Genomic DNA, 137,262 nt, shown 5'->3' with positions numbered 1-137,262 from the left:
TATCCCTCATATTCTCTGTAGCATCAGCCAACAGCTCTGTAGCCCAGTCTTATGATGCACGCCCAACCGAGGTGCCCTGTCACGGCACTCACTTTCCTCACCCCGACCCCATAGCAGGAGAGCCTCACCCAGGGGCAGTCAGCTAAGGATAACCCACAGGAGTGAGAGATGCAGCAGGTTTGGGGGTGAAGGGAGGACCAAGGAAGAGAGGTGCTCAAGAAGAGAGAAAGGGCACTAATGGGATGGGGGAAGGGCTCAGAAACCAGCTTCATGGCCTGCCCTTAGCCCAGGCTGGCCTTGACCTGTTCCCTCCATCTGTGCTATTAAAATCCACCCCCTGATCATTCTCAGTTCAGTTCAGTTCAGTCACTCAGTCATGTCCGACTCTTTGCCACCCCCTGGACTGCAGCACGCCAGGCCTCCTTGTCCATCACCAACTCCCGGAGTTTGCTGAAATTCATGTCCATTGAGTCGGTGATGCCATCCAACCATCTCATCCTCTGTCGGCCCCTTCTCCTCCTGCCTTCAATCTTTCCCAGCATCAGGATCTTTTCAAATGAGTCAGCTCTTCACATCAGGTGGCCAAAGTATTGGAGCTTCAGTTTCAACATCAGTCCTTCCAGTGAACACCCAAGACTGATATCCTCTAGGATGGACTGGTTGGATCCCCTTGCAGTCCAAGGGACTCTCAAGAGTCTTCTCCAACACCACAGTTCAAAAGCATCAATTCTTTGGCACTCAGCTTTCTTTACAGTCCAACTCTCACATCCATACATGACTACTGGAAAAACCATAGCCTTGACTAGGCGGACCTTTGTTGGCAAAGTGACCATTCTTAGGGCTAAACTAAAACCTTAAATCCTGCTTAAAATCTGAATGCTGGCTAGCCATGTGCTACTGTCCCCTGGCTCCAGAAACCTTTCACCTTAGCACTGACTGGCTGGTCCCCTCTGGGGATCTATTTCCCACTTGAAGAGAATGTGTGCCATTGTCAAAACTAAATAAATGTCCTAGAATATATTTCTTAGTTTTAATTAAAAATAAGGGATTTCCTTGGTAGTCCAGTGGTTAAGATTCCAAGCTTCCAATGCAGGGGACATGGGTTTGATCCCTGGTCAGGGAACTAAGATCTGGCAGGCTGCCGGATGCAGCCAAAAATAATAATAATACTGTAGATAAGTCAAATAACAGAAAAGTGTGTTTAAAAAGTGAAACTTGGGAGTTCCCTGGTGGTCTACTGGTTAGGATTCTAGGCTTTCACTACCTTAGCCAGGGATCAATCCCTGGTCAGGGAACTGAGATCTCACAAGCCAAGGTGTACAGCCAAAAAAGTACAAAAAAAAAAAGGGAAATTGATCATCACAGTGCTCCCATGCCTATTGATTGTCTAGAAGTAATACTTTTCTATAAAAGTAGTAATTTCTAGGTATAAACCTTCTGTACCCTGTTTCTGTGACTATACATACATATATAATATATATTTATAAATATATATTACATATATGTGGGTAGCCATTCCTTTCTCCAGGGGCTCTTCCTAACCCAGGGATTCAACCTGGATCTCCTGCATTGCAGCCAGATTCTTTACCATCTGAGACACCAAGGAAGCCCATTATATAATATAAATATATATAAATAATATATGTATATATTTTAAAAAGGAGAAGGGGGCAGCAGAGGATGGGATGGTTAGATAGCATCACCAACTCAATGGACATGAATTTGAGCAAACCCTGGGAGATAGTGAAGGACAAAGGACCCTGGTATGCTGCATTCCATGGGGTTGCAAAGAATAGGATACAACTTAGCAAACAACAACAATTAATATATATGCACACAGAGTACCATATTGTTTGAAACTTTTTATCTTCATTTAATATACCAAGGACATTTTTTCATATCATGTCATTTAAGTCTAACTCATTCTTTTTATTTCATTTTTTTTTTCATTTTTTAAAATATTTATTTATTTGACTGTGCTGGGTCTTAGTTGTAGCACACAGGGTCTTCCATCTTCCTTGCAGCATGCAGGATCTTTAGTTGTGGCATGTGGGATCTAGTTCCCCAACCAGGGATCAAGTCCAGGCCCTCTCCACTGGGAGCATGGAGTCTTAGACACTGGACCACCGGCAAGTCCCTAACTCATTCTCTGTAAAAGCTGGATAGTATTCCTTAATATGATTAAACGCAATTTATCTAACCTTCCTCTATTGATGAATACTTAGGTTTTCCCCAATTTTGTGACAAATTTTATGACAAACTACACAAAATATGGTGACAACTGTACTAGAACCCAGGCTTCCCTGATAGGCTCAGATGGTAAAGAATCTGCCTTTAATGCAGGAGACCTGGGTTCGATCCCTGGGTTGGGAAGCTCCCCTGGAGGAGGGCATGGCAACACACTCCAGTATTCTTATCTGGAGAAGCCCCGTGGACAGAGGAACCTAGTGGGCTATAGTCCATAGAGTCACAAAGAGTTGGACACAACTGAGCGACTAAGTACATCACTTACTAGAACCCACATCTTTATACATGTATTTGTGTGCCTGTGTTTATTTCAAAAGGAATTAGCATTGCTCAGAAAAAATGCAGTGCCTCAGAATGAAAGCCAAGCCTTCCTCCACACATCACCCTCAGAGTCAGGATGAAAAGAGTCTGACCAGTGTGAGAGATGAGGCTCAGTGTGAGATTAGGCAACGGCATTGAGGGTATTAAGTGCAATGCTTAACAGTCTAATTTTTAAGCAAATACATATTAGGCTTCCCGAAGAATACAAAGATGGATGCGATGTTGACCCTGACCTCAAAGGCTCACTTTGGAGTTTGTAACCGTCAGGAGGCTCGAGCCTCCTCTTGGACTCTTCATCCTGAGGCTAGAGCCATCTCCCTATTCTCCAGAGGAGGCAGGGAGGTGGGAGGAGAATGACAAAGGAGGCCAGGTTTCCCAGCCAGCTCAGCCCTCTTCCCTGGGTCCAGGTCTGCTTTAGGTTAGGCGGGATTGGGCTGGAGAGGCAGCCCTTAGTACAATCCCCCCTCCCCTTCCTGGCTTCAGTTCAGTTCAATCTCTCCGTCATGTCTGACTCTTTGCAACCCCATGGACTGCAACACGCCAGACTTCCCTGTCCATCACCAACTCTCGGAGCTTGCTCAAACTCATGTCCATTGAGTCAGTGATGCCATCCAACCATCTCATCCTCTGTCGTCCCCTTCTCCTCCTGCCTTCAATCTTTCTCAGCATCAGCGTCTTTTCCAATGAGTTACTTCTCATCAGGTGGCCAAAGTTTTGGAGTTTCAGCTTCAGCATCAGTCCTTCCAATGAATATTCAGGACTGATTTCCTTTAGGATGGACTGGTTTGATCTCCTTGCAGTCCAAGGGACTCTCAAGAGTCTTCTCACAACACCACAGTTCAAAAGCATCAATTCTTCAGCACTCAGCTTTCTTTACAGTCCAATTCTCACATCCATACATGACTACTGGAAAAACCATAGCTTTGACTAGATAGACCTTTGTTGGCAAAGTAATGTCTCTGCTTTTAAATATGCTGTCTAGGTTTGTCATAGCTTTTCTTCCAAGGAGCAAGTGTCTTTTAATTTCATGGCTGCAGTGATTTTGGAGCCCCCAAAAAATAGTCTCTCACTGTTTCCATTGTTTCCCCGTCCATCTGCCATAAAATGATGGGACCGGATGCCATGATCTTAGTTTTCTGAATGTTGAGTTTTAAGCCAACTTTTTCACTCTCCTTTTTCAGGTTCATCAAGAGGCTCTTTAGTTCTTCAACTTCTGCCATAAGGGTGGTGTTATCTGCATATCTGAGGTTATTGATATTTCTCCCAGCAATCTTGATTCCAGCTTGTGCTTCATCCAGCCCGGCATTTTGCATGATATACTCTGCATCTAAGTTAAATAAGCAGGGTGACAATATACAGCCTTCACGTACTCCTTTCCCGATTTGGAACCAGTCTGTTGTTCCATGTCTGGTTCTAACTGTTGCTTCCTGACCTGCATACAGATTTCTCGGGAGGCAGGTAAGGTGGTCTGGTATTCCCATCTCTTGATGAATTTGCCACAGTTTGTTGTGATCCACACAGTCAAAGGCTTGGCATAGTCAATAAAGCAGAAGTAGATGTTTTTCTGGAACTCTCTTGCTTTTTCGATGATCCAACAGATGTTGGCAATTTGATCTCTGGTTCCTCTGCTTTTTCTAAACCCAGCTTGAACATCTGGAAGTTCACAGTTCATGTACTGTTGAAGCCTGGCTTGGAGAATTATGAGCATTACTTTGCTAGTGTGTGAGATGAGTGCAGTTGTGCAGTAGTTCGAGCATTCTTTGGCATTGCCTTTCTTTGGGATTGAAATGAAAACTGACCTTTTCCAGTCCTATGGCCACTGCTGAGTTTTCCAAATTTGCTGGCATATTGAGTGCAGCACTTTCACAGCATCACCTTTTAGAGTTTGAAACAGCTCAACTGGAATTCCATCACCTCCACTAGCTTTGTTCCTATTGATGCTTCCTAAGGCCCACCTGACTTCACATTCCAGGATGTCTGGCTCTAGGTGAGTGATCACACCATTGTGGCTTCCTCTGTGCCACATCATTGTGGCACCATTCCTGGCTTCTCGCTGCCTAAATCACAGCTCCACCCACAATGCTCACTCAGGGACCTCCCAATCCAGAGTTTGCCACCCACCACCAGGCACTCTACACCTCCCTCCTTCTTCCTCTCCTGACTCTGATGGGCAGAGCCTCTCATCTCCTGCAGGACACACCTGCTCCGTTTTGGAGCACTCCCCTGCCCTCCACCCTCATAGTCAGAAGACTAGCTTCCTATCCTGAAGTCTCTCTCTTCTCACCCACCCCATACTCTCCTTCTCTGAGAGCTCTTTCATCTGCTCTCCATATGAGTCTCCCCTAACCTGCCTCCTAATACCATCCTCCATCAGAAGTCTCTCCACGGAACTTCCCTGGTGGTCCAGTGGTTAAGACGCCTTGCTCCACTGGAGCAGGCACAGATTCCATCCCTGGCTGAGGAAGTTCCATATGCCAAGGGGCAGCCAAAGAGAAAAATAAATGCATAAAGTAAAATACACCCAATGGAAACTAAATACCATTAGCAATTTGATAGCATCACCACCACAATCACACCTTTAAAAAAAAAAAAAAGAATAAACACTTGGAAATTTACATCGTTCTTAAAAAAATAATAATTCTCTCCACTGCATCTACTCTGCTTTTGTCTCCCTGCATTTATACCTCTGTCTGCGTCCTGGGGGAATGACCCATCTCCCTCTTTGGGCAGGGAGATGCTGCTGTCTCGTCCTTTCTGCTGACCTTGCAGCCCTGTTTGCCTCCACCTCCTGGTGCACAGAGTGGGTCTCTGCACTCACCGTGCCCCTATGGGGCAGGAGGAGAGCACCCCAAAGGAAAAGCCAGTCCTGTCTCTCCATGTTATTTCTGGTAAAGAAATATTTGTTGGATGCTTTTCAACTGAAAGCAGATGATTAATTCAGCCCTGGCCTTGTTCTGTCTTTGATCACAGATAAATTAGTTTACCTGAAAAGAAACCTTTTCATTTATGTTTCCATGTCACCTGTGATTTCCCCTGCCTTTCACCCACAGCCCTGCCAGCTGGCAGGAAGAAGGTCAGCAAAGCTGCTGATAAGAGGCGTATAAAGAGGGCTTGGCTCATGGCAAGGGGGCAGTGGTCTACTCGCTGGCAACATGCTGCGCCTGCTGGTGTTTGCCTCCCTCGTCCTTTATGGTAAGTGGGTGGGAGATCTGTAGGGAGGGAGATAGAGCAGGAGGGTCCGAAAGCTTTCACTGAGCCCAGGTCTTATCCTGGGGCAGGCAGGAGACTCTGCCTGTGTGTCTAGCAAAAACTTTACTCTCCTGGAGCTCGTGATAAAAAAGGTCAGGAACCCCTGGCTGACAGGTTCCTGAAGCAGACAGGAGCCTCTTCCAGGCCCCAGGCTTCCCCATCATCCCCAAAGACAGGAAGACATCCTCAGCAGGTGCCTCGGGGCGTGTGTACTGCTGTCCCTGCTCCCTGGGGAATCCAGCTAACTGTGCGGGCAGGTGGGGGTGAGGTGAGGGGTAGAGGCCCTGAGCGAGGCTGAGACCACTGGGTCCTGTCCGCTGTGTGAAACGGGTCAGAGTTCTGGGGACACGTAGGGGAAGCAGAAGGCACTTGGACTTCCCTGCTTTCAAAAGGGACCCAGAGAACTCACAGCTGGGCCCCTCATTTGCTAGGGAGGAACTGTGAGTTTGCAGACAAAGCACAACTGCCATCCGCCCTCCCACCCTGAGCTGACCCCATGCTTAGTCATCACTCACTTTTCTTCTGCTCCACAAAGGACACAGCACCCAGGACTTTCCAGAAACCAACGCCAGGGTAGTTGGAGGGACTGCGGTCTCGAAGAATTCTTGGCCCTCTCAGGTGGGTGTTCCTTCACAGTCCCAGACTGCCAATGAAATAAGAGTTGCTTGTGCCCAGATATACATTGTTATGTATATTTGTGCATATCCTTATCAACAGGAAGTTCTCCAACTGCTTAGATTCTAAATGTTGACAAATGGGACCAGGCTTAGGAGTTTTTCTCTAAATGCAAAAACACCAACCACACTCACTTTCCCAGGCACACACCCAAACACAAACCTCATGTATACTCCCAGCGATACCACTTTGACCACACTAGCAAGACTGTATGCCAGGCTCACACAGATGCAACACACCTTCACACACACACACACACACACACACAGCCCTGTCCATGCGGTGTGTGTCACGCGTTTGGACACACCCTGCCCCCAAATAGAGCACCTTGTTCATGTGGCTATTTAAAGAGTTTCCACTTTCAAAATAAGGCAGCTAGGCTTTGATGTAAGCAATTCTAATTGTGTAAAACTGCCAAATTGACTGGTGAATAGCCATACTTTGAGAGGAATCACTGCAACTAATTCTGAATTAAACCCAATTTACAAAAGTTTGCGCCTCCATTTTCAGGAGTAGAGTTATTGTGTGATGAGAGCCACTGAAGGAGGAGGCGTGAACTGAAGAAAATGAACGCTCCAGTGGTGTTTCTAAGCATCCGCTGAATGAAGGGCCAGGGTGTATCTTGAAAACACTGGAGGGGAGTTCTGGGGACCTCGGCTTGTTGATTAGGTGATAGAGCAATTCCATGGCTACATTTCCTTCCCAAGAGGCAATGGAGGTAGAAGGACCTGGGTTCTTGGCCCTTTGCAACAACCTAGTGTAACGATGCCAAATGCACTGTATGTTTAGCCCAGATAGTTGGCGGGTGTTTTGAGGGATGGCAGGAATTTAAGGAGACCTTGGTTTGGGACAAAGTGTTTTTAAAAACACCAACCTATCCCTCTTTTCTTCTCTCCCCATCTAGATTTCCCTCCAGTACAAGTCTGGAAGTTCCTGGTATCACACCTGTGGAGGCACCCTCATCAAACAGAACTGGGTGATGACAGCTGCTCACTGTGTGGATAGGTGAGAAAAACAAACCAGCTTTTCTGAGACCCTGGGAGGGGAAGAATCTGGTCCTTCTAGAGGAATATGTATCCTGGACCACTCAGGACAAGACTTAAGAAGGTGTTTGGGGGCCTGCAGGGAGGTAGTAAGATGAAAAGTACAAACTATGTACTTTTCAAAGCCTGGCATCAGACAAGTTCACATTCAAATCCAGTCTCACCCTTCTTCTAGCTATGTGAACTTGGACGGCTTACTTAGCTCCCTAAGCTCTCGCTCTCTTATCTCTAAAATGGGGTAATAATACTTACTTTGTAGAATTATTGTGAGGATTAAGTAGATAAATATTTAAGTACCTAGTCAATGCCTGACCGGTAACCGTTTTTTCATATTTATCTTGAGCAATGGTTCTTAAATTTGAGCATGTATCAGAATCACCTACAAGGCACAGATTGCTGGGCCCCACCCAGTAGAGTTTCTGATAGAGAACTCCAGGCTGAGTCCTGATAATCGGCGTTTCTAGCAAGTTCCCAGGTTCTATTGATGCTGCCGGTCCAGGGACCATGTTTTAAGAACTCTTGGTCTAGAAGTTTATATACCTCTCAACATCCCTCTGTGGTCTGAGAGACATTCTTTCATTTATGCCCACCACACTTCTCCCAAGTTATGAGATATTCAGCCTCTGATGTTTAACTTAGTATATTGGGGAAATGAAGTTGATGGTAGTTTTTGTCACTTCCACAAGTTAGCAAATTGGGGATGAGAGGGCTGGTTACTTTTTCATCTGCCAGGGTCTTCCATATTCCCTCTGCTTGGGCCAGAAAAGATGAGTTCCTGTCCTAAAAATGAGATGGAAGATGCCTTCCCAACTTTTCTCTGAGAGAAGAAAGAGAAGGATCACTCAGGGGTTCCCTCTCTCCCTTCAGCCAAATGACCTTCCGTGTGGTGCTGGGAGACCACAACCTGAGCCAGAACGATGGCACCGAGCAGTACATAAGCGTGCAGAAGATCGTGGTGCACCCGTCCTGGAACAGCAATAACGTGGCTGCAGGGTAGGGCAAGGTGGGGCTGGCCCTGGGCTGGGAGGTGGAGGGCTAGCTGCCCAGCCACAGGGTCTGGGCTTCCTTCATATTCATCCAGGAGGACTTTGAGAATTAAGATGTTGGGGGCTTCCCCAATGGCTCAAGCGGTAAAGAATCTGCCTGCAATACAGGAGACACAGGAGACCTGGGTTCCATACCTGGGTCAGCAAGATCCCCTGGAAGAGGAAATGGCAACCCACTCCAGTATTCTTGCCTGAAAAATTCCATGGACAGAGGAGTCTGACGGGCTACCGTTCATGGGGTTGCAAAGAGTCAGACACGAGTGAGCACACACTAGGGCTTGAGAACATTTGAAGGTCTTTGGGATTTGTTTGATCTGGACTGGTCTGCATCATTGGATCCCCTGAAGCTCCTTCTCTGCAGAGTTTAATGTTCCTGTTTCTATTGTTATTTATTATTCATTTTATGGCACAGACTCCATTAGCAAAGGGCTTTCCTTGTAGCTCAGTTGGTAAAAAATCCACCTGCAATGCAGGAGACCTGGGTTCCATCCCTGGGTCAGGAAGATCCCCTGGAGGAGGAAATGGCAACCCACTCCAGTATTCTTGCCTGGAGAATCCCATGGACAAAGGAGCCTGACAGGCTACAGTCCATGGGGTCGTGAGAGTCAGACACCACTTAGCCACTATACCACCACCATTAGCAAAAACAGATTTCCTAAAATGAATCTTACAGTAAGAAAACTTCTGCAAGACTGAGCTGTAAACTTCTGGAAAAGAAGTAGTTAAAAGGGTGGCCAGTCTATAGAGTGTGGGAGTGGGGATGGGCTCCAGTAACTGGGGTATACCTGCAGAGCATTTATGTCTTTCTCATTTGAGAACTCTTCTCCGCTACCAAGATCACAGCCCTCCGCTCCTTTCTAAGCTTCACTCCCCGGGACTGCAAATCAGACCTAGCGACCATGCCAAGACCTCACCAGCAGGGGCTGCTATTACACATAGAATATCCTAGACTCCAAATGCGCAATTCCTCAAGTTTGAAGCTTGTTGAGTCCCCTCCTTCTTCGAAGTCACTGGTTTCCGATCCTCTGGGGATACAAGGCTTAGGGAGGGCCTGTCCCTATGCTGAGCTGAAGGCACTTCCGGTCGCGCGAGCGAGCAGTCTCCTTTCCACCCACAGTTACGACATCGCCGTGCTGCGCCTGGCCCAGAGCGCTACCCTCAACAGCTATGTCAAGCTGGGTGTTCTGCCACAGTCGGGAACCATCCTGGCTAACAACACGCCCTGCTACATCACAGGCTGGGGCAGGACTAAGAGTAAGTCGCCTGCACGGGCACCATCCGTCCCCCACATGGATACTGAATAGGTAGCTGAGCTTCTGCAGCCCTTGTTTTGTGGTCCTAAGTATTCAGAGCCGGAGGCCAGGAACTAGAGGAACCACCAGAGATAAAATAACTGGTGTGTGAAATCAACCTAAGAACAAGTCATGGAACAGTCAATTCAGAGATTTACAGACTGTTAGCAACAAAAGAAATAAGGCCTTACCTCAGAGAGTATTTTTTACTAGCCTCTCATTTTATATATGAGGAAACTGAGGCCCAAAGAAAGTAAAGACCTTGTTCAAGATCACATGACTAGTTAGTGACTAGTTAGTACCTGGTTAGCTGGGGCCAGAACACAGGTATCTTGGCTCCCACTTTGGTGGTCACTACAGCATCATGCTACCTCCATAGACACATCACCAGGCTGTGGGTTGGAGTGAATGAGCCAGGGGAGGTTGCAGGTCCAAAGAAGTCAAGGCAGAAGAGGCCTCAGCCCTCTTCTGGTCAATCATGGGAGGATTACTGGAAGGGAAAGTCACTGGATGACATGGAAAGGTGGGAGAGGCTATGAGCAGAGATGGTTAGCAAGGGTAGAGACAGCAGGCCTGGTGCAGAAGGCTGAGAGCCACTGGGCAGGATCTGAGCTCTGCAGGAGAGGCGAGGTCTTGCTGTGAGCAGCAGGCTACTGGGAAGACCTGGGGCTGAGACAGACATGCTTCTAATCCAGCTCTGCTCTCGCTTCACTTAATGTCATTGTGGTTCAATTTCTTGATCTGTATATAACATGAAAGGGTTGTTGTAAGTATCCAAAAAAAAAAAAAAATCAGATAAAGGAAAACTGCACTAAGTTCTTAAGAAATGGAAAGAAGGCTGCCAGATCCAGTTCCACTCCATGGGTTTATGGTATAAGGAAGAAGCAGAGCAGATAGGTAAGTTATTAACAAATAAGACCATTCTAGTTACTTAACTAAAGTAGTCATGAGTTAGTGGTTTGGAATCTGGGAATACCAGTCAAGGAAGGTGCCTGTACCTTTCATCTAAAGAGAAACAAGAGGACAATCTATGACATGGCAGAGAAAAGGAGCTTCCCCTGACTTCAGCTTTCATCAGAGCTTGGGGAAGCTTGGCCAGGTGTGGGAGGTTTTCCCTGCACAGCGTCGGGAGCTGACCTCTAAAGTTGTGTGTGATGTTCAGCCAATGGGCAGCTGGCCCAGACCCTGCAGCAGGCTTACCTCCCCTCCGTGGACTACGCCACCTGCTCCAGCTCCTCCTACTGGGGCTCCACCGTGAAGAACACCATGGTGTGCGCTGGAGGAGACGGAGTTCGTGCTGGATGCCAGGTGAACACAGGCTCAGAGTGTCAGAAGTCTCACCCCAGCTCCCTCTCTTCTCTGCCTCTCACCCCCTACCTTCTCCCCACCTCCTATTCCTCACCTACTCCCACCCTTATATACAGACTCAACTTTCTAGTCTAGTGTCTGGATGAGAATTATTCTGTGCTGGTAAGTCTGTATTCAAGGAATTTCAAAGTTGAAAGGAAACTTAAAATTCATCTTGCCTGCCTGATGCCCCCACCTCAAAAGTTTGTGTGTGGCCTAACATTTGTGTTAGTATATGTGAGTGTTCTTTAGAAGTTATTTGTGCCTTAGATGTTTAATGGCTGCAGTAGGGCTAGGCCTGGAGTGGTAGTTGAACTGTGTATAAGGTAGCTTCCCTCCTATCAACCCCAATTTTTCTTTTTTTTTTTTAATATTCTGTTTATTTATTTGACTGACCCAGGTCTTAGTTGTAACACGTGAGATCTTCTGTCTGGGATCTCTAGTTGTGGCATGTGAACTCCCAGTTGCAGTATGTGGGATATAGTTCCCTGACCAGGGATCAAACCCAGGTCCCCTACATTGGGAGCGCAGAGTCTTAGCCACTGGACAACCAGGGAAGTCCCGACCCTAATTTTTCTTATAGCTCCTCTACCACCACCCTTTTGACCCAGGAGTATTGATAGCAATATATATACAGGTGAATACAGCAGGGAAAAGTATACTAAATAGCTTTATAATAGTATATATATATATAACTATTATAAAATTATGTATATGTATAAATCATCTTCTATTTACACAAGATCAATCAGCAATACACCATCTTATAGAATTGGTAATGCAGCCCAATAAAATTTCTTGATTATCTGCTAAATGCTAGGCACTGTGTTTGATTCATCTTTGTATCAAAAATACAAAAGATACAAAGATGAATATAAAACACAGTCTAGTGGAGGAATGGAAAGAGCAGACATAGGACAGAACGTCTACAATGTGGCTAAGTGTTATAATAAAGACTTGCCTAAGGTGATACAGAAATCCAAAAAACAGGTCCTCCCCTCTACCAACTCATCAACTTCTTCCCTGAGAAGCTAGTGTTCGTAGTGAGTCACGAAGGTTAAACAGAAAGCCAAGCAAGAAAAAAGAGGAAAAAATATTCAGAGAGAGACAGAACATGAAGAACGACATGGGCTAAGAACCTAGAACACACAGAGAATTATAAGGCATTCCCTACAACTAGAGCAGCGGGCTACAGTCCATGGAAAGAATCAGACACGACTGAGCGACTAAGCACAGCACAGCACAGCAAGATCCCAGAGGAGAAGGAAGAGATGAACCAAGAACACAGGTGGAGCTGGCTTTGAACAGAAGAGGGACACAGAAACATGCGTGGACATGAAAGAATGTACAGGCTGAGTAGCTGAAAGTTGGTGGGTGTTCTGTAATTGCTTCTACTTACTCATGAACTAGGAGTCAAATTAAGTGCGGAAAATGAAGGGATAAAAAGGTTGTACCGATTTGGATTAATTAAGATGAATGGAGAAAGACTGGCCTCCATGATGTTGCTGATAGGCTGAGGTTAGAGACCATGCAATAATCATATGGGTAAATGATTCACTCCATTCAAAGATCTAGTTGTAGGGAATGGATTAGTTCAGGGCTGGGTTTTCATGCATTATTGAAACATAAAGACAGTATTGCAGATCAAATGCAAGCTCTAAGCTAGGTGGAGGAGGGACAGAAGCCAGAAGGAGACTGGTAGGCTGGCTAAAATAGTAGAATCAAAAATTAAAGGTTTTTTTTTGATGAGCACTTAGTACTGTGAAAGTAAAGTGACCAACTCATCCCAGTTTTCCCAGGACTTCCCCAGGGTCAGCTGAAAAAACCAAAACCACACAACCTAAAAGTTAAGTTTTGTTTTATTCGATGAACTTACTGAGGACTATAGCCTGGAAGACACCCTCTCAGACAGCTCAGAGGAACAGTTTCAAAGAGGTAAGAGAGGAGCCAGGGGATGTTAGAATTTTTGCTGGGGAAAAAAAAAAACAAAGAGTCAGCCATCAAAGATTACTGCTAATAACAAGAAACAAACATTTCAAGTGAATGGTTTCAAGTGTTTTTCTCTGTATGGGAAGATGCAAGAGCCTGGGCTCACAGAAATCAGCCCTTTGATAGTCATTGTAACTATCTAGGGTCAGCATCTTTTTTCTCCATCCTGAAATCCCTTCAGGATGTGGAGAGCAGCTTCAGGGGCAGGTGGCTTGATAGTGGGCAACATTCACTGTTTCCCAGAATAGCAGGCAACACTTTGTTTACTGACACAGCAGGCAACATTTTTTTGTCCACATCTAAAAGTCCTGTATCCTTGAAACCCTGCCTGCAAGTTAGGGCAAAAAAAAACAAAACAAAAACAAAAAACAATGATGCGGGACTTCCCTGGTGGTTTAGTGGCTAAGGCTCAGCACTCTGAATACAGGGGGCTCTGGGTTTGATCCTTGGTCAGAGAACTAGATTCCACATGTCACAACTAAGACCCAGTGCAGTCAAATGAATAAATAAATGAAGACAAACACATAAGTCAAATTCTTCCAAGTCCTCACCAGCCAGCCTCACCTATAACCTCTTAAGGTTTAACCTTTCTGAGTTTAATTCACTTTCCCCTGCTCTCTCTCAAAGTCTTGAACTCTGAAAAACTAGAGTACTTTCCTTCTGGCTGACACTGCAAATCAGATATTCTCTGAGGCCATTGTGTCTCCACGGTCTCTTCCCACTGGAATTTCCCAAATACTGTGTCTTGGTTTGGGGGCTTTCAGATTTCTGTGTCCCCAGCCAATCTCCTCAGAGGGGATTCATTAAACACCTCTCACCTCAATCCACCCACTCCCACTGAGCTGTCTTCCAGCTCTTCCTTCTGCCCTAAAATCCTGAGCCATATCCTCCTTCACTACAGAGCTTTTTTTTCTTTTCAGGTCAATTAGCATAAGACAGTAATACGGTACACAATTCAATTACCTTCCATTCCTCTAGTTTAGAAATACTCTCAAATCCCTATTAGAATTTAAGTGGAAGATATTTAAACTGTTTTGTATTGAGTACAATAACCTAAAGGAATATATATCTTTCTTTTTATAAAAAGAATAACCATCTTCTTTTCCCAAATATAGTTAGGGTGGGGTACAGCTACTTCCTTTAAAAAAAAAAAAAATTAGCCCCAATTTGAACTTTTGGTCTCTTTCCCTAGTTCTTCTTTTTTTAAGTTTTAATTTTCATTGAATGATTATTTTGTTTAAGGTGGCAAATAAAACTCTGAGGCTTGATAGTGGGAAAGAACAGTCATTGTGTTTCTTCTACCACCTCGAGTTCTCCCTCCCTAGAGGGGACTACTTTTAATTCTTGAGTTGATTTCTTTTATGTCTACCTCCAGCTCTCTAAAAACATGTACTTATATTGCTACTTAATTTTTCACTTCAGGCATTATGCAAGATATGGAACTTCTCTTCCTTTACACATTACACTTGCCCCTCAAGCACGAATTTTTCTGATCCCCACCCCAACCTCCCTAAATAATTTCTGTTAAACTAATGTTTAGTATTTATTATAATTATGTAAAATGCTATTCCCTGAATAATTTTGTTTTCCCTGGAGTTAATAATTGTCTTTTAAAATTTGCATAATATATATTCATGGCAAATAGATGGGGAAAAAATGAAAACTGGCAGATTTTATTTTCTTGTGCTTAAAAATCACTGCAGATGATGACTGCAGCCATGAAATCAAAAGACACTTGCTTCTTGGAAGAAAAGCTATGACAAACCTAGACAGCATATTAACAAGCAGAGGCATTACTTTGCTGACAGAGGCCCATATAGTCAAAGCTGTGGCTTTTTCCATAGTCATGTACAGATGTGAAAGTTGGACAATAAGGAAAGCTGAGTGCCGAAGAAATGATGCTTTCGAACTGTGGTCCTGGAGAAGACTTGAGAGTCCCTTGGGCAGCAAGGAGATCAAACCAGTCAGTCCTAAAGGAAATCAACCCTGAATATACATTGGAAGAACTGATGCTGAAGCTGAAACGCCCATACTTTGGCCACCTAATGAGAAGAGCGGACTCGATGGAAAAGACCCTGATGCTGGGAAAGATTGAGGGCAGAAGGAGAAGGAGATGACAGAGGATGAGATGATTGGATGGTATCACCAACTCAGTTGACATGAGTTTGAGCAAACTTTGGGAGATAGTGAAGGACAGGGAAGTCTGACATGCTGCAGTCCATGGGGTCACAAAGACTTATTGGACAAGTCTTGGATTTGTTGGACAAGTTGGACAAGACTTATTGACTGAACAACCAACAACATACTCAACTCATCACCAGTTCAGCCTTAAACTCTCCACTAATTTATAACTGACCTATTTTATCTTCTCTTGACCCTAGTGTTCTGTGTCTTGGTATGGGTCTATTTGCATTCATTTTGAGGGATACTTAGCAAGTTTTTTCATCCTGGAAACTCCAGACCTTTGGTTCTGAAAATGTTTATTTATTGATGATTTCCTCCCCTCCATTTTCATTTTTTGTTTCTAGAATTCCTGTTACTCACAATCCACCTCCTAAACTGGTTCTATTTTCTTATTTTCTCTCTATAGAGTCTGTCTACTTTATCTCCTAGCCTAATATTTCATTTATACTATCACATTCATATTTCCAAAGGCTTTTTGTTTTCTGAATGCTCTAATACTTTGCTCTTCTTTTATCATGGATATAATACTAATATAGTTTTATTGTTTATAGTCTTCTCTCTGCATAATCTTGGTTGTCTTCATTTTTGGTTTATTCATTTCTCTTTATTTTGATCTTTATTTTTTAAATTTTTTAAAAAAATTTTATTGGATATAGGTAATTTACAATGTCGTGTGAGTTTCAGGTATACACAAAGTAGAACCAGTTATACATATGCATATATTCACTTTTTTTTTCATTCTTTTCCCACATGGGCCACTACAGAATATTGAGTAGAAGTTCCCAGTGCTGTACAGTAGGTTCTTATTAGTGACCTATTTTACATATAGTACTGTATATACATCAATCCCTATCTCCCTATTTTTCCCTCCCCGCCCATTTCTCTCTCCCCTGATAATCATAAGTTTATTTTCTATATCTGTGACTCTACTTCTGTTTTAGATTCCACATGTAAGTGATATCATATGATATTTCTCTTTCTGTGTCTGACTTACTTCACTCAGGATCTTTATTTTTATACTGAGGTTTTCTCCCCTGGTGACTCAGATGGTAAAGAGTCTGCCTGCAATGCAGGAGACCCGGGTTCGATGCCTGGGTCAAGAAGATCCCCTGGAGAAGGAAATGGCAACCCACTCCAGTATTCTTGCCTGGAGAATCTCATGAACAGAGGAGCCTGGAGGGCTACAGTCCGTGGGGTCGCAAAGAGTCAGACACGACTGAGCAACTAACACTTTCTTCAGATGTTTGGTCATCCTTGACCATCTGCTCTTATTTCAGAGTAGGACAGTGGCAAGCTGACAGGTATCTCTGAGCCGTAGGTGGGGTTCATCTATAGGGAACTACTTTTTCAGGTGATCTGGCTAGGCCGTTTCGTTGGAGGGCTTCTAATGATAGTACCTCAAAGTCTTCCCTCTTGTGCCCGTCAGATTCTTCAATGAAATAGCTTCCAATTTTATGTCTGGAATCACAGAACTGACATCTGGGAACTGAGTAAGGAAAAGAGTATCAAGGTCATAATCTGTAAACTCAGATTCTTTCAATTCTAAGCCCAAGCACGTAACCACTACCCAATATATTACTTTCTCTTCTCTTTACCTCAGTTTAGTTTAACATGTTTTGACTACCTACCCTGTTATCTAAATACTGTCTAATTAGACCCATTGGTCTGAATGCTGAGGGTAGATAAATCATTAGAACATACTATTTCCCCACCATAGGTTCAATTTAAGTCAGTAACAGCTATTGAGCTTAAGACATTCAAAGTTCTATGCTAGCATTGTAGAGTGGAAAATATCAGCAAGATGTAGTTCCTGTCTCAAGAAGCTCACAGATAAGCGTGGGAGTTAGAAACAAATTATGAAACCAAAACACAAGGCAGAACATGACAAACGTGCTGCAAAAGAAAGGAAGAAGTACTATAATTGTTTAGAAAGTGGGGATGCGAAGGAAGTAGGGATTTCAATTGGAGCTTTTATACAGTACAGGATTTATAAACAGAGATGTGGGTGGGTAGGGTGTAAGCAGAAACAAAGGCCCAAAGATCCAAGGATCTGGAGTTTTAGGACTCTGCTTCTCTTCCCCACAGGGTGATTCTGGGGGCCCCCTTCACTGCTTGGTGAATGGCCAGTATGCTGTCCATGGTGTGACCAGCTTTGTATCCAGCCTGGGCTGTAATGTCGCCAAGAAGCCCACAGTCTTCACCCGGGTCTCTGCTTACATCTCTTGGATAAATAATGTGAGTCCTCTCAAATGATGGGATGAAATAGTCACCTGGAGATTCACGCATTGACTGGGGTAGGGAGCAAAAGTTGGGCAGGAGAAGCCATCATCTTCCTCATCACCTTCAAATATTTATTTACCCCTTTCCCTTCCCCTCTAGTGAACTTTCCCCTGATAGTGTTGCCATCCTGAGTTCCTCTTCCCATACCTACTAAGCAGGCTTCATCATATTGTTTACTACTTAAGAGTAAGGTGGTGGCAATAGCAGACCTGAACCAGGTGCCTATCAGGGCTGTCCAAGTCAAGGCCAAGGGGAAAATGGCCTCAGAAAGGCCTGCACACTCCAGGCAAGGGAAGAGGCACTAACATTCTCCCCTACCAGTTCTTTCTAAGGGCATCATGAGAATTTGCTCTACCCTTTGGCAAGAGGTTTTACCACCTTAAACAATGCTTGAGGGCCAGTGAGAATGTACCTACACTGACCTGGTGGTAGAGCCTCACACCATCCTACCTGTGCCCTCCAGCCTTCAAACACATTCTGCAGTCTTGCAGTATGAACCTTGACTTAAAACCAGTTCAAGGTCTGCCACTGAGTTCTGAGTATGTGCCTATAGCACTGAATTGTCCTAGCCCAGTTAAGCACTGCTTCCTGCCTCCCACCCTCACAACTCCCCATAAACCCAGTACAGGGCCATACTCAAATAGGACCCCTGAAGAAAAAAGAAAGGAAGTGAGCAGAAGTTGCTGACTGGATATAACCGGTTTTTCCTTCAGGCCATTGCCAGCAACTGAACATTTTCCTGAGTCCAGAGGCCTTCCCAAGATGATTCTGGGATTGACAGCAGAACTTGAGGCCATCAAGGAAAAAACCATTCTAAGACACTATTGAGCCAGATGTGGAAAAGCAAATAAAATCAAATATACATATCACCCTGTGTCTTTTTAATTGTAATTAAGTCTTCTGAGGAAAGGCAGTTATAGGGCCTGAGTTGGATTTCACCAGATTTCTGGGATGGTTCTTCCATTTGCTGCCATATCTGTCAGTTCACAAACTAAGCCCAAGTGAAAGTGGCCTTACATTATCCTTTTTGGATTATGTTAGGATCTACCCATCTGTTAATCTGCCTGTCTGCCCCTCTTCCCAGGCATATTTGCTATATTCAGAGGCACAGAGGGCTTTAAAAATGTTCCAGAATAACAAAATGTGCCCTGACTCTCCCAGGTAGATTGGGGGCTCATCCTTCTTTTGGTTCTCCCTTCAGTGCCTAGAACAGTGCTCACCCCAAAGTTCTGAGTCATGCAACTGTGGGATACATTAGAGATAGGAGTATAAGATTAGGTGGTAGGTCAGATGCCAGCAGACAGTGAAAGTGACAAATTAGAAAGGAGATAGAGAGAAAAGAATTGAGAAAATGAGAAAAGAAGATGCGGAACAAAGAAAGGAAAGGATTGAGGGGGAAATAATATGGGGCCTCAAGCTAAGTATGAGTCAGCACTTCAAGTGTGGACTAAAACAGGCAACTGGATCCGGGGTTCTATAAAAAACACAGAACTGGGAAGCTGATGAATCTTCCCTTTCCTGGCCAGGGCTCAGTCTGTTAAGAGTGGCCTATGATAAAGCAAAGAGGGAACTGAAAGGAGAAAGCTAAGGGGATGAGAAACAGTTTTTCATAGCAACTGCTGAGGATCAGACAAGAGGGATCTGGAGAGTTAACATTACATTAGAAGAAACTGTCTAAGACCGGTCTCACAATTTATAGGCTACTTTGTCAGCAGAGGCTTCTAGAACAGTGTGTACAGCAAAAGAAGCTGGGCAAGGGATTTCCCTGGTGGTCCAGTGGCTAAGATGTTGTACCCCCATTGCAGGAGGCCTGGGTTCAATCTCTGGTCAGCGAACTTGATCCCACATACCACTATTAAGAGTTCACACAAAAAAGAAAAAAAAAAGAGTTCACAGTAACTAAAAGATCCTGCATGCCACAACTAAGACCTTGTGCAGCCAGATAAATCAACTACTTAATTTTTTTTTTTTAAAGAAGCTGGGCTTGGCAGGACACCTGTATTCCCATCTCTGTTCTACTACTGACAAACTGGGTGTGTGTGCTTATGCCAAGTCGCTTCAGTTGTGTCCGACTCTATGCGACCCTATGCACTGTAGCCTGCCAGAGGAACTGGATAACCCTGGGCAAGTCACCCTTTCTGTTACTCAGATTCCCAGCCTAGTTACTTTCCAAAGATTTTTCCTGCTCTAATACTACATGATTTGGTGACTATCAATTTCAGTTCCCAAGGGATTGGCACTGAAGAGGCTTTTTTAGGAGGCAGTGGCTGGGCTGCATTGCTGAGGATGCTGTGAATTCCAGAGAATGACCCAGGTATTGGCCTCCTTCTGCTATTGACACATCTGTGGTGATTACTGTCTCTCTCAGTGCTCCCACAGCACCATGGTCCTCCCACTTCCCCCCACATCTTCCCATCCAACATCAAGTCCTTCTATTTTTTCACTTTGCCCCTTCTAGATCATCCCCACAGCTAGCATTATAACAGAATAAATCCTAATGACCAGATATGGCAGCAATTTTTGTACCCATCTCTAAAATCATCTGATTAACAACCTACCTCCACTTCCAGACTTTAAGCATTTTTAAGTCAAGAATCACTTTTTAAAAATTCATTCTTGGCTTCCCAACACCCAGCAATGCCTGTCACAGGGTTGATTCTGAGTGCAATATGGCTGTTTGGGGGAGTGATCTGGAAAATGATAGCAGAGAAGGCCTGATTTTGTTTCAGGCGTTCAGCTTCCTTCTCCAGTCCTTAGGAAGTTTATCTTGACCTCATTTCCTCCTTTTGAGGAATTTTACTTGTAAAATCCTTGAGTAAATAGTTCCTCCAAACCTAGTGTCCTAATTTCCAGCTATCTTCTCAATCAGGTCAGGAAGCAACTTCCATTTGGAAACTTTCTACCTAGAGAAGCAACTGTTATAATCTCAGCAGTCCCATCCCAGCTTACACAGTGTATTTTCTGCCTCCATCTAGTATACTATACTAATTCCTCCAGCTAGAAAAATTTGCTCCCCATGCCCAGCACAGGCTGCCATATCCAACTCTTTGGCCTTTTTTCTATAAGGTCCTCTCCCTTTCTAAGCATCTTCATTTCTACTTCTAGCTCAGCTGCTCCTCTCTTTGAAGTCTCCAGATTTGGAGTCCTGTCCTCTTTGCTCAACTTACCCCTCCTCCCAGTTTAGGTTTAGAGTCATGAGTGAAAAAATGTTGCCTGACATATCAGTAAACAAAGGATGTTGCAGTCATGAAGTCATCACATTACAGCCCCATCCTCCCCATGGTGAGCCCTGAGAGAGCTCAGGAGAGAGATAGGATGCTGGCCCTCAGGCCATCAGCCTCTGCAGCCACCCCTCAGTGTTGTACCCTGAGGAGACTCACGATGAGAAAGTGCAGGATACTGGCCCCAGATAGTTGAAGTACGTATCCAAGGAATGATTTCAGTGAGCCCAGACTCTTGCATCTTCCCCTAAATAGAAAAGTGCCAAATTCCTTGAGATACCTGGTTTTAATTAACTATAATCTTTTGATGATTACCTATTGGCTCTTCCCTTACCTCTTCTGAGCAGTTTCTCAGAGCTGAGAGGCTGCGTCCCAGGCTTAAGTCCTCAGTTTTGTCTGCTAAATAAAACATAATTCTCAACTTTTAGATGGTGATTTTTTTTTTTTTCCCAGTTGACAGAGCCAACCTCTCCAGTACAGGGCTTCATCTTTAAAAACTGCACCCTGAAGCAGAAAATCCATTTTACTTGGTCATCCAGTTGTTGTTTAGTCACTAAGTCCTGTCTCTGTCTCTCCACGAACCATATCCCACCAGGCTCCTCCATCCATGGGATTTCCCAGGCAAGAATACTGGAGTACATTGCTCCTGCACACCTATCCATAAACACCCCATTCAACACTCTCACTGAGTGGAAATCACAAAATTTTCTTCCCTCCTGTTCCCGTTATTTTCCCCTGCTGATCGTTACAGCTGGTTAGCTCTCAGGGAATATTGAGTCTTGGCCCAGATTTGAAAACTCTTCGCGGCTGGTGTTCCTCTACCTCACGGGTAGAGGGTTTGAAGCTGGCCTGGAGGAAGCGCCGCCTGAAGGCAGGCCTGCGTCTCCGGCCTCCTGGGAACAGACCCAACCCCAGCCTGAGCCCCACAAGTGCCCGCGGGCCCCTCGCCCATGCCCTGGGCCATGTCCGGGGCCGAACAGCCGTGGGCCTCCAGGGAGGGCGCCGGGAGAGCCGCCAGCTGGGCTAGGCGGCCGCCCTGGGCCTGTGTCGCGCAGGTCTCCGGCTGCGTTCGGCCCGGCCCGGCCCGGGGCCTCAGGCGGTCCAGGGTGCTTCCCAGGTGACAACGGGGCGGGGTGAGCTGCTCGAGGCCCGCCTGGCCGGATGCGAGGCATGACGGGAACCGCACTTCCTTCTCTGGGGGCCCGGAGAAAACCACAGGGCGCCGGGCCAGGGCAGGCCGCCCCCGGGGGAGCCAGCAGGATGGCTGAGGGCCGGGCGGGCGGCGCTGCTGGCCTCTTCGCCAAGCAGGTGCAGAAGAAGTTCAGCAGGGCCCAAGAGAAGGTAGGCGGCTGGGAACTGAGGCCGAGGCCCGACGCGGCCGCAGGGTGTGCGGGGTGCTCGGGGCGGAAGACCTGGGCTGGACACAGAGGCTGACCTCGGGAAAGGCGAGCAGGGGTTCCCATGAAAACAGGCAGATTTGAGAGAAGGCAGAGAGCCTCGCCCAGTCTCGGACAGGGATGGGGGAAGCTGAGAGACAATTCCCACTGGCTGTCTCTCTTGGAACCTAAACAACGCCCAAGCTGACCCAGAAAAGGGAAAAGAAAGGAACTAAGCGTTGGTGACAGCTCTGTAGCAGATTTTGTCCTCGCCACCCAGCGAGAGTGGTATTTTTCACAGATGATGAAACTGGAGGTTCAAAGAGGGTCATTTCCCACATAAGACAGCACTCACCAGCTGGGCTGGCAGCGAGTACCACCCATTAGTTGAGATCTGGAGTCCACGAGGACTAGAGTAATTCTGACAGATTCTCTCCATGCCTTACCCAGCCTGGCTGCAGGCTATTGTTTTAGCTGATGTAAGCAGAAACTCATATCTGCTTCCTGTGCCTCCGTTTGGTGTTGGTGACTACTTGGTTCAGGGTGGCCAAGGAGCACCTCTTTTTGCACTGTGTCCTAAATTAGCTTTGGGTGGTCCTGCTCCATGGGGCTTCCCTGGTGGCTCAGATGGTAAAGAATCCCCCTGCTATGCGGGAGACCTGGGTTGAATCCCTGGGTTGGGAAGATCACCTCGAGGGAGGGCATGGCAACCCACTCCAATATTCTTGCCTGGAAAATCCCCATGGACAGAGGAGCCTGGAGGGCTGCAGTCCATGGGGTGGCAAAGAGTCGGACAGGACCGAGACTGAGTGACTAAGCATAGCACGGCTCCATCGAGGTAGACTGTCTGTCTATCTGTACCTTGCCCACTTACCTGGATGGTGTGACCATTTCTCCACACATTTCACTGGCATTTTTGTTTCTATGTGTCCAGAGTATTTTCTTTGCTTCTAATCTGAATCCCTGCTCTCCACCCATCAACACCCTGGTAGGTAAGATGGTAAGGAGAAATGAATAGTCTAGAAGGAGAATGGGAGAGAGAGAGATAACCAGGACCTGAGTGAGAATCTTGGTTTCCTAAGACTTCATGGTCTTAGAAGCATTTGAGTGAACACCATACGCTTAAGAATTTAAATATTTGTATTATCTTCTAAAAGCAGAGCACTAGCTTGGGTGCTGGGAAGGATTAAAGGCAACCAGCTCTCCAAAGTGGGATTATTAACGGAGAATTGATGGAATATAGATTTAGTCTTTATCTTTAAGAGGTTCACAATGGAAGGGTAGGGGGAATATGTGTGTGTGTGTGTGTGTGTGTGTGTGTGTGTGTTTCCCCTGTCTTTGTCTGAGGAAGCTGGGTCATGTGAAAGAGCAGAGGAAAAGGGAAAGATTTTTGTGTGGCTAGATTTTGTTACTTTACCTTAACCTAACTTCACCTTGATCATGGTTTCGATCTCTCCAAAGGTTACAAAGCCTATGGAAAGGTCTAGTTAGAAGTCATTGTGGAGGAAAAGGAGGTACTAGAGAAGAGAAGGCTGGTTACTCTATGGGTTGGAAAAACAAAAAGAAATCGCCAAAGGCCAAAAATTTGTGGACAATAGTTATGTTTTACCTCACTCTCTCACCTTCTATTATCATCCAACCTATCAACACTATGCATGCATGCGTGCTAAGCTACTTTAGTCATGTCTTTGCGACCCTATGGATGTAACCTGCCAGACTCCTCTGTCTGGGATTCTCCAGGCAAGAATACTGGCGTGGGTTGCCATGCCCTCCTCCAGCAGGTCTTCCTGACCTAGGGATCGAACTCGCATCTCTTACATCTCCTGCGTTGGCAGGTGGGTTCTTTACCACTTGTGCCACCTAGGAAGCCCCATCACTATGCCCTTGCTTTTAAGATTTTTTTCTCTCTCTTTTTTAAAAGCATGAACTTGAAGCCTCAGGTAAATAATAGCTCTGCTCTAGGCTTCAGATTCTGCATCTGTAAAATGCAGTTGATGTTCAGTGATTTGGAGACTCAATTTGGTAAGGACACTGAAGTGAGAAGGGGAGAGGGCTCCTTGAACCTCAGAGTCAAATACTTCCCAACTATCCAGATACACCCTGTGCTTCTTAGTCTAGCCCCTAGAAGGCAGAGAGAGGAACAAACTTGAATCTGCCCTGAGAAAGTCCCAGGCTGTTGCAGAAAACACGGAGATACTCTGAACCCAGACTTAGACACAAAGGCAAGCAGACATTGAACTTCAAGCAGTACAGCTTGTACCCTAGAGGCAGTGGGTGTTGTCTGGATAGGATGGAAGTGACCTGGGTTAGGAGAAAGAGTTCAACTCAGCCTGTCAGAGTTTTTCAGTCTTGGGAAGTTATTGAAGGCAAAATAAAGATGGAGAAATTTACAGTCAAAAGAAAGGGTTCCCTGGCACACTGCAATTTTACAATACGTGGTTGACTGTAATATGTAACAACTAATGTGTCAAATATCAAGTGCCTCCTATAGACAAAGCACAGGAATATAAGAAGGACATGATCTCTCCCCTTATGGAGCCCACATTCTCGTGATATGATCTCACTTCATCTTTTCAACGCTTTAAGCTTTGTGTTAGTCTCCCAAATTTAGAAATGAGGAAATAAGGCTCAAAAGAGATTGGCAAGTGGCAGAATTATCACTGAAACTCAGGTGTCCTGCCTTAGGATCCCAATCTCAGCCTGCTTTCAATAAGGTTCCTGAAAAACCGATCTAACATCTGTGTCTCCCCACTTCCTGCTGTACCGGCCCACTTCCTGCTGATCTTCTTGCGGAGTAAAGCTGGGAGTGAAGGTCTGGTGACTGTTAAACCAGTGGAGATGAAGCATCATCTTGTTTTATTTCCCAGTTCCTTCTCAGATTCAAGATGAGTCTGGCTTTCTTGTGTTTTTACAGTATGCTACATCTTCACATTTCACACGAATGCTTTCACCATCTGTTTGTGATTTCTCTGTGGCAAGCCTCTCAGATCTCCCCCCAAGAAAGGGCATTCACTGTTTACCACTCCTCTGTTGGTCTTTTTCTCTGTTAACTTTCAGTCAACTTGTGAGGATTCAGTCAGCAATATTTACAGAAAAATCCCTTTGTCCATGATATGGGCTGGATAACTCATCTCTGGAACTTGGAGATGGGTTGAGTAAGAGGCATTCTTGCCTGCTAGAAGCTTACAATCTAGGTTTGTTTTGTTTTGTTTTGTTTTTTAAGTAAAATAAGTGACCTGAGAGAAATCCATGGGAATTCAGAAGACTTGAGAACAGAGCAGGGGTTTGTAGTGAAGGTTGAATTTGAGATAGGAATTATGTCTGATTAATAGTTCCTCAGCCAAGTGGTGAGAGAGCATTCCAGCTGAGGATTGCCAGCATGAGCAAGGCTAGAATCTGGAAATCCTTTTAGGCAAACTAGGGAGAAATGCCGCTGAGCTGGAGCTCAGGGATTGGTGGGAGAAAAAGCTGGAAAATATATGAGGGGATGAAGGAGAGCCTACTTTAGAATATATCTTGACAATAAGGATTCCATAATATCTAATATCCAAGGCCTCTTCAAATTACTCCAATTGACAGAAATAACTAAAATATAATAAATGATTATAGGGAGGGGTCATAGTGAGGAACTACAGCTACCAAACATGTCTGCAGTGGCTTTTTTTTTTTTTTTAAACTTTATACTTGTAACTCAACTTATGTAAAAAGTAAAATAGGTAAATGAACATCGGAATATTCTTCACCTATTTCACCAAGGGTTAACATTTTGCCACATTTACTTTTTTTCTTATCCCTGCTCTTTTCTCTTTAAATATCTGTATTCCAACTTCTCAGCTGCTAGGCCAGGCAAATTGGGGCAGAATTCTCAGTGCAGGACTTTAGGGATTAGCATTATATGGGCTAAGTGATCCAAAGGTAAAATTATTAATTCTTTCAACAAACATTTTTGGAGCACCCATACATCATCCTTTCTCAAGGAACTCAAGTTGAGGAGGAACATCTACAGCGTAGTATAAGTGCCCTGAGACTCGGCCCTATTGCTTAAGGCAACAAATACTTTGGCTCCAAGACACTGGGTTTTGTTTTCACGGTGATCATACTCATCTTTTCAGTTTCAGAATTGAAGGTGGGTGTATTCCTTCAACAAACACACTCCCACACTCTCCAAGCTTTTTTGCCTTGAGCCCTTTGAGGTTTGGGGATATTGGTCTGCTCTCAGGTGTCACATTGACTCTAGACTGAATCGACTCCTCTCTCCTTTCAGCCCCCCACCCCCACCCCCAAGAACCAAGCTCCAGGCAGAGGAAGGGAGGGGTGGCAGGAAGGAAGTGAGAGCTGCGATTACCACTAAGCAAGGTGGTTTTGCAACTTGTCCTTGTAGAGGACAGTGTTTGGTTGAGGGGAGAGGGTGGAGCTGGGGAAGATGAGTGACTCTGCACACCCAAGGCCCTGTGTTAAGTGAGGCAGAATAGAGACACTAACACAGATGGCTGCCCTGAAAAGGAAGTAAAGACAGGTATTTATAGGGAATAGAGTGGAACTCAGCACAATGATAGTGGATTTGTATTAACTATTCACCATAGCGCACCACTGTGAAAGCAATTTATGTGTATAATATCATTTAATTCTCCCAACAACTCCAGGAGATATCATTATCTTAATGGAGGAAAGGGAGTTCTACAAACGGAGGCTCTAGAGTTTAAGTGATTTGCCCAAAGGCTTATAGCCAGTAAGTAGAAAAGCCAAGATAGAGGCATATATCAGTTTGGCTCCAGAGATCTTGAGCTTAACTGCCATAGAGAAAGCTCCAGAACCTCAGGATTAAGAATGGAGACACCTGAGTCAGAGTCTGCATAGAGCTGGCCTCACCCCCAAGACCTGGGCACTCCTTCATATGATTCACAGTTCTTCACAATGAGACTCCAATCTCCCTTTCTAGTTTCCTTACACATCACTCACTGTAACACAGTCTAAACCAGTCATGCTGAACCATTTCATGACAACTGCTGTGAATCTGCACACTTCTGTGACTTTGCTGATGTTGTCTTTGCCTGAAATCCTCTTTCTACCCTCACCCTTTTTACTTTATTCCAGTCTAGCAAAATCTTAAATTCAAGGCCCAACCTTTAGGTCCCCTCCTGTATCAATCTCACTGTCCTTCCTGTTATAAGTAATAAGTATCTATTTGCTGGATGCTGAGAAATATAGATAACTAAGGCAAGTGTCCAATCCTCAAGGAGCTCACAGTTTAGAAAGAGACAAAGATAAATGCAAATAATAAAACTTTGAGAGGAATTCCCTGGTGATCCAGGGAAAACTGGCAACCAAAGACGAACGGTTTGAATAGAGTGCCAATAACTTCCATCAACAACAGGTAGTCTGGAGGGTGGGAAAGGGAAGCTTGGAGAAAGAAAGAAGGCATGAGGGCTGAATGGTAGAACAGCAGCAGGTTCTGCCAATCAGCAGGCAAGTTAAGACTCCATGCTTCCACTGAAAGGAGCTTGGGTTCGATCCCTGGTTGGGGAACTAAGATCCCACAAGCCACACAGTGTGACAAAAAGAAGAACAGTAATAGAAGTGTATACAGGTGCAGAAGTTGTAAGTGCTTAGGACCGACTGATTTAGCTTGATTAATGAGATGCAATAGATATGATTAAGTGTCACAAAGAATATAGAGTATGAATTTGGTCATTTTATATAGTTGCCTGACGATAAGAAAAGAAAGAACATTCCAGAAAGAGGGAATAGCATCTAAACAAGCAACAGTGCAGCTTATTAGAAAACTAAAAGCATGAGTGAGAGAGAGACCTGTAGGAAAAAGGAATAGTGAAAGCTGAGGCTTAATGAAGGGTCAGATCCTAGGGACCCATACGTATGCTAGAGTTACAACTATAACTTGTAGATATATAATGGACATTTAACTAAAAAATTTGTTGAGCAGATGAATGGAGAATCATTAGAAGGTTTTAAGCAGCAACAAGATAGGTCTATTATCACAGGCCAAAAAAAACCAATGAGGCCCTGGACTAAAGCCATGACAGTGAGACTAGAAAACACGGGATGGTTTCCAGAGGAGGACATGGTGAGGGATTCCATGAAGGAATAGTTGAGGGAAACTCCTGATTCTGACTTGGGCCCGGAGGATGGTGGTGCCTCTTTCCAAACTGGGGGTTACAGGTAGAAGAGTCAGGGCTTTCTTACTTGTTATAAGTGAGTGTCCTCTAGGAGAAGAGAAACTGTATCTTTCTCATTTCTGTGTCCTTTGCATCAGCACTGAGACCACTATTATGGTTCTCTGGGTCCCAGGGGAGAGGAGGTAGCTATTGATAGCATTCACTTCTAGCTGAGTTTCAAATGCATAATATCAGAGCTTCTCAGTTTTCCTACAAGGGCCTTCAGAGAAAAGAGTCTCCTCCCCACCTCTCTGACTTCATTTATCTAAAGGAATCTGCTGCTATGGCTGGAAGAGGGTGTCTCATGTGAAAAAAATGTCTTCAAAGCTCATGTTTTTAGCCATGCACATTTTGTATTCTTCTAATTAATCCTTATTTTAATATAATACTCTTCCCCCATCCCCACAGAAAACCATGCTAAATAACAATTTCATACCTTATTTATTCTGGGCTTTATATATACTCTAGCACATTGCTGAATACCCCAAATTGAGAAGAACCATAAAACATAATTGACTTTTCAGCAATATGCTGTATGTCTAATTCTGTTGGACTAATATATGTACATCCCTTTAGTTGAATCTGAGACTCTGAGAGAAGCCAGGGTCAAATGAGGCCAACAGATAAGAGAGACTTGACTCTAACAGTGTGGACCTCTCTTATTTATATTCTCAGGTACTGCAGAAGTTGGGGAAAACTGTGGAGACCAAAGATGAACGGTTTGAACAAAGTGCCAGTAACTTCCACCAACAACAGGTAATCTGGAGGGTGGGAAAGGGAAGCTTAGAGGAAGAAAGAAGACGTGAGGGCTGAGTGGCAGAACAGCAGCAGGTTCTGCGGATCAGCAAGCATTCCTTCTAACCCATCTAGCCCCAGGAGTCAGGGCCACAGGGTGACCTACCTGCTGCTTATTCTTCCCCTGGGAACCACAGAAAATCACCTTTCCTGTTCCTCCTCACCCTCATTCATAGAGGACTGAGAGTGTTTTTTTCTCATGGTGATTCTCCCAGGGTATAGTGATATCACCAGGTCCTTGGACAAAAATCAAAACAAGTGCCTTCCACTTCAGTTTCTGGCATATTCTTTTCCTCAGGCTGCCTCTCTTCTACCCTAGCATCTTCTCATCGCAGTGGCCCTGTGTCTTGTTGCCTCTTTGTCCATTACATCTACCTAACCAAAGCCTTTTATTCTAAAATAATACCTCCATCTTTTACCTGTCATTCTCACCAGCAAAACTCCTGCTCTCACTGTTGCATCTGTCTTCACTGGATGCTATGGGTAATTTTATGTAGAAAACTTACATTAAGAAGTGGAAAAGAAGGCACTGCAACCAACTCTGAAAATTCTATAGTGCATATGTGATTAGAACAAGAAAAAATATAATTTATATATAGTAACATTAAAAAAAAGAAGAGAAAGTGGGTAACACTTGGTGGCCTGTGGATGGGGAGAGGCACCTGGCCAGTCATCAGGCCTTGGGGAGCCGTGCTTCCAGAGCTGCTGGATGTGACACCTTCTCCAGACCCAGCATGTGAGTGCCAGATGACTGCCATGAACTACAGAGCCATGAGAATCCATAGCAATTCACATTTCCAGGGTGGAGTCCATGTCAAAAATAAAAAAAGAACAACCATCTTTGAACTCCCTGAAAACTGATAACAAACCAGAAAAGTGGGGAAAAGTATTTTACACTGACTTACCTTCTGTCACCATATCTGAAAAATTGCAAAAGGACAAGATCTGGGAGAGTGAGTTGAAGAATTTCTCAGTAAAGATTTCAGTTACCTAATTTCAAAGAAAAAGTACAGATTTCTCCTTTTAGTAGTTGAAAAAACTAGTAATGACTGATTTTATTCCTTCAAATATATTATCAAATGTCATGGGGAGTAAAAATTCTTCATACTGATGACATAAGATACTACATGGAACAAAAGAAAAAAAAAAAGGTATTTACTCAAGAAATCAAGAAGAGATGTGGGGAAAAGAGTAGGAACTGGCCCACAAAAAGCAAGAACAAGTAGACTCAAAAAGCCTTTTATAAAGGTAAATGACATGAGGCACATCTTGTAAGTGGACAACACAGAAACTTTGCACAGAGTCAGTTCATCAGTCGCTCAGTCGTGTCCAACTCTTTGTGACCCCATGAACCGCAGCACACCAGGCCTCCCTGTCCATCACCAACTCCCGGAGTCCACCCAAACCCATGTCCATTGTGTCGGTGATGCCATCCAACCGTCTCATCCTCTCCTCCTGCCCTCAGTCTTTCCCAGCATCAGGGTCTTTTCAAATGAGTCAGCTCTCCACATCAGGTGGCCAAAGTATTGGAGTTTCAATTTCAACATCAGTCCCTCAAATGAACACCCAGGACTGATCTCCTTTAGGATTGACTGGTTGGATCTTGCAGTCCAAGGGACTCTCAAGAGTCTTCTCCAACACCACAGTTCAAAAGCATCAATTCTTCGGGGCTCAGCTTTTTTTATAGTCCAACTCTCACATCCATACATGACTACTGGATAGCCTTGACTAGACAGACCTTTGTTGGCAAAGTAATGTCTCTGCTTTTTAATGTGCTGTCTAGGTTGGTCATAACTTTCCCTGTACAGAGTAATCACTATCAAGTTGTTGATGAAATTGTATCTAAGTTAGTTTTTGACTATAAAAACTGCAAATGTCCCGAAAAAGTCTGAATATAAAGAAAAGCTGGAACTGCAACATACGCCTCAGAAAGACATCAGGGAAAATAATGTACAGGTGCTTGACCAGAGTTTCCTGTATAAAGAAACCCAATAACCGAACAAAACTTTGGGTTTTTTTCAGAACATGTTTCTCTCCCCTTCTTCTATTGAATTGAAAGGACTTTATGAGAAAACATCTAATAAAAGTTCCATTTATGAAAATGACACAATTTTACATATCTGCTGCTACATAAAAATGAACAAAAATGCATTCTGGCATTTCTGAGTGGAAATTAATTATACATGAAATGAAGAACTAAGGGTAGATCACTGTCTGTGTAGGATACACAAATGTATACAAGTTTCTAATTTCAATATGGAAAAAACTGCATCTCAGCCAAAACAAAAGTTAGATCCTGTGCACTTCCCAGTGTAGGATCTGAAGGAAAAGGACCATCATTCTGTATTTGGTCAAGATTCTTATTTGTTATCAGTGAATAGTTCAGGGATGTGTGCTCAGTCGCTCAGTTGTGTCTGACTCTTTGCGACCCTATGGACATAGCCCAGCAGGCTCCTTTGTCCATGGGATTCTCCAGACAAGAATACTGTAGTGGGTTGCCATTTACTTCTCTAGGAGAGCTTCTTCACCCAGAGATCAAACCTACATCTCTTAGGTCTCCTGCATTATCAGGTAGGTTCGGGTTTGATCCCTGAATCAGGAAGATCCCCTGGAGAAGGAAATGGCAACCCACTCCAGTGCTACTTTTGCCTGGAAAATTTAATGGATGGAGGAGCCTGGTAGGGTACAGTCCATGGGATTGCAGAGTCAGACACAACTGAGCGACTTCACTTTCTCTCTTTCTTTTCTTTTTTTTTTTTTTTTCTTTCTTTTCTTTACCACTAGCCCCACCTTAGTTCAGAGGAGCACCTACAATTCAGGCAAAGGCTCCAATCCCAAAGTTCTAGGAATCCAATGAATGTGATGTCAAGAATACAGAGCCTTTACCATCTGGTAAAATCCACTGGAGAGTGAAAATATTTTAAGGAAGATATTTTATTAAAAATCTGGAACCAAAATAAAATAAAAATCTGGAACCAAAAAAAAAAAAATCTGGAACCAAATGTGGAGTTTTATAAGAATACTAAACTTCTTACTACGCAGGAAGAAAACAGAATTTATAGTTCACAAATACAATCTCATGAATTTGCGCAAGCTCTGGGAGATAGTGGAGGACAGAGGAGCCTGACTTGCTGCAGTCCATGGGGTCGCAATGAATCAGGCATGATTTAGTGACTGAAAACAACGGTACAATCTCTACTGAACTTATTTCAGACTAGTGAGAAGTCAGAATTTTTAGGTTACACAGGTTACACTGAAAACAATGGTATATGTGATGTTTTAGATATTTGGGAAGAGGGAAATTCAAATAATCTATTGTCACTGTTTTTCTCTTCTCTTTCAACCTCTATATTTAGTGGCTTTTAGACTTAAAAAACTAAATTGCTTTCAGAAGTGATAAAAACCAAATTCTTGAAATTTTTATAAATTTATATAAAAATTCTTAAGGTTTTCTTTCTCCCCCCAAGTTTGTTTACAGAACCAAATGTAAATAGTAACAATATTTTGTTTGCATTTTGCTGCAGAATTGAATACCTATTATAGAAAAATTATAGAATAAATTTGTGGTTTATCTTATTAAAAAGGAGAGAGAGAGAGACAAGTGTGTACAGAGATTTAATCTTCTATGGGATATTGACTTTCTATCTATGTGTACCAGGCCTCACATTTATCTCATTTAATTCTGACATCGGTCCTGGAGCGTGTGATCTTCTCTTTATAATAGAAGGGGATTATTAACTTAAATGCACATCCAATTGCAATGCAATTCTGACACTAAATACCCAGAGTTAGTCCAAACATCACAGGTTGAGGGCGTACGTAGTTCCCCACCAAACAACCTTATTTCAGATACCAGCCACAAAGCTCCAGAATTCCCAGGGCGCTTGCATTTTTGACCAACTGGCTACAAATTTGGGGGTTCTTACTGGCCACTCTCTGTTCGTTTCCAAGGCAAACCATTCAGTATTACAGTAATCCAAGTCTGTGCCCCAACCAGTAATGCTGAAGAAGCTGAAGTTGAACAGTTCTATGAAGAACTACAAGACCTTCTAGAACTAACACTGAAAAAAAGATATCCTTTTCATTATAGGGGACTGGAGTGCAAAAGTAGAAAGTCAAGAGATACCTGGAGTAACAGGCAAGTTTGGCCTTGGTGTACAAAATGAAGCAGGTCAAAGGATAACAGAGTTTTGCCAACAGAATGCACTGGTCACAGCAAACACCCTCTTCCAACATAACAAAGAAGACTCTACACATGTACATCGCCAGATGGTCAATACCAAAATCAGATTGATTATATTCTTTGCAGCCAAGGATGGAGAAGCTCTATACAGTCAGCAAAAACAAGACGGAGCTAACTGTGGCTCAGACGATAAACTCATTATTGCCAAATTCAGACTTAAATTGAAGAAAGTAGGGAAAACCACCAGACCATTCAGTAATGACCTAAATCAAATCCTTTACTATTATACAGTGGGACTGACAAATAGATTCAAGGGATTAGATCTGATAGACAGAGTGCCTGAAGAATTATGGATGGAGGTTTGTGACATTGTACAGGAGTCAGTGATCAAGACCATCCCCAAGAAAAAGAAATGCAAAAAGGCAAAATGGTTTTCTGAGGAAGCCTTAAAAATAGCTGAGAAAAGGAAAGATATACCTATTTGAATGCAGAGTCCTAAAGAATAGCAAGGAGAGATAAGAAAGCCTTCCTCAGTGATCAATGCAAAGAAATAGAGGAAAGCAACAGAATGGGAAAGACTAGAGATCTCGTCAAGAAAATTAGAGATACCAAGGGAACATTTCATGCAAAGATGGGCACAATAAAGGACAGAAATGGTATGGACCTAACAGAAGCAGAAGATATTAAGAAGAGGTGGTAAGAATACACAGAAGAACTGTACAAAAAAGATATTCATGACCCAGATAACCATGATGGTGTGATCACTCACCTAGAACCAGACATCCTGGAATGCGAAGTCAAGTGGGCCTTAGGAAGCATCACTATGAACAAAGCTAGTAGAGGTGATGGAATTCCAGTTGAGCTATTTCAAACCCTAAAAGATGATGCTGTGAAAGTGCTGCACTCAGTATGCCAGCAAATTTGGAAAACTCAGCAGTGGCCACAAGACTGGAAAAGGTCAGTTTTCATTCCAACCCCAAAGAAAGGCAATACCAAAGAATATTTAAACTATCGCACAATTGCACTCATCTCACACGCTAGCAAAGTAATACTCAAAATTCTCCAAGCCAGGCTTCAACAGTACATGAACTGTGAACTTCCAGATGTTCAAGCTGGATTTAGAAAAGGCAGAGGAACCAGAGATCAAATTGCCAACATCTGCTGGATCATTGAAAAAAGCAAGAGAGTTCCAGAAAAACATATACTTCTGCTTTATTGACTATGCCAAAGCCTTTGGCTGTGTGGATCACAACAAACTGTGGAAAATTCTTCAAGAGGTGGGAATTCCAGACCACCTGACCTGCCTCCTGAGAAATCTGTATGCAGGTCAAGAAGCAACAGTTAGAATTGGACATGAAACAACAGACTGGTTCCAAATTGGGAAAGGAGTACATCAAGGCTATATATTGTCACCCTGCTTATTTAACTTAAATGCAGATTATATCATGCAAAATGCCATGCTGGATGAAGCACAAACTGGAATCAAGATTGCTGGGAGAAATATCAGTAACCTCAGATATGCAGATAGCACCACCCTTGGCAGAAAGTGAAGAAGAACTAAAGAGCCTCTTGATGAAAGTGAAAGAGGAGAGTGAAAAAGTTGGCTTAAAACTGAACATTCAGAAAACTAAGATCATGGCATCCGGTCCCATCACTTCATGGCGAATAGATGGGGAAACAGTGGAAACAGTGACAGACTTTATTTTGGGGGGGCTCCAAAATTACTGCAGATGGTGACTGCAGCCATGAAATTAAAAGACACTTGCTCCTTGGAAGAAAAGTTATGACCAACCTAGACAGCATATTAAAAAGCAGAGACATTACTTTGAGAACAAAGGGCCATCTAGTCAAAGCTATGGTTTTTCCAGTAGTCATGTATGGATGTGAGAGTTGGACTATAAAGAAAGCTGAGCACTGAAGAATTGATGCTTTTGAACTGTGGTATTGGAGAAGACTCTTGAGAGTCCCTTGGACTGCAAGGAGATCCCACCAGTCCATCCTAAAGGAAATCAGTCCTGAATATTCATTGGAAGGACTGATGCTGAAGCTGAAACTTCAGCTTCAAATATTTTGGCCACCTGATGAGAAGAAGTAACTCATTGGAAAAAACCCTGATGCTGGGAAAGATTGAAGGCGGGAGGAGAAGGGGACAACAGAGGATGAGATGGTTGGATAACATCACCGACTCGATGGACATGAGTTTGAGTAAGCTCCGGGAGTTGACAATGGACAGGGAAGCCTGGCGTGCTATAGTCCATGGGGTCAAAGAGTTGGACATGACTGAACTGACTGACTGGCCACTCAGCTTCCATAATTCACTAGAATGACTCACAGAACTCAGGAAAGTGCTCTACTTGCAATTACAGTTTTATTATAAAGGGAATAAACCAGGACCAGCCAAATGAAGAGACACACAAGGGGAGGTCTTGGAGGGTTCCAAGCATGAAACGTCTATGTTCTCAAGACATGTTACTTTCCTGGCCTGTTGATATAGGATTACCAACCAGGGAAGCTTACCTAAACTTCAGATGTCTAGATTTTTTATTGTAATTTCATTACATAGTGAATCATAGGCCCTGTGATTGAACTTGATCTCTAACTTCCCTCCTCTCCTTTCCCCTGGAGGTCATGCTGATATCACCTATCTGAAAGCCCTAACCCGCTAATCACATGGTTCACATTTCTGGCCTGACCAGCCACCATCCTGAGTCATTTATTTAGCATAAACTCATGTATGATCTGAGAGATCCACCATGAATATCTTGGAAATAACTTGGAAAATCCCAAGAATTTAGAAGTTACTTCTCAGAAACCAGGGCCAAAGACCATTCAAATTCTTTATTGTCCTATATCAGTTAACTGAATTATATGGAAAATAATTCTTTAAAATTAATTTAAAAGCATATTAGCTATAATCTAATTCAGTAGTTGACTGTGTCAGAATCATTTGAGAAATGATTGTAAATACAACATCTCCGGTAGTAGAGCTTGGGAATCTGTATTTTAAAACTTGTTTTAATGGAAGATTTCAAATATATACTAAGAAAAACCTGTTCCTTGTTTCATCTTGATACAGATGAAATCTTGTTTCTTCTGTATCTGCACCCACTTTCCCCATCCTTGATCATTTTGAAGCAGATTCTAGATATTTTATCTATAAAAATTTTATTATCAGTCTCTAAAGATAAGGACTCTTAAAATTTCACCACAAAATCATTATCACACCTAAAAATATTTTTTATAAAACATTTACTCATTACAGCAATGAGTTTTAAAAATTTTTTTTGAGATATTTAAATTATAAATATCAAGAGGAAATTCCCTGATGGTCCAGTGTTCTCAGAGCCAAAGGCCCAGGTTCAAGCCCTAGCTGGGGAACTAAAATCCCACGAACCACATGGCCAAAAAAAAAAAAGTATATTAAGAAAAAAAAATGGATAAAAAATAATGGTTTCATACCGTCCCATGCTACAACTACTGTTTTTTTATACTTACAATTATTTTGCTGTGTATGTGTATAATTTCTAAATATACCCACAACAAATAAATAGGTTTACAAAAGTGTTATTATTCCATTCATATGGTTTTATAACTTGCCTTTTTCACTTAACAATACAAATATCTTTCAAGATATTTCAGGTTAAGTATCTGGCTTAAAACATATTTTAGCAGTATCTTAAAAATATCTAAAAAATTAGCAGTAATTTCTTAATATCATAAAATATACAATGTTCACACTCCTCGATTTGTGTCATTTTTAAAAAAATAATTTGTTTAAATCAACAATTTGTTGACCTATTTAACAAATCTCTTAATCTGTAGGTTTCTTATCTCTCCTTTTTGCAGTTTATTTGTGGATGATACTAGGTGGTTTCTTCTGCAGTTTCTAAATTTTGCTGATTGAATCTCCCTGATACTGTTTAACATGTTACTCTCTCTCTTGTATTTTCTGTAAATTAACAGTTAGATAGAGAGTTGATGAGATTCAGGTTTTTGTTTTTGTTTGTTTTGGAAGCAAGAACACTTGTTATTACAGGTGTTACATTCTCCCATTGGAGACACATAGTATGTGATTGTCTTCTTTTTTGTGTGATATTAACAGCCATAGGTGATCATTAACTAGAGTATCTGTTTTACATTAAGCTTCCTAAGTAATTATGACATAGCAGTGGGAGAACAGCATTTGGCCACCACCGATCTAGTCTAACTCCATCAAGGGGAAATAAGATCTGATTGAGAGGGAGGTAATTTAATCAAGGTCACGTGACTTAAGAGCTGCAGAGCTAAGATTCAAACTTAAAAGCCTTTGCTTTTTTCCCCCGTACCTCACATGGAGGCCTCCCTGGGCCTCTTCTCAACTGCAGCTGCTGCTCTGCTTCCAGCTCCGAGATAGGAAGCATACTTTGAAAGGTTTCTGACTCTCGGCCTATCTGGCCCTCAGTTCTTTCTCTGCCTTATAGGGTGGACCTAGAATGGCAGATGTGTGGTTAGAAAAGGTAGGAGATGAAGGAAGAGCCATGAAGAATAAGAGGATCAAATGGGACAAACGCCTCAGTATTCCCTGTGTGAGCCCACCAACTAACGGTCACTTGAGTGAGGAAATACATTGGAGAAATGAAATGGAGTTAAATTAGGAATAAGGGAAAGCATTTCTCCTGAGAGAAAGATGCACCTACAGTAACTGGTATTTGAATATGCTTGGAAAGTTTAATTAACAACCATTTCATAGGTACTTGCTACATACAAACAATACAGCACACCTGTTCTCAAGACTTTCACAGTTTAGGGAGAAAAACAGTGAATATACAGTCAGGTCTGAAGCTGAACTTGGGTGTCTAAAATGAACAGGAGGAAAAAGGACAAGGTTAAGGCAGTTGGGCTTCCCTGATAGCTCAGTTGGTAAAGAATCTGCCTGCAATGTGGGAGACCTGGGTTCAATCCCTGGGTTGGGAAGATCCTCTGGAGAAGGGAAAGGCTACCCACTCCAGTATTCTGGCCTGGAGAATTCCATGGACTATAAGTCCATGGGGTCGCAAAGAGTTGGACACAACTGAGCGACTGTCACTTTCACTTCCAGGGAAATTGAAAGTCAGTGAAGTTTTCCAGAAGTTGGACCAGCTGGTCATGTGCCCTACCTTTCATCTGCAATCAGTTTATAGGTGAACTTTTTATTAATAAACATTACTCTCAAACTACCCAGCCAGATTTCAAGGCTTTGACACTTGCCTAGGTGCTTAATCAAATTTTCATAAGTAATTTTTCTTTGAGGATTCTGCTTGTTTCCCCCTTTCCCTTTCCTCAAAATGTATTATATAGGAAGAATTATTTTCCTCAAGCAGCATTTTCATCTCTTATTTCTGGTAGTGACAGCTGCTTTCAATTCATTGCCTTTAAAATCACATCTAGGGACTTCCCTGGTGGTCCAATAGTTAAGAATCCCCCTGCCAATGCAGGGGACACAGGTTTGGTTCCTGATCCAGGAAGATCCCACATGGCACCGGGCAACTGGGTCCGTGTGCCACAACTACTGAGCCCACATGCCTAGAGCCCATGTTCCACAAGAAGAGAAGCCACTGCATCGAGAAGCCCGAGCAACCAGAGGGTAGTCCCTGCTCATCACAACTAGAGGAAGCCCGCACACAGCAGCGAAGACCCAGCCAAAAATAAATAAGTAAATTTAAAATCACGTCTAACAGTCTAGCTTCATCTTTCCCTCCTGGACCTCTATTAGATCAAGAACTGTCAACACTTGCTCAGGATTGGTCATGCTCTTATTTTGCTGAGTGTTTGTGCTTCTCTGAGTCCGTTTTTCTCTAGCAAGTTGGGAACCCCAGGACAGACTTCTCCATCCTCAGACCCCCAGTCTGTTAGGACACAGCTCTGTCTACCTGAGTGCTTAGCACAAGCTTCCAGAGTGGGTGATTCATTAACTGAGGGCTGGGACTGTTTGTTTAAGGGATGGGAAGGACAAACTTGGACTCTTTATGATGCCATCAAGAATTTTGCAAGGATTTAGAGGCTGGGAAAGATTGAAGGCAGGAGGAGAAAGGGACAACAGAGGATGAGATGGTTGGATGGCATCAACGACTCAATGGACATGAGTTTGAGTAAACTCCGGGAGTTGGTGATGGACAGGGAGGCCTGGCATGCTGCAGTCCATGGGGTCGCAAAGAGTTGGACACAACTGAGCAATTGAACTGAACTGAGACAGCAGAAGCGATAAAATTATAATATTTAGAGCCAGAATTAACATTTAGAGCTAGGCTTAGTTGATATTTATAGATGAGGAAATTAAAGCCAGAGAAGTAGAATAACTTGCTAGTTGGTGGCAGAAGCAAGTTTTTGACTTCCAGACAAGTGGGAGGCTAAGACTGTCAGAGCCCCATCTGTCCGGAGAGAAAAAAGATGCTGGGATTATTCAGCCTGGAGATATTATTTCAGGTCAAAGAAATAAAATGACACCGGTCCTGTCCCACGTCTCTACCCGTCTCTGTCCACTACCACCACCGCACAAACTCTCTCTCTTCATCTCCCCAAAGGAAAGAGCAGGAGCATACAGGAAGAACTTAGACCAAGACACTTGATCTAAAACACAGAAATGGAGTTGGGCTTTTGTGAGGTGCAGTGGAGGGCAGAAGCATTCCTGTCTTAAGGACAATGGTATAAATAGTACCCTTAGTTTTGAACAGTGTACATATAACCTGCATTATCATACATGGTAGCCTTGATTACTGATCTGATTTTTCAGGTCATATAATATCTAATGGGATAAAAAATTAAGAATTTCATTTGTAGAAATTATACAAGATAGTTTAACAGTTTTTATTACTCACATTTGTATTCTGGAGACCAAATCTTCATGGTGAAGTAAAAAGTTGAGACCATGTTGTTTTCTTTCAAAAAAGAAATTAATATCCTTGTTAACTTATATAATCCTCCAATCTCTTTCAAATCATGATTATCACGTTTTCAAAACTCTCAAAGTTATACCCACCTACCATATCCATGTTTAAAACATATTATGTACATCTTAGACTGTTTAAACATTTTTCTGTGAATGACAAAGCAAAGAGGAAGTGAGACATCTTTCCTGGTGAATGCTGTTTCTGAATTTTGTTAACTGAATCTGTCTCTATCATGCTATTAAAAGCACTTTCTCAAGGTCACCCATGACCTCCAGTTACCAGGTTCAGTGATTTACTGATTCTTCTTGCATTCTAACCTCTCTGTTGCATCTTACCCTTCTGTCAGGATGTTCCCTTGATCCTTGTTTGCTGTGCCACACATATGATCCCAGTTCTTCTCCCACCCATCTGATGGCGCCTCAGATTCCCTTGAGACCATCTGTGTCTTTGTGTCCCTTGAGCCCTGGCATGCAGCCCCTTGAAAAAGACTTTTAGCCTGAGGTATGGTCAGGAGTTTGAACTGGCTTAGAGGTGAGCTCTGGAGGCAAGAAGATGGATGATTATCATCTAGCTTCCTTTGTTTAGTTGACCAAGTAGACCTAGTTTTTCTGCTGCTGAAATTAAGTAATAATGATTTTTCCCACAAACAGTTCCACAGTTTAAAACTTTCAAATTATTAGATAGAATTTTCTGAGTTTTCATCTTTTTTCTCTTAACTTTTTGATACTCTTGGTATACTCAACAGCCTACCTATAATGAACATAAACGAATAAAACAAGCAAACATGCTCAGAAGTATTTTTATGATTTACTGCAAAATGCCTCTTAGCTCAGATCATCTGAACGGAGGATCACTGCACGGGTCTGCAGGCCTGGCCCTGTTGGATACCCTTGACGTGGGCTGTCCATCCAGTCCCACACTCCAAATGTTGGGAGTGTCAGTCTCCAAAATGGTGATGGCCTAGGGTCAAAATTCCTTCTCACTCAATTCCTAGAAACTAGAATTCACACGGAGGAAGGAGTCCAGATGGAATGGGTCTCAGACAACACCATGAGGAACAATTGAGGAGGCCTGTGAAAAAGAAGACCATGTGAAATATGTCTTCAAAGCTGTGTGTGTGAGAGACTAGTTTGCTCTGAATACAGAAGACCAACGTAGGACCAGTGGGCAGACGTTGTAAGAGAGCTATTTTAAAAATGAAGTGCAAACACAACCTTGTAAATCAACCTTACTCCAATAAAAATTAATTTAAAAAAAAACAACTATACTTTGGTTAGTGGTAAATAGTCCGCCTGCCAATGCAGGAGATGTATGAGATGCGAGTTTGATCTCTGGGTAGGGAAGATCCCCTGGAGAAGGATATGGCAACCCACTCCAGCATTCTTGCCTGGGAAATCCCATGGACAGAGGAGCCTGATGGGCTACAGTCCGTGAGGTCACAAAGAGTCGAAAACGACTGAGCATCTGAGTACACATGCACATACATTGGTCAAAATCTTCTGGAGATGACACAGTGTAGTCTCATGACAGTGAACCTAAATTTTCATAAGACCTACATATAATTACGCCTGGTAAAGAGTGTTGTTGATTAAAACATAAATACCAAAAGAAAAAAGGAAGTGCGGGGAAGGACAGGAATGGCCTGTGTCAGAGTACAAAGAAAGAAGGAAGACTGGTGTCTGCAGAAAATGGTAGCAGTTTATCTACCCAGAGAGGACAGAGTCAGCCAGAGGGTCACACAAATAGCATCACATAGGACCCTTAAATTCCAGCAGAGGAATTTGGGTGGGGGTTCTCGTTCACTGGGGAGAACAAACCGAGGAAAAAAGACATGCCAGTGCAGTGGGAGCAATTTCGCAACTTAAAATTTGTCCCAAAGCAGACAACCTACAACTTCTTGATGAAGAGACTAGAAGCATTTGCAAATGTTTGAAGAAATTCCAGGACTGATTTCTGCTTTTAACCTACTTTTCAACCTTGACCCCTAGAGCATATTTCCAGATGTATCTCTTTAGTCATCAGAGGCACTTCTTCCTTTCAGGCAGAAGGTCATAAGCTATACAAGGACCTGAAGAACTTCCTCAGTGCAGTCAAAGGTGAGTATCAGGGAGCACAGGGGGATCCAGATGGTGTTTATGCAGCTAAGAGGTCTAGGGGATGGAAAAAACCAACCGTACTCAGGCTTTTCATCACTTGCCTGTGCCTGACCCCTGGAACTTTGTGGACCAAGGAAGAGTAACTTTTCCTATCCAACCCCACCCAGCTTCCCTCACTGACGGCCCAAACCTATGGAGTTTGCCCTTTTGGAGTAGCCCCGTTGATTCGCCTGTCACCTATATGATTATGTCAGACTACTTTATGGTAGCACTGAGTTCTCTCCTTTCAGTGATGCATGAAAGTTCAAAGAGAGTGTCAGAAACCCTGCAGGAGATCTACAGCAGCAAGTGGGATGGTCACGAGGAGCTGAAGGCCATTGTGGCGGTAAGAGTATTCTGGGCTTTACAGTTCTTCAAGTCACCCTACCCTCATCTCAGCCTCATCCCAGCTTCTCTGTCCAAGCAAACAGGAGAACAAAGGAGCCAATTCACACTGTTTATTTGTATAGCCATGGTCACAGGTGGTAGGAAGGAGCTGTAACTATGAAGCTAAAAGCAAGTTTTCCCTTATCTGTGGATTCCTCTTGTTTATCCTCTCCCTCCCTTGAAAACCTTAGAAAGTTTTACCTACACAAAACTCAGTTGGTTGTTTTTGAAAACTAACTTTATGCAGTCATTTGCTCCCAAACTTCCCTATCCTTCAAACTCTAGAGTCCAAGAGTGTTCTTCATTCTAAGGATTCTAATCCCTAGAATGTATGTCCAGTCTCTTATAGCTCTTCCCTGAGGAAGACCTGTTTCTTCATCTGACTTTTCCCCAGAGTTCAAAACGACCTTTTAAAAGTATTGGTGCTCCCTAAGGAAGTTTGTTGCAGGAAGAATTGGGATATTTCTCTGGAATGAAGTTGCTGTTGAGAAGCGGGGCCCTTACCACTGCCTTCTGCCTCTATCCTACAGAATAATGATCTCCTTTGGGAAGACTATGAAGAGAAACTAGCTGACCAGGCTTTGAGGACCATGGAAAACTATGTGGCCCAGTTCAGTGAGATTAAGGTAATCAGTTTACAGCATCAAGGATGGGTTATGAGTGGCCCATGTAAGTTAGAAGGCCAGGGAAGATCCCCTGGAGAAGAGAATGGCAATCCACTCCAGTATTCTTGCCTGGAGAATTTCATGGACAGAGGAGCCTGGTAGGCACCGGTCCGGGGAATCACAAAGAGTCGGACTTGACTGAGTGACGTCTCTTTCACTTTCACTTGGGTAAAAGTACAGGTAGAGTTAGAGCCCGTGGTTAGGAATGAAGTTGGGTAGGTTAGGAAAAAGATTGAAAGTTGAGGGTTTACACAAGAGGTTAGGGTGAAGAGTTAGAGATAGTGTAAAGATTACATTTAGATTTAGATTTCAGTGAACTACATTTGGGCTGGTTTTGAATTAGATCCAGGTCAGGGCATCCCTTTTTGTTGTGAGAAATAGCTGGTGGGACTAAAGATATTTATTGTAGAGAAGAGAAAACTTAGAGGAGTCATAATAATTATCTTCAAATATTTGAAAGCCTGTTAGGTAAAAGAGGACTTCAGCCTGTTCTAAACTGTTCCAGAAAGTAGAATTAGAATACATTAATTCATTCAACTCATATTTATTAAACATCTACTCTGTTGAGCACTGTGCTGGTTTTAGATTAATATAGGAAGAAATTAAACGAAGCCTCACTTAAATTTCTCATAGCTAAAGCTTTCCAAAAAAGAAATGAAATCTACTGAGAGATAGTGAGTTGTCTATTCTCTGTTCAAGCAGAAGTCTAACTACTTCTTATCTTGGATATTGTAGATAAGTTTTGTGAACTGAATAGGAAGTTGGGTCAGATAATTAACAAGATCCTTTCAAGTTCTGTGGTTGAGAGAACAAGACAAAGCCATTACCATGGTTTGCCTCTCCCTAGTGTAATTTGTAGTTGGTATGAGATTGAGTAGATGTTCTCTCAGAGCTCATAATAGTTTGCCATTTTTATTATTATGCTTTAGGATTTTCAAACTACTTTATATTCAGCATTTGATCTTTAAAATAACACGATGGGGCAGCTGGGCTTCCCTCGTGTCTCAGTTCAGTCACTCAGTCATGTCTAACTCTTTGCAACCCCATGGACTGCAGCACGCCAGGCCTCCCTGTCCATCACCAACTCCTGGAGTTTACCCAAACTCACGTCCATTGAGTCAGTGATGCCATCCAACCATCTCATCCTCTGTTGTCCCCTTTTCCTCCCGCCTTCAATCTTTCCCAGCATCAGGGTCTTTTCAAACAAGTCAGTTCTTCATATCCGGTGGCCAAAGTATTGGAGTTTCAGCTTTGGCATCAGTCCTTCCAATGAGTATTCAGGACTGATATCCTTTAGGATTCTTAAAGAAATGGGAATACCAGACCACCTGACCTGCCTCCTGAGAAATCTGTATGTAACAGTTAGAACCCAACATGGAACAACAGACTGGTTCCAGATCGGAAAAGGAGTACATCAAGGCTGTATATTGTCACGCTGCTTCTTTAACTTACATGCAGAGTACATCATGAGAAATGCTGGGCTGGATGAAGTACAAGCTGGAATCAAGATTGCTGGGAGATATAACAAAGACCTCAGATATGCATATGACACCACCCTTTTGGCAGAAAGTGAAGAAGAACTAAAGAGCCTCTTGATGAAAGTGAAAGAGGAGGGCGCGCGGGTCGGCGGAGAGGCTGCGGGCAGCCGGGTGGCCTGCGGAGCCCCAGAAAAAAAAAAAAAAAAAAAGGAAGTGAAAGAGGAGAGTGAAAAAGTTGGCTTAAAACTGAACATTCAGAAAACTAAGATCATGGCATCCGGTCCCATCACTTTATGGTGAATAGATGGGGAAACAGTGGAAACAGTGACAGACTTTATTTTGGGGGGCTCCAAAATTACTGCAGATGGTGACTGCAGCCATGAAATTAAAAGACACTTGCTCCTTGGAAGAAAAGTTATGACCAACCTAGACAGCATATTAAAAAGCAGAGACATTACTTTGAGAACAAAGGGCCATCTAGTCAAAGCTATGGTTTTTCCAGTAGTCAAGTATGGATGTGAGAGTTGGACTATAAAGAAAGCTGAGCACTGAAGAATTGATGCTTTTGAACTGTGGTATTGGAGAAGACTCTTGAGAGTCCCTTGGACTGCAAGGAGATCCCACCAGTCCATCCTAAAGGAAATCAGTCCTTGGTGGCTCAGCGGTAAAGAGTTCACCTGCCAGTGCAGGAGACATGAGTTCAATCCCTGGGTCAGGAGGATCCCCTGGAAGAGGAAACGGTATTCTTACCTGAGAAGTCCGATGGACAGAGGAGCCTGGCGGGCTACAGTCCATGGGGTCACAAAAGTCAGACACGACTGAGCAACTAAACAACACAGGGCAGATGAGGCTACTGAGGCTCCAAAAGAGGCATGCCTTGCCCTGGGTGACAAGGCTAATAAATGGTAGTGTTGGGAGTAAAACCCAAAAACTCCTGACCTTCATTTTAGTATGTTTCTCAAGGCCATTTCTTCTGGGTGCTGAACCAGTTTCTAATAGAGTCGTAGGATATGTTGCAGTTCAGTGTAGGCTTCCAGGTGCTCTGGGGGATTGCCCTCTACTCTCTCCCCCTGAGAATTCCCCATTCTTTCCAGATAATGAGGGAGATCCCTGAGCACAAAACCCTGTTAGAAAGTACAATAAAATTTGATAATAGGACAGGAATGCTGCCTCTGATACTCTGTTACCAACATCCTGGCCACTTAAAAGTGAGAACCAAGGTCCTCTCTCTTGACTCTGGGTTAGGAAAGAATTGCCAAGCGGGGCCGGAAGCTCGTGGACTATGACAGTGCCCGACATCACCTGGAGGCGGTACAGAATGCCAAGAAGAAAGATGAGGCCAAGACAGCCAAGGTAAAAAAAAACAAACCCTGGTAAAACCCTTCCTGCCCTCCCTTTCCCCACATTTGTGGCAGGTGGTTGAGCCAAGTTCGGTTTAGGAAATGATAAATTCAGCATCCAGTGTCTTGAAGGAAATCCTGTTTCCTCTGACACCAATGCTCTCAGGATAGTCAGACTCAAGGCTGGGGAGGACACAGGTCTGGGGAAGGAGAGGCATGTTTCCTAGTAAGCCTAGTCCCTGAAAAAATGCAAAAGAGAGGGGAAGCAATCTCTAGCTTTGGGTTCAGGAATAAGGGGAATTGGTCTGTTTCTCTTACTACCTAGGCAGAGGAAGAGTTCAACAAAGCCCAGGTTGTGTTTGAAGATCTGAACCAGGAACTACTAGAGGAGCTGCCTGTCCTTTATAACAGGTAATGACTGAGTTTCAGAAGAGGGCTGGATCCCAGGCCCTGGGCAGCCCAAACATGTTGCCTCCTGAAAAGAGCCCTGGTTGAAGAATGGAATGTTGCTCCTAACTTGCTGGGGTTATTAGGCTCACCGCCTTATCTCTGGACCTTGATTCCTTCATCTGCAATTCAGAGATTCTTTGCCCTACCAGCTTTTCCGGGTTTAAAGACAAGATGTCTCTTAGGTAGGAGAGATCTTGGCAAATAAAGTGCTGTCATCATGCTTGCTAGGAGTATCTGGTTTTATGCTTGAGTGTGTATTGTTTGAAACAAGCTTGGTTCATGAACATCTAGATTCACGTAGAAGATAAACCATGGGATGAGTGTTAACATTAATGAAGATGTTTTTGCTTCACAGTAGGTAAAAATGTTTTAGATATAAATTTCCCACATTGGAAGAGGAATCTGATCAGAAGTTCTATTTTTATCCAATTTTCTTTTCATTGTACAAGATATGCTTTAATGCAGTTGTAGTCAGAGTATTTTATATTGTCACTTTATATTAGTCTATGAATGAGGGATCCTTTATAATGACTACATGTATTGTAAAATATTAATTATGTGATTCCTAATTTAAACAGAATTGAAATTTAATAGTTTCTTTAAATGTAAACTTCCACAGTTCATTTACAGTAGAATTTCATTAATGTATATACAGCTGCATAGACATCCAAGTACCACATACTGAGAAAGAATACTTATTATAATTATGGCTGTATGGCCTTATACATCACTTCTAAAATTCTTCAAAGCACTTTCACATCTACTTCAGTATCTGAAGAGCCTGAATCAGATAACTTCATTCACGCATGCTAAGTCACTTTAGTCATGTCCAACTCTTTGCAACCCTATGGATTGTAACCCTCCAGTCTCCTCTGTCCATGGGATTCTCCATGCAAGGATACTGGAGTGGGTCACCATGCCCTTCCCAGGGGCTCTTCCCAACCCAGGGTTTGAACCCATGTCTCCTGTGGCTCCTGCATTGCAGGCAGATTCTTTACCTCTGAGCCACCGGAAAACTTCATTCATAGAGATCTGTTATACTTTGGTGTCATGTCTCCCCTGCCTTCCCACTCTTGAGAGTCTAATGTACTCCTATCCTGGCTCTGACGAATCCAGGTCCCAACATCCTGAGTCTAGGCCATGGAGTGCTTTTCTGTGAGGAGCCCGGCAGTGGCTGGCTTTGGCTTATGCATCTACCTTATACTTCAACAGAGACTTCCTTTACCAGCACTTACTGTACGTGTTTGTTCTTTTGCTTCCTGATAGTCGTATTGGCTGTTATGTGACCATCTTCCAAAACATTTCCAACCTGAGGGATGTCTTCTACAGGGAAATGAGCAAGGTGAGAAACATCTGGCCAATTTAGACACCTGAAAGTGTTAGTCGCTCAGTCATGTCCAACTCTTTGCAACTCCATGGACTGTAGCCTGCCAGGCTCTTCTGTCCATGGAATTCTCCAGGCAAGAATACTGGAGTGGGTTGCTATTCCCTTCTCCCAAGGATCTTCCCGACCCAGAGATTGAACTCGGGTCTCCTGCATTGCAGGCAGATTCTTTATCATCTGAGCCACCAGAGAGCCCGTTTAGACACCTTGGAGGGTTTTTCTAATAAATATGACGATCACTTTAATTTACATAACTTCATTAAATATCCATATTGGCATCACAGATGTTTACTTTTTTCTCATGGTGTAATAACAGCACTTGATGGACTGTGCTGCTCCATTAACAACTGAATGGTCTCCAAATGAGTTTCAGGTGCACCAAGGAGATTAGGACTATAGAAGCAACAGCTGAAGTGGGGAACTAAATTGTGCAATCTTTTGTCTTCTGTTGCTGGGGGGTGGAGGCGGTGTTTAAACATAGCTCAGTTTCTCAGGTCATTGGTCTTGAAAAGGGCCAGTCCTATGTAGTGATGGGCAGCCATGGAACATGACCTCATGGGGTCTTTTCTAGTCCTGCAATTCCAAGACACCTTGCTGTTACAGTATGAATTATATTCACATCCATATCCACACATGTTCCTCTCCACAGTTTCTTTGGCTAAATTATGGTTTGCCTAGTTGATATTACAATGACTTTTTGTTCCCTGGGTCACCTGAGAGAAGCTAGAACCTCAAATCAACATCAGATATCAAGGACCTAGCCTTGAGAGAACTGCCAGTCTGATGGAAAAGACAGAAATTAAGACAAAACTGAGACACTAATGCAAAAGAGATGAGGAATTTTATCATTTAGGGTAGGAAGGTTTTATTTTGGGAGAGAAGGAATTTGTTGGTCCCAGGTTCCCACGTGGTTAATATCTCCTCTCTTGCTTGCTCCAGCTGAACCACAATCTCTACGAGGTGATGAGCAAACTGGAGAAGCAACATTCCGACAAAGTCTTTGTGGTGAAGGGACTCTCAAGGTGAGCTGCTTCTGAGACTCATTTCTGTTTGGTTTGTCCTGTGTGTGAACACATTCAGCACTCTCATCTCTGATCCCAAATCCTGACCTTTCCTTTGTGTCCAAGTACATAATGTTGTTTTTTGTTTGTGCTACAAATAAATTATTTTTCGTTTATGAAATACTTCAATGATAACTAAAGATATCAAAAATAGTACAACAAATAGCCATATACCCATCACCAAATTTAAGAAATCAACTAATGAAATACCTGGTGGCTCAGTGGATAGGAATCCGCCTGCCAGTGAAAGGGACGCAGGTTCGATCCCTGGTCCAGGAAGATCCCACATACTGCAGAGCAAGTAAGCCCACGTGCCACAACTGCTGAAGCCCACAAACCACAATGAAGAGTAGCCCCCACTTCCCCACAACTAGAGAACGCCTGTGTGCAGCAGCAAAGACTGAGTGCAAGCAAAACTGAATAGATAAATAAAAACTTTTTAAAGGGAAAAAATAATATATATAATTAAATCTCCCAGTGTCCCTTTCTCATTCACTTTCTCTTCCTGTCCCCCACCAAGGGTAACCACTATCTTAAATTTTAGTATTTATTATCCACATGCATGTTTTTTTACTTTGATTATACATATATATGAATATACAAAAATACTATTTTGCATGTTTTAAAATTTTATTTAAATATAATTATACTGTATATATTCTTTTGTTCTCTTAGTATTGTTTTTGAGATTTACTTATCCTTGTTGCTACATGTTGTTAGTGCTGATCTTTCCTTTTCATAATTGTTATGGATGTTACTGTATGGCTAGTTCACAATCTGTTTATCTGAACTGTTAGTGGACATTGACATTGCCTTCCAGTTTTATGCTATTACAAATAATGGTGCGATGAATGTGTTTTACATTTCTCCTTGTATGAATATTATTAAGAGTTTCTTTAGGATGTACTGGGAGTGGAATTGCTAACTCACAGAATCTGTACATTTGGGTTCCTTCAGCCTTACGAGACATTACCATTGCCAAATTGCTCTCCAAAGCCATTGTCCCAATTTACAGCCCACCAGCAGTGAATTAAAGCCCCCATTGCTCCATATTCTTGCTATATGTGACATGTCAGACTTCTTAATTTTTCCAAGGAAATGGGTATGAAATGGAGTTTTTTGCAGTTTTAATTCCATCTCCACAATGGCTGGTTAACTTGAATATTTGTTCATGTTATTGACCTTTTAAGGTTCCTGTTCTGTGACTTTCATGTTTATCCTTTATTCACATTTTTCATGTAGATTGTTTACTTTTTAAAAAAATTGATTTATATGAGGTGGGTTTTTTTGTATATTCTGGATATTAATCCTTTAGTGATACACATTGCAAATACCTTTTCTTAACCTGTCATGACCTGCTTTCCTGTGTGTGTCAATGTGGTATGTCTGTTACCTTCATAATGTGATCACTTTCTTATTCTAAAGCCTTTTAAGTTTTATTAAGTTCTTTCTATGCACAAGGTTTTATGCTGAGAGTTAGGGATCCAGAGACATAGGTGACTTGTCTTTTCCCTGAAGTGACTTACAAAAGTTGGAAGGACACAAAATGTGCCTAAGAAAACAAGACAATATAAAATTGCACATACTAAGCACCTAAGGAGACCAGTTAGGAATTCCAAGAGTTAAGTGATTGCAATATGCAGATAGATGGTCAGGGAAGACTTTGAGGAGGTGCTGAAATTGTGTTTGAGATTTGAAGAAAGAATGGGGCTCAGTATGTTGTTTGTATTTGATATTTGTACTACTCATTTAGCAGTCAGTTACAGACTATTAAAAGGAATCACTAACGGGCCAATATAGACTTCCCTTTTCCAAAAACTCTATTTCTTCTCTTCCCAGCATTGAAAACCAGAGTTCTCTCTAAGTGTCCATTCATCTGAAATTAACCATCATTTACACCAAGATGTCCTAGAACCTTGCAGAGAAATCTGATCTTTTCTTGCTATATCCTGGGCCTTCTAAACCTGCTGACCCATAAAATGCTAGTGCTAGAAAGAACCTTATGTCACTTAGCTTATCTTACATCAGAAACTCCCACGGGGCTGGAACTAAATTATTCCCTTTCTCTTCCTATCACTCTCTCCCATCCTTGAACCCAGGATACAGCACGTAGTTGCTACACATCAAGCAAATATTTGTGGGTTGCTTTATCAGGTAGTGGCTGGTACCCAGGAGACACTTAAGGAGATGAGTAGGAGTTAAGGTGATGTTGGCTGTAGATACTCAGCACAGTATTCAGCATACTCAATAAATGTTGTAGTCAGTTTTCATTGTTCATGGTAGTTTTGTTCTAGAAATCACCACAAGCTCTGAATTAGTGAATACTGACCCACTGCTCCTAGGGGAGACATGGGGTTAGGTTCCTAGAAGCCCCTGGTCCCAACATTTTCATCAAGCGATCCATACAGATCCATACGATCCATACAGATCCATATAAACCATATATTTGTTTAAAGACATCTTATTTAATATATATTGTTGATTCATTCATATTGGAAGAAGGCAATGGCAATGCACTCCAGTATTCTTGCCTGGAGAATCCCAGGGATGGGGGAGCCTGGTGGGCTGCCGTCTATGGGGTCGCACAGAGACAGACACGACTGAAGCGACTTAGCAGCAGCAGCAGCATTCATATTGAACCCACAGCCACCAGCACTATAACTCGTGCCTGAATGAAGCTTATCTTAACATATGTATTTTCTCTGGAAGGCACATCACAGACTTTCTGATCTCAAACAGCACTTTGGCACTGTACTTGGAGGCCATTTTAAGTAGCAAAATCACCAGAGAAAAGCACAACAATGTGTAAAAACTTGGCAAACAGGACATATTTACACTAAGAGAGTTAAAACAGGAAGGCAGAGGCTTGCCTTGTTAGACCTCAGTTGGGAGAGTACTGGTCAGGCAATCATTCTTCATAGCTGGCATGTGTCCGAGAGTGATTCTGAAAGTATCACAAGTATTGATCTTGAGGTGTAAATAAATTTCAGAGGGTAGATGAATTTGCAAATACAGAATCCATGAGGATCAACTGTATTTCACTCATGAACTGTTTTTCCCCGAGGAAAATACTTTAATATATTGCTGAGTTTTTTCTAGTCTCTTTTTCTTTATATATTTTTAGATAATCAAGATTGTGATATGGATAAAAATTCTATAGCCTTTTTCCACTTTACTTTATAATTTAAGCACTATTGCAAATTATACAAACTTTCTGGGAAAAGTTTTCAATTAGCAATAATCGCGCCTCGGATAAACCTCATTGGCTACGATACTGCCACTGCGCAAAGCTATATATACAAACTTTCTGATGCCATTTTAAATTGCTTTTCTCTGTTTTATTATTATATGAATCTATCATTATATATTTGGGGTATTGGGGTTACTTCCAGTTTTTAGCTCTTCTGAATCTAAATACCCTTCCTTTTTTTAGCAGCAACAGACGCTCTTTAGTCATCTCTCCCCCAGTTCGAACATCTACAGTCTCCAGCCCTCTAACCTCACCTACCAGTCCTTCTGCACTTTCCTTGAAGAGTGAGAAGGACTCCAGCTCAGCAAGTGAAGAAGAGCTGGCATCTGATTCAGCCCAGGGAGAAGACAACTCCGAAATTAAAGAAGAGCCCATAAAAGACAAGGAAACAGAGGAGGAGGCGGAGACAAGCTCCTCTGAGGAAGAAGAGCCTCTGCTAGCCTGCAATGGCCCCACCCAGTCCCAGCCCTCACCCCTCACTGAGGATAGAGAGTCCCAGGAGGAAGTTTTCCTTTGCTCCCCAGCTCCACCACCAGACAGAGCTCTGACCCCTTCAGAGCAGGCTTCATCTTCCTCAGCAGTAGTCCTCCGAACTCGTACCTCAAGCGAAGGATCTGAAGAGCCAAAGAAGAGAGTCTCTGTGCAGAGGGCTTCAGCACCACCTAATAGGCCTCCACCACCCAGAGCCACTCCCAGTCCCAGGGCCTCCTTAGGGAACACGCCCTCCAGCCCTCCAGCCTCACCCACCAGCCCTCGGGCCTCCTCAGAGGCCTCTCCTGACCCACAGCCACCAGAGAAGCCGGGAAGAGCAAAGGAAAACACCGACAGTCTGAACCCAGAAGAGCTCTGCACGTCCCCTACTTTGATGATGTCTCAGGTGAGAACAGATCTGGCTGAGTCTTTATTCCCTTTTATAATCTCCATTTGGACCATTTTTGCTAGGCTCAGGTTACCCCACAGTAGATAGGATTTTACGTCATTATATTACAGTTTCAAGGATAGTCTTGGACACCTGGTATTTCTTTCACATCATCATAGCAACTAATTTAGTGATCTGTAATGCTAGGGTAATTGACTTCTGCAAAGGGCTTATCTCTAATATTAGTATAACCAGATTGTTACTAATTCTTACTTTCTTCCTTTTGCTCCAAGTTCTAGGAGTTCCCAATATAAAGTATCTACAACTGACATCCTGATCATTACCTTTTTTAATGTGGGGTAGGGAGGAAGGTCTCATTTCACTTTGTCATACTTATAACTATGGTAAATAGACCCCAAGCAAAATGGCATCAGCAAATTTCCAAGGCATTGTCTTTGATGAGAGAGGCCTAGAAGGAGCTCATAGAGGACAGTAAAGCAAAAGGATGGTCTTTTGAAAAGTGAAAATTTTGATGAGAAAAGGATTGTGTTAAAATAGAGACATAGACCCTCTGAAAGATCTGGAAATCAAGTCATATTCTATTCAAATTACATGGAAAGTCTATCTTATAGTGGAGAGATTTGACTTGTTCTTCAAGACTCCTGAGGACAAAAAAATGCCCTATGTATAAAGTAGTTTTTTTTTTTTTTTAAGGTACACTTTGAATCAAGGTAGAGGAACTTTCAGCGATTAGCTCTGTTAAAAAATGGCATGGGAAAAATCTTTTTTTTAATACAGGGAAAGGGGGCACCAGGGGTGTCCAAAAACCAAAGGATGAGCCACCTTGAAAAACAGTTCCGCTTCCTTGATGTTAGAAGCTTAAGCTATATGGTCACCTACCTGCCAGGTACACTGTGGAGAGTGTTATGGTGCAGCATCTGACTAGATGGCATCCAGATTCATTCATTCATTCCACAATCATTCATTAAACCCCTCTATGTGCCAGACACTTTTCTAGGAAGTGGGGTTATTAGAGTGAAGCCAAACAAAATTCTCTGCCTTCCTGCATCTTACCTTTTAGTGGAGGGGAAAGAAACAAGAAACAGAATAAGTAAGTAAAATTACAGTTTAGTGTTAATAAGAGTTACAGAGAAAAATTAAATAGGGGAAGGCACCAGGAGGGGGTGCTGAATTGCGGTTTTAAACAGTGGTCAGAAAAGGCGACACTTGGGCAGTGAAGGAGGCCAGGGCATGAACCATATAGATATCTGGGAGTGTGAGATGTCTGGTACACCTCAGATCATAGCACCCTACTACTGAATATGCCTACCTGAAGGTTGACCCGGCTATCTTGGGAGCTCCCTGCTGTCTGAGAGGAGCTAACATAGACAAAGGACACAAGGCTGTGATGCCTAGCAAGACAAGGAAGATAGAGACATGAGGACAATAAGCTTATCGCAACTGACTCCCCTGAGGTACTAAAATCTGAGTCATCAAGTGTGTTATATCCTTGCCTGGGAAGGATATTCACGTGACTCAATGTGAGATATTGAGATATTGAAAATCCTAACACATAGAACATAAAACTTGCCCTTGGCTGGTTTCCGGTCTGAGGTTGCTATTCTGTATGAGAGAGATATGTAGGACATGTGGATAGTGAATAAGCACAAGGTCAATGTGGGCTTTTGTATAGTGAAGAGTAGAGCCACTTTTCTGCACTGAAAAAAGCAACTCAACTGTATGGAAAATCCAAAATTAAATTTGACTTTGTAATGTATGATTTTAGTATAGAGGCAGCAATAGAATGACCTGTTTGGCTCAGGTGAATAAGTGTGCATTCTTGGAGTAGTTTTACTGAAGGGGAAATTCTGGGGGCCGTGATGCTGCTTGACTGTTTTGAGGAACAGGCTAGTAACACTATCTTCCTAGGGAAAGAGGTACAGGACACAACCTCCTCACATTTGAAATTTATATAATCTTTCCTTACTCCCAGCCTCTCCTGTGGCATTGCTTTAGTCAGTGGCTAAGGAGATATAGTTTTCTTGTGGAATTAAGCAATAGAGCATCTTAGATCCTGGCCTGTCAGTATCATCAGTCCTCTGAAGCTTGTGTCCCTATAAGATTTGTTCACCTCCCTCACAGATGCATCATAAATCATATGTTCTCTCAAGCAGAACTATGGACCTATCACATATAAAAGTGGGTAAATAAAAAGATAACTGTGAGAAAATCTGTTCTTGCCCAGCATTTGAATCACCTGAGAGAACTGAAGATTTTGATAACTTCCTTGGAGGTAGCACTTACTTGGAGGTAGTATTGCTGTTGTTTAGTCACTAAGTCATGTCTGATTCTTTGCGACCCCATGAACTGCAGCCTGCCAGGCTCCTCTGTCCATAGGATTCTCCAAGCACGAATACTGGAGTGGGTTGCCATTTCATTCTCCAGGGGATCTTCACAACCCAAGGATCCAACCCGCGTCATCTGCCTTGCAGGCAGATGGAAGCCCAGAGTTAGTATTACCTTTGAGGTAATTCATGGCCTAGAATCAGCAGAGGGATTAAGAATAAGGAAATTTTCCTGAAAGGAGAAATCACAGGATTTCACGTGACTATCATACTGTTAGGTTTTACTTTAAAAGGATGACTTTTATAGTATATAAATTAAATTTCAATTTTTAAAAATTCTTTTAAAACCTTAGAGTGCCAAGTTCTTCCCCTGGCTTAGTAGTTCCATGCCTCAGGCTCCCATCTCAGAACCTAGACCTTTTCCCAAAGAAGACATCATGCCACTTGGCTCTCCTAACTGCCATGGGTTAGGATCATCTAAGTGTGTGCATTCTTGAGGAGAATTAGTCTAAAAGTGGTAGCTAGTGGTTTTAAGACCTATATTTGTATCGTTACAGACCATCACATAAATACATCTATATAGATGCATGTCACACAAATTATGGAAACAGTTCTGGAATTCAAAGGTCTGGTTGCCTGTCCCAGCAAGTCATTTCAGCCTTTGAATCTTGTTTTACTAATCCAAGAGAGGATGACATAAAGCGTTCTCTGAAGCTTTCAGGCTGCAGTGAAACAACTTTATATGTTTGCCCTTAGTATTACCTGTGACCCTTATAAAGTGTAAGGCACAAAAGACCCTTCTAAGCCGACAGGCTGGGAGGCTGAGCCACATCTCACCAATAGAACTCTTCTTTTTGTAGAACCAAAGTCTTCAGCCTCATGGCTCTGCAGTTCCAGAAGAGAGCAATGTCATAGCACCTGAGCCTGAAGAAGAGGTAAGGAGGCCAGATGCTCAGAGAACACGGGGGTGGTGAGACTGGGATTGGGGATGGACCAAGGCTTGGCTGCAGGCTGGAATCCTCACTGTGGGCTGTGAGGGGAACCCAGCAGTGAAAAGATTCCTTAGGGCAAAGTCAAGCAGGTAGGAGCTGGAAGAATCAAGAGTACATGAGGCTTCCTTTGTGCCCATTTCGCAACTGGCCTTGGATCTCCTGATCCCTTCTCATAATCGTCTCCTAAGAATGTATTTAGTTATGCCTAAACTTATTTCAAAAAGGAGTTAAGAGACACAAAACACATACAAAAGGTAAATACACACACGTACAAAATGTAGTAAAGTAACGCAGAATTCTGTACATTAGCAATAGTGACATAAGATGGAGCCATGAATTAGGCAAGTACAAAAATGCATTGTGTAAAATAGACTTACTAACAACAGACCACAAAATTGGTTCCAGACTTGCTAACATCCAAGAAGAAGAGGGAAAACCTGATCAGTTCACCCACTTTATGATGCCCCTTCCTTAACAGAACAACTCCTGCTACTAAGATGAAAAGAAATCTCTTCTGGGACTTCCCTGGTGGTCTAGTGGTTGAAGATTTGTTTTCTATTGCTGGGGACATGGGTTCAATCCCTGGTCAGGGAACTAAGATCCCACATGCTGAAGGTAGCCTAAGCCCAAGCACCACAACCAAGACCCAACACAGCTAGAAATAAGTAATTTTTTAAAAAAGAAAGAAATCTCCTCTGCGAATCCTCATAAAGAGATGGTGAATGAGATAGTGAACAGTCTCTGCAATAAGGCTTTACAATAATCCCAATAGCCAGTTTCACATCCTCCTCCCCCGCCCCATAAAGGCCAGTGCGTTACACTAAATATATTCAGGAGAGGAAGATTGATTTTTTACTTCTCTTGAGTGGTTGGTGGGAGGGCAGGTCCACATCTAATGCAATCATGTTTACTTTCTAGGTGTCTACTATTCAAAATGCGCAACTCTGAAGAGGAACTGCCAGGACTTCCCCACATACACCTCCCCAGAGAAACTCCTCAGCTAGAGGATGTAGGTCATAGGGACTGATGATCCAACATTCATTTCTGGTTTCTCAAACTGTGAATCCTGGCTGTCTCTAAAGACCTAGCATTAATGGAGGCTGAGGAGCAGACTTAAGGGAGGGAGGGAAGCAGGCTTGGGAGAAAAGACTATTGGACTTGGAATATTTAATTCAGGTTTTAGCGTTGTTAGAGTAATAAGACCTTATATACTAATTAAGTGGGGCTAAAATGATAGACTACAAAAAGCAAAAGCATCTGTAGACATAGACATCTGTCCTCATACAGACATATAACCACATATACTCAGAGACTTATGCACAGATCTTTGATTTACCACTCATTTTGCAGGACTTAAAACCAAAAGAACAGATTTTCAGATTGTTAAATAAAGTATTATTCTGATGTGTATGGGGTTTTTTGGTTTTTGTTTTTTTTTGGACACAAGAAGTTGTTCCAGGCCAGCACACTGTTCTCCACTTAGGCAAGGTTATTGACTGTACCCCAGGTACAGAAAGCTTTAGTCACATCCCTGACCTCCAGCTCCCCCTACCTCCTGACTATAACACTTTGCTAATGCCTGGGGCCACAGGCTCCTCTCCTCAGTCTAGATGCATTATTGCCTACCTCCTCTACCCTTTGGTTAATAAGCAAATATCCTTGGAAAGGGGTTTTATTTTAGAGCTGTGTCTAGTGTCTACAGATTGGTACTTGATGTAAGTAAGGCCCTGACCAGGATGGAAGAAGAAACAGAACTCCAAGTGAAGGGGAAGGATACATGATATAGGTACAAAGTGTAATGGAAATGTATGGAATTTGGAATCAGAAGTCTTAGATTCAAGTCCTATTATTTGCTTCTGTGAAAACATTAAAAACTAACTTTGAGCACTTCCCAGATGGTCCACTGGTTAAAAATACGCCTGCCAGTGCTTGGGACATGGGTTGAATCCTGGTCTGGGAAGATTCCACATGCCAAGGGGCAACTAAGCCCTCACGCCGCAACTGCTGAGCCCAAGCACCCTAGCCCATGCTCTGCAACAAGAGAAGCCACTGCAATGAGAAGCCTTCATACCACAACTAGAGAAAACCCAGTGCAGCCAAAAGTAAATAAATAAATAATAAATTAAAAATTTTTCACTTTGAAGTCCTGCCACCCTGATAAATATGCATACATATACAAGCGCTCATCCATTTTGGCTTTTGTTTCTGGGGGTGATGGATGATGTCACTATTCATTCAGTCATTCAGCAAGAATTTATTGAGTAGTCTGCCAAGCACTGCTCTGAGTACTAGAGACACAGTGATGCGGAGCGGGGGGAGTAAGAACTTTGCAGAGACAGAATACTCAGCAGGGAACAGAATAGGCGGGATTTAGCAATGAGTGAGAGGGGACATGTGAGGAAGACTGAAGTTTTAAGGAATTATTTTAGGTTAGGCTTGAGAGAGTAGAATTGGTGGTAACATTTCCTGAAATGGTGACTACAGGAGGAAGTGCATTATATATGAGTTTTCTAGTTTCGGGCAACAAACTAACACAATTCAGCACTAAAGGATATGATGGAAGGATATTACGCAGCTCACAGAACTGAAGGACAGCCAGGCTGCAGAAAGAACGAGTCTTTGGATGTCTGCAGCAGGAATGCATGGACTGCCCCTCCTGGCTGCTGTCATTGGAATACTCAGCTTCAGCTGCCTCCTGCCACTGTGTTCTTTCCCTGGAGAAAGACTCTGACTGGCCCAGTTTGGGAGGAGGCATGTTAGTGTCTACAGGAATGACAGGAAGACCTGTGATGATGGTGGTAGAGGGTGGGAGTAGTAAGGAGGGTGGATTCCAAAGAAGTGCAAAGAAACTTTGGGGTGATTTGGGATAGTGGTGATAATTTAATGTGTGTCCATTTGTCAAAACTGATCAAATTGTACCCTTTATGTGCAGTTTATTGGGTGTCCCATACAAACATTGATACAAAGAGCTTGAGAACTTGCAGGACTTTTCAGTAGACATGTCGCTTAGGGAGCTGGAAATGCATATTCGTACTTAGGAGTCATTTTTGTAAGATCTAATCCTGTTATTCTTCCATTTAAAAAACTTCAAAGAATCTCTAATGGAGTGGAGGTTGCATATCCCCCTATAAAAGTCCTCCTGCCTGTATTTTAATTCCTCTCCTAGAAGGCATCCCACTCCCCTGGCACTCAGTCACTGCTGTGGGTGATACTCCAGGACTAATGAAAGGGGTGGGGGAATGCTAGGAATACAGGCCTCCTGGTTGTCCAAGGCCCTCTAGGACCTGCTTAGAATTCTCCTCCCAAGGCAAACCCCCAGTTTAAGCCTTTTCTCTACCGTGCTTTCCCTGACCCTCATCTCCTAGGAAACTGATCCTCTTTGGAGAGTGTGCCAGAGAGGACTTCTGGGGTCCTTGGTCTATTGGTGGGGAGATGAGCACTCAAGGTAACTTCCACAAAAGAGGCACAGATGAAGTGGAAAACAGTACTATGTGAGACTGACCCTCTATTTGCATATGGTGCTCCCGGAGGCTTCCGAAAGATTGGGGAGAGGGCTAGTAAGCTGGGCATGAGTAATCATTTCGCCTATCTAGGGCAGATGGTCCCAGTTAGGAATCAAATTGTTTACCCTAATTTGAAAAATGATGAAGTTGTGGCTGGTTCAAAGGTAGTGCGTTGACAGAACTTATTAGACTAGGACTTAGAAGACTGCCATCCTGGCAGCAGCACAAGAAGGGGCTGAAAGCTGGGCAGAGATGAATATGTCTTACCCTCTACCCAGAGGCTGCTGGAGGTCTGTTGCCATAGGATGGCTGCTCCAGCTTCTGAAGTCTGGCAATTAATACTTGGAGAATGCTAGTAGCTCACCACCACCTGGGGCATCATTCATCACCTATCTGTATGCATCTAGAATTAATTGCAAGACCATCACTCAATCCCTGACTTCCAGCAATGTGAAGAGGACTATTGACAGACCAGGTAAAATATCCAGAGAATACTAGAGACAAGACACATCCAGGATACACGGGATACACCAGACAGCAGAGGACACACTGCTTACAGTATTGTTTATTTTATGCTAAAGTGGGTGCTGAGCATGTGCATGCATGTTGTTGTTCAGTCACTCAATTATGTCTGACTTTTTGAGACCCCATACACTGCAGCACACCAGGCTTTCCTGTCCTTCACCATCTCCTGGAGTTTTCTCAAATTCGTGTCCATTGCGTTGGTGATGCCATCCAACCATCTCATCCTCTGTCGTCCCCTTCTCCTCCTGCCTTCAATTTTTCTCAGCATCAGGGTCTTTTCCAATGAGTCGGCTCTTTGCACCAGGTGGCCAAAGTATTGGAGTTTCAGCTTCAGCATCAATCCTTCCAATGAATATTCGGGGTTGATTTCCTTTAGGACTGACTGGTTTGATCTCCTTGCTGTCCAAGGGACTCTCAAGAGTCTTCAACACCACAGTTCGAAGGCATCAGTTCTTCGGTGCTTAGCCTTTTTTATTGTCCAGCTATCACATCCATATGTGACAACTGGAAAAACCATAGCTTTAACTAGATGGACATTTGTAGGCAAAGTAATGTCTCTGCTTTTTAATATGCTATCTAGGCTTGTCATTGCTTTTCTTTCAAGAAGCAAGCGTCTTTTAATTTCATGGTTGCAATCACCTTCCACAGTGATTTTGGAGTCCAAGAAAATAAAGTCTGTCACTGTTTCCATTGTTTCCCTATCTATTTGCTGTGAAGTGATGGGACCAGATGCCCTGATCTTAGTTTTCTGAATGTTGAGTTTTAAACCAACTTTTTCACGCTCCTCTTTCACCTTCATCAAGAGGCTCGTTAATTCCTTAAATTCTTCTTTGCTTTCTGACATAAGGGTGGTATCATCTGCATATCTGAAGTTATTGATATTTCTCCCCACAATCTTGATTCCAGCTTGTGCTTCATCCAGCCCTGCATTTTGCACTATGTACTCTCTATATAAGTTAAATAAGCAGGGTGACAATATATAGCCTTGACATACTCCTTTCCCAATTTGGAACCAGTCCGTGCATGCATATGGATCCTATTTTTCTGCATGTTTACACTTTCAAAATGAATGGCATGTACCTACATGGATAAAATCAGGTACCAGCAAACCTTTTAACGTTACATTTTAAACAGAAAAAATAGTCTTCTGAGAGACTATGAACTTTCACATTAAATTGTAAAAGTAACAGCAAATCAGTAGTCAGTTAGACTGAATGGCTTCTGAGAGTCTGTGGTTCTAACAATCTTCAAACATAGTGGAGGGATTTCCTTGGTGGTCCAGTGGTTAAGAAACTGCCTGCCACTGTGGGTTCAATTCCTGGTCTAGGAAGATTCACATGCCTTGAGGCAACTAAGCCCATGTGCCATAACTACTGAGCCCGTGCGCCACAGGAGAAGCCCCACAATGAGAAGCCCGCAGAGCACAAGGAAAGGTAGTCCCCGCTTGCCGCAAGTAGAGAAAGACCAGGCTAAGCCATGAAGACACAGCACAGCCAAAAATAAATGAATAAAAAATAAAAATAGTTTTTAAAGTATTAGGAAAAAAACATAATGGAATATGCCATGGGGGAGACTGACCCAGATACAAGAAAAATCTCAACTTTCCCTGTAATTCATGGTCAGTTTGTCAATAAATGCAAGCAGTTGTCCACCTCTGCAATTAACCCTTAGGATTTGAGTTCCCTTTTCTCTTCTATTCTTTTATCTGAGGACTGGCCAGGCTTACCTTTTTATTAACTTACATACATCTTGCCTACGTGTTAACTTTCTTTGCCTTTCTTGGTTGGATTGGTAGTTTTCTCACACTTGGACTTTCTTCTTCCTCACTGACAACTGCTATATCTTTGAATATATATTTAAGTAAATGAATTTAATCAACTTATTTTGTTTTTTCCTTTTTTTAACCAATCAAATTGTATCTTTAGGAATAAAAGCAACTATCTTTGCTTACTTATTATTTTATTTATTCTTTGCTTCTCCCCCCCCAAAACTTATTTATTTATAACTGAAGGAAAATTGCTTCACAATATCGTGTTGGTCTCTGCCATACATCAACACGAATCAGTCATAGGTATACATGTGTCCCCTCCCTCTTTAACCTCCCCCCCGACCTCCCACCCATTCCCACCCCTCCAGATTATTAGAGTATTCTTTGCTTTTTTCCCTCACTCTATGCCCCTATTCATGCTTTTGAACTGTGATGTTGGAGAAGACTCTTGAGACTCCCTTGGACTGCAAGGAGATCCAACCAGTCCATCCTAAAAGAGATCAGTCCAGGGTGTTCATTGGAAGGACTAATGTTGAAGCTGGAACTCCACTACTTTGGCCACCTGATGCGAAGAGCTGACTCATCTGAAAAGACTCTGATGCTGGGAAAGATGGAGGGCAGGAGGAGAAGGGGACGACAGAGGATGAGATGGTTGGATAGCATCACCGACTCGATGGACATGGGTTTGGGTAGACTCCGGGAGTTGGTGATGGACAGGGAGGCCTGGCGTGCTGAGGTTCACAGAGTCGCAAAGAGTCAGACACGACTGAGTGACTGAACTGAACTGAACTGATGGCCCTAATTCTCTGAGAGTCTGTCTTTCAGTCCTTGTTTCCCAAATGAACAAGTACAATTCCTGTCTCTATCTGATTTATATAATATTGATTCCCAAAGCTAAAGAACTCCTTCCAGGAATAAGAAGCAAACACAGAAGTCCGTAACACTGAGAGGGAAGACGAGTAACAGAGTTCTAACTCTTGAAGTAGGAAGCCAAGATAACATTTACTGAGCACTTACTACTGTGCCAGGTAAGCTTCTAATGCTTTAAATATATGAACACATTCCATCCCCACAGTAATTCTGTGAGACACGTACTGCTCCAGATAAGAGAAATGAAACAGAACTGTCCAAGATCAAACAGCAGGGCAGATTCCAGAGCCCGTGTTAATACTAACATTACAGCCTTACTCATCGAGCTCCTCATTAATTGGGAACATTTCCTGCCACAAAGAAGTGAGTCAAGAGGTGACTAAAGTCTGGCATTAATTAAGTCTCAAATGGAGGTGTTTCCCAGGTGGTAGAACCACACTGAAACGGCATGATTTTTCAGTCCCCCATTACAGGGATGAGGGATCAGATTTTAGAGATGTTAACTAATCTGCCCAAAGTCACACGGCTGAGAAGCAGTGGAGTTGGGACTGTTTGAGTCCAAAGTCCACGAGGCTCTTAACCTCTGCACTACATCACCTCAGAAGAATTCGGCATCGTTCCTCTCCCCACCGCACCCCACCTGCTCCCCGACCCGAGGTGTGCCCACTACGTTAGCTTAGGTTCCAAGCTTCTGCACACAGACCTATTTACGTAAATGACATGCAAACGCCAGTGAAATGTAACTTTTCATCTGCCGAAAATTCAAATAATGTCGGTGGCGGGGAAAGCGTATGGATCGCACTAACCGCGGGGCTCATCACATCCCGTGCCCTCCGGAGCCTCGAGGCAGGCGGGGGAGGAAGCGGCTCCGGATGGAGAGTAAAGTGACAATCGGACGAGGAAAAGCAGCCTTTCCTCCCGGGGGAGCAAGAGGCGGCCCGGCGGGCAGAGGGAACCTGCAGAGGGCGGTTTCTCTCCTCTTTTCCTGTCCCACCCAGTCGGCCGCCCCCACCCCACCCCCACCCCTACTCCCGCCGGCCTCAGCAGCTAACTCTGCGCGTCCCTGCGCGCTTCCTCGGCTCCGAGTCCCCGGCGGGTCCCCGCGGTGCCCGCGGTGCCCACCCCCGTCGAGTTGAGAGGGACGCGCGGCGCCCGCCCGTCCCCGCAGCCCGTCCGACTGGTAAGGTGAGCACGCGGGGGAGGGGACTGCGCAGGGCTGGAGGGCCGGGCGCGCCGGGCGCCCACACTCACACCGCAGCCACCGCGGCCGCGGGGGAACTGAAACCCAGAGCGGCCGACCTTGGGCCTCGGCTGGAGCCTCCCGTCGCGGCGGCTCGGAACCGGTGCCCGGGACGGGCCGCCCTCGGAGCGCAGCGAGCCCTGCCTGGCGCGGTAAAGTGGGCCGGGGCGGGGCGGGGCGGGGGGCGCGAGCCCCGACGATCGTGGACGCGGCGAGGGCCCCAGGGTGTCCCAGTCTCGGCAGGGCCAGGTGGGGGGCGGGCCCGGGGGCCCGGCCAACGGGGGGTCGGTAGACCGCGCGAACGGCGCAGCGGACGACCGAGGGGCACTGGGGGGCGGCGAGCCGAGCCCCGACAACCGGCCGTCTCCTACGGGCCGGGGGACGATGGAGGAGCCTCCCTCCGGTGCCCCGCGCCTGGCTCCCCCAGCGGGGCCGGGTCCCTGCCCCCGCGCCGCCGCCAAGCCTGGGCCGGGGGCCTGCCCTCCCTGCGCTCTCCTGACACCTAGCGGACGGCTCCCCCCACTCGCGGGCTGGGAGAGAGCCGCTGGTGGGGGGGGGAACCTGTCAACCGCGCCTGGGCGAACCCGGGCCCGTTGCTAATTTGCAGACTTTTACCTAACTTTCTCAGGCCTTGATAAACCTCCTAGGTAAATGTGGTGGCCCAGTGAAAGGATCTCGGGATAGACGCTCAAAGGGGAAAGGGCGGGGAGGGGAAGGGGTTCCGGAAAACCTGGCACCAGAGGCTTTCTTGGGATTTCCGGTCGTTTTCAGCCCCAGGCACGGGCCCACCCACCTCATGCTGGGCTTTGTCTTTTTTCCTACAGACCCGCACCTCCCTACCAGTGCCCGTCCACCTGCCGCGATGACTAGCTTCCCAACCACGCCTCCTCCACCAGGTAGGTGAGCGCCTCTCCCAGTTCAAGTCCCTCACCCCCAGCCGTGTTCCGCAATTCCCTGAGGCCTCAGCCCGGAAGGGAAGACTCTTCCACCACTCTCCACCTGCCTGACACCACAAAACCCGGGAGGAAGCCAAAGGCAACCTGATGCACACTTCAGTAGAGTTTAAATCTGGAGTTTCATGGACCTGGGCCCATTCCTGGTACCACTTAGAGCTTTGTGACCTTGAGTGAATTATCTACCCACTTAGCGCCAGTCTACTCGCTTGTAAAATGGGGGAAATAGTACATTAAGAGATTATCTGTGTGGGTGAAATGAGATAATCCATGTAAAACAGCACAGCGTCTGGTATTTAGTAAGCGCTCAAAAACATGGGTTATTATTACTGGGTGCTTGTAAGAAAGTCCATCTATTCCAGGGAAGGAATTCTGCTTGTTTTTCTCCCCCTGGCCCCCCGGTTGTGTGGGATTTCCCCAAATCTCTGCCATGTGGCGTCTTAGTTCCCTCACCAGGGACTGAACCTGGCCCCCTAGAGTGGAGGCGCAGATTCTTAACCACAGGACCGCCAGGGAAGACCCTCTGCCTGCTTTCTAATTCCACTCCTCTGATGATTCACTCCAGCATCAAAAACCCCTTGTTCCCTGGAACTATTGTTAACCCTTGTTCCTCAGGCCAGTTCTTCCGCTTCACGTTGAGAATGGAGTCCCACTTTTCATTTCATAACCAAGCTTAGCTGGACAGTTTCTGTTTTCATTGCATGTTAATTAGGATGAGGGAAGAATGAAACCTTGGTTAGTCTATTTACATTTGTTTTCATATATGGTCTCATTTGTCATTAGGACAGACATTCTCTGCTTTTCTATTGTGGAAATGAGAACCCCAGGGGAAGTAGAAGGCACTGGCCTGTATGGTGATGAACACGATTCAGACCTTTAGTTGTCTGCTGAGAGATAAGGAAAGGGAGAAATGGGTAGCCAGCTAGATTAGTCAGTACAGGCCTCATGAGTGGGGAAGGGGATGAAGCGCTAACGCGTGAAGGATGGATGAGGTTTATACAGGCCGAGAGGGGTGCAGCGGGGATTCCAGACGAAGGCAGTGCCGCCTCTCGTGTGCCGCAGAGCCTGTGCTTCCCCTGGAGGGTATCCTGAGGGAGAGGACAGAGGGCCTCCAGAGTATGCCTGCCTGTAGGGAAGAAAAGTGGTGCTTGCCTGGCAGCTAAGGAATTAAGACTTGGGCAAAAGGAGAACTGTATACATTCTTCTTTTTTTTTTAAGTTTGTGGTAAGATAAACATAATATAAATGTTACCATTTTGATTATTTTTTGGCCTGTTGTTCAGTGCTGTTAGTATTGATTGACATTCACGTTGCTCTGCAATTATCACCACCATCCATCTCCAGAACTTTTCAACTTCTCAAACTGAACCTCTGTATCTATTAAATAATAACTCTTCATTCCACTTCCCCCACAGCCCCTGGCTACCACCATTATACTTTCCATCTGTTTGTATTTGACTAAGTACATAGTGTAAGTGGAATCATACAAAATTTGTCCTTTTGTGTCTGGCTTATTTCAGTTAGCATTACGTTTCCGAGACACATCCATTTGGTAGCATGTGTCAGAATTTCCTTCCTTTTTAAGGCTAAATAATATTATATACATATATATGTATATATCTTTTTTTATCCATTCATTCATCAATAGATTCTTGGTTTGCTTCCATCTTTTGGCTGTTGTGAATACTGCTGCTGCGAACGTGGTTTTACAAATATCTCTTTGAGTCCCTGCTTTCTTTTGGATTTATACCCGGAAGTGGAATTGCAAGAATGTGTGGTAATTCTGTTTAATTTTTTGAAGACCTGTCATACTGTTTCCCAGGGTAGCTGTACACTTTACGTTCTTACCAGCAATGCATAGGGTTCCAATTTCTCTACATCTCTACAACACTTGCTATTGGATCCTAGCATGTTGCCTGTTGTACATAGGGCGTAAGTTTCTTGACATTGTGGGCTCTACCCACCCCACCGGATAAAGCCCAATCCCTTGCCACCTAGTCACACTAGGTTGTCCTCACTCTAGATTAGGTGCTCAGGGTTTTTCATCTTGCTTATTCTTCATCACAATCCTGTGAGCACTTATTAAAAATTTATTTATTTGTTTATTTTTGGCTACACTGGGTGCTCATTGCTGTGCACGGGCTTTCTCTAGTTGCAGCAGGTGGGTGCCACTCTTTGTTGCCACGCACAGACTTCTCTTTGCGATGACTTCTCTTGTTGCAGAGCATGGGCTCTAGTGTGAGTGGGCTTCATTAACTGTCGCGCATGGACTTGGTAGCCCTGAGGCATGTGGGATCTTCCCAGACTAGGGATCAATCCTGTGTCCTCTGCATTGGCAGGCAGATTCTCAACCACTGGACCATCAGGAAAGTCCTGTGAGAATGTTTCATTCTCATTTTAAAGAAGCAAAAAACAGGTTCAGAGAAGTTAAATGTTCAGAGGTTAAGAAATTCTCCCAAGGTTAAGCAACTGATAATGGCAGAGGCAGGATATTGTGCCAAGTCTGATTTATTCTAAAGCCTGTATTCTTTCCATCATAGTGTACTGCTCTCAGCCACTCCACCCCGTGGCTGGGGCACATGAAAAAGAAGGAAGAAGAAAGGAAGCAGAATTCCAGGGCGGGTTCCCATGGAAAGGAGAACTGGGGGAGCCGCCCTGTGCTGGGCAGGGCTAGAGCAAATAAGTAGGTTGGCAGACTCAGGTGGCAAAGGATCTGATGTCTCAGTGATAAGAGATTTAGCCCAGGAACAAGGGCCACAAAGAAACCAGCCAGTATCTAGGTTAACTATAACAACAAAGAAAAAAGGTAGGTGAGCCAGATAGATCTTAAAGTTCATTTACTGTAGGTTAGGATTTGGGTGGAGCCTCAAATCTCACATCTTGTGGTCCTCAGCCCCAGGCCTCCCTCCTTAAAGAAAATCAGTGCTACAGTGTTTCCATGTCTAAGAAGGGAAGGGACAAAGTAGCATTCTTATTCCTTTGTTTGGAAGAGGAGACAGGAGAGAAACCGGATAGGAAAAGGAGATCGTGGAAGTAAACCGTTCCTTCCACTTAGTGCCAGGTTTCCTGAACTTAGTTTATTTTGTTGTTGTTGTTTTTTCATTACAAAGCTATTACATCCCCCTCAGGGAATAACCTCCTAGACTTCTGTGTGTGTGTGTGTTTATAGTTTTATTTTAACTTGCTTTTTCTTTACAAACATGTAATCATAATACACATACTGCCCTAGCAATTTGCTTTTTTTGTCTAACCATATATTCTGTTCCAGTAATTGCAGATCTACCACATTCTTTTTAACAACTGTGTACTATTTCCAGAATGAATGACCTGTCATTTATTTAATCATTCCTCTGCTGATGGACATTCAGATATATGTCACTCTTGGAAACAGTGCTCTTGAACACCCTTTCCATCCTGTAGTCAAGCTCTGAGAACCAAACCCAGTGGACGGTTCAACAAAATGTTCAGGCTGGAGTGAACAGGGATGGTTCCAGACTTTGGAGAGAACCTTGAAGTGAGGAGACAGATTTGTAGCCTGGCCCAGCCAACCGTTGAGTAACTTGGGGCTGGTGGATGAAGCTTGCTGAGCTGCCTCAGTTTTTTGGCTTGTCCGTAATGATAACACCAACCCTAGTTACATCACATTCTTGGGGTGGAGATAAAATAGCGTATGTTTTGTGAACTCTAAGTGACAAATATAGATTACCATTGTGATACTTGGGCTTCCCAAGTAAGCACTAGTGGTAAAGAACCCGACTGCCCATGCAGGAGACATAAGAGACATGGGTTCAAGTCTTGTGTCGGCCTAAAGGCCCCAGCTCATTCACTTGAACACCCTGTGACCTGTAGTCTGAGAAAAATTCTTCTGCAGAGAGTTGAGTTCAAATTTTGGGGTTTTTTTTTTTTTTGGCTACACCACATGACGTGTGGAATCTTAGTTCCCTGACAAGGGATCCAACCTCTGCCTCATGCAGTGGAAGCTCAAAAGTTTTAATAGCTGAAGCGGAAGCAGAGTCCCTGATTTTTTTTTTATTTGAAGTATAGTTGATTTACACTGTTGTGTTAGTTTCTGCTGTATAGTAAAGTGAATCAGTTATATACATAAACATACACCCAGTCTTTTTTAGATTCCTTAAAATTTTTTTATGCTTTTAATAGACATTTTATTTTGGAATAATTTTAAGTTTATAGAAAAGTTGGAAAAATAGTACAGTACCCTTCAGTTACTTCAAATGTCGTTGGTACATTTGACATTGATACAGAGGACCACAGTACGTTTGTGAAGACCAAGAAATTAACACTGGCATGATACTGTTAACAAACTACAGATTTCACTGAGATGTCACCAGTTTGAAAATTTGATTTTGAAGAGAATTCTGATAAAACACTTCAAATTTTCAAAAATTCTAACATTAAGACTGAGAAAAGTCTTGGAGGGTCAGCTAGTTCAGCTGCCCTTTCTGAGCTGGAATTCTCTTTCCCGTTCCCCATGAAGCATCTGTCAAGCTTTGCCCTTCATTCTCTGGGGGAGACACGCATCTCCCATCAGTTTCTGCCATTAGTCCTCTTGTACAAGTTAATATATTAGAAGACAGCACACAGGTCCTAGTCCTTGCTTCCTGACCAGGTTTTCACTCTGAGCTTTCTCTTGCAAGCTTTCCTTATCTGATGTGGTTTCCAAGCCATTCACTGTGTTGGCTGCTCAACTCAAAGACACCCAGATGCAACTCAGCAGCCTTGGAGTAGCACAGAGTGGAACTACACTGCTGATATCATTATTAGAGACCATATTTATATTCATGGTGCCTAAAATAAGAGCAAGTTTTAAATATTTCAGGATTATAAAAGTCATTATCATCGTGAGAAATTTGAAAGATAAAGGAAAAGATATAGAAGGAACTAAAAAGCGTCCAAAATCCTACCACCTCCCTGTCGCTTTCACTGCTGTTTTGAGGTCTGTGCTTCCAGCGTCAGTGAGTTTCTAGTGATCCCACTGTAAGTCTTTTATAGATGCTGCCACTCAGCTGTGGCTTCCCCCTGCTTTATTTGTGAGTAGTTGATTTCCTGGACCTACGAGCAAGGAGTCTGTTGAATTCTCATCTTGTTAAATCTGGCCCATTTCTCCAGTCATTTTTAATCTCTGTTTATCAACTTATCAGTGGCTCCTCTAACTTTGTGTCTTTCACAAATTTGCCAAAACTTCCCTGGGTCTACTGGTATCTGTATTTACCTGAAGGACACTCAGCCGTCCACACTAAGCCTGTGTGGAAGGCCACCAATAAGGCAGAACACTAAAACAAAAGCTCTTGTAAAGAATTCGATATTTAAACACTAGCAAAAAAGCTAAGAGTTGTTATCATAAGGGGAAAATGTATCATTGGACTTTGTTATATCTGTCTTTGGATTTAACATTTTTATTTTGAATTACATAAAAGCCTTAATTTGGCCCTGGCATGGTCTGTTGTAATAATATCAATTCAAAAAGAACTAAGGTCAAATCCCAGCGGAAGCAGCTCTGTTTAGACTGGCATCACTCCATTCCTCGATGGCCAATTACTACCCCACTTAGTCCTTAATAAAGCCAGGCTGTGTTAGTCCACAGATATTATAAACACTCTATCATGTGTTCTGGGATGATGCTAGCTACTCAGGCAGCACCTTCAACTCCCCTAACCCACCCCCTCCCCAGCCTTACTCTTAAGCTGATGCATGACCTTCTATTTTCTGGAGCAAATTAGAGTTCTCAGAACTACCGAAGGCTCCCCTGCCCCCATCTACATACCACCCGCCTCTGTGCCCACGTGCACATTAATCATGAGTGATCTCTGCTGTCTGCAGCCAATCGCTCCATCTGTGCCCTGGATCCCATCCCTTCAAGAACATGGCTCCAGCCGTCAATTGCTCCCTCTCATCTGAGTCATTCGTATCCATACATAAACATTCTGTCATTTCTCCCATCCAAAAACCAAAACCAAAAACTTGAACTCTCTTCCCCCCTCCAGCTATTGCTCTATTTCCCTGCTCACCTTTGCAAAAAATGAAAGAGTATATTCTGCCTTCAGTGCCTTTCCTTCCCCTTTTTTCTTTTTTACTGAAGTGTAATTATTGACTTACACATTGTGTTAGTTTCAGGTGTATAGCAAAGTGATTCAATGATTCAGTTATTCAGTAGATACATATATATCTATTCTTTTTCAGGTTCTTTTCCCTTATAGGTTATTAAAAAATAGTGAATGTAGTTCCCTGTGTTATACAGTAGGCCCTTGTTGGTTAATTATTTTATAGATAGTTGCATGAATATGTTAATCCCAAGCTCCTAATTTCCCCCTCTCCCCTTTGGTGACCATAAATTTGTTTTCTGTGTCTGGGTTTATTTCTGTTTTATAAATAAGTTCATTTATTTTTTTTTAGATTCCACATATAAGCAACATCATATCATGTTTGTCTTTGGCTCACTTAGTGTGATAATCTCTAGGTCCATCCATGTTGCTGCAAATGGCATTATTTCATTCTTCTTATGGCTGAGTAATATTCCACTGTGTGTGTGTGTGTACGTACCACATCTTCTGATCCATTCATCTGTCAAGTGACATTTAGGTTGCCTTCTCTCTTTTTTTTGAACCCCCTGTAAACCAGGGACTTATACTCAGCACTTCCCCAGACTTCTCTTGTCAAAGTGACTCATGACCTTGGCACGACAAAACCTGGTAGTCCTTCTGCTTGGTCTGTTTGGCTGCTACTCCTCAGCCTCCTGACCCTCCCTGGGCTCAGTGCTTGGTCCTCTTTATCTGTACTTACTCTCTTGGTGATCTCATTCAGTCTCATGTTTGTAAATATGCTGACTTTTTATTTATTTTTAAAAAATTATTTATTTATGGCTGTGCTGGGTCTTTGCTGCTGTGACGGCTTTTCTCTAGTTGTGCCGAGTACTCTTCATTGCAGTGCTCGGGCTTCTTATTGCAATGGCTTTTCTTGTTGCAGAGCATGGGCTCGAGGGTATGCAGGCTTCAGTGGTTGTGACTCCTGGGCTCTAGAACACAGACACTGAGTTGTTTTCTGCAGCATGCAGGATTTTTCCGGGCCAGGGATCGAACCTGTATCTCCTGCGTTGGTAGGCAGATTCTTTACTACTAAGCCACCAAGGAAGCCCTGTGCTGACTTTTAAAATCTCCAGTCCAGACCTCTTCCCCAGATTCCAGTTTTTTAATTTATTTATGGTTGTCCTAGGTCTTTGTTGCTTTGCTTGGGCTTTCTCTAGTCACAGTGAGCGGGTCTGCTCTTTAGTTGGGGTTCTTGGTCTTCTCATTGTGGTGGCTCCTCTTGTTGCAGAGCACAGGCTATAGAGTATGGGGTCAGTAGTTGTGAAGTTGCCCCAAGGCTTGTGGAATCTTCCCAGACCAGGGATTGAACCCATGTCCCCTGCATTGGCACGTGGACTCCCAGGCACTGGACCACCGGGAAATCTCAGTTTGTGTTTTTTTTTTCGGTGCACCATGCAGCTTGTGGGATCTTGGTTCCCTGACCAGGGATTGAACCTGTACCCTCAGCGAAAACTCTGGACTGCCAGGGAATTCCCCCCTCACCTTCTATAGGTGTTTATTTTACTCAAGTCACCTCCCTGGCCACCCCATTTCACAGTCCAACTCCTGATTCCCTTTCTTGCATAGCACTATATACTACATACATACACTACATAGCATTTTCTACATAGTACTAACCAAAGTCTAATGTGGTACAATCTTTACTTCTTTATCTGTTCATGGTCCATCTTCCTCCAATCAGGATGTAAATTGTATGACAAAATGGGTTTTTTTTTTTAATTGTTGTAAAATTAGACACAACACAAAATTTACCATTTTAAAGGATGCAGTTCAATGGCATTGTGTACATTCACATTGTTCTGCAGCCATCACCATCATCCATCTCTAGAACTTTCTTGTCATCCCAAACTGAAACTCGGTACCTGTTAAACAGTATCCCCTCATTCTCCTCTCAGCTGCTGATAACCACTTTCTGGAACCCAGAATTTGACTATTCTGGGTACCTCAAATAAGTAGAATCATGTCGTATTTGTCCTTTTGTGACTGGCTTACTTCAGTTAGCTTGATATCTTCAAAATTCATCCATGTTGTAGCATGTGTCAGAACACCCTCCCTTTTAATGCTTCATAATATTCCATCGTGTGTATGTGTGTATACACGTACATGTGTATGTGTGTGTTAGTTGCGCAGTCGTGTCTGACTCTTTGCAACTCCATGGACTGTAGCCCACCAGGCTCCTCTGTCCTTGGAATTCTCCAGGCAAGAATATAGGAATGGATAGCCATTCTCTTCTCCATGGGATTTTCCCAATGCAGAGATCAAACCCAGGTCTCTTGCGTTGTAGGCAGGTTCTTTACCATTTGAGGCACTAGGGAAGCCCATACACACACACACACACACACACACACACACACATATAAAACTATGCCATCTTTTATCTGTTCATCTGTTGATGGACATTTGAGTTGTTTCACTCAATAATGCTGCTGTTAACATTGGTGTACAAATAGCTGTCCCAGTTCCTGCCTTATTTCTTTTGGATAAATACCCAGAAGTGGAATTGCTGGATCATGTGATCATTCTATTTAATTTTTTTAAGGAACTGAACGCATGAGTTTTTGCCTGTTGTGTTCACTAATCTATAACCAAATTAATCTATAATCGAACAGAGGCTGGTCCAAAGTACACACCCCATAAATACTTGTTGAATTAACTTTTTAATTTCTCATTCTCTGGACAGTCTAAAAAGGCTCTGCAACTTGTCTGACCTAGCTTGCTCCTAGTGGTCTCACGCTAACTCTTAATGCTTGTGGTTTCAAGTTCAAGACCCCCAAAGCAGTCCCTTATAACTGGTAGTAGAATTTTGCTGGGAATGATATCAGTTTCACCAGTTGTTTATAGAACCCACCCCATTCTGTGGCCCTTCAGGCTTCTGGCCCCTGTGTCTTTCTCAAAAGCTCCTATGTCGCCAATAACTGTCCCATGTACGTACTCTTCCAGTGCCCTTGACTGTCACCTAACTGAATCCCTCTTAGATTAGCCTGGTGCTTTTTGCTTCGCTTCTCTTGAGCTCACTTCCCCATGTCGCCAAGGCTCCTGCTATTTTAGTGCAAAAATCATTCGCTTTGGTAGGAGACAGAGGCAAAATGGGCTAAGAGAGTTCTAATCTACTACCTCCAACCTCTTAGCTTCAGTGCCAGACAGCAGACCTGTCCCATTTCCTTGTTTTTGCTCCAAATGTAATACTTTTTAAATTGTCCTTCCAGTGTCCTTTGCCAGCTGGAGCTGGGCAGAGTTTCCTGACACGGTTCTCTAAGTTTCTGCTATTAGCTTTTATGTGCATTTTTTTTTTAAAGACTCACCTTCTGAAATCAGGTTACTGGAAATGGGCTTATAGGAAATACAGAATTGGGACAGAACACTCAAAACTTATGTAACTTTGTAACAAGAACCCTAAAACTACAACAACAATCTGAATTTAGCAGTCAAATCTCTGCTAACAGTCGAACCTCGGATCCTTGTCCGTCCTAGACCCCTGTGCCCTGGGGAGTGTGCTTCCTCCTAGATTAGAGGTAGGTTCCAGAGAGATGTCACTTCCAAGACTGTTTTCATCAAAATTAAAAATGTGATATAGGATCTGCCTTCTTCTAGTGTTTTTTGCACAGAGATAAATTTCATATAGGGGTCTCCCTTCATCTGATCTATTGTATAGAGGGAAAATTTTTTGTACCACCTTCGTTTCCATTTATTGCTTCACCAGATGGCTTAATGTAAGTGGAAACCAACAGATACCTGCATCCAAGGAAGGTACTTATCGTGAATTTTCTGTTTCTGAAGGTCTTTCTCTATTGCTAAAATGTACTCTTTAGTTCGTGGCACTAGTGGAAAAGAACCTGCCTGCCAGTGCAGGAGCCACAGGAGACTCGGGTTTGATCCCTGAGTCAGGAAGATCCCCTGGAAGAGGCCATGACAACCCACTCCAGTATTCTTGCCTGGAGAATCCCATGGACAGAGGAAAGTACTGGGCTACAGTCTGTGGGTTACAAAGAATCAAACACGACTGAGCAGCTAACACTTTCACTTTTCACTCTTTAGTTGTAGACAGCTTGAAGTTTTACATGAACCAACATGACAGGTATCATTCTGATATCATTCCCTGTTCACCAGTCGCCTGTGAACAGTGCACATTAAAAGAGCAATCTTTGTAGCAAACAGTCTGTATTTGGTTGTGGTCCTCTGTTTTTGTTTTTGTTTTTCCTGCATTTGTCCATATCTTTTAAAACCTTGCACTTTTGGAAATCTTGTTGTGCTACCTCATAGTTATCTTTCGCTACTTTTTCCTTTTTTTCCCTGTTGGAAAAAAGATGTTCCCTAGTGGCAGGAAGGTTTAGTATTTATAAATGGCTTGCTTGGGGGGACTTACCAGCAGTCCAGTGGTTAAGACTGTATTTCCAGTGCAGGGGGTGTGGGTTCGGTCCCTGATCAGGGAACTAAGATCCCACATGCTGTGTGGTGTGGCCAAAAAAGTATTAAAAAACAAAAAACCTTGCTTGGGCTTTGAGAGGGGTAGTCCTGGATTCAGATCTTGACTTCCTTCCACTGTTCCTTCATGAGTAATACAGGGCATGTCACTTAACTCTCCCAGGAGCTTTGGAGTTCACATTAGCAAATAAAAACACCTGCTGTGAAATGATTGGTATTCTAAGGATTAATAATTATGTGTAGGAAGTACCCAGCACAGAGTAGGGACTTAGCAAATGGCAACTGTTACAACTGGGATCATCTGCAGAATTTCCCAACTAGGAATCACCTTCCCTCCTGGATTTTCTTTCCCAGTACTTTTACACATCTGTTCTCTGAACCTTCACTCAGCTCCACGGTCAGGGCCCTGGGGGACCGCATCACTGCTGTTTTCCTGGCATCTATGACAGTGCCTCTGGCACATGGTAGATGCAAAGTGAATTGTTGATTAATTGAATTGAATCCTATTCATCTTTATATTGAAGCTTCTGTACATACATTATTCTTCTTGGTGCTTCATGTATCTTAAGTTCTCACATGTTTAAGGAAGACAAAACTGAGAGCACTCTAGATCAATTGTGGGAAGATGGCATGCAGCCCCGGGACGTGTAGGCGAGGAGCGGCAGTCTGAGGCAGTGACCAGATGGATAATTTGATGGAATCTCAGAAGTGGCAGCCCATCACTTTTGCTGCATTCTGTTTGTTAGAAGCAAGTCACTGGATCTGGCCAACACACAGAGAGAGGCGCTTACACAAAGATGTGAACACCGTGAGGGGGCAGATCATTGGGATTCATTTTAGAAACTGCCTCCCACACTCTTATTTTACAAATGCAAAAGATACAGGCTCAGAGAGGTTTAGTAACTTCCCCAAGGTTATCTAGGACTTTACTGGGGCAGGATGCAAACACAGAGCAGCTTTCCTTTTTAATCACTGAGCATATAAACAAGGTCACCTTAAATAATATTTTGAAAGAGTTTTTTAGTGTATTTATTTTTGTCTGTGCTGGGTCTTTGTTGCTGCACAGACTTTCTCTGGTTGTGGCAAGCAGGGGCTTCTCTTTATTGCAGTGCACAGGCTTTTCATTGAGGTGGCTTCTCTTGTTTCTATGCATGGGCTTCATTAGATGTGGCACACGGGCTTAGTGGAATCTTCCTGGACCAGGGATGAACCTGTGTCCCCTGCGTTGGCGCTCAGATTTTTAACCACTGAACCACCAGGGAAGTCCTTAAATAATATTTTAAGTAGTAGCTACTGTATACGCTTGCCTACATGTTTTCTCATTTAGCCTTCCCAGTAGCCCTGCAGAGCTGGTTAATGTAGTTCCCATTGGTTACAAATGAGAATGGATGGAGAAGGGTTTGGTGTGGCCCTGAGAGAGGGAGGCGATCCAGGCTGCCCACCTCTGCTTTCCTTGTGGCCTGTGTGAAAGAATCTTTCATCACCATTGACCTGTCTTTGCACTGCTCCCAGGCCCACCAGACTATCACTGGTGACTTCATTTCCCTTGTCCTGGGTGGAATTCCTATCTCAGACGAGATAGGAATCAGGCTCACTCCCTGTGCTCCAGCCACACTGGCCTTCAAGTCCTCTCGTCTCAGAGCTTTGAGCAGGCTCTTCTCTCTGCCTAGGATGTACTCCATATCACGCCCCTGTCACCCTGAAAACTCCTACCCCTGCTTCAGCTTGCAGCTCAAATCCTGCTTCTGGGGAGGCTGTTCTTGCCTGAAGACTATCTCAGCCCCTCTGCCACATGCTCACCTGCATGTTGCCTTTGCCACCTGTATCACAGTTCTTAACTGTGAACTTGGTGTGGTGGAGGCTGAGCTCCGTGAAGGTAGATGGTGTCTGTTTTGCTCACCCCCAGTGTACCTGGCACATGCCTGGCAGAAGGTGAGAGTTAACGAGTGCTGCTCTTACTATTTGGGCTTCCCTGGTGGTTCAGCGGTAAAGCAGCAGCCTGCCGATGCAGGAGACCCAGGTTCAATTCCTGGGTCGGAAAGACCCCCTGGAGGAGGAAATGGCAACCCACTCCAGTATTCTTGGGAGAATTCCATGGACAGGGGAGGCTGGTGGGCTACAGTCCATGGGGTGGGAAAGAGTCAGACACAACTTAGCAACTAAACAACAACTATTATTGAAAGCATGTTGAGATGCCTCTTGTGGGTGCTTCCAGGGTGAGTCAGACTATTTTCCCTGGGATATCTCTGTTCCACAGTCACATTTACTTTTTTTTTTTTTAATAGACATTGAAAGAAATGTCTGTTAGCAGGAATGGAAATTTTTGTTTATTTATTGTTTACTGCATTTAGTTATTCATTTTGGCTGTGGTGGGTCTTCACTGCTGTGTGCAGGCTTTCCCCAGTTGCAGTAAGTGGGGGCTCCTCTCTCGTGGCAGTGCAGTGGCTTCTCTTGCAGAGCACGGGCTCTAGGGCATGTGGGCTTCAGTAATTGCAGCACAAAGGCTTAGTGGCCCCGAGGCATGTGGAATCTTATGGGACCAGGGATCAAACCCATGCCTCCTGCATTGGCAGATGGATTCCTAAGCACTGGACCACCAGGGGAGTCTCCAGTAATATTTCCTTAACTGTTACCTTTCAAACCCGTACATGCTAAGTCACTTCAGTCAGGTCCAAATCCTTGCAACCCCATAGGCTGTAGCCCACAAGGCTCCTCTGTCCATGGGATTCTTCAGGCAAGAATACTGGAGTGGGTTGCCATGCCCTCCTCCAGAGGATCTTCCTGATCCAGGAATCGAGCCAGAGTGTCCTAAGTCTCTTGCATTGGGAGGTGAGTTCTTTTAGCACTAGCGCCACCTGGGGATCCCTACGGTAAAATGCTGACTAGGAGAAAACGGAAAGGCTTCCTGACTTCTTATGGAAACGGAAGCCTGGGTAGTGACTTTTTAGAAGTGGGACTTCCAGGCTCTGAAGGACGGATAGACCAATATAGCAGGAGGAGGTATGGGATATATTTTAGGATAGGAGAGGCCTTATTTCAAAAACTTTCAAATTGCAATTGCAAGGCCTACTCTGGCAGTGTAGAAAAGAGTTTTAATAAGGGAAGGAGAAATGTTTCATTATTTTTAAATAATGTTTGCAAAGAGTTTGTAAGAACATTAAAGAAATGCATGTGTTGTATAATATAAATACATGTACACATATATGCATTCATTATTTGACCTCATTTATGTAAAAATGTATATTCCTAACAATAACATACCCTTATTGAATTACTACATGTCACAACAACCCTATAAAGTAGGTAATTATCACCAGTTTGCAGATGCACAGATGGGTTAGGTAATTTTCCAAAAATGACACAGCTAGTAAAAGATAGAGCTCAGATTTGAACCTTGCGGGTGTATATGTATATGTGTGTTTGTGTGTGTGTATATTTTTTTGCCAGGCAGTGCAATTTCTAGAATCTTAGTTCCCTGACCAGGGATCAAACCCCGGGCCCTCAGCACTACAAGTGCAGAGTCCTAACCACTGTACCACTAGGAGATTTTAGAGCCCATACTCTTAACTATGTTAGACAGAGAGGAATCTATCAAAATGTTCACTGTGGTGGTTTGTTTTCTCCTCTAATCTCCAGGTTTTTCTGTACAGATGTCCTATAAGAGTTAAATGATTAAAGTTTGAATAGGGAAGAAGGGAGGTGGTGGTGAAATTGAAGGACAAATATGTATTTTAGAACAAAAGAATCCACCCTATTTCCTTTTCCACTTTGTTAAATTTTCCAGAAGAACTGATGGCTACCACAATTCTACAGGCCACTGAGGTCCAGTCCTCAGAAGCTGAAGCCAGCACAGCTCTCATTGCAGGTAACAAAGACTCTGAGTCAAATCCAAGGGGCCTTCTGAGCTCAGGGGCCCTCTTGCTCCAAAGACAGCCAAGAAACCAATGTGATGGACTAAGATTCTCCCTATACAGAACAGCACCACAAACTAGAGACCAAGTCTATCAGTGGGTTCACTTTGGCATGTAAGTTATGTTACACTCATAGAGGCTTCACATCAGAGGCACTGTCAGTAAATGAGAGGTTGGGAGGTGGCCACAAATAGATGCACTGCCTATGGGTGCTGCAGTCGGGTGTGGGGGTAGGGATGAGGATGTGTGTGGTTTGTTGAGTGGTAAGAAAGAGGATGGGAGGGATCAGAAACCCCTACAGGAGGCTATGGATTTAAAAACTCTTCCTGTTGGGATAAGCGATTTCCTGTTTCCCTCCTTCCTGTTTCTATCGTAATCATCAGGAACTAGTTGAGAGGGAGTTCATTTTGACAGAAATCAAAAGTCCTTAAGCCCAAGGAGACTCCGGATATCATATACTAAGGAAGTTGGGCTTGGTGGGAGAATATGGACTTGGACGTGGACGCTAGTTAACAGCAGGAGGATCCTCATTAAGAGTGAGGGAATTGTCTAAAGCAGGGGACCCCAAGAGTTACTGAGACTCCCCAATCCTGAAACATGTCTGCATTTTCCCTCTCCTTTCCAAGTTGTTATCACCGTGGTCTTCCTCACCCTGCTCTCAGTCGTGATCTTGATCTTCTTTTACCTGTACAAGAACAAAGGCAGCTACGTCACCTACGAACCCGCAGATGGCGAGCCCGGCGCCGTTGTCCTGATGGAGAATGACTCAGCCAAGGGCAGGGAAAAGGAAGAATATTTCATCTAATGGTTCCCAGTTCCCAGGTTCCCAGGAGCTTATCCAGGTTCCAGTGCTAACACACTATTCATTAGGTGAAAGTTTTACCTGAAACCGGTGAGGAGCATCCATTGATATGGGTAGACCTGAGCTGCTTCCAGGACGCGGGCCTAAATGCCAGCATCACTGTCACCATGGACTGGGGACACGAAGCCAGCTGCTCACGTCTCTGGCCAGGCCTGTCACACAGCTTCTGACTCATGAGTGAGATGGAGCCGTACTGGGCAACACTGGCTGGAGTATACGCCCAGTCATCTTCACTTTTTTCGCAGGCTGAAGGGAAGAAGAGAGTCAGGGGTCTCTGGATGCTCCTCTGCCCTTTCCTGGTCACCTAGTGACCACCCGAGTGGAAGGAGTACCCTTGATTATTCCCAGAGGTGGGACACCACAAAGAAAGGCCAGGCCAGCAGGGCCAGGAGACCGTGGAGACCTCCCTCCTGATGAACATGCCACGTCCCTTAATCTGAGCCCTTCCTCTCCTTATCCCCCAACAATCCAGACATATGCTATTTTTATTAGAATTAAAATCATTTGTTGATACAGAAATCAGATTCTCATGTGCCGGACATCACCATCTTTATACTCTGACTCATCTCTGCTCAAACTTTTGACAGTCTGCTCTGTTGTTCAGCCTCTCAGTCATGTCCGACTCTCTGTGACCCCATGAACTGCAGCATGCCAGGCTTCCCTGTCCTTTGTCTCCCAGAGTTTGCCCAAGTTCATGTCCATTTTTTGCTTACTCAACTCTTACCTGTGTTTTCTCCCAAGCAAAGGGGGCCCCAGGGAAGTTTCAGAAGTTCCCAGAACAATCTCACAGGTTTGCAACAGAGATGGTCCTGAGAAGTTTGTCCTAGAAGAGGGTCATTAGAAACAAACCCTGGGAGGTGAGTTGTTTAGCCTCCATCCTGGCAAGGGCCAGGATGTCCCTGATCCATTCTGTGTGCACACAGAGGGAAGCAGGAACAACCTGTGACTTTTCCCACCAGTGCCCTTTCTATCAAGCCAGAGAGGCTTCTGGGATCTCACTTCATCCATCTCAAAATGAGGCATATTTAAAAGGTACAGTGTTTTGGTAGAAATCATTAACTCTCCATGCATTGTTTACTTTGGAATTAAACTAAATCTCCTTCAAGGTCTTAACTATATTGCCTTCATTTTTCAAGCTCAAGTCCACCCAAGGTAAGACCCAAGAGTTGAGAAATTCATCTTAGCAACTTATATTCCAGTTTTCAGCATTTCTCCAAACAGAATTTTGGAAAAACCGAAGATTACCCTCAACTTACAACTTAACAAGTTGTCAAACTAAAAAACATTTTCCTCAAGTCAAACTTAAGGGCAGGAGGAGACTCCTCCAAATGAGGAGACTCAATTGTTCCCTTATTTCTAAGTTTATGTTCTGAATTCTTCTGGCCTAATAGGCTTTTAAGAACCTGAAAGCACTTAGGAAATAAAATGAAAAAAAGCTAAACATCTAGAATGGAACTCATGAAAATGGTCAAATTGCCTGCATTTATTTCAAAGACTTCATTAAAAGAAAAAAAAAATGATAGCAGCACTTATCTGAATTCTAGGTGGGATATAAAAAATGTTATATACAGAAGAGGTCTAAAAACAAGTTGAGTAAAGAATCCTTGAAGTGAGGTGTAATGCAACTTCATCACTTTATTCAAATCTTCAAAATAGTCTTTATTCTACATTTTTAGTATAAAAAATCCACAAGTTAAGTGCACCACAGTGTAGAGAGAGACATACAACGCTGAACTTCCATAACAGTCAATGGTACAGTCAAACATCACATGTACAGAACACAAATTTAGATGAACTGAAATTATAAGATAAAATAAAATAAAATCCAATTTTAGAAAACAAAAATCAAAATATTAAGGATCCCTGAAATATTCTTAACCCTAATGAGATTTCACTGGACTCAAGTCATTTAGTAGTGAGGCATTCACAACATGACCCCATTAACCCAGCTGAGGAATTCTTGGGAGCCATGAGTGGCTACATCAGACACTGACAAGAAATGGTAACCAATTTCTGATCTGCAAACTCCCCTTAATTTGGCTCCAGAGTCATCAGGCTTTTAAATGCATCTTCCTCCTTGTCCCTCAAAATTTATAAACAAACTGCTGTTTACGGTACAGTTTGCACTGGTATCCTTTGTTAAAACAAGGTTCAGTTTTTCTGGCACCAAAACAAATTTGGGTTTGGTTCATGTCTGAAGAGAAAACCTATGAGGAGGGTCCAAAAAGCACCCTCCGCTTTTGCCTGAGGAGATGCAAAAGCAGAAGAAATGGGTCCTGTGCTTGGGGCACAGAGGGGGTTTCAGAGGATCCTTTGTGAAAGACTAGTTAAAAGATGACAAGTGGGGGAAAGTGCAAGGAGAGAAGGAAATTAGTCTGACTGGCTTTCTGTCCTGCACCATTGATTCAATGGAGATTGGTGGGAAAGAGTGGAAGACAAGGATTGAGGGTAAGACCAGGGGCCAAGGATGGAAAGGAAAAGGCAGACAACTAATGCGGTTTGTTTATAACAAGTAATATAAATCAAAGACTTAAAGGAGATTAAAGACCAATCAGAATAATTTGGCAACTTTAATTCTTAGGAAGATCAAAGTTCCCTCCAAACCTAATTTGATGTTTTATTACTAAAAGCAAAGACCAGTATGGTACAGTATTACTCCAGAGGAATTAAAGGAAGATCCTTAGGGCTGCTTTACCCACATTCATTTTATGAATGGATACCTCCCCTACCTCAAAATGCTTTAGAGAGGTACTGCTACCATTACATGGTTCCTTATTAAGTTTGAAAAGTGCCTGAAAGTTTGGGCACCAGAAAGACACCCCAACAACATGTGTCTAAACTGCAACTTCAGGTTAATATGACTAAAGCAGTTACATTGTGAGAAGTGCTGAAGGTATGTGATGTCTTTCCCGGCATAGAGATGGCCTTGGTTCTTCACCAGATGGTGTAGCCACCATCTGAGCCACCCATGAAGAAGTTTCCCTTCCGCTGAGTTACGAGGACGTTGGCTCCCTGCATGACTGCCAGCTGAGCAGCATTGGGAGGGCATCCAGGGGGAGGAGGCTGAAAGGAAAAGACAAGGCTGAGTGGGCAGAGGGCAGCTGTGGGAGGAAGTGGACAAAGGTAACAGAGGACCAATCAGGAAGATGGCAGTGTGCTAACCACACTGAGCTATCTGGGCCACCAATCTGAGTCCAGCAGGTCTACATTCTTTGTGAGCCCAAACATATAAACAGGAAACCCACTCATTTAAAGGGTTCTGGGCCAAAATAAAGACTATGGATACCTTCTGAGTGTGGGAAGTCCAGACTCGTAGGCATTTTCAGTGTAGAAAATCACTCCTATTCACATCCCAAAACACGGAGGGGGTACCAGGTCCAGGGATCTATATCACAGGGTCTGACAGTTTTCAAATAGCCCTGGATAATCTGAAGGCTCTACCTGATGACAGCATTTTCACTTCATCCCTAGCCTATGGTTATTGAGTAGATGATCCTAGCAAGGACCATTTGGGCTCTAATTCCCATACATAGGGGAACTAATCAAGAGACATAGCTAAAATCCCTAGTATCTCTCTAAATGCAATTTAATAGGGATTATGCATTCTGTTGCCATGCTGATGGCACATGTTAAATAAATGCTTATGGAATGAATGAGGAGTGTTATTAGACTAGTATCAAAGTGAACTGGAAAAGCAGCAGGCAGGACTCTTAAGACAGGAGAACAAAGGAACCTGATAAATTCTGACATCAGTGAGTACGCCAGATGTTACTGACTGGCCACGGTTCTCCTGCCCCCTCGAGTGCTTTCTGCCTGACGACTGGACGTCAGTGATTACACCGATACCACCATTCCCCTCTCCCTTCAGTGCTTTCTGCCTGACGACTGGACGTCAGTGATTACACCGATACCAGCAACTATTACCCAGGGATGATGAAAGGATGACCAGTCATTTCAGGAAGTTAAAATACACAAGGGTTGAGGTTTTTTGTGACCAAGTCATACTCACAGGAATGTTTCCAGCAGTAGCGCCAGCTCCAAATCTGGCCCCTGCATCATACCCTCCTTCCACCAGCACTGTTGAACCAGGTGGATAGATGGGACCAACTGGATAATAAGCCATGGGGATTGTGGAACCTAAAGGCCCAACAGCCACAGACTGGGCCATGGGAAGATACAGTGAGGCGCCAGGAAATGCAGCTGACATGGTGGGGACGGTGGCAGCCCCTGGGTGCACAAAGCTCGGACGATACAGCTAGAAGAGGCAGAAGAGAAGGCAACAAGTTACTTTATGACATTCCTATTTCAGATCTCATTTTAATGAGTCAAGTCTTAATTCTCCTTGTACAGATTACACTCTTTGAGTTACACAAGTTGCCTTTCCACTGCCACTCAATATTCTCCTGGATCACTTCCTGCTATAGCTAATGTTAGGCTCAGGGAATGCAAACTCATCTTCTTAACTTCAGCCGGTGCCAAACAACATAAAACAATCAGATAATGCCTTCTCAAACTCAACAGAAATGGCTAAACTATGTCACGTTTTAAGATGATTCATGTGAGCACTCTCTCCTGTTTATGGAAAGTAAATAAATGTGTGGAGCCAGATTTGGCCACGGACTGAAAACATGATCCAAGAGTATTCCATTATTTAAGTCCAGTTAACTGGAAGCACCTCTGAGTAGGCAGGTGGAGCATCAGTATAAGGTGGAGCCTGAGGAAGATGCAAGGTCTGAGGGTACACAGGGTTCCCAGGAGGCTGCACGGGGTAAGTTGGCTGCGTTGGATATTGACCTGGAAGACAAGGGGGCAAAAAAACCATGTTGTCTACCATACAGAGTCACCAAAACAAAGCAGGACATACTGGGTAGCTAACCTAGCCAGGATAAGCAAAGAGATTTCCAAACAGACTGCCCTAGAGGGCCTGATTCCTGGAGTCAAGAAAATAAGCATTCTCTTTGCATCCTTAAAGCTGAAGAAGCTGGATTCCAACTGGACATCCAGTAGCAGACTGCTGTCAGGGGAAAGGTGAGCTGGGCCCAAGATGCTTTCAAAACGCAGGGCAGTTCTGGGCACCCCCTCTAACCGGTATTTCAACGGTGTGTCCTGTTTTCCTTCCCTGCGTAGTCTCCAAAGGTCTGGTTGTAACTGACCAAGACCTCGTGAGTAACGGTGGTTGTGGTCATCGACCTCACAGGTTCCTACTCAAGGTCGACTTCCAAATGAAGACAGTGAGTGATGGAAGTGAACACTGAGATCGGGGAGGTGGCTGAGGGGAATGTTCTGATACAGAAACCGGGAGACTTGCTGGCCGCCAGCGAGGGTAAGGGGAAAGAGACCCCCTTCGGGCCCGACTGGCCCGCCCACCATCGCGGCACTTCACTAGTTAAGCCCGGAGGCCTGCCTGTGGTTCCGGAGCGCGGCGCCCCGCCTCTGCCAGTTCTCCATTGGCCTACCCAAATCTCGCCTCCAGCTCCCCATTTGCTCCTACATATGCCCATCACGACAAACCTTCTCCCCCCCCACCATCACCCACCCACCCAACAGCCCCCCCGCCCCCCAACCCGAGCCCACAGCTCCAAACTGCGCCACAGAGATTAAGGGAGAAAGGGCCGTGAGGGAGCGAACGGCCGTAGTTCGGGGATGACGAAGGTGTCTGGCGCAGCCCCGGCCACTGAAGCTGGCTAAGGAGCGCGGCGCACCTCGCCCCAGGCCTGGCGTTCGGTGACCCTGGGCTCCGGGCCCGCTCGTTCCGGGCCAGCACAACTCCCCTCGGCGGCCTCAGCCACCCCCTGTCCTTGCCTTTGCTGTTCATGGTGGCTGCGGATCCGGCTCGACTCGGCGTCGCGGACGGTTATTTTTTTCGTCCTCTTCCTGTTCGTAGTCACTTCCGTGTCACGTGACGATCTGTCCGCCTAGCGTCACCCGACGCCCGAGTGCCGCTGCCACCGGAAACCCCGCCCCTTCGCTCGGCCTCCGGTCGCTGGAGGGAGGGCCCGCGTGATCCCGTCCTCTCCCGTAGGCCCCGCCCACCGGGTCTTGTCCTCCAACCCCTACCCTTGTCCCTCGGCTGAAGGAAAACCAAATACAGGTATTGTCTCAAAACGGGGTCTTTTCTCTCTTGGACGCTCGGAGGCAGTAACATTAAACTATTTTCTGGAGCCTTTTTCCACCTACGTTCGGCACCTCAAGGTCACCTCACCTTGACAGCCTTTCTACAAGGGGCATGCGTGCTTGCTAAGTCGCTTCGGTTGAGTCTGATTCTGCGACTCTGTGGACTGTAGCCCGCCAGGCTTCCTCTGTCCATGAGATTCTCCAGGCAAGAATACTGGAATGGGTTGCCATTTCCCATGGATCGAACCGGCAACTAACACACACACAAGGGGCATAGGTTCCTACAATCTTATCTAACTGCCTGAGATGCTCCGCAACCCTAGGTCTATCACTCGCTCCCGTCACTCAAGTCTTCGCTGCCTTTCTATTCTACTGAATTGACTGTTGGTATTTTATTTTTGTGTCGCTTTCTCACCGACTGGAAAGGGTATGCTGTGCTCTGCCCCGCCCCCACCCCTACCCACCCCCGCAACAGCTAACACTAAAACGCATGTTTTTGGTACCCAAGGAGTACCCATGCCCTGGCCCTTACTTTGATACCTGTCACAGACACTTTTTTTCTTTTTTCACAGACACTTGTATGGTACCTGATGTGTATTTTCTCTGTGTATCAGTTCTAACTTAATCGTTCTTAAAAGCAAAGATGCCACCCTTTAAGGCAACAATTGCTTCCATTCTTTAAGATATCTGCTGAACGCTTGCTGTGTTCAGGTACAGAGATGGAGCTGAACAAGACAGCCCAAGGCTATTTTCTCATGGTTTACATTCTGTAGTGGAGGAAGAACATTAGAAAAGCATCTGAAAAGAAAGCTTTGAAAAGAAAAACCCTCGGTAAACATTAGAAACCTGGTAAATATTTGCTGTTGAATGACTTAAACCACTGAAAAGGCCAGTACTCACTTCATCAGCAATCCGTTGTTTTTCTCTTCAGTTTCATATTACATTTTGCAGAACACCGTTAATATGCATGATTTTATGGAGTCATCACAGATCTTCACAACAGCCCTGTGTGGCAGGCAGGGCTTGTTTAAGCATTTCTGTTTTTCAAATGAGAGAATTGATTAAAGAGATTTGCCCTAAGTCACTCAGTGAGCAGGTTACAAAGTCAGGTGTGTTATCTTTGGTTCCCAAATCAGTGTTTTTGTTTTGTTTTGTTCTTATCCCTTCACTCTGCCTATCTTTGCTAAAATTCCCTAAAAGCGCAATATCCAAGACTGTATTTGGAGTTCTTTTAGGTTTTTTCCCTTTCATTAAATTCATATTATTTATTTGGTTCAGGCTGGTATTAGTATGATAAAGCCTCTGATGTTTACCTTTTCCTGTGTTTCTGACTCTAATCTTCTTGAAAGCAGGCACAGTGTTAGATATTCACTCATTCAACAGTTCTTTGGAGAACACTTAAAAATGCCAAGCACTGTTCTAAAACAAAACAAAGCTCTTGCTCTCCTGAATTCACCTTCTGGTAAAGGGGCTTGCAAAGTTTTGACCAAAATTCACAGTAATTTAAAGTAATATACTTTAAATCATGACCCAGTACACATATATATGTGTAGCTATATGTAACTGGAAATTTTATGACCTGATACCTATCCTTCTGTGTACAATGCACTGTCATATTTTCTAATCTCTCTTATTTCCTTTTTTCAATTCTGGTTGTGATTTTACATCCTACTAACAAGTCAGGACTCACACTTTGAAAAACACTGTTTTGGGGTTTGTTTGTTTAAGTGGACTTTTACTTTCAGGGTTTTGCATTTTTCTTAGCATGAAATTTTCAGTCAGTAACTGGTAAATTTGAAAGAATAAGTCCTTGGAGGTCAGACCAGTCAATCTTCTTCCTTGTAACCTAACTTTTACAAGTTAGATCCTAAACCACCCGAAAGCCTGAAGCTGGAGAGGTTACTAATCTATACCCATCCTACCCTGTGCCCAGCGCCTCAGACAATACAGGAATGAACCTAAGAAAGGAACTGCCCTTATTTCTCTTTGTGGACCCTCAGTTAGGAACCCTGAAATTGTGTTGACTATAGCAACCCATGCCAATGAGAGTGTAGGAGAGGGATGCTAGTTCTGGTCATCACTGTGTCACCAGCTAACTGACTTTGGTCCTCATCTTCTCTGCTTCTCCTTGTTCCTTGTCATATAGGAGTCAGAATCTACGCCAGGATCCTTGCAGATGCTAGGACATAAAGATGCTATGCACTATGTCCATAACAGACAGAAAACATTCAGGCAAGGGGACTGTATTTCAGAGAGGTTAAATAGCTGAACTAAGTTACACTGCTACAGAGCCAGTGTTCAGTCTCAGCTTTGCTTGATGTACAAGCCTTGTTTCTAATGTTTATTAATACATTGTTTAATCTGTTTACCTTGTTTTTAATCTGTTGCCTCCCAAGGGTCTCAGTTTCATCCTCTGCCAAAAAATTCACATGATTCTTGTGTCACCTCCTGCTCTAAATCTAAACTTTGTTTTGGGGAAGGAAAAAAGCAAAGAGGAGCCTGAGAAGGCAGAGGGGAAGTGGGCCAAGCTGATTATCAGATTATAAATTCTGGTCAGGCCCTGTGTGTGTTAATCGCTCAGTTGTGTCCAATGCTTTGCTCTATGGAGCACTATGGACTCTGTGTATTGTAGCCCGGCAGGCTCTTCTGTCCATGGAATTCTCTAAGCAAGAATACTGGGGAGGGTAGCCATTCCCTTCTCCAGGAGATCTTCGCAACCCAGGGATCGAACCCAGGTCTCCTTCAGTGCAGGCAGATTCTTTACCATCTGAGCCACCAGGGAAGCCCAGTCAGGCCGTATCAGGTGTTACAAGGATAAATACAAGTACTTCTACTGGATGATAATCAGCCACTGCCCCAAGCCTTCTCCCCAAATACCCTCCTGTACTCCAGCCCTTCACTGAAACCCCTCCTCCACAGACCTTCCCATAGTCTAGTGACTAAAGGGTTAACTCTTGACATCCAGGAAGCCTGTAGGACCTAGCTCCAGCTAAGGCTAACTGCCTTCAGACTGATCAGTCTTCATCCTCCTCTACAGGATGTTAGGTATTTTGCTTAATGCTTTCAGGGACCTGGGTCTCCTGAAAACCAGGGCAGAGCCAAATGAGATTACCACCGAAAAGAAGGAGCTGCAAACCCTTGTTTTCTCTGGTAGGTGGGATTAAGGAGCATATGGCTACTTTCTTGGACAGGCATCAAAAGCTTTTCTATTTTCTTCATTCTCCTGGGTCCCCCAGTGAGACAAAGATACCACTCAGTCATCAAACATCCTTTTCCAAATTAATATAATAACTGTTTATTGACGGACTTCCCTAATGGTTCAGTGGTTGGGAGTCTGCCTGCCAATGTAGGGGACACAGGTTCGATCACTGGTCTGGGAGGATTCCACATGCTGTGGGACAGTGGGGCCCATGCACCACAGCTACTGAAGCCCATGTGCCTAGAACCTATGCTCTGCAACAGGAGAGGCCACCACAGCGAGGGCCCGCGCATATAGGCAGGAGAGTGGCTCGCACCCACTGCAGCTGGAGGAGGGTGTGAGCAGCAACAAAGACCCAGCCCAGCCAAAAATAAATAAATGTTAAAAATTAAAAAAAGAATAACTTTAAAAAAGCCTATTTATCAAGCACCTGTTATGTGCCAGGCCCTGTAATAGACTCCAGGGAAACAGTAATGAAGAAGCAGACTTGGTCCCTGTCCTCATGGAACTTAGTCTACCTAATGAGAGAGAGAGAAAAGTAAACAGAAAGTCAAAGTAGAGTGTGATTAGTGCTGTCATAAGGACGGTATGGGGCCTCCCCTGGTGGCTCTGCCTGCAACACAGGAGACACAGGTTCAATCTGTGATCCAGGAAGATCACATGTGCTGCGGAGCAACTAAGCCCATGTGTCACAACTGTTGAGCCTGTGCTCTAGAGCCCTTGTGCCCTAGAGCCCGTGCTCAGCAACAGGAGAGCCACTGCACTGAGCGCTCCAACTAGAGAGTAGCCCTCGCTCGCAGCAACAAGAGAAAGCCCACACAGCAACAAAGACCCAGCACAGCCATAAATAAATAAGTAAAATTATATAATAAAAAACCAACTGGACTAATACTGAGGGTAATGTCCTGGATTAATTAACAGGATTAATGTCAGGGATAAAAACTCCATAAAGTCAAAAGAAAAATGAGAAATTAGGGGGGAAAATTGCAATTTGCATCACAAAAGGCTAATCCCCCTAATTATTAATAACTCCTAGAGATCAATAAGTATATGACCAATGATTTGAAAAAGTACCTAGGAGCAGGAGGAGTTAGATGAAGGTAGTCAAAATGTACAAGGATGTAACATACAACACGATACAGATAATTAACACTGCTGTAATTGTAAAGGAAAGTTCATAAGATAGTAACTCCTGAGTTCTCATCACAATTAAAAAATTTTTTTTCTATTTCCTTAATATCTACATGAGATGGATTTCACTAACTAAACCTATTGTGGTGATCATTTCATGGTGTTTGTAAGTTGAATTATTTTGTTGTATACCTTAAATTTACATAGTTGTTTAGTCACTAAGTCATGTCTGACTCATTGTGACCCTATGGATGTAGCCCACCAGGTTCCTCTGTCCATGGGATTTCCCAGGCAAGAATACTGAAGTGGGTTGCCATTTCCTTCTCCAGGAGATCTTCCCAGCCCAGAGATCGAACTCAAATCTCCTTCATTGGCAGGCAGATTCTTTACCACTGAGCCACCAGAAAAGCCCAAACTTACATAGTGCTGTATGTCAGTTATGTCTCCATAAAACTGGAAAAAATTTTAAAAACAAAATTAAAAAATTTCTTAGATAGCAAGTTATATTTACAGACAGTCCACGAAAAAGGAAATATGAATGGCTTCTCAGTTCAGCTCAGTTCAGTCGCTCAGTCATGTCCAACTCTTTGTGACCCCATGGACTGCAGCATGCCAAGCCTCCCTCTCCATCACCAACTCCTGGAGTTTACTGAAGCTCATGTCCATTGAGTTGGTGATGCCATTCAACCATCTCATCCTCTGTCGTCCATTTCTCCTCCCACCTTCAACCTTTCCCAGCATCAGGGTCTTTTCAAATGAGTCAGCTCTTCAAATCAGGTGGCCAAAGTATGGGAGTTTCAGCTTCAGCATCAGTCCTTCCAATGAACACCCAGGACTGATTTCCTTTAGGTTGGACTGGTTGGATCCCCTCGAAGTCCAAGAGACTCTCAAGAGTCTTCTCCAACACCACAGTTCAAAAGCATCAATTCTCAGCTTTCTTTATAGTCCAACTCTCACATCCATACATGACCACTGGAAAAACCATAGCCTTGACCAGACGGACCCTTGTTGGCAAAGTAATGTCTCTGCTTTTTAATATGCTATCTAGGTTGGTCATAACTTTCCTTCCAAGGAGTAAGCATCTTTTAATTTCATGGCTGCAGTCACCATCTGCAGTGATTTTGGAGCCTCAAAAAATAAAGTCTGACACTGTTTCCACTGTCTCCCCATCTATTTCCCGTGAGGTGATGGGACCAGATGCCATGATCGTAGTTTTCTGAATGTTAAGCTTTAAGCCAACTTTTTCACTCTCCTCTTTCACTTTCATCAAGAGGCTTTTTAGTTCCTCTTCACTCTCTGCCATAAGGGTGGTGTCATCTGCATATCTGAGGTTATTGATATTTCTCCCAGCAATCTTGATTCCAGCTTGTGCTTCTTCCAGCCCAGCATTTCTCATGATATACTCTGCATATAAGTTAAATAAGCAGGGTGACAATATACAGCCTTGACGTACTCCTTTTCTTATTTGGAACCAGTCTGTTGTTCCATGTCCAGTTCTAACTGTTGTTTCCTGACCTGCATACGGATTTCTCAAGAGGCAGGTCAGGTGGTCTGGTATTCCCATCTGTTTCAGAATTTTCCACAGTTTATTGTGATCCACACGGTTGAAGGCTTTGGTGTAGTCAGTAAAGCAGAAATAGATGTTTTTTTGGAATCTCTTGCTTTTTCGATGAATGGCTTCTAAATATATGAAAAGAAGTTCAGCCTCATTCTTAAGAAGGCAGATTAAAACCACACAGATACTACCATCAGATCGGCAAAAATCCAAACATTTACAAACTTTAATTGTGAGGCTGTGGATAGGCAGACACTCTTTAATTTATTGATGGTGGGAGTACAATTCCTATAGGGTTAATTTGACAAATGTCAAATTTTATGATCCCCACTTCTAAGCATGGTTCCTACAGATACATTTGCATTCATGAGAAACACTGTGTATATAAGACTGTTTACTGCAGCATTATTTGTAAAGCAAAAAATTAGAAATAACCTATATATGTCCATCAGTAGGGAAATGGTAAATTAAATCTTAGTACATCCATATAATTAAACACTGCATGGCTGTGTTTAAGAGAGCCATGAGAATGAGAAAGCTCTCCAAAATATATTTTTTTTTTCCAAAATATTTTTTAAATGAAAACAAGGCTAGGTTCAGAATCATATGCTTAGCATGGAGTCTTCTGTGTAAAAGAGCAGGAAAACAATATTCATTAGTATTTGAGTAAAGAAATTCTGGAAGATTACACATGATACCTATAAAAGTGGTTACTGAGTCAGGTTGGGGACAGAGACGGGAGTGACTTTTCACTGTATACCTTAAAAAACATTTAAAAAAAATTTGAAACGTGAATGCTTACCAATTAAAAAACTTAAAACAATGTTGGCACACCTATTTAAATGGTTAACATTAAAAAGACTAACTGGTCTTCCCTGATGGTACAGTGGATCAGAAGCTGCCTGCCAATGCAGGGGACACAGGTTCAATCCCTGGTCTCCCCATGCCACAGAGCAGCTAAGCCCGTGTGCCACAAATACTGAAGCCTGCATGCTTTAGGGTCCTGGAGCCACAACTGCTGAGCTCTGGTGCTGCAACCACTGACACCCGTGCCCCTACAGCCTGTGCTCCACAGCAAGAGAAGCCACTGCAATGAGAAGCCCAGGCACCGCAAATAAAAAGCAGCCTCCACTGTCCATAACTAGAGAAAGCCCTTGCGCAGCAATGAAGATCCATCATAACCAAAAATAAAATAATTTAATAATAATCATAAAAGACTGACTATTTCAAGCCTTGGAGAGTATGTGGAGCTATTGTTACTAGAATTCTCATACACTGCTGATCAGAGTGTAAAACGGTACAACCACTTTGAAAACAGTATGGCAGGATTTTAAAAGTTATATTGGGTGATCAGTCCTTTCACTCCTATTAACCCAAGAGAAACAAAAGAATATGGGCACACAAAGGCTTGCCCATGACTATTACAGCTTAATTTGTAACAGCCAAAAACTGGAAACAACACAAATATCCATCAACAGGTCAATGGATAAATACATTGTGGTATTAAGGAATGAACTGTGTATCCATGCAACGTGGATAACCTCAATTATGTTGAAGGAAAGAAACCAGATAAGAGTGGACACTAAAGGATGCCATTTATATAAAATGTTGGAGAATACAAACCATAGTGATAAAAAACAGATCAATGATTGCCAATATAAAGGGAAAGGGAGGGACAGGAGAGAAGAGGTGGACTTTGGGAAGCTTTGAGGGGTGATGGATATGTTCACTATTTTGATTGTGGTGATAGTCTTCTTGGGTATGTCAGAATTTATCAGCTTGTACATTTTAAGCATATGCAGGTTATTGTATGTTGTGTGTGCATGCTTAGTCACTCACCTGTCCGACTCTTTGTGATCCCATGGACTGCAGCCCGCCAGGCTCCTCTGCTCATGGGATTCTCCAGGTAAGAATACTGGAGTGGGTTGCCATTTCCTATTCCAGGGGATCTTCCCAACCCAGGGATTGAACCCAAGTCTCCTGCATTGACAGGCAGATTTTTTTTTAATCGCTGAGCCACCTGGGAAGCCCTTATTGTATGTCAATCATGCCTTAATAAAGGTGTTTTAAAAAAATTTTTGGTGATACCCTCCCCCCTCCTTTTTTTATTTTTTTGGCCACAGTGCGTGGCCTGTGGGATCTTAATTCCCCAACCAGGGATTGAACCCATGCGCCTGTAGTGGAAGAAGAGTCACATAGGCTGTGGAGTGTGGGCTCAGCAGTTGTGGTGCAGGGGCTCAGCTGCCTTAAAGCACGTGGAATCTTCCTGGACCAGGAATGGAACCCATGTCCTCTCCTTTGGCAAGCCGATTCTTAACCCCTGGGCCACCAGGGAAGTCCAATAAGTGTTTTTTGAAAATAAATTTTAAAATTGCTGGGATGAAGAAGAGAGAATAGCCAAGAATGATGGCTCATGAACTCTTAGTGTGTTTGGGCAAGAGAGATGCTGAGAGGAAAATCATAGAACTCAGTAAGCACTACAGTGGAGATGGATAAACTGCCCTCCGAGGGTTCAGAGATTGACACACCTCTTCCTGAAGGTTCTCCTGTGTGTGTTAAGTCATTTCAGTTGTGTCTGACTCTTCGCGACCCTATGAATTATAGCCCACCAGGGACCTCTGTCCGCAGGATTCTCTAGGCAAGATTACTGGAGTGGGTTGCCGTGCCCTCCTCCAGGGGATCTTCCTGATCCAGGGATCGAACCCGAGTCTCTTTTGTTTCCTGCACTGCAGATGGGTTCTTTACCACTGAGCCACCAGGGAAGCCCCAAAGGTTCTCCTAGTCCCAGTTAGGCTGATAAGAGCTTTTTTGGGCTATGCTGGGACTTCATTCATTGCTTTTTCTCAGACTTTCTCTAGTTGCAGCAAGCAGGTGCTGCTCTTCCTTGTGATGTGTGGGTTTCTGATTGCAGAAGCTTCTCTTGTGAAGCACAGCCTCCAGGCATGCAGGCTTCAGCAGTTGCAGCACATGGGCTCTAGAATGCGAGCTCAGTAGTTGTGGTGCAAAGGCTTAGCTGCTTCACACGGTTGAAGGCTTTGGTGTAGTCAATAAAGCAGAAATAGATGCTTTTCTGGAACTCTCTTGCTTTTTCGATGATCCAGCGGATATTGGCAATTTGATCTCTGGTTCCTCTGCCTTTTCTAAATCCAGCTTGAACATCTGGAAGTTCTCGGTTCACGTATTGCTGAAGCCTGGCTTGGAGAATTTTGAGCATTACTTTACTAGCGAGTGAGATGAGTGCAATTGTGCGGTAGTTTGAGCATTCTTTGGGATTGCATTTCTTAGGGATTGGAATGAAAACTGACCTTTTCCAGTCCTGTGGCCACTGCTGAGTTTTCCAAATTTGCTGGCATATTGAGTGCAGCACTTAGTGTTTATTAAAAATGCAGTGTAGTAGGGCGATTCTACCACATGACATTTGCTGGTTTAAGGGTTAAGCTTTCATTTTATTCTGCAAGGTGTGTGTGTGTTCTGTGTGTGTGCTCCAAAAGTTATTTTCCAAAGGGCAGTCAGAAGAACAGAGCCTCATCTACATCTCCATCTGGCCAAGAGACTGGAAGGGGTCTGAACTTGGGATGCCAACCTTCCTTGGACAAATTTTCTGGGTGGATTGTGTGCTAGAGTTCGTAGCGCCCACTCCATCCCTCACCCTCTGCCACACACTCACCTCTTCCAGACTGAATATGTCAGATTTAGGGAAATGTACTTCTGAATATGGGGCTCCCAGGTGGCGCTAGTCGTAAAGAATCCACCAGTAACTCAGGAGACTCGGGTTGGATCCCTGGGTTGGGAAGATCCCCTGGAGGAGGAACTGGTAACCCACTCCAGTATTCTTGTTTAGGAAACCCATGGATAGAGGAGCCCGACAGGCTACAGTCCATGGGGTCGAATAGAGTTGGACGCCACTAAACGACTGCGCATGTACACACTTCTGAGTAAAGGTGAGGAAGCAGAGGGAGGAAGCGCCTGGCCCCTCCCAGAAAGGAGTGGAGGTGTGAAGGAAGCGTTCCTAGGGAGGAAACTGACCTGAGGACAGGGAGTCAGAGTAGGGTTTGGAGTCCAGGCACGCAAAACCTGACCCGCTCATAACAACTTATCTGGTTTTCATCTCAATCACACAGAAAGTTAAAATAGAAAATTTAATGCTTTCTCTTATTCATTGGAATTCTCTTTAGCTTTTTTCCCAACTCCTCAATAAAGAACAACCTTGAGGGACTTCCCTGGTGATCCAGTGGCTAAGACTCTGCACTCCCAATGCAGGGGGTCCAGGTTCGATCCCTGGTCAGGGAACTAGATCCCACATCCCCCAACTAAAGATCCTTCATGCCGCAGCTAAGATCTGACACAGCCAAATAAATAATTTTCTTTAAAAAAAGAACAGCCATATTTAGTCATGCTGTGGAGAACTCACAGCTGTGCCCCACTGTGACTACAGCTGCATTTCATCCAGAGAAACCACACTAGGCAACTAGCAGCCAGGTGAGTGACGCAGGACAGAAGGAAACAGAGGATCAAGCGAAAGACTTGGGGGCACAGGCAAGCAACAAGCCTTGCCTTCCATTCCATTTCCCCAAATAAATATACAGTTCCCACAGGGTATATTGTTCTAGGATCCACCTCCCCTTCACAGATACCAAAATCCAAGGCTGCTCAGATCCCTTATATAAAATGGTATTTGCCTGAAACCTCTGCATATTCTCCTGTATAATTTGAAATCATCTCTAGATTACTTATAATACCTCAGTTCAATCGCTCAGTTGTGTCCGACTCTTTGCGACCGTATGGACTGTAGCCTACCAGGCTCCTCCATCCATGGGATTTTCCAGGCAAGAATACTGGAGTTGGTTGCCATTTCTTTCTCCATACAATGTAAATGCTATGTAAACTGCATAGTTTTAAATACTATGTAGTTGTAGATACTATGTACAAAGTTTGATTTGCAGCAAATTCACCTTTTGCTTTTGGGGACTTTCTGGAATTTATTTTCCAGATATTTTCAATCCTTGGTGGATTGAATCCTCTGATGCAATACCCATGGATAGTGGGTGGCCAGCTGTGCTAGAGACAGGGGGCCTTTAAAATAGAGGGAAGTGCTGACACTTGGGTTTCATATACATCATCTCATTTAATTGTTAAAAAACTCTAGAAGTATAATCCCCATTTTACAAATGAGACACTACAGCCTAAAGAGGCTATCTTACCCCCAGATGAAACAGCTAGTCAGTGACCATGATCAGATCTGAACCTAGATCTGTAGATCTGACTGAATTATAATATCTCTTCCTGGCTCCTGTGGCAGGGGAGTTTGGCGATCGTGGCAGTTAACTGCCTGTCCATTTGTTATTCTTTATTCTATAGAAGTTTGGGTTATTTGATGCTTTCAAGCCTGTATTGCTTCTGAAGTTCACAGAAATAACAAAGATACTAAAAAGAGAAAATAATAAAATCAGTGGTTCTTGGAAAACAATGTGAAATGCCTCTGGGAGTGGTAGGTTTCATCATGCCAGAGGATTTAGGAAGACAGAGTATAAAGAACATGGAATGTGGAAGAAAATGTAGGTCCCAGTCCTGCTCTGCTCTCCAGCTGTTTGGCTTTAGACAAATCACTTAACCTTTCTGAGCCTGAGTTGTCTCATCTTGAAATTACTCCTATCTCACAGACATGGTATGAAGGTCAAATAATAACATAAATGGTACTACTTCTTGGGCTGCAGAATGCAATCTGTATCTTAATATAAGTATGAAGTCTAAAAAAAACTATCAGATTTACTAAAGCTGCTCCTTTGTTGCAAGAAAGGAGATTCCTTTTGGACACTTCCTGGACACAATTTCTGTGGAAGCAGGAGTCAGAGGCCTTTAGCCAAGCTAAATGTATGATGGTTGATTCTGCCAACTTATTTCCTACTCCAAGTTTTCTTTTCCTCTTATCTACACATCTGCATGTCAGGAATAAAATTTTTCCCCTATGATATGAGTTTTTGATGGAAACTTCCAGACTTAGATGGGAGAAAGAAGAAGGGAGGAACAAAAGCCCACGTTTCTTCAGCATTTCAATCAACAACCTCATTTTCTTCTAACAGTTGAAGTGAACTTCTTATGAATAATGGATGATAACCTGATGAATATGCACACAGCCTATTATGCCTGTGAGGTTTGGTGAATAATTTATGAGCTAAAATGTTCCTCACCTTGTTACTGTACAAAAATTATGGGGAAAAAAATCCATATTTACCCTTTGAGCTGGTAAGGTGATCTGTCAGAGTGACAGCAGCCTAGCAATAATTTTACATCATTGCTAAAATTAAAGTAAATAGATAAAATATATGCATTTCAGGGTGGGAAGTCTATAAAAAATGGAGCATGCCCAACCACACTCCTTGCCAAGCAAGTATTCCAGAACTCTGACTTCCACCTTTAAATAGCCCTGCATTGTTACCAGCACTCAGGGATCTTCTCTTTGATGGTCCTTTTCCCCTTACAAGGACTTCAGTATAACCAGTCAAGGTGAACAATAGCTTATTTTATGAAAGCTGGCCAACTACAAGCCATGATGTAAAATTTAAGATGTCAGAGATTTTTTAAAAAGAAAGTCCTAAAAGCTTTCAGAGAACAAGCAGGTAAACACAGTGGGGGAAAAAGACAAAAAAACCTGGCCCAGAAACACTTGAAAAATGTATTTGCATTGCTGTCTTCTCTCACAGCTGAAAGGTTTTTTTCCCCTGCTGACCAGCCTGACTCCCTGCTGTATCATCCTTCAACTCACTCCCACCTGCCCAAGCCTCCTTCTCTTAGCAACAGCAAAGATGCCTCTAACCTGGTGATTGGCAGGAGGAGGGGCAAGATTAACTTGGCAGTTAAGGAAGGTGTCTGGGAAAATATATGTGGATCCTGGGGAAATTTGGTTGCTCCAGGGCAACTTTTGAAGATCTGAAACAGAGTCAGTCCTCAAACCACGCAAAACAGGATTCTAGGGATTATCTACTTAGATTCCAAGAGCTTTCTAGGAATAGAGTGCAGGGCCAAGGAAGACTCCTACTGTCAACAGAGCATCCCTGATGCTTGGAGAAGACTCAGGTAAAAGAGGAAACAGAAGGCCCTGTCCTACGTCTGTTGGGTAAACCAATATATTCTCAGGAAACAGAAAGAAAGGGCTATTTACTACAAATTATGAGGTTTTTGAAAAAATGATATAATTAAAATAATAATATTAATTTAAACAATTCAGTATTATTCAAGAAGGCTACTTAGAGCGGGTAAATCCTGAGGAGAGTTTGCAAGGAAAGAACAGCCCCAGCTGAATGGGAAGATTAGAGGTACATATGGCCAGGCCTTTCTGATCTGGCCCCTGCCTATCTTTCCAAGTTCATTTTGTGAAGTTCTTCCCGTCACTTGCTGTGCTCCAGTTTCTTGAGCACCAGGTTCTTTCCTGTCTTATCACCTCTGCTGTTCCTTTGGTCTCCTGCCTATTTCACTTTTTAAAAGTATTTATTTTTATGTATTTATTTGACTGCATTGGGTCTTAGTTGCAGTATGCACAATCTGTAGTTGTGGCATGTGGAATCGAGTTCCCTGACCAGGAATCTAACTCAGGCCCCCTGCAGTGGGAGTGCAGTCTTAGCCACTGGAAAACCAGGAAAGTCCCTATTCCATCTTTTAAACTTCGCCTTATTATGTGACTTCCTTAGGGAGGCCTTCCCTGCCCCCCAGTGTGATTCTTTCTCATATCACCTTCCGGTTTCCTTCACTGTCACATGTAGTGATATATTTATGTGCTTATTTTTTGTTTAACATGTGTTTCCCCAGAAGACTATAAATTTCAAGAAAGCTGTTTTGTCTTCCACTGGACACTTAGCATCCAATCTAGTAGACAATAATATTTTTTTAATAAATATAGGCTGAGAGGCATAGGAATTGGGAGCAAAGGAGAAAAAGAAAATGTGCTGGGCTGAGGATACTATTGACGAGTTTTCTTTGGCACAGCATGTCACTAGTGACAGCTTCTCCCTACTTACTCATGGAAATATTTGTATTGTTGGCTTTTTTTCTGACTATAAAATGTGTACTTATTCCAAAAATCGTATATTGCAATATTGAAAAAAAAAAAAAAAGACTGTATTTCAAGCATCAGTGAGGATGAAATAACTAAAACTCTCATACATTACTATTAAGGATATAAACTGGTTCAGACATTTTGGGAAAGTATTTAGCAGTATCTGTGTTAAAAGTGTTAGTGGCTCAGTTGTGTCTATTCTTTGTAGCCTGCCAGACTCCTCTGTCCATGGAATTTCTCAAGGCAAGAATACTGGAGTGGATAGTCATTTCCTTCTCCCAGGGGTCTTCCCAACCCAGGGATCAAACCGAGGTCTTCTGCATTGCAGGCAGACTCTTTAATGTCTGAGCCACCAGGGGAGCAGTATCTATGGGGTTAGCCAAAAAGTTTATTCGAGTTTCTGTAAGATGTTACGGAAAACCCAAACTCAAAGTTTTTTATTGGCCAACCCAATAAAAAGTTGAACATATACCCCAAACTTAGCAATTCCACTCCTCAATATTCACCTAGGAAAAATAAGTACATGTATTCATTAAGAGACTTATACAAGCATGTTTAGAGCAGCTTTTATGCATAAAAGACAAAAAGAGAAAGGACTCAAATGCCCATCAATAGTAGAATGGATAAATTGTGGTATAATTATACAATGGAATGTATAGAGCAGTATAAAAGAACAAGTAATAAACTGTTAAACACAACAACATGGGTGAATCTCAAAAACATGTGTTGAGTAACAGAAACCAGACACAAAAGAATACACATACTGTCTGACTCCATTTAGATGAAGTTCAAGAACCAGTAAAATTAATCTATAGTGATAATTGGACGTTTACCTATCAAGGAACACAGAGAAGTCTTCTCAGGTGTTGGAAATGCTCTATATCATATTGTAGATGGTGATTTTGTATATGTTTATAAAATATGTATGTATGATATATGATAAAATGTAATTATTATAATTATGCCCAGGGTTCCCTCATTGCAGACAGATTCATTACCGTTTGAGCTACCAGGGAAGCCCCAATTGTTATAAAAAATATTATATGTAAATGACATATAATCTATTTTACATGTAAATAATATGTGTAAGTAATGTAATGTGTAGATAAAAATAAATATTTTATGTATATATAAATAATTCATCAATATGTACATTTAGGGTTTGTGTACTTTACTGTGTGCATGTTATAACCGATAAATAAAAAATTTAGACCAACAAAAAAGTAATATTTGTTCAGGATCAAAAATTTAGGCAGAAGAGTATACAATACAAATTTAAGGCTTCCTTTTTCCAAAGAAAACCACAATTACCATTCTCATGTCTGTCTCCCTGAACCCCTTTGATCACATCTGTTTCTTTCTTCATACTGTCCCTGATATCATGCATTTGATTTATCTGTGTGTAGCACCAAACCACGTCACAGAGACTAAGAGTTTTGTCTTCATGTGATAACATTCAATAGCAATACTGAGCCTCTTCTTCACATAAACAGCAGTAGGGAATACAAAAATGAGTTGTCACCATCTGTGCTCTCAAGAAATTTACAGCCTAAGGCAAGGGACCATAGGGACAAAAGACCAAACAAAACCTCCACGAATTGTAATATTGTCATGTATCAGCTTCACAAGGCCAGTTTAAACAGATTAAAACTACTGCACAGGTAATGATACCTTACAACTGTATATCAGTTACAGTTTTTCAAAGTTCTTTCACATACAAGCTCACACAGTTAAACTTCTTGACCCTGTGAAGCAATGATGATAGAAAAGTAAGTAATGAAGTTAAATTACCTGCCTGAACTGTTAGTGGAAGGGTAGGGGCTAAACCCTAAATATTCTACCTTGGAATCCATGGGTTACTCATAGATGTGCCGAGTGCAGGTAAGGTTCTGGAAAAGTGTGTAGAGACGATCTACCACCTGGTGCTCCGCTCTCCTGCTCTCCCCTCCCTTGCAGTGTCCTTCCATGGAGGTGGGGGCGCGGGTGAACAGTCTCCGAAGGGGGCCGAGGGCTCCCCTTCCTTCTCCTCACATTACCTCTAACTCGTCTATGCTTACCTCATCAAAAGATAAGCCACCAAATCAGGGTGGGGGTCAGGGGAGGCGGGCAGTAGACGGCGGGGCAGAGGGGAAGCAGCCCAGGCTGAAGGCTGGCTGTCTCTAGGTCTCAAAGCTGGGACCCACAGTCGCTGGATTTACAGAGCCTCCTCCCTCCCCAATTCTTCTTCCCTCATTCTTTCTCTTCCCCTTTGTTCTTCCAACTCCTTCCTCTTTTATTTGCCAACGACGTCTCGGTCCGTTTTCCCTCAGCCTCAAACAGTGCCTCTGTCTATCCCTTCCCCTTTCCCTACCTTCAGGAGCCTCTTAAACCAAACCCTCCCCGACATCACCACCACCAAAGCAGAACGTTGGGTTTTTCTTTTTGCTCCATGCCACAGAACTTTGTCTATTTTTTACATTTCCTCAGGTACTTGGTCAAGAAAGCAGGCAAGCTAGTCTCTAGACAGCGGCTATTGAGGTGTGTATATGGGGGCTTTCGGGTCCAGGCCCCCACGCCTCCCACCTCCCCACCCCGCTCCCCCCGGGTGAGATGGAGCTCGGGCACAGCTGCTCCGGAGGTTGGTCGGGCGGTGGTTTTGGTCTGGCTGAGTTCCCTCCCTTTTCTCACAGTGGGGGCCCGGCCTGGGACTTGGGAATGGACACGAACTTGACTTTCAACGTTGAGCAGGGCAACTGACCAAGCTAGAGAGGACAGGGCGGCCGCTGGGAGTTACCGTCCCAACCCTAGGCTAACGGGAATGTGGCATCGGTTCCCCAGTTTGGACTTCTGTGCTCCCTACTCTCGCACCTTCCAAAATGAAACGACCTCAGGATGCTCCTCGGAGCGGGGCTGCGTGACCCGCCCCATCGACTTTCCACTCCGGTCCGGGGAGCTAGCCTGTGGGGCCTCTGGGAGCGGGGGTGGCAAGGGGCTGGGGTGCCCCCACCACCGCTCGTTCTCGGTTCCCCAGATCCCCTCCCTTCCCTGCCGGCCCGCCCAGCCCGCCGCCCCCGGCGGCTGGCGCGCGCGGTGCAGCATGCGGCAAAGCTCTTTGCATAAATTATGCTCATGACGCAGCAGCTAAAAAAATCCAAGTAGCAGAAGGAGGGAAAAAAAACGAGGGGGGGGGGAGGGAAAAGGGGGGGCCGTGGAAGGGGGGAAAGGAAGAAAAAATATATATATATACCTGACCGCCCCCCCCACCCACCCTGCTTCCCCTTCTCGCTTCCCAGCCGTCCCCCCTCCGCCCAGCGCAGCCCGCCGAGTCCCCTTCGGCTCTGGCCAGCCCGGGCTGGGGACCCGGGGGCGGCGGCGGGTCCCGACCGGCTCCCGGGCCGAGCCGAGCTCAGCCAAGCCGTACTGGCTTCTTTGTCTGCGGGTGGCGGCTGCCCCGGCCCCCGGGCCCCGGCCCCCAGCCCCCTGGCCCGAGCTGTGAGATGAATCTCTAATCGGTGGCCGCCGGGCACCCGGGGCGAAGGCAGCTCGGGCTCGGGCTCCGGTAAGTAGCGGGGTCCGGGGCGGGGAGGGGTTTGCACAGAGGGGGAGGGGGCCGGGCAGGGGAGGTTTCGGGTTTGGTTAATATGCAATGCCCGTAATTAGCATAATTTATATATTTATGATAAAGAGAAAAAAAAATGCCGCGGGGCCGGGGCGCCGGGATGTTTGGCCGGGGCGGCGGGGAGCTCCGGGAGCTGAATGGCGTGTGGCCGCTCGCCGGAGGCCGGAGACCCCGGGGGCCGCGCCCTAGCCTTCCTGCCGGCCCGCGGGGACCGAGGGGAGGAGGGGGCGGCCGCCAGGTGGACCCCGTGGGGAGCTTGGACCTGGTCCCTCCCCATTTCTGCTCCGGGAGCCCAGGTTGGGTACGGACCACGGGGACGTTCTTTACCCAGCCCCCGTGGCGACCGCGAAAGGATTGTCGCCCTACTGGAGAACCCGGACGCCTGGGTTCCCAGCAGTCAAGGTCAAATGAGGCGGCCAGAGCCACCTGTCACAATTCTCTCCAACCACCATACACCGGGAGGACTGGTGGGACTCGGGGTTAGGGACCTGGTGCTGCTGGAAGGGTGGGAGAGTGGTGGGAGGGTCACCGTCTAGCCGAGCACAAGCACTTCATAAATATTTAATAACAATATTATTATTAATAAATAGTCATCATAATGGACCCGCTATGTGCTCCCTGGGCATCCTCACCTGGCAAGGCCAAGGGAGCCACAGGGCGCCTTGCAACCTCCACTTTCGCCTTGAGGTCCCCTACTCATTTGTCATTGGAAGCCCCAAATCTTCGCAAAACAGCCTCCGCAGTCGGCTGTGGGGGAAAATAAAACGCGGCTGTAAAGCCTGCCTCGCTAGTGGAAAGAAGCTCTTTGCAGAGAGCTGGGATCTGCTCTTTCAAATTCCTTGATCCCAAAGTAGAAGGCTGGTCTTCAATTGTTCATGAACATATTTCTCACCTCCCTTTTCTTGGTGATCCAAGGCAGCCACCGTTGACCAGCAGGGCCTTCTGAGGAATAATTCCATGTATTTCGTTTTGATTGACATCCAGCTTCTCAGGGTGTTATTTCTGTGATCTGGTATTTCTTTGCATATCTGCTGTAGACCTTCATTTATTTGTTCATCAGGGCAACAAAAATATCCACTCTGTGCCAACTCTGAACAATACAGACGGAATTTGCCCTGTCTTGGAGTTTTAATTCGTTTGGTGGGTGGGATGGAGATGGGGACAGGCAGATCATAAACATGAAAAAAACAAGATAATATAGAGTGATTGTGTGTGTGTGTGTGTGTGAGAGAGAGAGAGAGAGAGAGAAGGAGATGGGTTATTCTCTTCTTGGAAGTACTACCTAGCAATTAAGAGATGACTCAGAAGAAATTTGCTTTTCTGAGGAGTCTTGGCATTATGAAGGAACATGGGACAAAATCATATCCCCCCTCCCCAAGATTTGCTCACTGTAAAGTCATAGTAGTAATCTTACACTTTTTTTATAACACTTTACAATTAAGAACAGTGCTTTACTTCAACTAAGCAATTACGTAGTGTTTGCTGTGTGCCAGGCCCTGTTTCAAAAGCTTTACATAAATCTTAGTGATTTAACAATAGCCCATGAGGTGGGCACTGGAATTTAGCCCCATTTCACAGATAAGGAAACAGGCTGTGAGGTGTTACCTTAAACAGAAGCAATACTCAATCTGAGTCTTCTGCCTTTAAACCCCAAGCTCTTTCTGTGTCAAAATGAGGGTCAGTGAGGCCACAGAGAGAATGGGACTCCGGAGAAACTGGCCAAATGAAGTAAGACTTGGGAATGAGGAGCTGAACTGGCACATTAGGAGAGGATGAGTGTGACGGGGTTTCTTAAGAACTTAATACTACTTCTTTGAAATCATTTTTAAGTATCCCTCGTATTGAAAATGAGGGCATGAAATTTGAAATAGGCTGTGTATTTTGAGGAAAAGATAGGAAATATGAGGAGACTAAAAGGGTATGCTCTGATATCATAATTTATGTTTTCAGCTCGTATTCATTAACCTCTGTTGTGTACCAGGAATTTTATGAGGCTCTGGGATATGATGGTAAGTGGATATGCTTTCTTGGTCCTTAAAGTCTAGTAGGGGAACATACTTCTTGTTTTTCACATTTACCCCCTCTATTCACCCTGCCTGGGATGAATCAAGTTTGGGCACAAGGTGGTGGGGGGTGGTGCAGGAGGAGAAACTAAATCTAAATGTGTCTTTATAAAACAGGTCTTTACTGTTTGACTATATATGTCTAAAATTTACAAATGGTTGGTTGGGAAAGAAGTAAGTTTGTTCACTACTGTCCTGTCTTTTACCCTTTCCTCTCCTTCTGGCCCATGTGTGTGTGTGGCTAGCTAGTCTAGCAAGTCATTTATCTCTGTCCATGAATTGGTGTTGGGAGAGGTAAACTGATTAGTGTTAGTCGCTCAGTCATGTTCAACTCTTTGTGACCCCGTGGACTGTATCCCATGAGGCTCCTCTGTCCACAGGATTTCCCAGGCAAGAATACTGGAGTGGGTTGCCATTCCCTTCTCCAGGGGATCTTCCCAATCTAGGGATCAAATCTGGGTCTCCTACACTGCAGGCAGATTCTTTACCATCTGAGCCACCAGGGAAGCCCCAAAATGAAAGTGTTAGTTGCTCAGTCATGTCCGACTCTGTAACCCCATGGACTCTAGCCCGCCAGGCTTCTCTGTCCATGGAATTCTGCAGGCAAGAATACTGGAGTGGGTAGCCATTCCCTTCTCCAGGGGACCTTCCTGACCCAGGGATCAAACCCAGCTCTCCTACATTGCAGGCAGATTCTTTACCATCTAAGCCACCAGGGAAGCCCGTTTTTATTTCTTGGCCACACCGCAAGGAATGTGGGATCTTAGTTCCCTGAACAGGGATTGAACCCACACTCCCTGTGTTGGAAGCTCAGAGTCTTAACCACTGGAATGATTTGGAGCAGAATTGAGAGCTTCCGCTTTCCACTGTGTCCTGATCCCTGGGGGCCAGAGCAGCAGCCCCCCCCCCCCCCATCAGCCTTCCTCCCATTTCCTGAATGAAGGCTTGGTGTGGTGTCAGGAGAATAGAAATCTGGGGCAGGTGATGTGACCTTGAAGTTTAAAGGTCATGGACTGTGCCCTTGAGCAAGTCACCTGACCTCTCTCCACCTCCATTTTCCTATAGATAAAGATGGGGATCATCGTAAGAATACAATGTTAAGCATTTTACTTGCATGATCTCATGAAAGAGTGAAAGTGTTAGTCGCTCAGTCGTGTCCTACTCTTTGCTACCCCATGGACTGCAGTCCACTAGGCTCCTCTGTCCATAGAATTCTCCAGGCAAGAATACTGGAGTGGGTTGCCATGCCCTTCTCCAGGGGATCTTCCTGATCCAGGGATTGAACCTAGGTTTCCCACATTGCCGGCTGATTCTTTACTGTCTGAGCCACCAGGGGAAGCCCTAATCTCATATCACCTTTATAACAACCGCATAAGGCTTGCCCATTTAATCAGCATTTTAAAGATAAGGAACTTAAACTTCAAAGAGATTCAGTCATTTGCCCAGGATGGCACAGCTATTTCATGACCAAACTGGGATTTGATCTAGGTTTTTCTCCTAAGCCTATTCCATTATCTGTCTTTGATCATCAACTTTCTCTTCAATAAAAATGAGGATTGTAATAGCTAATTGTTATTTGTGCTTTATACAGTCATTCCAAGATAAGCTCTCTTATTATTTATCCCTGAAAAAAACGGAAGTAATCTGCCTACTTGTCACTCAGGTGGTCAAGCTTTACTATGTGTTTGCTCTGTAGCCTCATGGGGCTGGTGTCAAAATTGAATAATAGTTAACAGTTCATATTTATTGAACCTTTACACAATTTACTACAACGCTTAGTTATTCCCGTTTCAAATATGGTGACTGAGGCAGAAAGACCTCAGTTACCAAACCTAGGTTCCTAACTGCTGTACTAAATTTAAATGAGATAATATATGTAAGGGCTTCCTTGGTGGCTGAGATGGTAAAGAATCTGCCTGCAGTGTAGGAGACCCAGGTTCAATATCTGAGTCAGGAAGATTCCCTGGAGAAGGGAATGGCTACCCACTCCAGTGTTCTTGCCTGGAGAATATGTAAATTTTTATAATAGTTACCATCTTCTCAGCACTTACTATGTGCCAGTCATTGATCTAAACTTTTTATGTGCATTAATTTATTCAGTCTTCATAATAGCCCTATGAAGTAGGTACTATTACTCTCATTTTTACAGATGAGGAAACTGAGGCAGAGAGGTTAAATAATTTGCCCGAAGTCCCACAGCTAGGGAATATCAAAGTTGAGATTGTGAACCCAAACGTCTGTCTCCAAAGCTCAGTGCAGTCCTATGCATAAAGGGGCTGGGTCCCCATAAACTATTTTTTAAATTTATTTTTAAATTGAAGTATAGTTGATTTACAAAGAGTGCTCAGTGTAGTACTATGCATCAAGGGGCTGGGTCCCAATAAACTATTTTTTAAATTTATTTTTAAATTAAAGTATAGTTGATTTACAAAGAGTGCTCAGTGTAGTACTATGCATCAAGGGGCTGGGTCCCAATAAACTATTTTTTTAATTTATTTTTAAATTGAAGTTTAGTTGATTTACAATGTTGTATTAATTTCTGCTGTATAGCAAAGTGACTCAGTTATACACACACATACCTTTTTTTTAATTGTCTTTTCCATTATTGTTTATCCCAGGACCAACAAACTAGTAATAATGATTAACAGTTTTTTATTAATCATTAACAGTATTTTTATTAATCATTAATAATGATTACTTTTCAGCAGATGGGAAGGGAAATCTATGTCCTGGGGCCAGAAATGGAGAAGGGTGGGAGAACATACAGAAAATCCATCAAGCAAGTGAAAACTTGAAAGATGTAGCAACCCACCTGAAGATTGATGGTTTAAGAACAGAGCAGATGATGCTTGCATGCAAGAGGGGATGTCATCTTGTGTTCCTTTGCCTCAGGTACAACTGCATGGACCATGAGGGAAGTCGTAAGAAGTGGAGGGATTCTGGGTGCGCTGGAAGGGAGGGCCACCAGGATTTGACGAAATCAATATAGATGGAAATATAAGAGCAAAGGCAAGGATGACAGCAAGGTTTTCAACCTGAGCATCTATGGAAGGATGAAGCTGCCATTTGCTGAGATGGGGAAGGCTGCAGGCAGGTGGAGCTGGTTTGGGGTGCAAATCAGGAGTTAGATTTTGAATATGTTAAGTATAAGATCTTGTAAGCAATCAGTAGGTAGTTGGATTATATGAGTCTGAAGTTCCCAGGTGAGGTCTCAGCTGGTGGCTGTCAGGCTGGGTGAGACCACCTCAGGAAACCATCCTTGTCTGGATGATCCGGCTCAACTCCAACTACCAGTCTGTACTAATCTCCTGCTTCCTGCTTCCTATGCTTGTGACCTTTTTAGATGGCAGCCCTGCAGGAGGTAAGTTGGTGCACAATTTAAATATAGAAGTGATGTAGAGCTGGAGATGCTAATGTCAACAAACAATCTCATGTGAGAGGATTATGTCAAAAATTTGAAAGGTAATTTCCCATAACAAATGTGACTTTCGATTAAATACCAGTTAAACTCATTCCATTCATTCCTTTAATCCACACGGAATACTCTCCATCCCCCAAAATGACTATAGTGAGAGGTACTTTACCTCTTGGAAACCTCAACCACATTAAAGTATAACGTGATTAAAATCACACAGATGAGTCTGCATTAAAAGTCAATCTCATACAACAAATTCCATTTTCCTCTATATGTCACAAGATGCTTCATGTACTATCAAATTTTATGTCTGAAACATATGCCACCCTGGAACAAGGGGCAAAGGACCACATAAAAGTGCATTAGATATCCCTTCAGTGTATCTTCTGTCACTCTCTGTTCATCCACCATGACACTTAAACATACTATATTGTCATTATCTTTTTATTTCCTTCATGCCCGTATTAGACTGTTGACTTCTTGACAAAGCTGGGGAACATGCTTTTTCCCACTGTATCCCAATGCCCAGCACGTAGTGGCCACTTAAGTATTTGTTGAATAAACAAAGGACAAAGCATTTCAGGATTTTTCTTGTAGGATCTCAGGCTATTCTAGGGGGTTCTGATTTCTTTTAGACTTCATTGCTCCTCCTGGGTATCTTGGAAGATTACCTTAAACCCAAAGCATTTCCCAAAGGAGAATGATAAGTAGAACCAGGTCCTCTAACTCAGTTTTTCCGCCACTGAGAGTCCTGGATGGTCCTGGACCTCTGGATTTTTGGGTTGGAGACACATGCCTCAGTACCTGCTGTTTATCCTCACTCTGAGGCTACTGTGTCCTCAGATGCTAGCACAGGGAAGCCAGGGACAAGTGAGCCATCTGTTAGCCTTGCCAGGTTTGATTCAGGTATTTTTCAAACTCAGCTCACTGGAGAAAGGAGGCAAAGGGGCATGCGGTGGCTGGGCACTGGCTCCTGTCCCAGCTTTAACCAAAGCAGCTCTGCCGTGACCTATGTATGCACCGGGGTTCTACTTCTAGGGTAATCATAGGAGCCCCTGCTCTCAAAACTGACAGGTATCGTCGCTCTTCATTGCTCTCAGGCTGTGGACACTGCGTGACATTATGAGCTCAAAGGAGGCAGGCCATCCAGATGTGCTATTTATTACAGGAGTGAAACCCCTCAAACCCCTGGGGTCAGCCAGCCGTTGCACTCCTAGGTATATACCCCCAAATTGAAAACAGGTGTTCCAACAAAAACTCGTATACAAAGATTCATAGATGCACTGTTCGCAGTAGCAGAAAGGTAGAAACAACCAAAATATCCATCAGCGGATGATTGAATAAACAAAATATGGCATATCCATACCATGGGATTTTTTTTTTGACATATGAGTTTAATTATATGCTAGACTATCCAGATGGAAGTATGTGATAAGTGGATAGAAATAAGAGTCATAAAATAAGAGAGGCCGGCATTTTTAGACCCATTTAAGTTTAGACATTTATCAGGTTGGACTGTTTTTTAACATTTACAGTAAAACTTTTTTTTTTAACCACAATAAACAGAACAATGTATTAAACCTGACTTCCAAAATTGTCCAAATTATTTTTGAATCACTATTAAAAATTTTCACGTATTTATTTAAATGTTTCCTTTGGCAGATTTCTCAAAAATACTGAAACCTTATTTTAGAACTTGGTTTATATTTGGATAATAACAAGCTTCATAAATTGGTGTTCATCAGGATACCCTTCTCTAAGCTCTAGTAGCTTAGTATTCTCTTTAAAATGTGCAAGTATCTTATTATGTTGTCATTCTCAGAGATTCTCTGGAGAAAGAATTATGAATGAAACTCTTACGAATTCATCTTCATTTCTGTTACAGTGGAGCAATTTATCATCTTACCCACAGTGATCTATCAACTGGGTGAGGTTCAGTTTCTTGTCCTTTGGGGACTTAGTTGATTGCCCCTCACAGAGCAACATTAACTACAGTGTCTTTGCTTCCTTATTAACAACTGTAACTGAGACAGATCATTCTTTGAGTGATACATTTTGACTAGTTTTAGCCTCTGAAGATTTTTCCCTGGAATCTCCTTCACCGATTTGGCTTTTTCTTCATTTAATCCTTGTTTGGAAAGATTCTCATTCACAAAATCGTTTTGGAGGACCTTACATGACCCAGTATCCAGTGATTTAGATTCACATGCATCATTTTTTGTTTGTTTTTGGTCACACTGTGTGGCATATGGGATCTTAGTTCCCTGACCAGGGATCCAACCTGCACCTGTCTCCCTCTGCCACCCCAGACTGGAAGTGCAGAGTCTTAATCACTGGATCACCAGGGAAGTCCTGAATCAATATTTTTTGAAGTATTTTTCAAATATAAATTTTCTTCTAACTCACTGTGTGTTTAAAATTTTCTTGAAATTCCAAACAGTTTTTCTTTTGTTAAGGGTCCTGTCTTCTCTGAAAAGATGATTGTTTTTTTCATTCTCAACTTTGAGATGCTTTACCACTCCATTTATTTATGAGAATTAAATGAAGATCTTGTTTTCCTTAATTGCCCTTTAAGTGTTGCACTCATAGGTTGTTTTCTTGAACTATTTGTATGGGGAGGTGGTTGATTGGCATAGGCATGCAGAGTGCTGGGTAAAGTCACAGCTGAGTCTGATGGACTTTCCATCTTGGAAACGAAGTCTTGACTTACCTGTGCTTCTGCCTTCCCTGGAGAGTGAAAGAGCCTATACGATGAAATTTTATCCAGCCATGTAAAGAAATGAAGCGCCGATACATGCTATAGATAAACCTTGAAAATATTCTGCAAAGTAAAAGAAGCCAGAAACAAAAAGGCCCCCTGTCAAATGATTCCATTTATTAATACATGAAATTTAGTGTTAGTCTCTCAGTCGTGTCTGAGTCATTATGAATATGGACTGTATCCCTCTAGGCTTCTCTGTCCATAGAATTCTCCAGGGAAGAATACTGGAGTGGGTAGCCATTCCCTTCTCCAGGGGATCTTCCCAACCCAGGGATTGAACCCAGGTCCCTGCATTGTAGGCAGATTCTTTACCATCTGAGTCATCAGGAAAGCCAGAGGCAAATCCAAAGAGAGAAAGCAGATTCATGGTTGTGAAGGGCAAGAAAGGAGAGTAACTGCTAATGGACATGGAATTTCCTTTTGGAGGATAAAAATGCTCTGGAGCTAAATAGTGGATGGTTGCACAACACTGTAAATGTACTATAAATGTACTGAATTCCATTGAGTTGTACATTTAACTTGATGTCATGTGAATTTTACCTCATTAATCAAATAAAACAATGAAAGGAAGCCCAATGAAACAAACCCAGGGGTAGAAGAGGAGGAGGAAGAGAAAGGTGAGGTATGTAGAACACTTCTCCGAGCGGAGTATCCTCATCTATAACATGGTGATGCTAATGTTCCCATACCCCAGCTGGCATAAGTAGTACGTGAATTAGTATTCCATAAAATGCTTAGCACAGTGGGCACTCAGAATAAAAATGTTAGTTGCTTCTCCTCTATTTCAGCGTCTAAAACTAGCTGTCCTAGGTATTACCTTTATTTGCTGTGACTGTGGTTAGTGGCTCCAGCCAGCCCGTTTGTCCTCACAAGGTCTCTCACTCCCGCTGCATGGGGCAGCTGCTCCACCATCTGCTGTGTTGTCCTGCCTCCCATGTTAAAGGCCAGTGTGGTTCTTGGGCCACTGCCACAGAAACCCCTGAGGGACCCACCTACTGAATCAGACTCCCTGGAGATGTTGGGTCTGGGAAAATCGGGGTGGGGGAGTCTGCAGTTTTAATGTGTTCCAGGCACATTAAAGTCTGAGACAACTGTTTCAATTTATTCCTATCTTTGCCATCTCTTCGGGGGGGAAGTCTGCTCAGACCCCGCCCCTGAGAATTGCTCAGATACCCAGAGTGCTCCTTACTTGTGTCTGGTTCTGAGTGTCTGGGTCAAAATCACTTTGGGTTCTGCTGGCTCTGCTCTTTCCCATTGGACTGGGGAACTCCCAGGGACAGACATCTGGCCACCCTCCCCCTCCATTCCTCTTGTTACCCTGGCTCCTCCTGAGTGTAGGTTGTCCTAGGATATTGCAGGAAGTCAGACATTTTAATTTTAAAATCCTTAGAATCCTATTTCCTTCACTTCTACACATACCTGAGAGAACTTAGCTTCTCTCTCTTCCTACCATTCTTCTTCTGACTTTCTGAGATGATATGGAAATTGTCTTACATTGTCACATCAGCCTTTGCTTTTCCCATCTCATCTCACCCTGCAGAATGTGTAGGTGTGGGCCAGCCCCCACCCCACCCTGACAAGTGACCATGGATCCTGGAGCTGGGCCAGACTCATCTCTGACTGTCAATGAGCAGGTATCTTTTGGAGCAGGAAGAGGTGGGAGTGGGGAGGGGGAGGGGGATGGACTGAGGGGGGTGGGCAAGGAGGAAAACTCCGTAGAGCCCCTTGTTGACTATTTCTTACCAACGTTCATGGTCACTTGACCCATCCAGATGTGGCTGCCAGCTAGGATTTTTCAGGGGCAGTGTTTGGGGACTTTAGTTGTGACTTTAAAAAGTGAAATATGTATAAGTTAATATGGGGAAAGATTTGGGCATCAGGGAACTTATTTATTTTTCTTGGTTATATATCATTTTCTAATTTTTCCTTCAATGACCTTTTATTACTTATTTAAATTTTTTTTTAATCAGCCATACCTGTAGCTTGCAGGATCTTAGTTTCCCAACCAGGAATCGAACCCAGGCCCCTGGCAGTGAGAGTACCAAGTCCTAACAACTGTACCACCAGGGAATTCCCTTATGTATTTTTTTATGTAAAAATACTTATGTATTTTTAAAAGGAGAAAAAAAGATGAACAGCTCTTAAAATGTAATTGGAGTAAAGTTTCTCATAGTCAGATTTGATTCAGAAAGGGAACTGCTTGGGAAGGTTATTTCACTCATACTCCCCTGATGGGTCACATAGTTGCTTTTTTCCAGCAGAGTCTCTGGCTGGATCCAGTTTTCAGTCCCAAGGAGTGTTTTGTGGGAGTGGCTTTGGGCCCAGGAGAATTGCAGGGAAGGCCTGATGCAGAGCTTTTTAATGTACAGGGTGTCCCTGATTCTTGAATGACCCAAGTGGAAGCCTGTCAGTGCTGGAGGTAAAGCACTAAATGCTGGCTGGCTGAGCAGGAAGGAAGACCCAGTGTTCTGAGGAGGCCCAGGGGCCACCCGCATCACTTTGCATGGGGCTCCCCTCAAGGAGGTGCACGGTTAGAGCACGCACACACCAGATGGCACGCTGGAGCTGCAGGTCTGCAGGGTACAGAGCTCTAGTCCACGAGGGCCAGCAAGAGGCCATGCCCTCAGAGTTCCTGACCCTCGCTTCAAGAAGTTAGCTTGCAAGGAAATTATGGCCTCTAACCTCAGGGTTTTGGACATTAAGGAACCATGAACTTCAAAAGTTCCTCAGCATCCTGGAGCATTCATTTTCCACTCTTGTAATGTCTGGAGGGACATGCAGAGGGATTCCTGTCTTGTCCCAGCTGAAGCTGTGGGTCCTGTGTGAGGGGTCATCATAACCACACTCCAGCGTCCTAGCAGCCAAGGAGACATCCTGGCAAGGCTGTGGGTGAGGCCATTTACCAGTCCCTGAACTGAGAGCATGAGAGGGAGCAAACAGAATTGTCTGCAAGTGGTTTCGCTCAGTGGGAGTTTTTCTAGCTTGTGTCAGACCCTTCCCCCTGCCTCCAGGGCCTGCTCTCTCCTGCACTTCCTTCCTTGGAATCAGGGAGCTTCAGGCTCTGGGAATTCTCACAGAGCACACAGTCCTCAGGACAGGAGGTCTGCAACCTGAGATGCTCTCTCCTCTCTGCCTCAGTCACACCTAGAGCTCTAGCTCCCTGGAGGCTGTATCCCTCGCAGCCTCTTCCCCCAGCAATGTCCCTCTCCTCTGTTCACAGGTCATCGTGATGTCAGGCCATGAGACCATCCGAGTTCTGGAGGTTGGAGTGGATGCCCAGATCCCTGCTGAGGAGGAGGGCAAAGCGCTGGAGGCTGTGGCCACTGAGGGCTCCCAGAGCGGAGGCCCTGCTGAAGCTGGTGAAGCTGCTGGTGAAGCTGGCCCAGACCACCCAGACTCCTCTGTGGAGGCAACTGGTACGAGGCCACTGCTCCCAGGGACCATTGCTCCAAACCTGAGTCCCTTCCCGTGTTCCTCCTGGGGAGCCAGCATGAATCCCAGGGGGGCTAGGTGGCTTTAGGGGTGTGTTGTCTTCCTATCCATTGAGCAGGCCTCTGGTCACAGCCTGTACTGCTGTTCAGCTCCTAGGCCACTCCTCAATCCCTGGAATGAGGGACTGTTTTCAGTTATTTATAGACCTAAACTGGGATGGGTCAGGGTGAGGTGGGAAGAGAGTGGTGGGGCTCAGCTGAGGGGATTGCATTTTCTTTATTTTCAGACAAGGCTTTCCTGGGGCCCCTGCTGCAGCAGAGGGAAGCGAGAACAAGCAACAGGTTCCCTTGCTTGCTCGCTCCCTGAGGGAGGACCAGCTTGTTCCTTATATGGGGTGAAGGTAGGGATGTGTCCAGGGGTCAGGCTGGAGGGGTGGCTTAGGTATTTTGCCCGTCCCTTAGGTGGTGTGTGCAGGGGGCACGCGCAGTCCTCTGCTTTTGCTCTAAGCTCTTCATAAGTGGCAGTTGGGTTTTTTGATCTCTTTGTATCTTTTGTTCAGAATTTGCCGTAACTGCACGTGCACACAGAGGTGATTGAATTAACCTCAGAGAGGGCTCCCAGGTCTAAACCAGACCCTCAGGCTCAAGGCAGAGAGGACTTAACCTTTAGGATACTGCCAGCCCTTGAAAATCAGTACCTTTTATGGTGGAGCTGGGAGGTGCCAGGAGCTGGGGATGGAAGGGCATCTTACCCACATTGAGCTAAGAATGTGTGTTAGGGAGGGCCTTGTAGAATCACAACTTCTCACTCCTGGCTAGACTGACATGTGTCTAGCCTGGTGGGCTTATCTGGGCTGTTTTTCTCCAAAGGTGACTTTAGGGCATGAGTTTGATTCTCCTACATGGGGAATGATTGACTCACACTGTCTCCCCTAATGACCCTACGGTACAGCTGTGAGATGGCCAGGCTGTTCTAAAAGCTGGCACTGGTTGTAGGCACTGCTTTCTGGGCACAGGGCACCCTTTCATTGACTTTCCTCATTTACACCTTGCAGAATAGACATCTCTTTTTACAGAAAGCCTCCTTTGCCAGTTCCCCCAGAAAGCCATGGTTCATCTCGCCTTGCCTTCTCCTGAACTTCACCACTTCCCTAGATTGGTGATCTGGTTGGGGGAGGTGGGGTGGGCCAAGAGGAAGAGCCATAAAGAGAGCAAAGAGAACAGAAAACAGGCAAAAACACTTCAAGATCTCACCTCCCTTGCTGTACTTGCAAATCAGTATATAGATCCATTTGGGACCCTGGTATTTTATTTTTTCTCCTTTTGATTAAAGGAATGACAAGACACATGACCATTTTCCCTAGCCTGGCAATGTTCTGCTTCCTTGTTGAGGAAGTGTCCTGGGCCAGTGTCCTGGTGAGCGGGCAGGAAAAACAAGGATTCTCCATCTCGGCCACCCTTTCCATTCCTTTTCATTGTGGGGATGGAGCCCCTTTTCAGGAAACCTGGCAGGTTTTCCAGGTTTCTCCACAGTTCGTGTGTGTGTGTGTGAAGTTGCTTTAGTCATGTCCAACTCTTTGTGACCCCAGGGACTGTAGCCCGCCAGGCTCCTCTGTCCATGGGATACTCTAGGCAAGAATACTGGAGTGGGTTGCCATGCCCTCCTCCAGGGGATCTTCCCAACCCATGGATTGAACCTGGGGTCTCCTGCGGCTCCTGCACTGCAGGTAGACTTTTTACCACTGAACCACCAGGGAAGCCCCCCACAGTGCTTACCTTTCTTTTTTACCCTTTTATACATCTTCCATATGCCTTAATTCTATTCCTTACCCAAAACTTACTCTCAGAAATGGATCCAAAACCAGTAATTTACACCTTAGCATGAGTGTTCATGGTAGTGTGCATCTTCTTCCAGAAGTTTATCTAATTAAGCCTTTCATTAAAGTATTCTTTGTAAAGGAAATTTAGTCACAGTCAAGCAGGTAGGGGAGGTATGTTGGTAGTAATTCCTAAGAAGTTGCCAGCTTAAATTGTAGCTTTGATAGAACATTTCTGCATATGAAATATTGACAAGAGTTTCCTCTTAAAGCTAAGTAATAGGAAACTTTTTCCCGATGGAAAAAGAATCTAGTGATTTGTGTCACTCTATTACCCAGACCTTGTCACATATACATATTTTTATAGGTGTGGCCCCTGAGGGCAGGCTAACTAGTATGACACCTTCCACCGTATTATTTCATATTCTGTGTCCTTTATTAACAGATTCACTCACTGAGTTTGGCTTTGGCTATTATCAAACTCCCTGGTTTTTTCATTGTCATAAACAGCTGGTTTGAATGGCCCTTTAATTCTATTTTTCTTCGAGGTGTAGTCCACTAAAATTCCTTTTGAAGAGAAATGAATTGTTTACACAGTAGGAAATCATTACATGGAAAAACACACAAAACCTTGCTATCAATGAGAGGAAAAGTAGTCGGCCAAGAGGTACCATCTATGCCTCTGAAGCCAGAAAAAGAAATCGTGATAAAATCTAAACTGGGTGGTGTTGTGGAGAAACAGGTACATGGTTGATGGTTCCACAAATTGGTTCAGTCTTCCTGAAAAGCAATCTAGCAGGAAACCAAAAAAAAAAAAAATCTGGAAATGTATCCTAATGAAATGACTTATTTCTTCAGATGGTAAGCTTTCATCACTCATGCTTGTTACATTTCCATTTCCTCAGTTTCCTTTATAGGTTTCATCACAGTTTTAAAAAAAAATAAACAACAGCTGGTATTGTTGCTTGTTTTTATTTATTTATTTGGTTGTGTCGGGTCTCAGGTGTAGGACATTGGATCTTCGTTGGTCCTTCACTGTGGTGCATGGACTCTCTAGTTACGGCACACAGGTTCAGTAATTGCAATGCCCGGGCTTAGTTGCTGCACAACACTTGGAATCTTAGTTTCCCAACCAGGGATTGAACCCACGTCCTCCATTGCAGGGCAGACTCTTAACCACTGGATCACCAGGGAAGTCCCGGTTTCATGACACATTGTCAAGTGAAATATTTTTTAAATTCTCAGAGGTTCAGATTATCCTTATCTTCTCTGATTTTTATTCAATAGTTAGAAATATATTTCCCTTCACAGTGGACATAAATCTGCCATTTGGTTTTCTTTGATATTTTTATATGGTTTTTGTGGTTGCCTGTCTCTTTCATCCTTGAAGCAATCTGGATTTTTAAATTGTATACTGTGAATAGTCCTGGCTTAGGTTGGTGCCTTCCCAGATTAAAACAGGAGCTGGGAATGCAGGCTTGGAAGGTTCTCTAGTTCAGTGGTTCCCATTTTGTCTGTGTGGTATATCACAAGGGAGCTTAAAAGAAAAAGAGAGAGATGTGAGGTTGCCAGCCTCCACTCCTGGACATTCTGACTCAGTTGGCCTAGAATAGGATCTGGAAACCTGTGCTCAGCCACCATTAAGAAGCCACTCATCTGGTCTAACACCCAACAATTAGACTCCCTGTAATGTCTCACTATATATTAAATAACCCTTCTCCATATTGTTATGTGACTTTGAAGAGTTTTTCTGGTAGGCGTCCCTACCTAACTAACTCCAGGTAGTGAGAGAAAACTCTCACTTGGTTGAAAAGCTACAATTTATGGGAAGCTCCTTTAGAACCTCCTAAAAGCTGCTCATCAGACTTCAGACCTCAGGGAATGGCAGAGAAAAGTTATCTGGCCTGGAGAGCCCCTGGGATCCTGAGTGTGGCCATGACATGTCGCTTCCTAGGCTTCACCTTGCAGAAATCCTACCCCTTCCCTGAGCCAGCACTGCATCCCCAAAGTAGCTTGGAGGTAGAGTGACCGTTGATCCAGTTGCTGGATGAACCAATCAATCCCATTGATTCTGGCTCCTCCTCTCCCTGACACATGTTCATTTCTACTGCTGGTTATGTGATAGGTCCTAGCATCCTACCAAGCCAGGAGACGAGAGGCTGATACGCAGCTGTGCCTGGGTCTGCATTTTTTTCATCCACATGTGGGACAAGGGTGGTCTACCTTCCAGGTCTGGCACAGGGCTCTCCAGCCTCCCAAGCTCACTACCAGTAACTTTGGGGAAGCTCCCTCTTTGGGCCAGGGAAGACCAGAGGTCGGCCTCGGGTTGTGCAGAAACGCAAGGTGGCACTGAGGGTTGTCCCACTCACGCCAGGTTCACCCCTTGTCCCTCTCTCTCCCAATGCTGCATGAAGTGAAGTCGCTTCCGGGGATGCCTTTGAGCCCTGCCCCTGCCGTTGCCACCTTCAGCCAAGCTCCATGCCAGCCTCAGGCATCACAGACCCTGACGCCACTGGCTGTACAAACTGCCCCCCAGGTAAGGGCCACCCCAGGGAGCTAGACAGAGGGCAGTGGGCAAGAGAAAGGCAAGGGATAGCCAACATGGGCTGGCCACGGGGTCTGGGAACTTCATAAGGCAGAACAGGGAAGGGGCTATGGCTTGAGGGAGGGAATCTCCTACTAGGGACCCCTGGCCTTTCCCCTGTCCCAGATCAGGCCCCCTGGGAAAAGTAAATCTGCATTTGTCAGGTAATCCCCTTGGGTCCAGCAAGGATTATAAGAGTACAGTAACTCCTTCAAGTCATCTAATGATTAATTGAGTGAATACCCTCGTCAGCCCCTCTAGGGGGTGCCTGGAAGAGTTAACGGCTCCTCATTTAGAGCAGAGGGCAGCCCCAGCACAGCCAGAAGCTGCTCCAGGGGCCTCCAGGCAGACTGAGCACCCTGTGACATCTTTCACTGCACACACGTATCCAAGGTGTCCATCAGGAGTGTCTTCCATCATAGCTTCCCAGAGGCCTCTGTGGGCCTTGACGATTCAGTTCCACCAGCCCCTACCCCTGCTTCCTGGTCACAAAGCAGTGGTCCTGTGGGCAAAGACCCAGGGAAGGCTTGGGAGGCAGCCGACCATGGTGGGAGAGACCTGTGACCCTTTCTGATGGGCTCCTCCTCAGATGGGCTCCTCCTGGGATGGGCTCCAGCTAGGGCTCATCTCTTCCCTGCCCTCACGCAGCCTTCCCCGCCTCCCCTCAGAATGCTTTGTGTATGCTCAGCTGGGTCGACCCAGCGTTTGCGCTGTTGATGTTGATTTTTTATTTTTTCTTTTCTTTTTTGAAATCTTGTTTGCTTTTGCAGGTCTTGACTCAGGAAAACTTAGCCACAGTTCTGACAGGAGTTATGGTTCCAGCAGGGGCAGTTACTCAACCTCTTCTTATCCCCATCAGTATTGCAGGTCAAGTGGCTGGTCAACAGGGGCTGGCCGTGTGGACAATTCCTACTGCAACCGTGGCTGCCCTCCCAGGACTGACCGCTGCTTCTCCCACGGGGGGAATTTTCAAGCCACCTTTAGCCGGTCTCCAAGGTAACGGCAACTCTCCCCAGGACTGCACCAGGCCCCCGCCACCTTCCACTACCTTCCTTGCTCGTGTGTTTGCCATGTTGGACTCTGAACCCGCGGCCCTCCCAGGGCAAGAGCCCTGGAGTCTGGATCTGGTGTCCCAGGCCCCCAGCCAGAGAGCTGCTGCACCATCTCAGGACTCTAGGCCACGACACCATGCTGGCCCAGCAGGCCTGTCTTCCTCCAGCTGTCTGGACTACCCTCCCCCCTACGCCAGACCTCACCCTGTGACCAGCCTCCTGAGAAGGACTGCAAGAAGATTCCACTTCTGGTTCTGAACCTACACATCTCCAGGCCCTAGGGAGGGGGGATGAGAGATGTTGGCATGTGCCACCCCTGCAAGGATCAAGGGAATAACAGCAGCCTGTGCCCCCACCCCAGTGCCCCGACCCCCGTCTCGTTCTTGTACCAGATCCCTTGGGATTGGAGCTGCTCTGGCCTGCGGCTAGGCATTTGAGCGCCTCTGTCTCTGCCTTGCTCCATAGCAGCTGCTGTGCTGAACACCGCTCTCCCGGCACCTGTACAAGCCGCCCCACCGGCCCAGGCCTCCTCGCCCGCCCAGCCCCGACCACCGGCCCAGCCCCAGACGCTGTTCCAGCCCCAGCCACTGCTGCAGACCACACCGGCCATTCTACCGCAGCCCACTGCTGCCACCGCCACTGCCCCCACCCCCAAGTCTGTGGACACCCCCACACAGATCACCGTTCAGCCTGCAGGCTTCGCATTCAGCCCGGGAATCGTAAGCTGCTGCCCTCACCCAAGGCTCACCGGGGATGGACCGGATCTCTGGCCAAGGGTGAACCTGACCCTTGCCACGGGGGAGTATGGAGGTGGAGGACCAGCCCCTTGAATGCGGCTCTTTTCCAACACTTCGGCAGAGATGGGCTCCTTCCAAGGCAGCTGTCAGCCCATGCATCCCAGCCAAGAGCAGACAACCTCTGCCAAGAGGGCTGGCCCAACCTTCCAGAACCTGGACCATGGACCAGCCTTGGAGGGTGGGATGATGTCTGGGGATTGCAAACTTGTGAGCTGCTGCTAAAGTGGCGCTAGAGGCTCACGGCCCCATGCCAGTGTCTATCCAGTGTGGCTCCTGGCTTGGTAGTAGAGCTGTTAGGCATGACTAGATGGCCTCTAGTTAGATGTGGCAAGAGTCACGTCAGCCCCTCCAGCCTGGCCCTTCTTCTGCTCTCCCAGGGCTGGCCTGAAAGATTAGCCAGAGTTACTCTTCCAAGACTGTGGCCCCGCCCTTCCCTGCTTACCTCCTGCAGCCCCTAGCCCTGGATACCATTCAGTTGGTAGACTTGGGCTTGCAGCCCACACTCATATCTGCCCAGCATCGGTTACCCCCCACCCCTGCCCCAGTACCCTCAGCCCTCTTCCCTCTGCCTTGGGCTGTTTCTCGCCCCATTGCCTCTGAGCAAGGCTCTTCCTCCACCCACAGATCAGTGCTGCCTCCCTCGGGGGACAGACCCAGATCCTGGGCTCCCTCACCACAACTCCGGTCATTGCCAACGCCATTCCCAGCATGCCGGGGATCAGCAGTCAGATTCTCACCAACGCTCAGGGTCAGGCAAGTGGTCAAAGCCAGGCGGAGGGGTGGGGAGCGTGGAGATGCTGGCTCTGGGTGAGGGCACATGTGTGGGAGGACTGGGTCATAGAAACTCAACCAGGGTGAGACGTTGCTGTTTATTACTGCCTGTGTGACTGCTCTCTGCTGATGCTGAGGCCAGGCGGGGGCATAGCCCCCACCCCAACCCTGGGTTGGGTGCTCACTCTAGTTGGGGGTTTTCATTTAGGCAGCCCTCGCTTTGTGGCCAGGTTCTGTGCTAGGTGCCTTCTCGTACATTATCCCACTTCATTCTGAGTACAACCTGTTGGGTGGAGATTTTTGTTCCCATTTTACAGGGGAGAAGGCTGAGGTTTGGAGAAATTAAGCTAGTTAAAGTGTGGCAGAGCAGGGCTTCACATGTAGACCCACTCCTGCTCCCTCAAGGCTCTGGAGAATAGAGAAGCAGCCCCTAGGGTGTGAATCCTTCACTTTACTTTGAGGACACTGAAGCCCAGAAGGGTTAGGTGACTTGTCTAAGTCCCTTCCTGCCAGTGTGGGGATTTGGGTTGGGGGTGGAGCTGGACGCTGCCCTCACACGTGGGGTCCCTGTGTTTCCTCCCAGGTTATTGGAACACTTCCTTGGGTAGTGAACTCGGCTAGCGTGGCGGCCCCAGCACCGGCCCAAAGCCTGCAGGTCCAGGCTGTGACCCCCCAGCTGTTGTTGAACGCCCAGGGCCAGGTGATCGCGACCCTGGCCAGCAGCCCCCTGCCTCCTCCTGTGGCTGTCCGGAAGCCAAGCACTCCTGAGTCCCCTGCTAAGAGTGAGGTACAAGGGCTGGGTTGGGGGAGGGTGGCAGGCAGTGCTGTCAGGCATGAGCGGCCTCCCTCCAGAGGCTGGGCATGACAACATTATTTTCCAAAGTCCCTGGGAAAGCAGGACACCTCCCCAAAGTGGAGGGAGGTGCAAGGTAGATGGTCCCTTTGGTTCACACGTGCTCTGCCCGGAAAAACACTACCACCACCCCGACCCCTTACCCCCATACACCAAATATGTGTATATGTGCCCTCAGAGGCCAGTGCCACTCTGAGAAGGCCAGGGAAGGGTAGTCAAAGTAAACTGGGCCTTGGGACTTCCCTGGTGGTTCAGTGCTTAAGACTCTGTACTTCCAATTCAGGGGACGCAGGTTTGATCCTTGGTAGGAGAACTAAGATCCCACATGCTGCAGGGTGAGAACAACAACAAAAAGTTAATTGGGGCTCAATCAACTCCAGGGTGAACAAATTGCTGGAAAGGCCCTGGGAGGTTCATTCTGCACCCGCCTCCTCTTCACCCCTTCATCCCTCCACCCCTCCTCCACTCTGCACTGTGGCATCGATTATTCACTCACGCATTCATTCTAGGAGTGGTTTTTGAGTGCCTACTGTATTCCAGTGCTGAAGATACAGAGATGAATAAGATGCCCTTCCTTGCCTTAGGTAGCCCAGCATCAGAGATAATTAAAGTCAGTGTGGCAAAGGCTCTGATAGGGGCAGGATAAGGTGCTTTAGGAACCCAGTCTGCTGACTGAGGAGTCTGACAAGGCTTCACAGAGTACGACGCTGAACTAATCTAAAGGGATGGGTTGGATGAGAGATTCTTCTACTGCCACAGAACTGCAGGCAGTAGAGTGTGCCAGAGCAGGGGTTCTCCAACTCGAGTGTGCCGAAGAACACCTGGAGGGCTTGCTAGGATGCAGGTTTCCAGGCCCCACCTTGGAGTCTCATACAGTAGGTCTGGAGTGGGGCTGAAGGATTCACATCTCTAACAAGTTCCTAGGTGATGTTGAGGCTTTGGTTCTCAAATATGATATCCTGCTTCCCAGCTTCATTGAATAACCTCAGCCTCATCTGTAGAAGGAGAAGGCAATGGCAACCCACTCCAGTACTCTCGCCTGGAAAATCCCATGGACGGAAGAGCCTGGTAGGCTGCAGTCCATGGGGTCGCTAAGAGTCGGACACGACTGAGCGACTTCACTTTCACTTTTCCTTTCATGCACTGGAGAAGGAAATGGCAACCCACTCCAGTGTTCTTGCCTGGAGAATCCCAGGGACGGGGGAGCCTGGTGGGCTGCCATCTATAGGGTCGCACAGAGTTGGACACGAGTGAAGCAACTTAGCAGCAGCAGCAGCATCTATAGAATGGGAATGATAAGAGTACCAACTTAAGGAACAGTCTCTCAGAGCGATCTGAGGTGCTGCTTCCCAGGCTGCAGTCCTCATTTTGCACCCAATAAAATTTAGCTTGCAACTTTCAACTTCTGCATCTTTTTAGTCAACACTTCTGTTACTGCTTCCTTCTCACAGCTCGGGGATTTCAGTTCAGTTCAGTTCAGTCGCTCAGTCATGTTCGACTCTTTGCAACCCCATGAATTGCAGCACGCCAGGCCTCCCTGTCCATCACCAGCTCCCGGAGTTTACTCAAACTCATGCCCATCGAGTCGGTGATGCCATCCAGCCATCTCATCCTCTGTCGCCCCCTTCTCCTCCTGCCCCCAATCCCTTCCAGCATCAGGGTCTTTTCCAATGAGGCAACTCTTCATATGAGGTGGCCGAAGTACTGGAGTTTCAGCTTCAGCATCAGTCCTTCCAGTGAACACCCAGGACTGATCTCCTTTAGGATGGACTGGTTGGATCTCCTTGTAGTCCAGGGGACTTCTCCAACACCACAGTTCAAAAGCATCAGTTTTTCGGCACTCAGCTTTCTTCACAGTCCAACTCTCACATCCATACATGACCACTGGAAAAACCATAGCCTTGACCAGACGGACCTTTGTTGGCAAAGTAATGTCTCTGCTTTGTAATATGCTATCTAGGTTGGTCATAACTTTCCTTCCAAGGAGTAAGCGTCTTTTAATTTCATGGCTGCAGTCACCATCCGCCATGATTTTGGAGCCCAAAAAAATAAAGTCTGACACTGTTTCCACTGTCTCCCCATCTATTTCCCATGAGGTGATGGGAAAAAAAGAAACAAAAAAAAAAAAATAAAAGAAAAAAAAAAAGAAAAAAAAAAAGAGTACCAACTTAAGTTATGAATGTTAAAGGATACATCACACAGAAAGTTGGTACACAAAGTGAAATGTGTGTAAAATGTGTAAAAAATGGTGCTTTTATTGTTATCACTAACATTAGGTAACGGGGAGTCACTGGAGAGTTTTTAGCAGGGAAGTGGCTAGTTATATGTGTATTTTAAAAATTCCCTTTGCTCTCCAGGTGGAGCCGAGAATTGGACTGTGGTGAGACTTGAGTCCTATTTGTTATTGTTATTCAGTCACTCAGTTGGGTCCGACTCTTCGCGACTCCATGGACTGCAGCACGCCAGGCTTCCTTGTCTTTCACTGTCTCCCAGAGTTTGCTCAAACTCATGTCCTTTGAGTTGGTGATGTCATCCAACCATCTCATCCTCTGTCACCCCCTTCTCCTTCTGCCCTCAATCTTTCCCAGCATCAGGGTCTTTTCCAATGAATCGGCCCTTCGTATTAGGGAGCCAAAATATCAGGGCTTCAGCTCTAGCGTCAGTCCTTCCAGTGAATATTCAGGGTCAATTTCCTTTAGGATTGACTGGTTTGATCTCCTTGCTGTCCAAGGGACTCTCAAGAGTCTTCTCCAGCACCACAATTCAAAGGCATCAATTCTTTGGCCCTCAGCTATTAGGAGACAGCCTCAAGAATTCTAGCCAAGGCCCATCCTAGAGAAATCTGCACTTTCAGGAAGCTTAAAAAAAAGTCATACTTCAGATACTGATTTCATATGTTTATAGTTTATCCTGATTATAAACATGATAAAAGCTGTTTATTAAAATTCCAACATTATGTATGATGTCAAAAAGTAAAAATCCCTTCTAACTCCACTTCCAGAGATGACTTCTGTTGATACTTCGCTTTATATGACTCCAGAATTTTTTTTCTTGGAAATTCGTGTTTTTTTTTAAAGGGATTATTCCATAAAAATTGTTTTTCACCTTACTTTTTTTTTTCTTTCACTTAGCACTGTGACTCAGAGGTCTTTCCATGGCAGTTATTAAGAGATATTCTTTTTCATGGTACAGTGTCTTACTGTAGTGAGGCCCCAAAAGTCATTTGCCAGTTACCTATTAATGGGTATGGGATTTTCCTGGTGGTTTAGAGGTAAAGCATCTGCCTGCAATGCAGGAGACACAGGAGACACTGGTTCAGTCCCTGGGTGGGAAAGATCCCCTGGAGGAGGGCATGGCAAGCCACTCCAGTATTCTTGCCTGGAGTATCCCATGGACAGAGGAGCCTGGTGGGCTACTGTCTATATGGTTGCACAGATTCGGAAACGACCAAAGCGACTTAGTATACATGCTCGAACGCGTTAATGAAGATTTGGGGTGTGGTGGCTCTAGAATCAGGTTTAGGTTTCTCCTTTGAGGGCAGAGACTTGAGAATCAAGGGTGGATACTTGGAGCTTTGACCAAGTAGCTGGAACCTTTCTGAGCCTCTGACCTGCCTGGGTCATAGACACCTACAAGGCCCTGGCTCGGTGGGGCACATCCTGTGCTTATTTTGGAGGTCATCATCATTGGGTGGGTGCTAATGCATAGCTTCTAATCTTGCCTTCTGATGGGGCACAGGTAAAAGTGTGCTGGATGAGGGAGGATTCCATGCCCGCTTTTGCCCTGCCTCCGGACTGCCCAGAGACTCCACCCTGCTAACCAGGCAGGCGGGCAGTGGGGGTTTGTTGGCTCTTCTTCTCACAGGTGCAGCCCATCCAGCCCACACCAGCCATGCCCCAGCCGGCCGTGGTCATCGCCAGCCCAGCCCCAGCAGCCAAGCCTGCTGCCTCTGCTCCCATCCCCATCACCTGCTCAGAGACCCCGACGGTCAGCCAGCTGGTGTCCAGTAAGTGGCTCCAAGGGAAGGGTATGGCGAAGGGGTGAGGCATTTTTTCAGACACCCTGACCACATTAGATGATGCTCCCCTTAGTAAACTTTTGGGAGTCCCAAAGGGAAGAGCAGAGGCCCATTGCCAGGAACTGACTTTCTTATTCTCATTCTACGGAGCGGGATTATGTGCATGACCATGGTGGAGGCTGCTTAGCGGGCTGTCTGGCTGCTTCTCTGAGAAGCCAAACCATTGGCTGTCTCTCCTATGGTCTCTCACCAGTATTTGAAGAATGTGGATAGCTAACAGGTGTGCGTGGGGCCAGACTGGGGAGAATTAGGGAGGGTCAACAGTTAGAGCTGGAAGAACTTAAAATAGACCTCTGTCTCCAGACACCTTGGTCCTGGCCCATTGCTCCCAAGTTTTATTTGTCTTGGGGACAGGAATGATGAGGGTCTTAAGGGTACACAGGCCTTTTGTCAAACGTCCTGATCCCTCACTACTCACCAGGCTAGGCCAACGGGCTGGGTAAATGTGTGTAGACATGATGTGTGTAAGAAATGTGTGTAAGACAGATGATTGTCTGTCTTACACACTCACTCCTGCCCCCTTCCTCTGGCCTAGAGCCACACACCCCCAGTCTGGATGAGGATGGGATCAACTTAGAAGAGATCCGGGAGTTTGCCAAGAACTTTAAGATCCGGCGGCTGTCCCTGGGCCTCACACAGACCCAGGTGGGTCAGGCTCTGACTGCAACGGAAGGCCCAGCCTACAGCCAGTCAGCCATCTGCCGGTGAGTAAGACTGCCTGAACAAGGTCAGGACACTCACAGGAGCTCAGGTATCTGGCACTTAGACATGAACACCTGCAGTAGTCAAAGTCTTTCTGGGGGCCCTCTGAAGTTTATCCTCCAATCCTGAGCATTTATATTGTCTATTTAGGAGGAATCCAAGATCCTAATCCAGTTAGGAATCCTAGAGGGACAGGTACAGCTTATGAAATTAATCACAAGAGTGGGAACTTCGGTTCCGGCTTGGTTCTTAACTATAACCCACCATCACCTCTATCATGCTTCCACCTCCCCCTCTTATGAGACATGATTCTGAAGTGATGTAACTGACTTTTCTGTGTGCAGGTTCTGGCGCCTGTATTATAATTGATTGTAAAGTGTAAATCAACTATTTCAATTTTTTTAAATGGTGAAAAGAAAGATAAAATAAAAAGCACATCCTTAAGTCATGTGCTTTTTCGAAAAAACACATGGCTTAGGGATGGCCAAAAGGTTTCATCTGCTTGCCAACTCTATATATTAGACTAGAGTGATTATTACGTTACAGTGTCATGTTGGGAATTCTGTATTCTCATCTGGGTTCAGCCAGAAAGAGTATTCTGACTTAGTGATGCTGCAGTTGGAGGAAGACAGCACTTAGGACATCTATTTGCCATGTTTGGAGGCCTCTCAACATGATTCCTCAAAGGACCTCACCCATTTGGGTGTGAAGGTTTTGGAATGGTGTTCATAAAGCAGCTGCCCTGTTATCATTGCACTGTAAACTGAGGCCATGGGAATGGTCTCCCTGTTGTGACCTGGGAGACAGGACACTCTGAGGAGTCTGGGCTGGGCCGAGCCAGGGGATCTTAGTGAGGGTTGTAGGGGTCTGCCAGCCCCAGGAGGAGCAGCCTCCTGCGGCCAGCACTCACACCCGGGGTGGGAAATAAGACACTGTCACTGTCCCTTCCTGGGCCTGGGTCACCCACAGGTTTGAGAAGCTGGACATCACACCCAAGAGCGCCCAGAAACTGAAGCCGGTGCTGGAGAAGTGGCTACATGAAGCTGAACTCCGGAACCAGGAAGGCCAGCAGAACCTGATGGAGTTTGTGGGAGGCGAGCCCTCCAAGAAACGTAAGCGCCGCACCTCCTTCACCCCCCAGGCCATAGAGGCTCTCAATGCCTACTTTGAGAAGAACCCGCTGCCCACAGGCCAGGAGATCACCGAGATTGCAAAGGAGCTCAACTATGACCGGGAGGTCGTGCGGGTCTGGTTCTGCAACCGGCGCCAGACACTCAAGAACACCAGCAAGCTGAACGTCTTTCAGATCCCTTAGGGCTCAGCCCCAGCCCTGTGTCCCAGCACTTTGTACCTCCCTTGGGCATCCGGCTCCGGCTGCCACCCTGCAGCATCTGTCATTCTGCTGCCCGTGGCTGTGTTTGTCCTGGGTTGGGAGTCTCCACCGTGCGCCTGTGTGTCAGCTGCCTCCCTCCTCTTCCCCGTGTCGTCCGCATCCCATGGAGGGCAGTGGGCCCCACCTGAGACCTCCAGGTTTGGGGCTGGTCATGCCGAAGGAGGGGATTTGCCGTGTCACTTAAAGAAGCACTTTGCTGATGTGGGTTTGTGAAGGGTGAATTCTGGTTGGGAACCAGAGGCTCCCCATCTTTGGGACGGGGCTGTAGTCGCCTCTAGGACCACTGGCCATTAGCTCTTGTGTTTGATGGCACTCTCTCCATTGTCTCTTCTCTGTTCCTCTGTGTGAGTGTGGCAGGTACAGCAGCTCATCCAGTGGAACCACAGCCTCACCCACCTGCCCTCCGCCTGCAGTCACACTGTCCCCCGACAAAATCCAAGAGATCTTGTTCTGAAAAGTGTGATGTGATGTGCAGCTCAGAAAGTCAGATTCCATGTATGCCTCGACCTCACGGTCAGAAGGTTTCCACAGACCTGGGGCCAGAACACACGATCACTCCCATCTTTCCTTGGCTCCTATGTAGGGAAAATGGCACTAAAGCAAAATTCTTTCTTTCATACATCATGTCGGAAGAAATCAGCCGTGAACTCTAGCTGTCCTGGAGTTGACCTGGGTCTATAGCAGGTTGTGAAGTGAAAGTCACTCAGTTGTATCCAACTCTTTGCGACCCATGGACTGTACAGTCTGTGGGATTCTCCAGGCCAGAATACTGGAGTGGGTAGCCTTTCCCTTCTTCAAGGGATCTCCCCAACCCAGGGATCAAACCCAGGTCTCCTACATTGCAGACGGATTCTTTACCAGCTAAGCCAGCAGATTGGGAACTTGATAAATACGGTATCTCTCCCAGATTTTAATCTGATCTCTGTCCATGTCCATCTCCACATCAGAATATTGTGGTTAAGAGAACTTGCAGCCTGGAAAATCCCCCTGCCCAGATAAGCAGGCACTCGGGGGAAAAAAAGAATGAGGAAAGGAATGCTAAGTCTCTCTTGCCCTCACACTCACCTCCCACCCAGTCCTGGGGTCTTCTCAGAAGCAGCAAATGAAACGACACCAGACAGGAAGGCCCTAGGAAAAGCCCACATCCATAAAGAGCTGACAGCAGCCTGGGAAGGTCCTTTGTGGAAGGTGACTTAACTAATTTCCTTTGTAACTTGCAGTCTTGGATACCAGAGGAGAAATCTAATTTTGTCCAGAATCTTAGACCATGTGTTTGTGTGAACAAGCCCCCTAGAGTGCTTCTGAGTTAAGAATACCTCTAGAGCAGGCTGGGTTTTGCCCTCAGAGAGGGTATCTGTGGTACACTGGAGCTTGGCATCTCATGCAAGATGTTCAGTGAGTTTCCCAGCCTCCCTGCGGCTGGGTATCCCCTGGAACTCAGTATGTGACTCGGGGAGGTCAGGAGGGCACTGGGAGGTTTGCTAGAGGCGCCCAGCCTGCTATGTAGACTAGACTTAAAGGTCACACACAAGTCACAGGGGTCAGCCGCCCCCACCTTTCACAGCTCCTGTCCTTACAGAACCTGGTCTCTAGCAGCTGCCCTCCAACACCCCTCACACGATAAACCCTGAAGAAGTGACTGCTGTGTGAGGGCATGTTACCAGCTCCTTGGGACACTGGTGCAGAGCCCAGCCTTGCTTCCTCTGGCAGACTGGGTTTCCTTTCCCACCTGAAGCTGGTGCGTCCCAGGCCTCTCAGGGCCACTGGGCCATTGTCTTGGTGGCCCTGCCAGTGAGAGGGCAGTTGTGTGTCAAATTGCCACATATGTGCACACACACCCCACACCACTGCATTCTGACCAACCAGACTTGCTCACGTGTGGTGGGGGATGAGGAAGCAGGTGGGAACCTCGCTTTGCCGCAGCCTCCCAGCAGAGAATACGTCTCCAAGGGTAAGGCTGCACGCTCAAGTTCAAGGTTATCCACCCGACTCAATGAGGTGACAGGCTCACTTTAGAGGGGCACTTGAGAGAGGTGTTGTAAACAAGTTTTAAGTGAGAATCAAGTACCAGAGCTTGTGAAGGATTCAGTGACTTACAGTTCAATAAATTAGAGAGATACAGGTTTTTACCCTCAAGCCTTTGCATTCAGTTATGCTTTCTTTCTTGGGAGAGACAAGTGGGTCATGCCTGGTGCATACAGGAGTAGCATGTGATCCAGGGCGTGTCCACGGCAGTGGATATGCAGGAGGACACCATCTGTCCTGTGTCACGGCAGGAAAAAACTGCTCTAAATTAGGCCTGGACATGCTTTCTTAGCTCCTCCCGCATCTAAATCTGTCTTCTCAAGGCTGGGCTAGAACGAAAGCTTTTCTTCTGCTGGAATGATGGGTTGGTCTTTCAGAGAAACAAGCCCGGGGGGGGAGGGGGGCCAGAGTGTTTGCAAGCTGAATTCCCCAGACAGGGGCTACAGGGTGTCCCTGAAGTACGCACACAGCAGAGCTCATCAACCTGATCTCTGCTCTTACTGCCCCACCATAGGGCCCCCTGGAAGCAGCTATGGCCCTGAGGTGGGGTTTTGTTTTGTTTATATCCTTGTTACGAGCAGCATCAGACTCTGAAGGGAGTTGATACTGATTTTGTTTTAAAAGCACCTTTCTGGTTACCAGCCAGAGCCCAGTGGCTCCTTTGCCATGGAAAGGCAGGCGAAAGGGCAGAAAAAGCTTCACTGTTTGCATGTGGTTTTGTTTTTGTTTCAAAGAGCAAAATGTTCTGTGGCTTAATGAATCGGCTGGGGCCTTTGACCCTGCACTAATCATGGCATTTTATCCAAGTGGGGTTCAGGGAGAGAACTCAGCCAAGTGGATTAAAGAACCTGTTTGAATTTGGAATGAGAGGCCCTGGCTTTTTTGTGTGTCCTTGGAAATTCAATCACCTTCCTATGCCTAGATTCCCTTCCTGTCTCACAGGCCAGGCTCTGACACCAAGGTTCTAACTGTTCCCGGACATGGACAAAGTCTGCTGAGAGCTGGAGTGAGGGGTGGGGGGAGGAGGATGGGGGGAGGGGGCAAGCACTTGGTGTAGTTGTGTGGAATAAACAGTATTTTTTCTTTTGTACTGGTCTGCTTGTTTCTCTTTTACCTCTCAGAGTGATGTAAGAAAATCAGGGTCAGAGACCAGAGGATGAGCTGCCTTTGCTGGCAGAGCTTGTGGCCTGGAAAATCCCATTGCAAGAGGAAGAGGATCAGTGCCCTGGACTCCTACTTCCCTGCCATGATCTCCCTATGGGGTACAGGGTCAAGGGGATGTGACCTTTTTCTTTCCAGATCACCCCTGATACCTAGGACCCCAGAATTCCCTGCCAAGAGGGCAGCTGTTTGTCAGAAAGCTGGGTGGATAGAGCTTGGCTGTGCAGGCTGGATGCCTCTACATATGCACAAAGCCCTTTATGGCGTGAGGTGGAGCTGCGAGGGGGTTAAGAGGAGGCAGGCTGGGGGCCAGGACTGAGGCACATTCTAGCATAGAACTTCAGGGAGTCCTAAAAGTCCAAATTCAAACCTAGCCTTCTGGGTCATTATGAAGGTATGCTTATCGTGATGAGAGGCTAGAATAGTCACAAGTAGGTTGATTTATGCTTTTCCTGGAGAAGGGTATGGCAACCCACTCCAGTATTCATGCCTGGAGAATCCCGTGGATAGAGAGCCCGGCAGGCTACATTCCATAGGGTCACACAGAATCAGACCTGACTGAAGCAACTTAGCATGCACCCACATGCTTTATAAACATTTAGATATAGGTAAGACTGCTGATGGTGACTGCAGCCATGAAATTAAAAGACACTTACTCCTTGGAAGGAAAGTTATGACCAACCTAGATAGCATGTTAAAAAGCAGAGACATTACTTTGTCAACAAAGCTCCATCTGGTCAAGGCTATGGTTTTTCCAGTGGTCATGTATGGATGTGAGAGTTGGACTGTGAAGAAAGCTGAGCGCCAGAAAATTGATGCTTTTGAACTGTGGTGTTGGAGAAGACTCTTGAGAGTCCCTTGGACTGCAAGGAGATCCAACCAGTCCATCCCAAAGGAGATCAGCCCTGGGTGTTCATTGGAAGGACTGATGCTGAAGCTGAAACTCCAGTACTGCGGCCACCTCATGCGAAGAGTTGACTCATTGGAAAAGACCCTGATGCTTGGAGGGATTGGGGGCAGGAGGAGGAGGGGACGACAGAGGATGAGATGGCTGGATGGCATCACCGACTCGATGCGCATGAGTTTGAGTAATCTCCGGGAGTTGGTGATGGACAGGGAGGCCTGGCATGCTGCGATTCATGGGGTCGCAAAGAGTCGGACACGACTGAGCGACTGAACTGAACTGAACTGAAGAGGATCTTCCTTTGTACTGTTTCCCAGGCCAAGAAATATTATGAGCAGGCCCCCCACACAAGTTCAGAACTGGGAAAGTATGGCTGTAAAAAGGGTCTCCCTCCTAGGAGTAGGGTTCATGCCATACCTCCCTGCAACTCTCCCTCCCCCCATCCCCCTGCCCCATCTTCTTGGTATTGATGAGGTCTGGGCTACATAATCTAAACTGGTGAGAACAAGGCATCACCTTTGATTCCACCCAGCCAGAATTCCCGAGTCAGGCACTGTGCTGGGTTCTAAATCATGCTTTACCATCCCTTCCCCACCCAAGGGACAAGAGATGTCTAAGATACTGATGTTAGGTTTGAGGATCAGAGGCACTTTACAGGACTTTGAAATAATGAGGCCAAAATGACACAGAAACCAGTACTTGTCTCTGTATAGATCTCACGATCCTAATACTGACGGTCCACACTAGGCTGTCACTCAGGACCCAGGCCAAGGGCACAAAACATTGCTTGATAAATAGCAGACAGATGACTGAATGCATTTTCTACCTACTTTTTCAAGGAAATCCTAAGAGCCGAGTCCCTGACTTCAAGCTACTGGGAGAAAGCAGGTTCAGAGGCTTCGGTAGTAGCACTACAAGGTTTAGACTGTGACTCACGGGAGTGAATGGAATCTGGGCAGCGACTGGCCCTGAATGCAGACAGGCATCTCCCAACAACTCCTGGCAGAAGCATCAGCGGAAGCTGTTATCTCTGGCTCAGACCAGTTGAGGGTATTTCCTGGCAACTTGCCCCAGAAGGCTTTAAAGGAAGAGGGGTGGGTGTGTGGAGGGACTGCAGTTTCTATTGTCGAGTTTGGGATGTTCCTCTGGGTTCCTGAACGTGTGTGTGTGTGTGTGTGTGTGTGTGTGTGTGTGTGTGTGTGTGTGTGTGTGTGTGTGTGTGTGTGTGTGTGTGTGTGTGTGTGTGTGTGTGTGTGTGTGTGTGTGTGTGTGTGTGTGTGTCTTCCCCACATCAGCAAGCAATTCTCGGATACTAGCAGTGTATCCAAAAATTCAACTCAATTCTGACATTATCTACCCAGAGATGGCATCAGATTCCACAGGTAAAGGGCTCTGTCCCGAAAGACCACCCTTCACTTCAGATGCCTTTTCTCTCAACTGCAGGGGCCATCAAAGAAGCCAGACTGGGACTCAAAGTTTCTTCATATGGAATGTAGGAAGACATGAAGAGTTAAAACTAGATAGTTCCTGAAAAAGGCCAGCCCGGATAATGACCTCTTCCTGTACCTGGAGGAAAATGCCTGGTAATTGACTTGGGACCTCAGCAACAGTGACTGACTCTTAAATGGATGAGAAAGAAAGCCCAGGGGATGGATAGGTACGGATCCTCCAGAGAGCTTGAGCCCTCAAGCTTCTGACCCCTGGTGGCTCAGATCGTAAAGAATTTGCCTGCAGTGTGGGAGACCTGTGTTCGATTCCTGGGTCGGGAGGATCCCATGGAGAAGGAAATGGCAACCCACTCCAGTATTCTTGCCTGGAGAATTCCATGGACAGAGGAGCCTGGCGAGCTACAGTCCATGGGGTCACAGAGTCAGACACAACTAAGCAACTAACACAGACAAGGAATTGAGGCACAGAGAATACGAGGCATCTACTCAGGGTTGCTTTGTTTGTGAGCAACAGAACTAGGCCTTAAATCAAGATGTGCTGTCTCTAAAGCCTGTGTGGTTAACTTTGTCCCATACAGGGTGGGACCTGGGGAGTGCTATCCATCCCAATCTTTTGGGTAGGATTTCCATGTTTCCACCCTCTAGGGTAGGTCTTGCTGTGTTCCATCTAAACAGTGTCTAGTTTCAGGACCTAGTCTAGGGAAATGAACCCTTTACAGTGGGCCCAATGGTTCAGAATACTAAATTTGGAGCTCTGGGCCACAGGTGTTCTGGTTAATTACTCAAATTTATTATGAGTAATGGCCTAATAGGAACCATGATTTTTGTTATGGGCACAAAAATTTTGATTTCTTGTTGGATGCTGCTGGATATCCAGAGGAACACCTGATGATCTTTTCTTGGAGGCAAAGCTTCCAGGACTGCCCCTGGAATTCCTGTTTCCAGGCCTGGCGTTCCAACTTCATGAGGAGAAGGAGAAAATGGGGAAAGTCCACTCCCTGGGGTAAAAGTGTTTACCCCTGAAATGTGACTCAGCTGGTAAAGAATCCACCTGCAATGCAGGAGACCTGGGTTTGATCCCTGGGTTGGGAACACCCCCTGGAGAAAGGAAAGGCTTACCCATTCCAGTTTTCTGGCCTGGAGAATTCCATGGACTGTGTAGTCCATGAATCACAAAGAGTTGGACACGACTGAGAGACTTTCAATTTATTTCACTTTCTGAAGGTCACAGAATTCCAGGGGTAAACATTGTCTTATGTCTTCTCCCCTCAGGTGGACCTGGGCTCAAGGACCAATTAGCTCAATGCTAATCTGTACTCCAGCTGGGATGGGGGGCGGGGGTGCCAAGCTTTAGGACTCACTTTTCATTTCACCTCTGTTTGTTTTAGAATGGCAAGGAGGACTTTTGTGAAGTCTTTGTTTTGGTTCAGAATTAAAACTTAACCTCAAACCTTTCCAAGAAATATATGTATTTCTTTTTTCTAAGTATTTCCCAGAGGACAGGGCTCCATGGGATTTCTGGATATGGCTATGT

General features: G+C 44.8%; 5 protein-coding genes, 2 non-coding genes and 2 pseudogenes across 24 annotated transcripts; 6 read left to right on the top strand and 3 right to left on the bottom strand.

The window, feature by feature from the left end:
* The first annotated feature begins 5,623 nt into the window (after positions 1 to 5,623).
* Positions 5,624 to 18,535, top strand: CELA1 (chymotrypsin like elastase 1). Its single transcript, XM_043446729.1, has 8 exons — positions 5,624 to 5,760; positions 6,353 to 6,435; positions 7,397 to 7,497; positions 8,403 to 8,528; positions 9,699 to 9,835; positions 11,036 to 11,181; positions 17,479 to 17,628; positions 18,387 to 18,535. The coding sequence occupies exons 1-8, from the start codon at positions 5,721 to 5,723 to the stop codon at positions 18,402 to 18,404; spliced, it is 801 nt and encodes a 266-aa protein (XP_043302664.1). The 5' UTR covers positions 5,624 to 5,720; the 3' UTR covers positions 18,405 to 18,535.
* A 3,542-nt stretch (positions 18,536 to 22,077) lies between these two features.
* BIN2 (bridging integrator 2) lies at positions 22,078 to 58,082 on the top strand. Of its 2 annotated transcripts, none has more exons than XM_043446728.1 (12): positions 22,078 to 22,235; positions 29,119 to 29,199; positions 42,368 to 42,422; positions 42,713 to 42,807; positions 43,379 to 43,474; positions 46,237 to 46,344; positions 46,657 to 46,742; positions 48,048 to 48,123; positions 49,105 to 49,187; positions 52,663 to 53,353; positions 56,541 to 56,615; positions 57,591 to 58,082. In XM_043446728.1, the coding sequence occupies exons 1-12, from the start codon at positions 22,155 to 22,157 to the stop codon at positions 57,618 to 57,620; spliced, it is 1,557 nt and encodes a 518-aa protein (XP_043302663.1). In that variant the 5' UTR covers positions 22,078 to 22,154; the 3' UTR covers positions 57,621 to 58,082. The 2 variants fall into 2 exon arrangements, with proteins under 2 accessions (XP_043302663.1, XP_043302662.1); XM_043446727.1 differs by having other exon boundaries at positions 22,079 to 22,235; positions 52,660 to 53,353.
* Positions 29,211 to 30,619, top strand: LOC122427331 (annotated as a pseudogene).
* LOC122427890 lies at positions 52,378 to 52,518 on the bottom strand. The gene has a single exon (XR_006265585.1). It is a non-coding gene; the product is annotated as a U4 spliceosomal RNA (small nuclear RNA).
* Positions 58,083 to 64,540: 6,458 nt separating the features above from the next.
* On the top strand, positions 64,541 to 81,345 carry LOC122427071 (small cell adhesion glycoprotein). Its single transcript, XM_043446251.1, has 4 exons — positions 64,541 to 64,730; positions 65,403 to 65,474; positions 79,838 to 79,918; positions 80,591 to 81,345. The coding sequence occupies exons 2-4, from the start codon at positions 65,441 to 65,443 to the stop codon at positions 80,767 to 80,769; spliced, it is 294 nt and encodes a 97-aa protein (XP_043302186.1). The 5' UTR covers positions 64,541 to 64,730; positions 65,403 to 65,440; the 3' UTR covers positions 80,770 to 81,345.
* A 1,096-nt stretch (positions 81,346 to 82,441) lies between these two features.
* Positions 82,442 to 86,780, bottom strand: DAZAP2 (DAZ associated protein 2). Its single transcript, XM_043446250.1, has 4 exons — positions 86,629 to 86,780; positions 85,502 to 85,620; positions 84,836 to 85,081; positions 82,442 to 83,889 (listed from the first exon to the last, which is right to left on the bottom strand). Exons 1-4 carry the CDS (start codon positions 86,639 to 86,641, stop codon positions 83,761 to 83,763), a joined length of 507 nt encoding a protein of 168 aa, XP_043302185.1. The 5' UTR covers positions 86,642 to 86,780; the 3' UTR covers positions 82,442 to 83,760.
* Positions 86,781 to 97,042: 10,262 nt separating this feature from the next.
* On the top strand, positions 97,043 to 97,115 carry TRNAG-CCC. Its single transcript has one exon. It is a non-coding gene; the product is annotated as a tRNA-Gly (tRNA).
* A 6,852-nt stretch (positions 97,116 to 103,967) lies between these two features.
* Positions 103,968 to 133,299, top strand: POU6F1 (POU class 6 homeobox 1). 17 transcript variants are annotated; one of them, XM_043446237.1, is made up of 14 exons: positions 104,123 to 104,413; positions 106,424 to 106,482; positions 109,242 to 109,428; positions 114,253 to 114,346; positions 115,933 to 116,128; positions 116,431 to 116,544; positions 120,380 to 120,496; positions 121,404 to 121,540; positions 122,062 to 122,571; positions 123,018 to 123,141; positions 123,748 to 123,951; positions 127,882 to 128,023; positions 128,631 to 128,799; positions 129,767 to 133,299. In XM_043446237.1, exons 5-14 carry the CDS (start codon positions 115,952 to 115,954, stop codon positions 130,110 to 130,112), a joined length of 2,040 nt encoding a protein of 679 aa, XP_043302172.1. In that variant the 5' UTR covers positions 104,123 to 104,413; positions 106,424 to 106,482; positions 109,242 to 109,428; positions 114,253 to 114,346; positions 115,933 to 115,951; the 3' UTR covers positions 130,113 to 133,299. The 17 variants fall into 17 exon arrangements, with proteins under 17 accessions (XP_043302181.1, XP_043302171.1, XP_043302172.1 ...); XM_043446235.1 differs by lacking the exon at positions 116,431 to 116,544 and adding an exon at positions 111,837 to 111,878 and having other exon boundaries at positions 104,124 to 104,413; positions 121,315 to 121,540; XM_043446245.1 differs by having other exon boundaries at positions 104,130 to 104,413; positions 121,315 to 121,540; positions 122,065 to 122,315; positions 123,018 to 123,146.
* On the bottom strand, positions 111,770 to 112,667 carry LOC122427172 (annotated as a pseudogene).
* Positions 133,300 to 137,262: the final 3,963 nt, after the last annotated feature.

Source organism: Cervus canadensis, chromosome 25 (genome assembly GCF_019320065.1).
Source record: "Cervus canadensis isolate Bull #8, Minnesota chromosome 25, ASM1932006v1, whole genome shotgun sequence".
In the NCBI taxonomy this organism is placed as follows: Eukaryota; Metazoa; Chordata; class Mammalia; order Artiodactyla; family Cervidae; genus Cervus; species Cervus canadensis.
Note: the sequence above shows the minus strand (reverse complement) of the source record. Positions and strands in the feature narration are given on the sequence as shown.

Excerpts from the sequence above, each read along its gene's own strand:
- CELA1 (XM_043446729.1), top strand. The coding sequence starts at position 5,721 with ATGCTGCGCCTGCTGGTGTTTGCCTCCCTCGTCCTTTATG. Across the intron at positions 7,498-8,402 it reads GCTGCTCACTGTGTGGATAG|CCAAATGACCTTCCGTGTGG; the intron begins GTGAGAAAAACA and ends CTCTCCCTTCAG. Across the intron at positions 8,529-9,698 it reads AGCAATAACGTGGCTGCAGG|TTACGACATCGCCGTGCTGC; the intron begins GTAGGGCAAGGT and ends TTCCACCCACAG.
- BIN2 (XM_043446727.1), top strand. The coding sequence starts at position 22,155 with ATGGCTGAGGGCCGGGCGGGCGGCGCTGCTGGCCTCTTCGCCAAGCAG. Across the intron at positions 29,200-42,367 it reads GTAACTTCCACCAACAACAG|GCAGAAGGTCATAAGCTATA; the intron begins GTAATCTGGAGG and ends TCTTCCTTTCAG. Across the intron at positions 48,124-49,104 it reads TCTACAGGGAAATGAGCAAG|CTGAACCACAATCTCTACGA; the intron begins GTGAGAAACATC and ends TGCTTGCTCCAG.
- LOC122427071 (XM_043446251.1), top strand. The coding sequence starts at position 65,441 with ATGACTAGCTTCCCAACCACGCCTCCTCCACCAG. Across the intron at positions 65,475-79,837 it reads AACCACGCCTCCTCCACCAG|AAGAACTGATGGCTACCACA; the intron begins GTAGGTGAGCGC and ends TAAATTTTCCAG. Across the intron at positions 79,919-80,590 it reads CAGCACAGCTCTCATTGCAG|TTGTTATCACCGTGGTCTTC; the intron begins GTAACAAAGACT and ends CTCCTTTCCAAG.
- DAZAP2 (XM_043446250.1), bottom strand. Across the intron at positions 85,082-85,501 it reads CTCCACCTGCCTACTCAGAG|CTGTATCGTCCGAGCTTTGT; the intron begins GTGCTTCCAGTT and ends TGCCTCTTCTAG. Across the intron at positions 83,890-84,835 it reads CTACTGCTGGAAACATTCCT|CCTCCTCCCCCTGGATGCCC; the intron begins GTGAGTATGACT and ends TTTTCCTTTCAG.
- POU6F1 (XM_043446233.1), top strand. The coding sequence starts at position 114,299 with ATGGATCCTGGAGCTGGGCCAGACTCATCTCTGACTGTCAATGAGCAG. Across the intron at positions 128,024-128,630 it reads GGTCAGCCAGCTGGTGTCCA|AGCCACACACCCCCAGTCTG; the intron begins GTAAGTGGCTCC and ends CCTCTGGCCTAG. Across the intron at positions 128,800-129,766 it reads AGCCAGTCAGCCATCTGCCG|GTTTGAGAAGCTGGACATCA; the intron begins GTGAGTAAGACT and ends GGTCACCCACAG.